The 129,377-nt window shown below is 40.6% G+C and overlaps 1 protein-coding gene and 1 pseudogene across 1 annotated transcript; one reads left to right on the forward strand and one right to left on the reverse strand.

The window, feature by feature from the left end:
- Positions 1-60,600: 60,600 nt before the first annotated feature.
- Positions 60,601-77,715, reverse strand: myh3.S (myosin, heavy chain 3, skeletal muscle, embryonic S homeolog). Its single transcript, XM_018232900.2, has 40 exons — positions 77,685-77,715; positions 76,120-76,329; positions 75,872-76,015; positions 75,069-75,225; positions 74,617-74,644; positions 74,421-74,535; positions 73,382-73,474; positions 73,238-73,301; positions 73,057-73,155; positions 72,796-72,899; positions 72,570-72,708; positions 72,374-72,492; positions 72,150-72,299; positions 71,894-72,064; positions 71,512-71,818; positions 71,367-71,437; positions 70,750-70,837; positions 70,535-70,652; positions 70,254-70,377; positions 69,904-70,040; positions 69,012-69,267; positions 68,674-68,916; positions 68,416-68,592; positions 68,177-68,322; positions 67,964-68,054; positions 67,494-67,883; positions 67,278-67,404; positions 65,460-65,578; positions 65,145-65,341; positions 64,858-65,041; positions 64,576-64,741; positions 64,359-64,483; positions 63,889-64,197; positions 62,019-62,222; positions 61,796-61,921; positions 61,552-61,722; positions 61,365-61,469; positions 61,151-61,246; positions 60,708-60,842; positions 60,601-60,622 (listed from the first exon to the last, which is right to left on the reverse strand). Exons 2-40 carry the CDS (start codon positions 76,318-76,320, stop codon positions 60,605-60,607), a joined length of 5,814 nt encoding a protein of 1,937 aa, XP_018088389.1. The 5' UTR covers positions 76,321-76,329; positions 77,685-77,715; the 3' UTR covers positions 60,601-60,604.
- Positions 77,716-97,734: 20,019 nt separating this feature from the next.
- LOC108700648 lies at positions 97,735-112,121 on the forward strand (annotated as a pseudogene).
- The last annotated feature ends 17,256 nt before the right edge of the window (positions 112,122-129,377 follow it).

Here is a 129,377-nt window from a genome sequence, read left to right on the forward strand (position 1 = left end):
GTAGTCGATATCCCTTGAAATGGTCTTTTTAGTTGATGGACAAGAACAAAATATGAAGAAAAAATGTTAAATTATTAAAGCTGGCTAGGTGGAGTCTGTGCGTGCCTGTGTGTATGCGTGCCTGTGTGTATGTGTGCCTGAGTCTGTACGTGCCTGTGTGCATGCGTGTATGTGTGCCTGAGTCTGTCCGTCCCTGAGTCTGTGCGTGCCTATGTGTATGCGTGCCTGTGTGTATTCCATTTTATTTTTTGTATGCAACAATTTATCTACCCCTCTTTCTGTACTTGCCTTTTTTAATATACCTCCTTCTCTCCACTCCTTCCTTAGTAGTCCCTTTCATACATTACATTTTTGATAATGTTCTCTTTATGCAGTCACAATCTGCAATACTGGCAACAACACTCAAACACACACAGGCACACTCAGACTTAGCCACACATACACTCAGGCACAAATTGACTCAGGTACACAGACACATGCACACATACACATAGGCACGCAGAGACTCAGGCACGCATACACACTGGCAAAAAAAGTAGTAGTCCTTTAAATCAAGGGAACAAGTAAAGAGGAAAAGTGGAAGATCGAACAAGGAGAGAATAGAATGGAGAAGAGTCCATTGGATAACAAGGTATGCTATGCATACTGTAAGCTTCAAGAAGGGGTTTGATGTCTTTTCAGAGGGAATACAGGGTTATGGAAGATAGCTCATAATACAAGTTGATCCCAGGACTGGTCCGATTGCCATTTTTAGTCAGGAAGGAATTTTTCCCTCTCTAGTGCTTGACTAGGCCTGAATAGTAAATTTTAGAATACATGAGTGTTACTCAGCCTGAAGCCTTGTGTCTTTAATTATTTATATATATCCTTATAAATAATATTATAATACATACTAAGAGTAAAAAAATGGAGATGTGGAAGCACTCTAAAGGCTAAGTAATAGTATATTTAAGTATAATGGAAGTGCTAGTTTTAATGCACATTCCCTAGTCCCCTGTCTCAAAGTTTACAAAACAGGGGTTTTTAGTTACAAATCATAAAGTTGAAAAGCCACCATACCACGTCAAGGTAAACCCCATATGGCGGTCCCTAACTTGCTTGCCTTTCGGTCATAGTATAAAAAGTCTTACTGCATAGTAGCATTCAGTGTAATCAGTGTCTGTTGAACCTTGGTTTCAGTGTGAAGGATCTATCCTTCCCCGCCAGTATGCGGCTTTTAAGGGAGAGGAATTGTCCAACCAACGCCCATTTTTAAAAAGTATATAACATACTAAGAGTACCCTATATAATTCAGCCTGCAGCCTTGTGCCTTTATATGGTCACAGAACCCATCAGTGACTTCTAATATAATTATCATTTACAGTAGGGGGTACATTATCCCTTATAATCCATGAGTGATACTCAGAGTACCCTGTATAACTCAGCCTGCAGCCTTGTGTCTTTATATGGTCACAGAACCACTCAGTGACTTCTAATATCCTTATCATTTACAGTAGAAGGTACATTATCCCTTATATCATTATAATACAGTGAAACCTCAATTTTACATGTCCTGTTCTGTCCTCGCTACGTATTACCCTGGGGCAGTGTGCAGGCCCGGACTGGCAATCTGTGGGTTCTGGCAAATGCCAGAGGGGCTGCTGTATGGTTCCATAGAAAGTTAACATATAGTGGGCTGGTAGAAGGCTGTTTTGGGCTGGTAGGGGGCTGTTTGGGCCTCTGTGTACTTGGAATGGCAGGGCCTATTTTGACTCCCAGTCCAGGCCTGGCAGTGTGTAGTTTGACATGCAGCAATCCAATAAAGAGACTAAGGTTGGAGTCTGTAGATTTTACTGGATACGCAAGTGGAATAGAGGTGAAACTGTAATACAATAACAGAAAGTATCATAAGTAAGTTTTGCAATGAACTATCAAACATGCAAATGAACATATATTCATATACATGCAACATAAAAATGTTAGCTGGCATGAAATGTCTATGCAGCAATGTCTCTGGGGGGTGCTGGCAGCTGTGGAGGTGTTTTGGTGCAACTATTTCCTTACCAGCGATTCTATCATAAGGGAGATGCAGAACTGTGTCTTTTCAGAAGCATGGCTGGTGTAAAATGGAGTCCTGGCTCCCACAAGGCATTGCATTAGGTCAAATGGTGGCAGTACGGTAGCCTAATCAGTCCAGAATACTGCCATAAGCATTATGGAGGTGTAAAATGGAAATAGGAAGTGACCTTGTGCACTTACAACAAGTGTCCAGAGGAGGGAGCTCCGAGCAAATGAATAGGGAAATCCCAAATATGGTAAAAGCGTATGCTGGAGACATGACACTCCCTGTCTGGCATCCATGGATGGCACCATTATTCCTCAGGAGACAACAATAAAGTTAGTTCTGTTACTGGTCTGAAGAACACTTTTGCTTCCCCTTGTTTAGAGATTTTGACCTCAACTTTGCGGACTCTCCCATCTTCACTTGCGAATGTTTTGGTGACCAGACCTAAGGGCCATTCGTTTCTCTGTGATTGACAGTCTTTCACGAGAACAACATCACCAAGTCTGAGATTGGATTTGATAGTTTGCCACTTGTTTCGTGGATGTAAAGAAGAGATATACTGCTTTCTCCATCTGTCCCAGAAGGTGTTTGCGAGACACTATACTTGTCTCCACTGGTGTTTGTACAAGTCTTTGGTAGTAAACTCTCCAGAATGATCACTAATTGTCTCAGTCTTTTGAGTAAGCAGAGTGGCCGGTGTAAGCAAGAAAGGATCTTCTGGGTCATTTGAGACAGAAGTAAGAGGTCTGGCATTTATAATAGCTGAAACTTCAGCCATGAATGTAATTAGAGACTCATGGGTGAGCCTTGCAGTTCCCACTTGTAAAAATATGGAATTGAGGATTCTTCGAGCTATGCCGATCATTCTTTCCCAAGCTCCTCCCATATGAGTAGAGTGAGGTGGGTTGAATGTCCAGATACATTCTTTAACATTGATGTTTGAGGGAATATTCAGCTTCTTGGTTGCTCTAACAAAGTTAGTACCTCTGTCAGAACGAATGTGCTTCACGGGACCTCGTATTGCAATAAAGCGTCTCAGAGCGTTTATGAAACTTGAAGTGTCCATTGACTCAATGACCTCTATATGGACAGCTCTGATGGTCATACAAGTGAATATGACTGCCCAACGTTTACTGTTGGCATGACTTCCTCTCGTGTGACGTGTGGAGATGGACCAAGGGCCGAACACATCTAATCCAACATTGGTGAAAGGTGGGTCAAAGCTGAGTCTGTCAGCTGGAAGATTGGCCATCTTTTTTGTTTGCAGCTTCCCACGGAGTTTACGAAAAAGAATGCAATTGAAAATGATACTGTTAACGCATCTTTTTGCTCCAATTATCCACAATCCAGCCGTTCACATGGCTCCCTCTGTAAATAGACGACCCTGATGTTTGACTTGATCGTGGTAGTGGCACACAAGCAAACTTGCAATGTGGTGGTGACCAGGGATGATTAGAGGATGTTTCTCTTCAAACTCTAATTTCATGCTTTTGAGACGGCCACCTCCCCTCAATAGGCCAGTCTGGTCAAGGAATGGGTCAAGCTTTCTTAAAGGGAATCTGTCGTCATTTTAAACTTTTTTTTTTTTTTGCATTTTTATAAAAAACACACATCCATAAACACTGTCTGGCAAATAAAATGTTAATTCACAAATCCATGCATAAGTTATTTTAGTTTGTATTTTGTCATGGGGGCTTCCATTTTTGCTCATTACACATTCATCCTGTGCTGCTCTAATAGCAGGCACAGCATTACCTGTGTGCTTGGAGGCAGCCACTCTGTAATGAACAGCCAGGTCGCACCACGACATGAGAATCTAGCTGAACACGCCCCCTCCCCTCTCTGCCCCTGTGTGATGTTTGGAGGAGAGAGGTCACATGTTTGCAGGGAAGCAATTACTTTCACTTTCCTACGTCCTGCTCTACAGCTGCACTAGCAGCCCCTCCTCCCACAGACACTATCAAAGCTCCTGTTGTTCTGTAAGTTTGTTCTCTGCTTTCCTTTGGAGGGGGGAACTTTCTCTCCTTGCTGCCTTCCTAGTTAGTTTTACTGGTTACTAGATGAGGTAAAGGAGCTGTGAGTTCCCTCTGCTATCCACCTCACACACACTGCGCTCCTTTCCTGCCTGCAATACTTCTTTTTTCATTAACTACTTACTGTCTCCTTTCTCCTGAGCTATTTTAACCCTTTCTAGACTTCCTCCTAAGTTTTCCTGGTTTTCAAGTATGTCCTTATTTTATCCTTTTTTCTATTCCCTGTCATCAGTCTTGGGAGTGTACCTCTGTGTTTCTCCTGTGTTTCATTTTTGTGTAAACAAATTTAAAAAAACTATCTATATAAAATATTTTTTCTAGTGCCCAAAATGAATTGTGTGTGCATATATATATATATATATATATATATATATATATATATATATTTTTTTTTTTTTTGAAACGTAAGTGGGGGCAGTGATCTTATTTCAGTCCTTCTGAAGTGGTGTCAGTGGGAGCTTATCTTGATTCCTGCCTATTGTTCAATTGACAGGCTCAGCAGACAAGGCTCTATTTACATTACAGCAGCTTGTAGGAGGGAGGGGTAATGACATCACTCCAACTTGCAGTGCAGCAGTAAAGTGTGACTAAAGTTTATCAGAGCACAAGTCACATGACCTGAGGGCAGCTGGGAAATGTCAAAATGTCTAGCCCCATAGCAAATTTTAAAATTAGATATAAAAAAATCCATTTCTTGTTTTGAAAAACGGATTTCAATGCAGGATTCTGCTGTAGTAGCACTATTAACTGATACATTTTGTAAAAAACATTTTTTTCCACGACAGTATCCCTTTAAAGTGCTATCTTTGGGAACAGGCTTGTTTCCTCTCATACAGTCAATCTCTTTGGAATAGGTCTCTTGTTGTACAGTGCGGATGATGACATATTTTGCTTTCTGAAGTTCTGCCACTATGTAGACTTTCTGGCAGTGATGCCATCTTTGCAGGTACCTTTGCAGGTACTTACATTTGTAGGTGAAGTATGTTTGAAAGAGTGAGCTATGTGGGTTAAGCAAGTGACAGCTCGGATGAGTGATTTCCAAGTTGAGAATCTGCTAAATCTGCTGGACTTAAGTTGGTTGTCAGTGGTCGTTGTATGACATGTAGACACTTGTGGACGAATTTCACCATCTGAGTTGGCATCTACTAGTTCAAATGTCTCGCTTTCAGGATTAGCTTGCTCTGTGTTGTACAAGAATGTTGGTCCTGTGAGCCAAGACGTGTCTTTAAGTTGACTTGCGGCAACAGCTCTGGTTGCATGATCTGCAGGGTTGCAGTCCGTGGGTACATAGTTCCACTGTCCTGGATGTGTGGATCATCTGATTCTGAGCACCCTGTTGCTGACAAAAACATAAAACCTTCTGGTTTCGTTATAGATGTAGCCTAGTACTACCTTGCTGTCTGTGTAGAATACAGTCTCTTTGAGTTCTATGCCTGTCTCTGTTGTGATGAGCTCTGCTAGCTCTACGGCTAGGACTGCAGCACAGAGTTCTACTCTGGGTATAGTGTGTTCTGGGATTGGCGCCAGTTTTGCCTTGCCCATAAGAAACCCAATGTGACATTGTCCATAGATATCCACAGTTTTAAGGTATGCTACAGCAGCTATGGCCTTAACCAAAGCATCAGAGAACACACAAAGTCTTTGGCTTTGTACCTCTGTCGAAGGTACCGGGGCATATGGACGTGTAACACAAAGGTTGTCGAGAGTCTTTAGGGAACTTCTCCATTCTCCCCACAAATTACCTTTGTCAGGAGCCAGTGGGGTGTCCCAATCAGTTGATTCCAGGGTTAAGTCTCTTAAAAGTGCTTTACCTTGTATGGTGACAGGGGCAGCGAATCCTGGATCATACAGGCTATTTATTGTGGACAGAACACCTCTGCAAGTGAAGGGTTTTTTGTTTACTTGGAAGGCAAAGGTATCAGACTTTAAGTCCCACAGAAGCCCAAGGCTCCGTTGCACGGGTAAGGAATCAGCTCCCAAGTCTAAGTCTGTCACGGTCGGCACCCAACACCAGAACAAACACCAGGCACCCTGGTCTCAGCTCGTGCTTCACCAGTAGTGTGACCGCCTTTGGGCCTCGGGAGGAGCCCTCGGCTTACTTGGATGCCACCTGGACTTAAAGAGAGGTGCAAGGTGAGGGTTCTGGATAGGCAGAGGAGCACGACTGTAGAGTAAAGTCTTTGGACGGAAGGTCGTAGTACAAGGCGTTCAGCAAGAGAGTAGTCAGATCAGGCCGGGTCGGGGCAGGCAGACAACAAACGTAGTCAGGCAGGGTCAAACCAGGTAGTCAATCAAAGGGTTAAACAAGATCAGAGTCGGATAATAGGCAAGCAGTCAGGATACAGAGCGTAGAATCGTCAAAAGCCAGGCAGGGGTCAAAACAGGTAATCAGGAACAATAATCCAGCAATATAGCAAAGCTAATAGCACCAGGAACAAATCCTATAACGGGCAAGGTCCAGTAATGAAAATGGGCTATTTAAACTTTTGAATATGGCGCCAATTGTGCGCTGACGTCACCACGCCAGCGCGCCTGCGACTTTAAGAGCCGTCGAGGCGTGCGCCCTAAGTGACCAGCGCCGGCGTGTGTAGAACAGGAGCGGTGCAGCGGGCATCCATGCCAAGGACGCGGCGTGGACCCCGCTGCCCACTAGACCACCAGGGTAGGTTTCTTACAAAGTCTCTTAGATCATTTGAATGGTCTCGGAAAGGAAAGGCTTCCATCACTGCTTTGCTATTAGGAGCTATTTTGTGGAGCCTGAGGTTGGAGCAGGCAAGTGCTTCTTGTGCTCTTTTGAATAGGCTGACTGCGGCTTCACTTGAGGGTGAGGACTTTAAGCAGTCATCTACATAGAAGTCTCTTTCTACCAATTGTGCAACATCTGACCCGTACCTTACCTCACATTCCTGAGCAGAGCGCCTGAGCCCATAAATTGCGACTGCGGGTGAAGGACTGTTGCCGAAGATGTGCACCCTCATGCAGTATTCTGTGATGTTTTTAAAAGGATCGTTATCTCTGAACCAAAGGAATCTCAGGAAATGTCTGTCTTTCTCTCTGACAAGAAAACAATGAAACATTTGTTGAATGTCAGCAATAAAGGCAATAGAGTCTTTGTGGAAATGAAGGAGAACTCCCAAAAGTTTGTTATTGAGGTCAGGGCTTATGAGGAGAACATCATTTAGGGAAACACCTTTGAATTTGGCACTGGAATCAAAGACTACTCTAATCTGTCCTGGTTTCTTTGGGTGATACACCCCAAATATTGGTAGGTACCAGCATTCCTCTGAGTCTTTGAGGGTGGGTGCTATCTCTGCATGGTTATTCTCAAATATTTTTTCCATGAAAGAAAAGAAGTGATCTCTCATCTCTGGTTTTCTTTGAAAGTTGCATTTGAGAGAAGAGAAATGTCTAAGGGCTTCCTCTCTGTTAATAGGTAGGCGTTGTCTCTGAGGCCTAAAGGGTAGGGGGGCGACCCAACTGTTTGAATTGTTTTTAACTAGTTCTTGTTCCATTATTTTTAGAAAGAGTCTATCTTCAATAGACATTGCTAATTGGTTGTCCTCTCTTGTTCTCTGGAACACTGTGCATCCTAAATGATCCTGATCACTGTCATGGGTGAAACTATCATCAGAAAGTTGGAGGGGTGTGTGTCCTAGGCTGGTGCTGTAAGGTTTTTCCTTTATTAAGAACAGATTGTGGCATGGTGGAAAAATGGAGGGGCGTCCATTCTCTAATGTATTTGTGAGCATGCTGTTTACGCAGGCTGGTTTGTGTACACTTCCAAGGCAATCATCTCCAATTATGACCCATCTGAGGTCTAGCTTCTAGGCATAAGGTGCATTGTGAGGGCCATTTATCTGGTCCCTTGCTTTGTGGACCCACAGGATATCCCTTCCAAGGAGAAGCATTATCTGAGCCTTAGGGTCGAGTTCAGGGATTAAGTGCATTATGCGTTTCAGGTGTACATGATGCTTAGCTATGTCCAGTGTAGGGATTTCAGATCTATTATCTGGGATCTGGATGCATTCAATTATAGTTGGTAAGGGTAGGCATACCTTTCCATCTATCGACTCTACTTGATATCCGGATGCCCTTCTTCCTGCTGTCTCGACAACTCCTGAGCATGTCTTTAGAGTGTAAGGAGTGTTTGGGCCCTTGATTTTAAATGCATCAAAGAAGGCTGTGCAGGCTAAAAATCTGTTGCTCTGGTCATCCAGGATTGCATAGAGCTTAATGATTTTATCTGTTTGGCCTGTCGGGTATACTCTGACCAGGCAAATTTTGGAGCAGGATCTGTCTCCTACGGCACCATTGCAGATTTCTGTGCATTGGGAAGTGATTTCTTGTGTGTTTGTGACAGTGCTATATTCCTCCCCGCCATGCTTGCTGGCGCTGTTGGTGTAAGGTACAGTCCATGGTATTGATGGGCGAATTAGCGCCTTTTCGCTTCGCCCGAAAATTCACGAATTTCGCGCGAAATTCGCAAAACGGCGCCGGCGTCTCGTTTTTGACGCCAGTCCCCTTTTTTTTGGTGAATTTTTTCGGACTAATTTTCACAGGCGTTTCGTGAATTTATTCGCTGGCGGCGAATCGCGCAAATTCGCGCCTGGCGAATAAATTCGCCCATCACTAGTCCATCGGGCTGGCCCAGGGTGTAAAGCTGTGTTGTGATGCGTGCTGTCACATTCTATGCATTTTACACTGACCTTACAGTCCTTGGCAAGATGAGATGTTGATGAACAGCACCTGTAGCAGATGTTGTTTTCCTTTAGGAAAGCTTTGCAGTCCTCTATGGACTTCTCTCTGAAGGCTCTGCATTTCAGAAGGGGGTGAGGCTTCTGGTGTAAAGGACACTGCTTACCAGGGTCTTTATTCCTTGTCTCCTCATGAGAAGGTTCTGCAGATCTGTGAAAGGAATCTAAAGAGGAAGCATTCGTTTTGTGTACTGTTACTGCTGCTTTGCGCGTATTAGGTACTGAAGGGGTGGTATGTGGCAAAGTGAAATCAAAGCTGGGGTCATTTCTCATCTTGGCTTGTTGGTATACAAAGTCCATGAATACAGTGAAAGGAGGAAATGGAACATTGTGCATTTCTTTGCATTTTGACCCGTGTGCCATCCACCGCACTTGTAAGTTATAGGGCAATTTTTATACTATGGGGTTAACACCTCTGGCTGTGTCTAGGAATGCAAGCCCCTGTAAGTCTCCTTCAGCTTTGGCTACTTGTAGTTCCATTAACAAGTCACTTAATTCCCTAAGTTTTTGGTAACTTTTATTGGTTATTGTAGGGAAGTCATCAATTCTCTTGAAGAGTGCATTTTCTACAACCTCTGCTGAGCCATAGCACTCATTAAGTCTGTGCCAGATCATTCTGAGACCAGTCTCTGGGTGATTTATGTTAATGACTCTGATCCTTTTGGCATGCTCTGCAGACTCAGTTCCAAGGTATTTGATAAGGAGGTCTATTTCCTCACTGTATGAAAGGTTTAAGTCTCTGAAAGGAGGATCGCCAGGCTCTGAAGCCTTCTGGGTGGTCGTTAAACTTTACAAGTCCTTTTGTGACTAGCTCACGTCTTGCAAACAACTTGGCAAAGTCCATTGTTACCTGGTTACTACCAGGATAAGAGGGTGGATGAGTGTAATAGTGAGAAGGTGTTATATAGTCATACCTGTCTGGAGGTTCTTTTTTAGGCTGGACTGTGACATACCGTTGTGACACGGCTGAGGAGGTAGGTGCAGGGTTAACCCTAGGCTTGGGTACTTGGCTGAAGTGGGTGTTGTAGGCAGGATCACTTTGCTCAATGTGGTCTCTTTGATGCAATTGCAGCTTGCTGATGGCCTTTGGAGGCGTATGGCATCCTTGGTTTGGTTCAGGAGCAGCATGTTGGCCTAGTTGTTGTGCTGAAAGAGAATCTGTGTCTTGTTTGGAGTGCTGGTAGACATACTCTCTAGTGCGTTGTAGTGGATCTTGGGGTTCAATCTCCAGATCAGGCACTTTGTATCTTTCGCTGTCAGGGTACACAATCATCTCCAGAGCTTCTGCCTCTGCTATCGCTGATGCAGCTTCTCTTTCTGTGGGCAGTTTTTCTAGGGATGCTTCTAAGTGTGCACTCTCTGCTTCTAAGTGTGCACTCTCTGCTTTCCTTTCTGCTTCTAAGCGTGCACACTCTGTGTTCCTTTCTGCTTCTAAGAGTGCACTCTGCGTTCCTTTCTGCTTCTAAGCGTGCACTCTCTGCATCCCTTTCTGCTTCTAAGCGTGCACTTTCTGCTTCTAAGCGTACACTCTCTGCTCCTAACAGTGCTTTCTTTACCTTTGCCTCCATTTCCTTCTCTGCAAAGGTGGCACGGGCCTTTGCTGCTTCTGCCTTTGCGCGGGCAATGGCGGCTGCATTGGTAACAGATGAGCAATGAGAGGAGCCTGAAACTTGGGACCTGGTCACTAGTGAAGATGACTTCTTCTGTGACATTATGCGACGCTGGATAAGCCTTTGCCTGTTTTAGCTGTAGTGGCTTCTTAGTGCTGCAATGATTTAATAGCCGTGGCCGTATCTGGATCGCTATAATGTGATGTTATCTGCGCTCGCAGCAAAGCCGGATTGATCACTTGTGTAGCAGCTGCGGTTTTACTGCGCATGCTGTGAGATACAGTTCAATCATGCCTTTGAGGTAGCGCTGTTTCACTGTTCTGTCCTCGCTACGTATTACCCTGGGGCAGTGTGTATTTTGACATGCAACTAAACCTTCCCACAATCCAATAAAGAGACTAAGGTTGGAGTCTGTAGATTTTACTGGATAAGCAAGTGGAATAGAGGTGAAACTGTAATACAATAACAGAAAGTATCATAAGTAAGTTTTGCAATGAACTATCAAACATGCAAATGAACATATATGCATATACATGCAACATAAAAATGTTAGCTGGCATGAAATGTCTATGCAGCAATGTCTCTGGGGGGTGCTGGCAGCTGTGGAGGTGTTTTGGTGCAACTATTTCCTTACCAGCGATTCTATCATAAGGGAGATGCAGAACTGTGTCTTTTCAGCAGCATGGATGGAGTCCTGGCTCCCACAAGGCATTGCATTAGGTCACTTGGTGGCAGTATGGTAGCCTAATCAGTCCAGAATACTGCCATAAGCATTATGGAGGTGTAAAATGGAAATAGGAAGTGATCTTGTGCACTTACAACAAGTGTCCAGAGGAGGGAGCTCCTACCAAATGAATAGGGAAATCCCAAACATGGTAAAAGCGTATGCTGGAGACATGACATGTCCTTTTTGCATGTAACTTTTAAGTTAACTTTTTTTAATAGCCAATTCTAAGCAACTTTTCAATTGGTTTTCATTATTTCTTGTTATTGTTTTTAATTATTTTCCTTCCTCGTCTACATCTTTCCAGCTTTCAAATGGGGGTCACTGACCCCATCTAAAGAACAAATGCTCTGTAAGGCTACAAATTTACTGTTATTGCTACTTTTTAATGACTAATTTATCTATTCAGGCCTCTTCTATTCATATTCCAGTCTCTTCTTCAAATCAGTGCATGGTTGCTATGGTAATTTGGACCCTAGCAACCAGACTGCTGAAATTCCAAACTGGAGAGCTGCTGAATACAAAGTTAAATAACTCAAAAACAACAAATAGTAGAAAATTTCTGTACCGGGGCCCTTAGGGGTCTAGTTACGCAACTGGAACCTGGTCATGATCTATTTCTCTGGGGCTCTCTATAAGAACATTCAGCAGGACCCCAGCAGAATCTCAGTGTGACACAGTCACCCTTGGGCGGTAAAACATCTGTTCCCCATCTAGGATTTGGTAAATAAATTCTTCTTTCACTCTGGGCACCATGGGCCCCACAGTAGCAACCTTTTGGGTGTTAAGTCCCAATGCAGTGCACCACTGGTGAACACTTTGTGGAGTTTCAAAGGCAGACATATTTTCATATTTTCATCAAACATATCCAGCTTCCCAGTCAACATCTCAGCAGTGCCAACTCCAAATGTAACCCTAATTTGGTTAATGTCTACCTAAATCACAATAACCCTTGCCAATCCAGGGGCCCTGGGTCCCTTTTGCATATTAAAAGTACTGGGAACTGGGATTTGCAGCGCAGTGCCTCCACCTAGGGAACACTGAGGAGCACACCTCAGGGAATTTCCACTAGGACAAATAAAACACACAGTTTGCCAATGAAACAGATACAAACTTTATATAAACAGTAGTGAAAGAAATTGGGCAATCTAATACACAATACACTCCTGCACTGGGGACACGTGGGACCTATCTAACTCACTATTAGGTACCTGACAGTTTCTCCTTTTTATTATCAAAGTCCCAATCCGCTGGAAGGGGCTAATAACCACACAGTTCAGTTCAATTGAAATGTCCCTTCCCCAGAGCTCTTATACTCCAGCTAGCGCTATCTTTTCCAAAAGTACCTCTCCCTTTGGAACTTAGCAGCTGCTCCCAAGTAGCAGGTAAATGCACAAGACCTGTCTTTAAATTAGGGCACCATGCTTGCATCCTTGCCAGTATCCTCCCTTGGGTGGCTCACTCACCAGGGTGCTGTCAGAGGCAATCAAACTGGAGATCACAGGCAGCACGGCAGCGGGATAAATATCACCATTGGCACCTTTCTTATCCTGTGTCTCTAGCAGGATCTTTCACCATACAACCCCCATTAAACTCTGTCACAGACCCTGTACAAAAGGCTCCAAAGTCAGGCACTCCCTCTCTCCCAAGGATGCACTGGGGCACCCAGCCAATCTCCAGCCTGTAACCCTCCAGCCTGTAACTGGGCTGGATGATGTCATAGACAGAAATAAAGGGGAAGGATTTCTCTGATCCCCTACATAAATAATAACAGTATTATTCAACTAGGCTATCAAATGACATACAACTTCAGTCCCAGGGACTGTGGAAGTTGTAGTTTAGTAACAGTTGGAAAGATACACTTGAATATCATTCTAAAACAGGGCTGCCATCAGGCAGGGGCTACAGGAACATAGACAGCTGGTCAAGAAACATAGAACCTGTACCTGACCCTAACCTGATCCCTCCTAACCCCAACCCTACTCAGCAGCAGCTCTTTTCAGCAGCTCTTTTTATAGACCAATGCCAGACTTACCCCTCTTTGACATTACAAAAGAGGGCAAGGCAAGCACACAACTATAAATAGAGGCTGCCATTGCTGGAGGCCAGCATAATAAGGTAACCGGCCAGCATCTGCAGAAGTTGGCCCAAACCCACCTGGCCTATGGGCTGGCCCACACATCTCTACAGCAAAGTGCTATATTAAGTATCAGATTTGTGATAAAGTTAATAAATTTATGTACCAGAGGATTTTAAAATACAGTACAGCAGAGTGACGCCGACACGGTTTTATAATAGAGAGCTATTCACAGTAAAGACTGTACTGATGGCACGTGACGCGCCGCTCTCTCGCATACCGTACTTTCTAAATGGCACGTCAGTCACCTTCAGTCCTTCAAATCACTTACTATTGGCATGTCATTCAGCTTCAGCCCTTCAGACGGGAGAGTGGTGCATCACTTACTACTGGCACGTCAGTCACTTCAGCCCGAGAGTGGCGCATCACTAAATATTGGCACGTTAGTCAGCTTCAGCCCTTCAGATGGGAGAGCAGCGCGTCACTTACTACTGTCACGTCAGTCACTTCAGCCCGAGAACGGCGCATCACTTACTATTGGCACGTCAGTCAGCTTCAGCCCTTCAGACAGGAGAGTGGCACATCACTGTCAGGCATATTCAGCACCACAGGGGAGTGCCGTACTAGGCCTGCATTATTGCTACAGTATGGAAATTGGGCTAATACTCGAGTATATACGGTACTTGGTTTGTGCTTTTCTTATTTGTTGTCTCCTTTCTTTGCTATTTTAGAAAATTAGGCACAAATATATGGCATGTGTAGTTTGGTATCCGTAACATTTTTTGTGCAATAGCCACAGATTAGACAACTTGCATTTTATCATTAAATAACAAGTAACCCTGAAACACAATCTATTGGACTTTAGTTTTAGCAACTTATGATTTATGGCCTTTACAGAGTTAATATTTAAATTCTGTTTAGAATAAGTTGTGATACGTACAGTAAGGGGCAGATTTATCAAGGGTCAAATTGAAAATTCGAATTAACCTCAGGAGGGCTGCAAACCATTCCAAATTTATCCCTGGACCTCTCCTATTGACTTAAACAGCAATTCAGCAGGTTTTAGGTGGTGAATAGTCAAATTCGACTTCTTAAAGGGATACTGTCATGGGAAAATTTTTTTTTTTTCAAAATTAATCAGTTAATAGTGCTGCTCCAGCAGAATTCTGCACTGAAATCCATTTCTCAAAAGAGCAAACAGATTTTTTTATATTCAATTTTGAAATCTGACATGGGGCTAGACATTTTGTCAATTTCCCAGCTGCCCCTGGTCACCATGGGCACTCCCATCTATGAAGGGACACCTCATAAGATGGGAGTGCCAAAGGGTTCTCCTGACAGCACCCCCTCCCCCAGGGGGGGGGCACTGGACCACCACATCTTGGTTTCTTCATAAACTGTTTGAAGAATGCCTGTACCAACCAGGGAGCATAGACATCAGTTTGCTTAACCCAGGAACACTCTTCTGGACCGAAACCTTTCCACTGGATAAAGAACAGAAGGGACCCTTTGGAGATTCTTGAGTCCAAGATCTTCTCTACCTTGTATTCCTGTTGGCCATCCACAGTGACAGATAAAGGAGGTGTTTGCTCAGAAGAAAAGCGATTAGCAATGGCCGGTTTTACCAAAGACACATGGAACCCATTAGGGATTTGCATCTCAGGAGAAATCTGAAGTCTGACAACCACAGGATTAACAATCTCCACAATGGAGTATGGACCAACAAATTTTGGACCCAATTTGTGGGAAGGAATCTTGAGATGAATGTTCCACACATTGTCCCCAACTTTATATAAGGGAGAAGACCTCCGTCCTTGATCGGCATACTTTTTGTGGGACTTGGAACTTTTCTTTAAGTTGATTTTGGTAGCCGACCAAATGGCCGACATGTGGGCTGCATGATCGTCGGCTGCTGGAACATCAGACATGAAGAAGTCATGAGGGAAAGCTTGAGGATGTTGTCCATACATGTTCAAGAAGGGTGATCGAGGACTTCTGGCTATGGCGTTGAGGAGGAAGGAGCACCTAGACTAGAGCTCCATTATACTGCCAGCTTTCCCCTGCAAAAATAATCTGGAAACCTACCTAGACTGATTTGCTGACTTTCCTTTGTCTCCGGTCAGCTTCGGTTTAGATGCTGTGCGGCTGTGTTGGATGCTGATTTAGTGAGGAAGCTGAGGAGGATTCCTGTGGACACAGCGCCATCTTGTGGTGGTTTGGAGCAGCTGTTTTCTGGTGGTGGAGTCGCTTCTTTCTGCGGTGCTGAAGTGGATATCTGACGAAGCCTGCAGTACGGTGTGGTTTGGTTTGTTTTGCCCTTTGTCTGGAACCCAACACTAACAAAGCTAACTAATGCAGTAATTTCTGCTAGTGACTGGTGAGGTGCAGCGGCCATTTTGCTCTTAGGCTTAGTGCTGGGCATTATCTCTATCTCTGCTGTGAGGAAAAAAATAATATTGCTTCAAGGGATTTGAGAGCTATCTAATTCAGCTTTGGGAGCCTTCACCTGATTTTTTTCTTCTTTGTTGGGGGACACCATTTCAACTCTCACTAAACTTCGTATATATGGTCTAGTATATATGGTCTAAAATAGCCCTGAATAGTTTTCACTTCACAAGCTCAAGCAATTTCTTGTCCTCTCTTTGAACTCTTGCTCACATTTACTGACATACAATGTTTTTAGGAATAAATAAATACAAAATAAAGGGGGGGAAAGGATAAAAAAAAGACAAAACAAACAAAAAAAGGTGAGAGTTGGGGATATCTATTACGAATATTTTTAAAGAATATTTTCAAAACATCTACTCTTGCCCTCCATATGATAGAGAAAAGAGATTGGCCTTCTTGTCTAAAATCCAACTACCTCAAATTAACCATGACAAATTGGTTGCCTTGAACTCCCCTATTACTACAGAAAAAGTGATTGAGACTATTAAAAGTCTAAAGCTAGTGGTCCGGATGGCCTTCCTGCATCTTTTTATGTCTATTTCTATTAAAATATCCCCTTTCTTAACCAACTTTTTTAATGAAATTTATTTGCAGGCAAAACTTTAGAATCAAGCAGAACCTCCAACATTAAACTTATCCCCAAGGAGGGGAAGGATCCCTTATTGACCTCTTCTTACCGTCCAATTTCTAGGATTATTATGGCTGGAGAACAATCTGACCCTTTTATCTTTTGTAGAGGGACTAGAGGGGGGTTGTCCTTTGTCTCCCTTACTTTTCAATTTAACGATTGACCCTTTAATTCGATTTTTGAATTGTTCTGAATTATTTCAAGGTTTGCAAGTTAAGGGGGGTTACCTTAAGACTTTGGCTTTTGCGGAACGATCTACTCCTGATAGTTAAGAATCCTCATAATTCAATTCAGAGAATTTTTACCTTTTTTCAATCTTATAGCTCTTTCTCTGGGTATGTGATTAATTCAAGTAAAACAGGGCTGCTTAATATTAACAGTAGGTTCCCAAAACAAACTCTTTTGGATTTAAAGTTAAAATCTCTGGAGTGTTTGATTAAGTATTTAGGATTAAATATTCCTTCTGACATTTTTAGGCTTTACTCTCTGAACTTGACTCCATTGACCAAACTTACTAAGTCTTTATGTAATAAGTGGCTAAACTCTCTTAATCTTATGGGTAGAGTTGTCTTCTTTAAGATGTTAATTTTTCTGAAGTTATCATATCCACTGCTTAATCTTCCTCTTCTTTTGAGACATTCTGGACCAGTCACTTTCTAGTTTTATCTGGCAGGGGGAAAAGCCTAAGATTACTTTGTTAAATTACGCCAATCAAAAAATTTGGGGGGCCTTAATATTCCTAGTTTTAGACTCTTTAATCTAGTGTCCTTGTGTAGATACATTGTTGAGTGGATCTCAGGAGGGGAGGTTTATATGAATCGATCTTTGGAATCGGAATGGAATGGAAAGGGGGCGACCATGTCTCAACATTTCTTCATAAGAAATGGAGTAGCCTTCCTACTGATATTAAGAAAAATATTATTTGGAGCGATACTTTTGGTACAGGTATGGGATCCGTTATCTGAAAACCCGTTATCCAGAAAGTTCCGAATTACAAAAAGGCCGTCTCCCATAGACTCCATTATAATTAAATAATCCAAATTTTAAAAAATGATTTCCTTTTTCTCTGTAATAATAAAAAAGTACCTTGTACTCGATCCCAAATAAGATATATTTATATAATATAAGATATATTAATCCTTATTGGAAGCAAAACCAGCCTATAGGGTGTATTTAATGTTTACATGATTTTCTAGTAGACTTAAGGTGGGAAGATCCAAATTACGGAAAGACCCGTTATCCGGAAAGCCCCAGGTCCTGAGCATTCTGGATAATAGGTCCCATACCTGTACTTGGAAGCATATTCATAAATTGCATGGTAGCAATTACCAAGTATCTCCCTTTTTGTCTCCTTTTGATCTAGGTTTATTTACTAAAGCAGATAGGAAATTCTTGATTCCTTATTGGAGGATAAAGGGTATTTTCCAATTAAAACACATAGTTGATTGTAGCTCTGGCTTACCTTTACTATGGAAAGATTTTAATGAATGTGATTCATTTGTAATTTCTTTGTGGTATTGACCTCATTACAGATAAGAAGAATATTGCTGTTGACCAACTTTTTCTTTGTAATGGGATTCAGAGAATTATAGAGGAACCTTCTTTCAACAAAATATCTTACATCACTGACTTTTGTCTACACTCCCTACTTAACGTTGGAAAAAAAATGGTCATCCTTTTTGAAAATCAATATTACTTCCCGCCATTTATTATCTTCAATTAGGAATTTTAATAAACTCATCCAATGTGAAAAAATATTTTAGACTTTGGTCCCCATACTTTAACTTTCTGAGGATAAAGCCATTATTGAAAAATGTATGTTCAGTTATGACCGAGATTCTCCTTTACATACTCACAGTAGTTGTAATAATTGAAGATGTGCTCTTTTCTGTATAACATGTAGTTAATTGTTTTGGTTTTGTTTGGATTGATGGAGAAGATGTTTCTTTTTACTATTATGTTTCTTTTTATTCTTTTTTATTTATTTAATTATTTTTCTATGTTATCTATGTTCTAAGGCATCATTCGATGTTTATTTTCTTTGGATTGATAGGTAATAATCCTGTTCTGTTGTATTAACTGATGGGCTTATGTCAGCCAATCATTTATGTTTACTCATGCTGTTTATTAAAAAATGCTAATAAACGCATAAATCCGCCCATCACTAGTTTTAAGAGAATTCAGCCCAGGGAAGTAGAGAGGCCCAATAATCCTGACAGAGGGATACATGACATCTCAGGAATTGTTCCAGTGCTTGGTTTACTCTCTCAGCTGCCCAGTTGGGTGAGAGTGGCTGGACATAGACGAGGCACAGATGGCACAGGCCGCCACAAAGCCTTTCACATCCTTCCGTAGGGAAGGCAACCAGAGGAGTCGGCTCAAAGGTCTTTTGAGTACCTGGATGTCTAGTTTGCTTAGAACAATGGCTTTGCTGAAGGATGGGTATGCGGAATTCAGGTGGCATGTAAACCATACCAATGGGGGTATCAGCCGGAGCAGATGACTGGACAGATAGGATCTGGCTGCAAAGTTGGGGGAATAGGGAAGCAATGATCTTCATGGGAGGAACAATTGGCTCATGATCTTCTCTGATGCACCCCTCAGGAAGAAAGCTTCGGGATAGGGCATCCACCTTACGGTTTCTGGAGCCTGGGCGATACATAAGGACAAAATTAAATCGAGAGAAGAAGAGTGCCCATCGAGCCTGACGAGGATTCAATCTTTTGAGAGTCTGGATGAATTTGTGATCGGTGTATATGGTCACATTGTGAGGGGCTCCCTCCAGAAAATGTCACCACTCCTCGAGTGCAAGTTTCCCTGCCAGAAGCTCACGATTCCCTGCATTGTAATTTTGCACTGAAGGAGAGAACTTTTTAGAGAAATAAGCACAAGGGTAAAGTTTCCCATCGTCTACTTGTCCCTGAGAGAGGATGGTACCAGCCCAGATGTCCGAAGCATCTACTTTAATGAAGAAGGGTTGCAAAAGGTCAGGATGTTGAAGGACAAACAAATCTGGAAGGCTTCCAGAGTATGCGGAGGGCAGGCATTAGGTTTTCCTCCCTTCCAGATGAGAGCCAAGACAGGAGCAATACGGGAGGAGAACCCCTTGATAAATTGTAGGTAGTAAGTAGTGAAACCGACAAATCTTTGGATGGCCTTGGTACTTGTGGGTCGTCCCAGATGATCTCTGAAAATGTCATTCACAAATTCTTGGAAGACGGCTGGGGCGTTGCAGAGGCCAAAAGGCTTTGCTAGGTACTCATGCCCGCCTCTAGTGTTGAATACCATCTTCCATTCATTCCCCTCCTGGATGCGGATTAGGTTGAAAGCTCCTTGGAGATCCAACTTAGTGAAGATCTTTGCCCCTCTGAGTTGGTTCTTCTCCAAAACAGGTGTTGCCCACTCTAGCAGTTTACCCTCCAGATGGGACATGAGATGAGTATTGTGAAGGTTGAAATTCAAACTGAATAAGACACTGAGTACTGAACCCTCTGCAGGCTTGCAGATTCCCATTATAGCAAGGTGGAGGAGGAATGCGCAGCTCACCAGCCGAAGCAACCACTGCCAAAGGAGCGGGAGGATTACCCACGACTGGGGAAGTGGGAGGCATATGAGAAAGAAGCGTGTCAAGTACTTGCTTAATGCAGACTTGCTGTGCCTCATATGTTTTCATGCGGGACGCATCTGGCGCAGCTCCTCAGTGGGATCCATGGCCCGATTGTAATGTCAGGGGGCCTATCAACTCCCAGCGGGAGTAGTCAGGACCAAGGAGGAAGCTCTAGGGGTCAAAGTCCAAGTTTGCGGTACAAATAGGATCAGGCAAAATCGTAATCAAAGTCCAGGCAAAATTCCGAAGGCAGGCAGAATAATATCAGAGTCAAGGTTCAGGCAGGGTCAAAAATCCAGGAATCAATATAACATGATTTATTAAACACTCAGGAATGTTCAAAACAAAACTACAATCGGGCATCAAACCGGCATCCTTGGTGTCCATGTGGATCATGGGCGCCACCATCTTTGAAGGGACTCTGCTGAAGATGGGAGCGGCATCAGGCACTCCTGACACTCTGTACTTCATCTAGCGGTCTGACAGGCACCAATAAAGGCTTTTTTATTCAGAAGTATATCCGGTGCTGTTCTACCTTCCCTGTGTAATGAGCTTACCCAGGGGACGGCAGGGACGCCTGCCGCCCCCTCGGCGGGGACGCCCGCCTCGCATCTCCTCCGCCGATGCGGCTAGGTCCCAGGCGCCGGCTCCTATGGAGCGTGCGGCGCGCATGCACCAGAATTAAATGGGCAGGCACGCTGGCATGATTGCGCTGGCGTGTTTGCGCAGGCGCTGGCGCTGATTCGCCAGCGTCCAATGGCGTCAAATTCAAGAGTTTAAATGGCCATCAGTTCTTTTGTGCCTTGCCCAACGTAGGTTCTGTATATTGTTCCTGGGTGCGATTATTCTGTGATTCTGGTTGTGACCTTTGGCTATCCCTGATTCCTGTTTGACTTCCGCCTGCTCTGACCCTTTGGTTTGTCCCTGACTACTCTTTGGATTCCTTCTGTACTTCGACCCTGTTAGTTGCTGACCTGGCCTGTGACCTTGATTACTCTGCTGCTTTCCGATTTTGTACTGCATTTCCGATTGGTTTCGACTCGGCCCGTTCCTGGACTTTGATAACCTTTACGTTAAGTTCCCTTGCTCGCCCAGAGTGCTTCCCTCAGTCTCCTCACTATTAAGTCCTGGCGGCATCCGAGTAGCGGAGGGCTCCACCCGACGTGAAAGGCGGCGGTTATAGGCCGAAGCGTGAGCCGAGCCCGGGACATTGGGGTTTACTCTGGGTTGTGGGATACTGAACGTTACACCCTGACAGTGAGGTCCATACAGAATGGGTTTGCTTAGATGAGTCAAAATGCCTTTACACAATTCTGCAACTTTATAGGTCCATAGTAAGGCCTCCCCTTGAGTATGCAGTAAGGTAAGGACTCCAGTTCTTAAGTAGAATATTGATGAGCTGAAGGGAGTGCAGACACTTGCAATTAAACTGGTTAGAGGGATGGAATACATAAATTATGAGAGTAGACTGTCAAGTTTGGTTTGTTTTCTGTGGAAAACATTTTGGGGGCCTGAAAAATAATTTGCTGTGGGGCCCAGTAGTATCTAGTTATGCCACTGATCAGGGGTCACTCACTCAGTCTCTCACCCACCTTGCACATAGGTTAGACTAACACAAAAACACCCCAAACACCCACAAAACTCATTCGCTGCCACCATCTATCATTCACAGGCGATAGAAACCTAATGTGACTATTCCCCTGTTCTCTCTAACAGGTAATAATTCACAATACACCAATGCATTAAACACTTTCTCACTCTGGTCAGTTAGTTCCTACTGATTCAACAAGTACTTCAGCATGCAGAGGGTTAAGGCTCACAGTTACACTCTTTCAGGCTAGGTTTGTTTTTTAGAGCATCAAAGACAATCTTATTAAATTCTCTTTAATATTATAAAAGGTATAACAGTGCAATCTACAAAAAGACGTTACAAAAAGAGACATACATTCAATTATACAATTAGAAACAGTTGTAAAATAAAAGGGAAAACATGGAAAACCTATACTTAACTCCAAAGATATAGAATTCCTGGTTCTGGAGGCAAGGGGAAACAAATGGGATAACTTCCAATCGCAATTGGTCCTCCAAAGTAAATCCAAAGTTTAGTCAGAAGAGCTGACTATTTATTAGTGATTTCAGGGCATCAGGTAACTGCACACTCCCCCTCCCACAGGAATGCAAGGGGCGTGGCCTAGCAGGACACAGATTGAGTTTTTAATCGATTGAGTAGGAACTGGACCAAGAATATAATGACCATAACCCCCTATTGGAACATAGGAGAGAGATGATATTATATTCATTGGTTATTAATTCTCTCTGGGATTCCATAGATACTAAACATCAATACTGTATGACCTGCCCCAGCCCAGATATTCATATCTGATTTACAGAGTACCAAACCCAGTCATGTTTGGACTCATCAGAAAGCTAAAATTGCCTTGAACCCATCACCAGTTTTTATATTGTTGGTACAAAAGGTATGGGTTATATGAGGATAAATATATATATGAGTATACATTATATGTGACCTTCACTTCACCTTTGAGGGTCTTACTGGGAACTTAAAGTTCTCACTCCTTGGGCTTCCCCCTCCCCATGGAATGGCTCTTATCAGCCAGGGCATAGAGGAGGGCATTACAGCTCTGACCCCTCTGACCATAGTGAAAAGAGGCCTGTTATGTGACTGATTTAGATGGCAGAAATATTTCTCATGATACCTTGGCCTGTTTTATTAACTATTACAGGCCTGTTTCATGACAAGTACAATAGAGGGCATTATAGACAGGGGGGGATCTTTTTTCCCATAGAAAACATCAACGCACCAGAGGCCACCCCTTCAGACTACAGGAAAAGAACTTTCATTTGAGTAGGTGGTTCTCCACAATGAGAGAAGTGAGGTTATGGAATGCCCTGCATTCCTGATTTTGTGATGGCTGATTCTATTTATGCCATTAAGAGGGGCTTGGATGAGTTCTTGAGCAAGCATAATACCCAAGCCTATTGATACAAAAACCTGCAATTAGTATAGATATTGATCGGTGATGGGCGAATAAATTCACCTGGCACGAATTTGAGGGGAAATTACGCATTTCGCCGCCGGTGAATAAATTCATGATTCTCCAGCGAAAATTCGCTGGTGGAAATTTGCCTGCATAAGTTTCTGATTTTCAAAATTTTTCATGAAAATGTCAGATTTTCACAATTTTTTCATGAAAATGTTCAAATTTCACGATTTCTGAAGGGAAATTCTCAAATTTTTCTGCGAAGCCAAATGGGTCAAATATAGTGAACAAGGATTGCGGCACTCACAGGGTTTTAGTGAAAAAACAAAAAAAGTTTCATTATTAAGCCTCAACGTTTCGATCCCCCACAGGGATCTTCGTCAGGAGCAAAAACAAACAAAGATCCCTGACGAAGATCCCTGTGCGGGATCGAAACGTTGAGGCTTAATAATAAAACATTTTATTTGTTTTTTCACTAAAACCCTGTGAGTGCCGCAATCCTTGTTCACTGCTTATTTCCTATGCTGGCACCCAGGTATTAATTTTGTCTACGGAGTGCACCATTCCTGATATATTATATCAGTTTATAGATAGGTCTGTAAAATAATTTGTGTATGTGTGTGCACTGAGTTTCATTTGGAGGGGCTGAACTTGATGGACAAACTTAAAGGGATTCTGTCATGATTTTTATGGTGTAGTATATTTTTTCTACTTATAATATTGGTGTGTGGGCAGCCATCTCAGGTCATTTTGCCTGGTCATGTGCTTTCAGAGAGCCACACTTCATGATGGAACTGCTTTCGGTCAGGCTATTGTTTCTCCTACTTAATGTAACTGGAAGAGTCGCAGTGGGGCTTGGATTTTTACTATTGAGTTCTATTCTTAGATCTACCAGGGAGCTGTTATCTTGTGTCAGAGAGCTATTATCTGGTTACCTTCCCATTGTTCTATTGTTAGGCTGCTGGGGGGGGGGTGATAATATCACTCCAACTTGCAGTGCAGCAGCAGAAGGACTGAAGTTTATCAGAGCACAAGTTAAGTCATGACTGGGGGCACCTGGGAAACTGGCAATATGTCTAGCCCATGTCAGATTTCAAAATTAAATATAAATACTGAACATCCAGGAAGCACATCAGTGCATTTGGGACTACGGAACAAGAGGCAACAGAATGGACTGAAATGGAAGCCGCACTGTGAATTTCTATCGATATGCAATTTAAGATCCGGCAATCTTGTGAGTAATAACCAAGCAGGGTGCCTGCGTATATCCATCAACAGTGTGCAATTGTGTTTTTCTGTTTTCTTTTTGAGGCCAACAGAGTGCTGTATGGCGTTGGTGAGAGAGAGACGTGTGCTGTGGGTCTGAACAGCTAAATCTCTTCTTATCAAAAAGAACACTAAGACTTTTTTCAGTCTGAGTAAGACTCTAAGGGGCAAATTCACTAAGATTCAAAGTTGCGCCAGGCGCAACTTCGCCGCACTTCGCTGCACTTTGCCGCACTTCGCCAGGCGTATTTTCGCCAGCGCTCCGCAACTTCACTAAAATCTGAAGTTGCGCACAGGGGTAGCGTAAGTTTGCGAAGTTGCGCTAGCGTTAATTCGTCAAGCGAAGCGAAGTTTTGCTAGCGATGGTTCATTTGCATACGGCGCCAAATTCAAATTTCAATGGAGGAATACGTATCAGCACTACAAATGGCTAGAAAACCTTCAAAACATCAAATAAAATTGTTATTTTGCCCTACACATGTGCCCACTGTCTAGGTAAGTTGCCATGAGTCAGGAAATGTAGGGGGGAAGGAGGGGAGCCCCAAAAAATTTTTAGATCTTTTTCAGGCTATCACCCATAATGTAGAAAACACGCCAGCGTTTTTTGGGACTTAGAAAAAATTTAGACTTTTTTTGAAGCAATCCCTATCTACTCTATTGCACTTCGCCTGGTCTGAGGTGGCGAAGGAAGTCTAGCGTAAAAGGTAGCGTTCAGTACACTGCGCGCGTTAGTGAATTTGCGTAGTTACGTCGCTAGCGAAAATTCGCCAGGCGTAAGGGTGCAAAGTAACACTAGCGAAACTACGCCAGCGTTCGTTAGTGAATTTGCGCAGTAACGAAAATGCCAAACGCTAGCGAATTAACGCTACCGTTCGGCGCTTCGGCGCTTAGTGAATTTGCCCCTAAGTGTTGTGGGGGGTTCTAATTGATGGGAAGCGCATACAATTCACTATTTATACAGTAGTACAGGAATGGAACCTGTTATCCAGAATGGTCGGGACGTGATGGTTTCTGGATAACAGATCTTTCCATAATTCTACATACCTTAAGTCTACTAGAAAATCATGTAAATATTAAATAAACCCAATAAATTAGTTCAGCAGTTCCTTATAACCTCAATTAGATCAGAGCATTAGTGTCTCAGTAATTTGATGCTGCATCCAGCCTTTTAAGTGACCAGTTAGGGTGAGATTGGGGAGAATATAAACAATTCCAGAGTGGGAACGGCCAATTAAGGTACCAGGAAACCTCCGGGTGGGCTCAGGCTCAGGTGTCGGTGGTCCGGTGGTATGAGACTCTACAGCACAGCCCTTGAATGAAAAAATAAACTCCTCTGTGCCCATCAGATTTATGTCTTCCATGGGACAGGACTGATGCTGAGGGTAATGTGTATAGAAAAGCAAGATAGGTGAAAGGGGAGGTTACATAGTTATCTAGTAAGTTAGATTGAAAAAAGGCCATATCCATGTACATCAAGTTCAACCTTTTTAGTCTATACACAGTATATAACCTGCCTGACTGCTAGATGATCCAGAGGAAGGCAAAAACACCATTTGAAGCCTCTCCAATTTGCCTTTTGGAAAATAATCTTTCCTTGCTCCAAGATGGCAATCGGACCAGTCCCTGGAACAACTTGTACTATGAGCTACCTACGTTCCATACCCTGTATTCCCTCACTTGCTAAAAAGCCATCCAACCCAGCTATCCAGCTATCTAATGTATCAGCCTGTTCAATTGATTCAGGGAGAGAATGAATGTCACATTTTCACAGCTCTCACTGTAAAAAAAAAAAAACCTTCCAAATAATTAGCTGGAACCTCTTGTACTTCTAATTGGAATGGTGCAAGAGGGGGGTTGTGGGTGCACTCCTAAGGCTATATAAAAATATATATAAATACAATAATCCCCTGTCTAAAAAAAGAAAAACAGGGTTTTTTGTTACAAAGTTGATCATAAAATTGGTAAGCCGCCATACCACGTCAAGGTAAACCCCATACGGCGGTCCCTAACCTGTTTACCTGTGATCAAAATTTAAAACCTTGGTTTCAATCTGGACTAGATCCTCCCCCACCACCTGCATATGCGGCTTTTGTAGGGGAGACTGCCCAGACCAACGCCCATTTAAAAAAAAAAAAATGTGATTGTGAAGAGACTATAATGAAGGAAAAGTAAAGTTGTATATATAAGTGCACACTTGTGTGTGTATGTGTGTGAGTATAAGTATAAGTACAGGTGTGCGTATAGATTTAGAGGGAGATGAAAAAGGAAAAGCTAAATGTGGAGTGTGATAGGTGTAATGTGTGTGGGTCTGTGCAAGTGTTGCCTAGTGATAAGTGCAGCAAATATAATGGGTGTCTCACAGGCGTTGGTAATAAAAAGGCCTGTTGGTCTGGGGAGTCTCCCCTACAAAAGCCGCATATGCAGGTGGTGGGGGAGGATCTAGTCCAGATTGAAACCAAGGTTTTAAGTTGGGGTTTACCTTGACGTGGTATGGCGGCTTACCAATTTTATGATCATAACTTTGTAACAAAAAAACCCTGTTTTTCTTTTTTTAGACAGGGGATTATTGTATTTATATATATTTTTATATGGCCTTAGGAGTGCACCCACAACCCCCTCTTGTACCTAATTGGAATGGTGCCCTTGCACCTAACTAAAGCATTAGAGAGATTATTAGAAGATCCCTTATATATTTATACATAGTTATCATATCACCCCTTAAGTGCCTCTTCTCCAGCGTGAACAACCCCAAATTGGTCAGTCTTTCCACATAGCTAAGATTTACCATACCTTTTACAAGCTTAGTTGCCATTCTCTGCACCCTCTCTAATTCAATAATGTCCTGTTTGAGCACTGGAGATCAAAACTGTACAGCATATTTTAAGAGCAGTAGCTACAGGATGCTGTGTATAGTAAGGCTACATGCTGACAGGAATGCTTTCTGTTGGGACAGTTTGTAAATGCATTTGGTCAGGGAGTTGTGAGTGCTGCCTCTTTGGAGGGAGAGGCAGAGTCATATCATGGACACCTACCAGAAGCCAGAAGACAAGGACCCTTAGGGACGTGGCTAATCTGCTGTGGATCCATTCCATCGGGCAACGTGTGCCTCCAATTCAGGGTGAGTGGCAAAGCCGGCCGGAGTATTGGGGAATAAAAGGTCCTGTTGCTGCTGCTGTTGGCCCCACAGTCATCCCGGTGTGGTCAGTTCCCACACCCAACCCGAATCTGATTCATTAAGAATTCTATTGCTCCGTTATACATTTTATAAAGGGACTAACTTTTACCCGCAACTAACTTGCTGCTTTCAAAGTAAAACTCCTGCTACACCGGGGATTACTTTGATGTAGTTGGCCAGCTTAAATATATTGCACTATATGGACAAACAATCCCTGTTTTGTTTAAAGGATAAGATATTTTAAGTAGCTTAAGGCACATAATGTTTCAATGTCTTTAATATATTGATAATTGGTTGAGGACCTCTTGTATTTGTCTATATGAATTTTGTGGTCACAGCCTCATTGCACCCCCACTTAATGTTTTTAAAAATTAGTGGTGAGCACAACTTTCCCATATTTGTTATAATTTATACAGGAGGAGTGGCCATACATGTTGTAGATCACACCCTTTCCAGCTAAAGTCAGGTGATCCCACCGGTGGCCAATAAAAGGGCAACCACATTTGGGAGTTTTACTTTGAAAGCAGCAAGTTAGTCCCTTTATAAAATGTATAATGAAGCAATACAATTCTTAATGAATCAGATGCAGGTTGGGTGTGGGAACGGGCCACACCGGAGATGACTTTGACGTAGTTGACCAACTTAAACATATTGCAATATATGGAGAAACAATCCGTTTTGTTTAAGGCATTTTCAGTAGCTTAAGGCACTTGGGTGAATTTGACCCATTTTGTTTTGCCAAAAATTTACCGCTGGCAATTTATATTTATATAACACGGTTGATTCGGCACAGGTGGCATAGAGACCGCAAACAGAAGTGAGGGGTACCCGGAGGGTTAAGAGCTAAGACCACACCGGCTTTCTCTACCCAGCATTTTCCTCGCTAATGTGCGGTCACTGGCGTATAAAATGGATGAGTTACGACTTTGGATCACCCACAATAAAATAATTACGGATTGTAATGTCATGGTATTCACAGAAACATTGCTACACAGTGGAGTGCCCGATGATACTATTGAGCTTACCGGATGCTACACTTTCCGGGCGGATAGAACAGCAGATGACTCTGGTAAGCCAAAAGGCGGAGGACTGTGCATTTATATTAACAAAGCTTGGTGTATGAATGCTGTCATTATTGGAAGATACTACTTAACTAACTTGGAGTTCATGGTGAAGTGTACACTGTTTTATTTGCCTAGGGAATTCTCTTCTATAATTATAACTGCTGTTTATATTCCCCCGGATGCTGATGCCAAATCTGCTATGAAAGAAGTGCATGTAGCTATTAGCACACAACAAATGGCTCACCCAGAGGCTGCATTTATTGTGGCTGGTGATTTTAACCATTCAAACCTCAAAACAGTGTTTCCCAAATTTCACCAACATTTTTCCTGCAGTACTAGAAGTGAAAAAAATGTTGGATCAAGTGTATACAAAACATCGCTGAAGCTTACGCAGCAATCCCCCACCCCCACCTGGGGCAGTCTGATTACACCTAAATACACTCCACTCATTAACGATGTGAAGCCATATGTGATGGATTCAGAACTCCAGAACAGGTTTAAAGATATGGACTGGAGTAGGTTTGCCTCTAATGCTACTTGTGGCTCTCTTAAATTATATTGAATTATTGATTCTTATACCCATTCAGTATAAGAAAACATCAACTAATACAACCTCTCCACCACCATCACACTCAATACGGGTGCGCCACAAGGCTGTGTGCTGAGCCCGTTTCTCTACTCCCTCTTCACTCATGATTGCAAGCCTATGTATGCATCCAATTCCATCGTTAAGTTTGCGGATGACAACTCGGTGATCGGACTCATCAGAAACAACAATGAATCAGAGTACAGGGCAGAGGTTCAGCACTTAACTGTTTGGTGCACTGATAATAACTGCTCCTCAATACTAGTAAAACCAAGGAGCTTATTGTGGACTTTAGGGAGTAGACAAACAAACCCATCCATATTAATGGTATGGCTGTTGAACGTGTCACCAGCTTCAAGTTCCTTGGAATCCATATATCTGAGAACTTTTCATGGACAATTAACACCTCCAGCCTTGTTAAGAAAGCCCATCAGTGACTCTTCTTCCTGAGGACATTGAAGAAGAATCATCTTTCGGCTGACATCTTGGGTAATTTTTACCATTGTGCGATTGATAGCATCCTAACCAACTGCATTACAGTTTGGTATGGGAATTGCTCTCTCACCAATCGGAAGGCATTGTAGAGGGTGGTGAAAACTGCCCAATACATGACAGGGATCCCACTACCTGCTATTGAGGATGTCCAGAAGAAACGATGCTTACGTCAAGCTAGCATTATTTTTAGTGACCCCTCGCATCCTGCTCATAGACTTTTCCAGCTCCTTCCCTCCAGAAGATGCTTCAGGAGCCTACAATTTTTTTCCCACAGCAGTGTCCCTTCTGAACTCTGTTCTGCGTTGAAGCTCCAAGTATTTTAAATTCTCATGATTCCTCTCTTTTTTTTCCCCAATAACCATGTTTGTATTTAATTCAATTCTTTCATTTTTTTTTCATCAGCGGGCACATCCAGAAGGTGTGCAGGTAAGTGCCTGGATTTGTCCCACATTTAAAGCATAAGTTATCGACTTTAAGGCCCATGGAGTGCAGCCTCGCTGGGGTAAGGTTGGTTCTATGTATCATACAATATTGTATTAAGATGTCTTTGCTACCTATTACTGAAGGCAAATATGAGTGTGTCATATTGTCCCTGGCATCCAGGTCTAGGTGTGGTATGTCCTGCACCCACTTATTATGGCATTGTGCATTGTTGCCCCTTTGTTTATTAAGAATGTTGTAGATGCGGGATACCAACTTCCCCTGGTTTGGTGATCTTAAGGTTTCCTCGACCAAGGAGAGGGACATCCTGGGGGGAGCTAGGAACTGTCTCAGTGCTGCATGTCTAATTTGAAAGCATGCTTGACAAAGGGGCGTGACCCCGAAACGTTGCAGTCCGCACATTAAACGAGCAGGTAACACTGCAAATTTGAATGCCTGTGTGCCGATCCTTCTTTGTTCGTCCACAGGTTTCTCCCCCTTTAAGTTGGTGTTTGGGTGCAAGCCCCGGGGACTGCTTGATATTGTAAAGGAGGCTTGGGAGAGTGAAGCTACTCCCCACAAAAGTGTTTTGGACTATGTCTCTCAAATGAGGGAACGAATTGCAGGAGTGATGCCACTGGTTAAGGAACTAGGGATGCACCGAATCCACTATTTGGTATTCGGTCGATTCCCCGAATCCTTGGTGACAGATTTGACCGAATACCGAACTGAATCTGAATCCTAATTTGCATCTGCAAATTAGGGTCAGGAAAGGAAAAAGTGGAAAAAATCTTCTTTTGTGACAAAAAGTCACCTGATTTCCCTACCCGCCCCTAATTTACATATGCAAATTAGGATTCGGATTTGGTTCGGCCAAGCACAAGGATTCAGCCGAATCCTGCTGAAAAAGACAAAATCCTGGCCAAATCCCAAACCGAATCCTGGATTCGGTGCATCCCTATAAGGAACACATGTAAAGTGCCCAAGAGTCTCAGCACCAGGTATACAACCGGTCCGCTAAGGTGAGGTAATTCCAGGTGGGAGATAGAGTGGCAGTGTTGATCCCCAATGTAGAGAGCAAATTCTTGTAGTAGACAAGCAGTCAGCACAACGATTTTCACTCTTTTTTTGTGGGTGGTGCACGTCCACCAGTGGCCACTTTCCACTGGCACCACAAACGACAAAAGACTTCAGGACAGCACCAACAAATTCTTTTATATTAAAACGCCTTTATTCGTGCTTCACAGGGGCATCACGGCAAAGTTTCAGGCCACATGGCCTTTTGTCAAGCTTACTGGCACATAATCAAAATTGGCCTTTTATACTCTATCTCACCACCCAGTGGTCTAAAAGTGTTAATACATTCACTTCAATAACAATCCAAAAATAAAGTGCATATTACCAAATATCAAGTGTCCATAATATCATCACATGTAAATCCATCGTAAAGTGCAAATTAGACAAAAAGTCTACAATATTAAGATCTGTAGAAAAGATAAAAGTAGATATAATCAAAAAGGGGGACATTTATCGCATTAACAGTATTATCCCACACATCAGCAACTGTTCAGGAAAAATATATTCATTTGTTTTAAAAGGAGGGAGCTGACATGTCTAAAATCATTATTTATGTACAACATTAAAACTATCTAAAAATAGGGCCCAGATCGTATTCTTTATTTAAACCGTATGGCTCCAAAGTCTCTAAATAATAGATAGGGATGTCGCGGACTGTTCGCCGGCGAACTTGTTCGCGCGAACATCGGCTGTTCGCGCTCGCCGAATGTTCGCGAACGTCGCGCGACGTTCGCCATTTTGGGTTCGCCTTACCTGGCGCTTTTTTTTGACCTCTCACCCCAGACCAGCAGATACATGGCAGCCAATCAGGAAGCTCTCCCTCCTGGACCACCCCCACACCCCCTGGACCACTCCCCTTCCATATATAAACTGAAGCCCTGCAGCGTTTTTTCATTCTGCCTGTGTGTGCTTGCAAGAGCTAGTGTAGGGAGAGAGCTGTTACTGATTTCACCTGATTTCTTTGAGGGACAGTTGATAGTAAGTTTGCTGGCTTAGTAATCTACTTGATACTGCTCTGTATTGGAGGGATAGAAGTCTGCAGGGATTTGAGGGACATTTTAGGGTAGCTTTGCTGGCTAGTAATCTACCTTCTACTGCAGTGCTCTGTATGTAGCTGCCTGCTGTGGGCACTGATCTCTTCTGATCTCATCTGCTGACTGCTGTAATACCCAATAGTCCTTGTAAGGACTGCTTTTATTTTCTTTTTTGTTTTTTTTTACTTTGCTAGTTGCTACTATAAGCCCAGTGCTATTAGTCTAGCAGTGTTGGGGAGTGGGACTGGTGTGCTACTTGTGCTGCTCCCTAGTAGTTCAGCAGCACCAACCCGAGAAAAATATTTTTTTTAATATACATATATTTTTTTTTTCTTTTACTTATCTTACTGTTCTTTAACGTGTACAGTGCTGTTGCTGTTCTTCATAGTAGTGCCACCAATAGTAGTGCACTTGCAGGCATTATTTGCTCAGTGTGTTCTTCATTTTCAAACAACAACCATCTAGCTGTGTGAGCTTGTTCACATTCTGTCTAAATATCAATAATAATACCGTCTCTAGAACACCACCCGAGTGACGTTTTTCAGGCAGCAATAATATATTCCGTATCCACTGCTGTAGTAGTGTATACGTTAACCTTGTAGGCATTATTTGCTCAGTGTGTTCTTCATTTTCAAACAACAAACCATCTAGCTGTGTGCAGCTTGTTCACATTCTGTCTAAATATCAATAATAATACCGTCTCTAGAACACCACCCGAGTGACGTTTTTCAGGCAGCAATCATATATTCCGTATCCACTGCTGTAGTAGTGTATACGTTGACCTTGTAGGCTTGTTTGCCCAGTGTGTTCTTCTTCTTCATTTTCAAACCCACTGCCACTTAGCTGTGTGAGCTTTTTCACATTCTGTCTAAATATCAATAATAATACCGTCTCTAGAAACACCACCCGAGTGACGTTTTTCAGGCAGCAATAATATATTCCGTATCCACTGCTGTAGTAGTGTATACGTTAACCTTGTAGGCATTATTTGCTCAGTGTGTTCTTCATTTCAAAACAACAACCATCTAGCTGTGTGAGCTTGTTCACATTCTGTCTAAATATCAATAATAATACCGTCTCTAGAAACCACCACCCGAGTGAACGTTTTTCAGGCAGCAATCATATATATCGTATCCACTGCTGTAGTAGTGTATACGTTAACCTTGTAGCCATTATTTGCTCAGTGTGTTCTTCATTTTCAACAACAACCATCTAGCTGTGTGAGCTTTGTTCACATTCTGTCTAAATATCAATAATAATACCGTCTCTAGAAACACCACCCGAGTGACGTTTTTCAGGCAGCAATAAATATATTCCGTATCCACTGCTGTAAGTAGTGTATACGTTGACCTTGTAGGCCTTGTTTGCCCAGTGTGTTCTTCTTCTTTCATTTTCAAACCACTGCCACTTAGCTGTGTGAGCTTTTTCACATTCTGTCTAAATATCAATAATCAATACCGTCTTCTAGAAACACCACCCGAGTGACGTTTTTCAGGCAGCAATAATATATTCCGTATCCACTGCTGTAGTAGTGTATACGTTAACCTTGTAGGCATTATTTGCTCAGTGTGTTTCTTCATTTTCAAACAACAACCATCTAGCTGTATGAGCTTGTTCACATTCTGTCCTAAATATCAATAATAATACCGTCTCTAAGAAACACCACCCGAGTGACGTTTTTCAGGCAGCAATCATATATATCGTATCCACTGCTGTAGTAGTGTATACGTTGACCTTGTAGGCCTTGTTTGCCCAGTGTGTTCTTCTTCTTCATTTTCAAACAACAACCATCTAGCTGTGTGAGCCTTGTTCACATTCTGTCTAAATATCAATAATAATACCGTCTCTAGCAACACCACCCGAGTGACGTTTTTCAGGCAGCAATAATATATTCGTATCCACTGCTGTAGTAGTGTATACGTTGACCTTGTAGGCCTTGTTTGCCCAGTGTGTTCTTCTTCTTCATTTTCAAACAACTCCATCTAGCTGTGTGAGCTTGTTCACATTCTGTCTAAATATCAATAATAATACCGTCTCTAAAAACCACCTGAGTTTTGTTGTGTTGTTGTTTTTTAAAAATAATGCCAGGCAAAGGCAGGCCGCCACGCAGAGGCCGTGCTAGGGGCCGTGCTGCTATGCTATCCTGTGGCCCTAGCAAATTGCCCAGTTTTAAAAAGGCAATGACCCTGAACTCCCAAAATGCTGAAGAGGTAGTTGACTGGCTTACACAGCACACCCCATCCTCTACCGTTTCTAACTTTACCACAACATCCCCCCATCCTCCACTGCTATGGCCACCCCACGTAACACTTCCTCCACCACCGGTGCCCCTTCTTCACTGGGTCAGAGGAGTTATTTTCACATGAGTTTCTTGAACTGAGTATGCGCAACCATTATTGCAGAAGAAGATGAAGGAGATGAGGACGTTACACCAGATTTAATTCTGGCAGAGAACACAAGAGAGATGGACATAATGAGTGATGAGGAGGAGGTCCCGCTGCTGCTTCCTTCTGTGATGTGTTAGAAGAAATTGATGCATCTGAGGAGAATGATGATGAGGAGATTGATGTTTTGTGGGTGCCAGTAGAAGAGAGCAAGAGGAGGGTAGTTCAGATGGAGAGACGGAGAGTCAGAGAGGCAGTAGGAGAATAAGACTTAGAAGAAGCAGGGAGGACAGCTCGCAGGGAAACAGTAGGGCAACAACATGTATCGGCACCTGTGGTTCAGCCGGCCAACGCACCCGCCATTGCCGCCAACGCCGCCAACTTCTACTGTTACCGCCAGATTGCACACTTCAAAAAGTCAGCAGTGTGGGATTTTTTTAATGTGTGTGCCTCTGACAAAAGCAGTTGTCATTTGCAATGAGTGCAGTCAGAAACTGAGCTTGGTAAGCCCAACAGCCACATAGGTACAACTTCTATGCGAAGGCACATGAGACGGCAAGCACAAAGCACTTTGGGAGCAACACCTCAAAGGCAACAGGCAAACTAAAAGCCACCTCCTTCTGGTCCAGCATCTTACTGCTCTACCTCTGCTCTCCTTGACCCGTCTGAACCACCCTCCACTCCGCCTTCCACCTTGACCACCTGTTCCCATTCCCAGTCATCTGCCACCAGCCAAGTTTCTGTGAGAGGCCATGTTTGAGCGTAAGAAGCCAATGTCTGCTAGTCACCCCCTTGCCCGGCGTCTGACAGCTGGCTTGTCGCACTCTTAGCCCGCCAGCTTTTACCATACCAGCTGGTGGACTCTGAGGCCTTCCGCAAATTTGTAGCAATTGGGACACCGCAGTGGAAGGTACCCAGCCGCAATTTTTTTTCTAAAAAAGGGAATACCACACCTGTACCAACATGTGCAGAGCCAAGTTCACCGCATCTCTGTCACTTAGTGTTGGGCCAAAGGTCCATATGACTACTGACGCATGGTCCTCCAAGCATGGTCAGGGCAGGTATGTCACCTACACTGCCCACTGGGTGAACTTGGTAATGGCTGGGAAGCAGGGAATGGTAGCTCAACAACGAAAAGTGGAGTTGGTGTCACCGCCACGGATTGCACGCGGTTCTGCCACCACCTCTACTCCTCCATTTGCTCTCTACCTCGTCTTCTTCTTCTTCTTCGTCTCTGCTGCTGGGTCTCCTCCTCCTCCACACCTGTGCACCCCCAGCTCCCCTAGGCTATTCGACGTGCCAGGTACGCCGTTGTCATGCTGTCTTGGGGATGACGTGCCTGGAAAGCAAAAACCATACCGGATCTGTACTCCTGTCATCTCTGCAGTCACAGGCCGATCGGTGGCTGACCCCACACCAACTGAAGATCGGAAAAGTGGTGTGTGACAATGGAAGCAATCTGTTGGCAGCCGTGAGACTAGGCAATTTAACACATGTGCCCTGCATGGCACATGTTTGAATTTAATAGTCAACGTTTTGTCTCAAAGTACCCAGGATTCCAGGACGTTCTCACCGCAGTCCAGGAAGGTGTCGGCCCATTTCAGACGTTTCCTACACAGCCATGGCACGCCTTGCTGACATTCAGCAGCGCTACAAATGCCAGTCAGGCGTTTGATTTCTGACAGCCAGACTCGCTGGAATTCAACGCTCCTTATGTTGGAACGTCTGCTGCAAAAACAAAAGGCCGTCAACGAAGTACCTGTTTGAACTGGGTGGTAGGACTGGATCTGCAGAGCTGGGGATTTTTTTCCCCGTTACTGGGTGCTTATGCGCGATGCCTGCAGGCTCATGCGACCTTTTGAAGAGGTTACAAATATGGTCAGTCGCACCGAAGGCACCATCAGCGACCTAATACCCTTCGCTTTCTTCCTGGAGCGTGCCGTGCGACGAGTGACAGATGAGGCTGTAGACCAGCGTGACGAGGAGCTGGAAGCGCACGATTTCTGGTCGGAATCACCAGAACGAACCAGGCACCTGCTGCAACGCAGGGAGAGGTGCAGAAGTGGAGTCAGAGGAGGAAGGTGGCTTTGTGGGGGAGGAGGAGGACCAACAGGAGCAGGCTTCCCAGGGGGCTAGTGGTGACCTTTTGGGGACCCCTGGTCTTGTACGTGGCTGGGGGGAGGAGACCGTGGATGATGCAGTCCTTGATAATGAGGAAGCGGAGATGGATAGCTCTGCATCCAACCTTGTGAGAATGGGGTCTTTCATGCTGTCATGCCTGTTGAAGGACCCCGTATCAAGAGGCTTAAGGAGAAGGACCTGTACTGGGTCGCACTCTACTAGACCCTCGGTACAAGCATAAAGTGTCAGAAATGTTACCAACATACCACAAGTCTGAAAAGATGCGCATTTAGAAACCAGCCTGCAAAACATGTTGTACAATGCTTTTAAGGGTGATGTCACTTCAGGAACTCATCAACATTCCAGGGGCAGAGGTGCCAGTAATCCTGCCACGAGCGACACCTGCAAGGACAAAGCCTTTGGCCAGTCTGTAACGTCAGACATGCAAATGTTTTTCTGTCCAAGGCAGCGGCAGAACCCTTCTGGATCCACCCTCAAAGAACGCCTCGACCGGCAGGTAGCGGACTACCTGGCATTAACTGCAGATATCGACACTCTGAGGAGCGATGAACCCCTGGACTACTGGGTGCGCAGGCTTGATCTGTGGCCAGAGCTGTCACAATTTGCCATGAACCTCTTGTCTTGCCCAGCCTCAAGTGTGCCTCTCAGAAAGGACCTTCAGTGCAGCAGGAGGGATTGTAACTGAGAAGAGAACTCGCCTAGGTCACAAAAGTGTGGATTACCTGACCTTTATTAAAATGAATGAGGGGTGGATCTCGGAGGGTTACTGCACGCCGGAAGACTTGTCTGAGCTTTTTGATGCAGCTGTCCTTCTCTTCAAGCCTCATGACTCCACAACAGCTGTCCTTTAGCGTCCTCCTCCCTCCACCGACCGTTACAAACTAGGGTGCAAACCCTACTGGTTTAATTTTATCTGGTCTCTGAGTTTTCGTGGCCTCACCCTGGGCTTCAGTGGCTTGACAAAAAAATTGAATATTTTCAGCATTTATATGGCATATTTTTTTGGCCTCTGTGCTTCAGTGGCTGCGACCAAAAAAAGAATATTTTCTGCATTTATATGGCATAATTTTTCTGGCCTCTGTGCTTCAGTGGCTGGACAAAAAAATGATATTTTCAGCATTTATATGGCATATTTTTTCTGGCCTCTGTGCTTCAGTGGCTGCGACCAAAAAAAAACAGAATATTTTCTGCATTTATATGGCATATTTTTTCTGGCCTCTGTGCTTCAGTGGCTGTGACAAAAAAAATGAATATTTTCAGCATTTATATGGCATATTTTTTCTGGCCTCTGTGCTTCAGTGGCTGTGACAAAAAAATGAATATTTTCAGCATTTATATGGCATATTTTTTCTGGCCTCTGTGCTTCAGTGGCTGCGACCAAAAAAAACAGAATATTTTCAGCATTTATATGGCATATTTTTTATGGCCTCTGTGCTTCCAGTGGCTGTGACAAAAAAATGAATATTTTCAGCATTTATATGGCATATTTTTTCTGGCCTCTGTGCTTCAGTGGCTGCGACCAAAAAAAACAGAATATTTTCTGCATTTATATGGCATATTTTTTATGGCCTCTGTGCTTCAGTGGCTGTGACAAAAAAATGAATATTTTCAGAATTTATATGGCATATTTTTTCTGGCCTCTGTGCTTCAGTGGCTGTGACAAAAAAATGAATATTTTCAGCATTTATATGGCATATTTTTTCTGGCCTCTGTGCTTCAGTGGCTGCGACAAAAAAAACAGAATATTTTCAGCATTTATATGGCATATTTTTTATGGCCTCTGTGCTTCAGTGGCTGCGACCAAAAAAATTTAATATTTTCAGCATTTATATGGCATATTTTTTCTGGCCTCTGTGCTTCAGTGTCTGCGACAAAAAAAATTTATATTGTTAGCATTTATATGGCATATTTTTCCTGGCCTCTGTGCTGCAGTGGCTGCGACCAAAAAAAATTAATATTGTTTGCATTTATATGGCATATTTTTTCTGGCCTCTGTGCTGCAGTGGCTGCAACAAAAAAAAATTAATATTGTTTGCATTTATATGGCATATTTTTTCTGGCCTCTGTGCTTCAGTGGCTGTGACAAAAAAATGAATATTTTCAGCATTTATATGGCATATTTTTTCTGGCCTCTGTGCTTCAGTGGCTGCGACCAAAAAAAACAGAATATTTTCAGCATTTATATGGCATATTTTTTATGGCCTCTGTGCTTCAGTGGCTGTGACAAAAAAATGAATATTTTCAGCATTTATATGGCATATTTTTTCTGGCCTCTGTGCTTCAGTGGCTGCGACCAAAAAAAACAGAATATTTTCTGCATTTATATGGCATATTTTTTATGGCCTCTGTGCTTCAGTGGCTGTGACAAAAAAATGAATATTTTCAGCATTTATATGGCATATTTTTTCTGGCCTCTGTGCTTCAGTGGCTGTGACAAAAAAATGAATATTTTCAGCATTTATATGGCATATTTTTTCTGGCCTCTGTGCTTCAGTGGCTGCGACAAAAAAAAACAGAATATTTTCAGCATTTATATGGCATATTTTTTATGGCCTCTGTGCTTCAGTGGCTGCGACCAAAAAAATTTAATATTTTCAGCATTTATATGGCATATTTTTTCTGGCCTCTGTGCTTCAGTGTCTGCGACAAAAAAAATTTATATTGTTAGCATTTATATGGCATATTTTTCCTGGCCTCTGTGCTGCAGTGGCTGCGACCAAAAAAAATTAATATTGTTTGCATTTATATGGCATATTTTTTCTGGCCTCTGTGCTGCAGTGGCTGCAACAAAAAAAAATTAATATTGTTTGCATTTATATGGCATATTTTTTCTGGCCTCTGTGCTGCAGTGGCTGCGACAAAAAAAATGAATATTTTCAGCATTTATATGGCATATTGTTTCTGGACTTCTGGTTCAGTGGCTGCGACAAAAAAAACATAATTTTTCAGGAAAGTACACATGCCTAATTTTTCAGGGTTCTGCAACAGTGGCAAAATCGCATCTTTTATGGTCACCGCAGGTGATCAATAAAGTAGACCAAAACTGGGCCCACACTGCAGAATCAGTGTTTTTTGGTTCACTTCACTGTACATTGAATTACCTCTGCCTGACAGTGCACGTGCGCACAAGCACGGTGACTGCTAAACACACCACTACAGAAATATTGCCACCAACAGGACGAACATCCTGGAGGTGACAAGCAACTAGTAATTAAAAACTATTATTTGCTCACTTGACGGTATCATTCATTAAAGCTCTTTGCGTCTTTTTGCGTTGCAGTAAGCACCGCGTTTCGTCTTTGCTTGTGAACAGGCTGTAACTTTTACACGACTTGATTGGCATGTAGACGCCGGACGTTTTAAAGCATTTTATTACACAGGTTTAGAAATGTAGTGTGATTTCTGCCCTTTACAGCACAAAACGCAGCGCTGTGTCAACAATGGATTTTTTAGAAACATTTTTGCCCTTGATCCCCCTCTGGCATGGCACTGTCCAGGTCGTTGCACCCTTTAAACAACTTTAAAATCATTTTTCTGGCCAGAAATGTCTTTTCTAGCTTTTAAAATTCGCCTTCCCATTGAAGTCTATGGGGTTCGCGACGTTCGCGAACCGTTCGCATTTTTGACGCAAGTTCGCGAATATGTTCGCGAACTTTTTTTCCGACGTTCGCTACATCCCTAATAATAGAGACTATTGAAACTAAACAAAGAGGGGGCAATAAACAGAAGGAACTTTTGTATAGGGAAGCATACTGGATCAGGAAATTAGAGACTTTGGAGCCTAAAGAGTTCATTCCCTAAAGACTGGTTGTTATATGTTTGGCAAGTAAGCTTTTCTTATTTTGGATTTATATACTGCTGAAGTGAAGCTGTTTTGTTTTCTGTACCACTGCTTGCTGCTGAAAGCTTGATTTGAGTTAAGAAAAATAAGCAGACTGTTTTCCTTCAATCTGGAGTGGCCTGCATGTTTGGTGAAATCCCTGCCGTGATCCTCCAAATGTCTTACCTGGAGGGAAGGATGAGATTGCATCTATAATTTCAGTCAGTGATAGCGGCTCTTCCAGTGAGAAACGTTCATGGGGTGTTGGGGTTTCCAGGGGAATGTTACTCAGAAAACCACTTGGGGTTTGATGTGGTTTAGTGGCTGTGGTTTTTTAGAGATTATGGTAGTATTGAACAAAGGCTATGCTAATGCCTCTAGGGGTATGTCACAGATCTCCCAGGGGAGACTGTATCTGTGTGACTGGGATGGGGGCAGTAGACTCCCTAAGTAGAAAGGCCAGCAGCTTGCCACCCTTGTTACCTTTCTCAAAGCTTTTTCTTTGTTTTGTCAAGTAAGTGAAGATAATACTGTTGATGAGCCTGTGCCATCTGTTGATGGTGACTTGGAGAGGGATCCCTAGCAAATTTCCCTTCAGCCAATCGTATAGCTCGTCCGAGTTTTGGTTAAGCTGTTTCCTGTGGCTGGATACAGCCCTAATACAGGAACCTCTCCAATATGCCTTAGAGGCTTCCCACACCATTAGTGCAGAGGCTGAGCCTACATTTAGAGGCCAATATTCTCCCATTTCTTTAATTGGTTGGTCTTTTACCTCTGGGACCTGTAACCACTTGGGGTGTAGTCTCCACTGCACAGAGCTGATCTCACCCTGGAGCCGTAAAGTAAGAGAGAGAGGGGCGTGGTCTGATATACCACTTGCAAGATTAATATCACCCATTAATATCAGTGGCACAGGATCCCAGCTGCTAATTTTAGCCAGTATTAAAGAGAGAACCTCTAAATTAGCTTGTGGAGGGAGGTAAACATTGGCAAAAATATAAGGTTTGGTTCCCCATAGGCACCTCATGAGAACGTATCTACCCTGTGGGTCAGTAAGTATGTGCTGAATCAGTATATTAGCAGATTTACAAATGAGGATGGCCACCCCACGGGAGTATGTGGAATAGGAGGCATGAAGTATCCTGGCCACCCATGCTTTTTTCAGTGCCAGGAACGTACTGCCGTCAAGATGTGTCTCTTGTAGTAATACCAGATCTGGTACTACTACCTAAAAGACAAGTCCCCTTATTTTTGAGTTTAAACCCCTGATATTCCAGGAAATATATATTAAGGTGGGCCATAAGCACTATTGAGTGATAATCGGTTCCAGCGGGTTAGTACATACCTCCTACAGACATGTATATCTTTGCCAACGTGGGCTCCTTTCACCAGACCCTCACCCCCAGGGAGTGTTTCAGCTGCACCGTAGTTTGTCCTCATTATGGTCCATTTGGCCCGCAGCAGTACTATAGAGGGGGAGTCAAAGAACCCCACGTGTTCGTGGAAGCAAAACACAAAATGGGGGAACAAGTCTGCAATGTATCATGGGGTTCCCATTGGTTAGCAACTGGCCCATCCTTCAAGTGGCTTAGCCCTCTTAGTCTTAGAGAGTGCTTTTGAGGTGAGCATAGAGGGCCACCCAGTGCAGTAATATATACCGATGATACTATGAGGTATAGGGTCAAGAATAATGTCATGTTACCTTTAGTGGTTAGGGCTTGCCTGAGGGGACTGGTGTGGACGACGGTCCAGCCATGCTCCTGCTTCCTCCGAGGAGGTGAAGAAGTGGACCTTCAGTTGTAACTCCCTCAGCCTTCACTTGGCTCGCAGAAAAGTGTTGCACTGCTTTTGCAGGCTGGTGGAATAGTCAGGGTATATGGCTATCCTGCTGCACTCATGATTGAGGTCTCGCTTGTCCCTCTCCATGGCCAGTATGGCGTGCCATTCTCTATAATTCAGGATGCGTAGCAAAAAAGGCCTGGGGGTGCCCTAGGGATTGGGGGTCTACCCGTGACCCGGTGAGCCCATTCCACCACAAAGATGGCAGATAATGCGTGAGTGCCAAGGTTCACCTTGATCCAGCTCTCGATGAAGGCCACAGGGTTGTAGCCCTCTGGCTTTTTCTGGCAGGCCAATTATTCTCAGATTCTTTGTTTCTTGTTTCTTTGTTGGTGATTTTTATAGTCATCCAAGCCTGGTTACGTAGCTGTTGAGTGAGCTGTTATATTTGATTTGGAAGTGGGTCACACCTGTCCTCGAGCCCAGAGACATGACCCTCCATACTGTTCACTCTCTCTCTGACTGTCTGAAGATCAGCTCTAAGCAAAGAGACGTCTACCTTAGTTCCTCGATCTGTGTGCATAGGGGGGGGGGACAAGCATGAGGCTTAGGAGGTGCCTTTTCACATTATGCAGTGTGTGCTTACTTTATAGAGGAAGGCAGTGATGAGGCAAATTGTTTGTAAGGACCCACGTGGCTGTGCCGTGGGATGCCTCTAGCTCTGACATAAACTCGACTTAAGCTGTCTAGTAATTCCCCAGCCCATTGGACTGTTAGTATTTGCCCAGCCTTTTATCCAGGTGGATCCTGGGTTGGCGCCTACTCAAGGCCAGGGCTTCCGTCACGGTGGTAGGCCTCACTCCGTTTCTGGCTCTCACGACACTCAGCAGCCCCGTTCTAGCAGGAGATCAGCAGGGGGCCTATGTGGGACCTCAGCCAATCTGCATGGGGATGTTTGTACCCTTGCAGCAGCTGGATGGTCACAAAGTTATTTTTTACCAGAGGAGCACCCGGGATTTGCTTCTTCTCTCCTGCGCGGTTGGCCACGCCCCTGCCCTACTTATTTATTTAAGCTTTAGTTACCCTTTAATTTATATAAGTTATAGCCTAAACGCTGTAACCCAGATAGCATATAGCCAAATGAAGACCAGATTTGAGAATACCTGGTGGTCCAGCAGTGCGACGGAGATGGCCGCAGTTTTTTTATTCAGTGTGTGCCGATGCACCGCTTTCGTGTCTGATGCACAGACGTGTGCACACATCATTTTAGTTTGGGCACACCACATGTGATGTCATCATTGGCATGAAATTCAAATATTTAAAGTGCCCGCAGGCAAAAACATACTGCCAATGTAGGTCTATCTTCAATAGTTCCTGGGTGCGATTTTCAAGTGTTTTTATCTGTTCCTGACCCTGCCTGTCCCTGACCTTTTCTAGTATGCTGCCTGTCCTGACCCTTGCCCATGTATTGACTGCTCTCTTGCTTTGTTCCAGAACTCTCTTCTTGGTCCTCTCGCATTAAGACCTGGTGGCTTCTGTTATAGGCTGAAGTGTGAGCCGTGCTTTGGGGCTTTGTTTTGGACTTGGGATTTCGTACATAACGCCAGTGTTGTTTGGTCCACCACAAAGCTAATTTGCAGCAACCATGGCAGAACTGGAATGCATAGCGAGCCAGCAAAATAATGCCCCCTCTCAGCTCTTTTCTTGAATGCAAACCCTAATATGCTGCTCCTGCATAGGTTTTGAGGGCAAATGGTGGAACAGCATATTAGGTTCACCAAATCAATTTTGCTATCAGTGTACAGAGAACACAGTACGCAGACAGATATTCACCCAATCATTAAATTTCACCATCTAATAACACAACTAGTAGTTTCAGATTTTAAAAGTCATAAGTTCAACTCTGATTAATTTAGTATTAATGGCACAGTCAAGCATTATATTTCCCAGAATGCAGATGTAAATGTTTTTGTGCAGTATTATACCTCCAAAATAAATTTGATTATTCACATTATATTCTCAGAATACAAATCACATTCAAAAGTCTAAATGCATTACACATTAAAAGTGCTGGCAACAGATTGGCTCAGCAGTAAAATTATGGCTGCATTTCAAAACTGCAAACCTCCCCCAATCCATGATGTCACACAAACACACACACATTGCTTATTACAAGTGGCAGATCCCTTGATGCCATGCTTAAGTTAGCTGGGCTTAACCTTGCTAAAACTCAACATTTGTTTTACAATCAGAGTACAATTTCATTCAGATAAGATTAGTAATAAAACAAAAAAAAAACCAAAAACCAAAGCCGACTTTACTATAGTACTATATATATATATATATATATATATATATATATATATATATATATATATATCAATCAAAAAAGTCCAGACAACTTGCTTTGTGATCAAGAAAAAACTTTTATCAAGCAAGTATTAAGTACAACGTTTCGAAGCTCCCGCTTCTTTAGCAAGCAATAAAGATTTCAATGACATCACATCCTTTTAAAGCCATGTGTACAAACCACACCCATAAAGTGGGATGTGGTTCATCATGAAATACATACAGACCAATAAGCATACATTTAACCTATATATTGCATCAGTATCTATTAGACAGTGATAACAGTAACATGCAAAGATTAAAGAAACATATCGGTCAAGGTATAAATACCCATCAAAAGGAAGTGACATCAATAGCAATTAGTGACTGCTGTGCATATTCGAAAAAACCTTTAAGATTAATATTTAAAATGACAAGTGCTAGTAGTATGTTAAACATGTGTATCAGACATGTTATAGATTATCATAAAATATTAAATATGTGCATGAACAATATGTTCGATAAGATTAAATACGTGTTTTAAAAGTAACAGTGTAGCAACAATACATTATGTGTGGTAGCTAAAAACCATATACATAAAAACAATTCCACATGCCCCAAAGAATATACCTGTATGAGCTCTCGTAGAGTCAAGTACTGTTTAGATAATCTTTAAAGAGATTGTGAGAAAATTCCCATTCTAGTCAATCATTTTTAAGATCTCATATTTAAATGTGGGGCAAGAAACAGCCAGACTAAGTACTGTATACATAGAACATCAGAACACACACCAAAGGCAGACAGATTGATTCCTTACGTTATTGCACTTATATATTAACTGTATAGGGAACCCCTTCACTCACAGGAAGCAATTCAATGATAATGAGCTATTAAGACCCCTGGGGTGCACGCAGTTCAGTTTATATGTCCAAAATGCTTCTCTCTGTAGTAAAGCTTGATCAATGTTGCCTCCCCTTGGTAAATCTGCAATACAATCAATTGGCATACATTTGAATGCAGAAGCTGGATGCTTGGCCAACAACCAGTGCTGAGCCACCGGCTGTTTTGAAATATCTTGTTTGGTGTCTTTCCTGGGTTTGGGATCAAGAGCGGCCCTGATGGTTGCACGGTGCATACTGATGCGCTCCCTAAGTTGTCTACAGGTTTTTCCACAATACAGTAAACCGCACGGGCATTTGATTATGTATATCACATTCTGTGAAGTGCAGGTTAATCTCTGCTTAATGTCATATGGACTACCCGTGTGTGGATGAAAAAACTTGTCTCCAGTAATCAAGGAGCTGCACATAACACAACTGCCACATCTGTAAACACCCACTTTGCCTGTATTTGTCAGTAATTTGTATTTGCTTACCGGGTCCGCCGGTGACAGAAGTTCTTTTATATTCCTGTGCCTCCTGTGTCCAAAGCAAATCTGTTTCCGATTGATGCCCATGAGTTCTGTATCAGATTGAACAATAGGCCATTGCTGCAATACAGATTTCTTAATTAAAGGGGTACACGCATCAAATGTGGTCATAAAGTAAATTATGTCCTCCGTGTTTTTCTTTCCAACAGTTCCCATTGAGCCCCTCAGTATAAGCTCCCGATCCTGGGATTCTGCCCATTGCTTTGTTTTATCAATTAAATCACTTGGGTATCCCCTCTCCCGAAACCTCTGAGCCATAGTTTCCAATGCCTTAGCCCTTTCATGATCGTTACTAGTTATACGAATGACCCGAAGCATCTGTGATCTAGGCAACGAGTTAAGCAAATGTCGGGGATGACCACTACTATAATGTAATAGCGAGTTCCTGTCCGTGGGTTTTTGAAATATCTTAGTATGTAATCGTCGTGATTCCTCGTCCTTATACACCGTCACGTCAAGGTAATCAATACTGTTAAAATTTTTATGTGCAGTGAACCTTATTGGGGATGCAATGTTATTGAGATCAGATATAAAAAACAATAGCTCATCCTCAGTGCCATACCACAGGAAGAATAAATCCTCTATGTAGTGCCTGAAGTACCCACCATGCTTTCAAAACATTGGATGGCCATATATGTAAGTTGTTTCATAATCATGCATGAAGGTATTTGCATAAGTGGGTGCTACATTGGATCCCATAGCGGTCCCTGACAACTGTATATAGAAACTGTTTTCAAATTTGAAATAGTTCTCATGCAATATGAATTCAAGTAAATCAATCACAACCTGAGCACTCTGTGGATTGATAAGGATAATGATTGGCTCAATAAGTTGCAGGAACAATTGATGAAATATAGGAGTGAGATACTTCAAACCTTCAAACGATCGAAATACCTCCGGGTGCAGCAGGACTACAGAGAGGAAGGCATGTATAGATGGCGTCATGGAGGGAGACCTGGAGCGCAAAGACGCAGAGTGATGAGAAAGCCGCTGGGGTATGTGTCGAGCAGTGCGGAATCGGAGGAAGAACCCACGGCGGACGCAAACTCAACACAGCAGCCTTTTTTAGGTGGAGAGCAGCCCCAAGAAGCAGGGGCCACAGCAATCATCGCCGAGGGGGCCGCAAACACAAACAGAACAAGAGGCCGAGGCAGACCTCCACGCCAGGGGAGCAGAGTGCTGCCGAACAGGCGGTTATAAATCAGGACACCAGCTAACGCCACTGGAGGTAAGCATACTTTCTAAAGGGTTGTCCTATGTTCCTTCCACTTTACCTCAGGATTTCAATATCATTGTGGACAATTGTGAACATTGAGACTAAGGGAGCACTTTAAAGGTGATAAGGGGAGCATGGCAGATGCCAATAGGAATATACCCCAATTCAGAGCCAGAAGTGACTTTGATCCGACTGCAAATAATGCGTCTTTACGAACATTTTCACGTATGATAGATGCAGCAGTACCAGATTTTTCACAACAACTACACCATAGGGGGAATTGTACCAAAGAGGAACGTATGGCCCTGAGAGGGTTACGTGAGAATTCCAGTATAATCATTAAGCCCGCCGACAAGGGTGGGGCAGTAGTGGTCCTTGATTATAAGTACTATAAAACTGAACTGTTGGGCCAATTATCTGATGCAAGTTGCTATTGTAAATTAAGTTATGACCCTACCTTCAAATTTCAGAAACAGCTCAAAATTTTATTGGAGGAAGCATGCACCCATGGATGGATATCGGAGACCTTGTACAATGGACTATATGTCGAACATTCGGTAAGACCTGTGGTTTATACTATACCGAAGGTCCATAAATCCCTAACCCAACCCCCGGGGAGGCCAATTATATCGGCTAGGGGCTCTTTAACTGAAAAGATATCGGGATATGTGGATATGCTACTACAGCCCCTAGTGAGACAGTTGGGTTCTTATTTAAGCGACACAACAGATTTTCTAAAAATGATTGGCAGCATTGATACAGCTAATATGGATTTTATTTTTGTAACCATGGATGTCCACAGCCTGTATACGTGTATACCACACGATAAGGGCATTGATGCAGTGAGAAAACTGCTGTGTGAAAACCCTACATATGTAGGTCCTCCATCTGAATTTGTGATTGATTTACTTGAATTCATATTGCATAAGAACTATTTCAAATTTGAAAACAGTTTCTATATACAGTTGTCAGGGACCGCTATGGGATCCAATGTAGCGCCCACTTATGCAAATACCTTCATGCATGATTATGAAACAACTTACATATATGGCCATCCAATGTTTCGAAAGCATGGTGGGTACTTCAGGCGCTACATAGACGATTTATTCTTCCTGTGGTATGGCACTGAGGATGAGCTATCGTTTTTTATATCTGATCTCAATAACATTGCATCCCCAATAAGGTTTACTGCACATAGAAATTTTAACAGTATTGATTACCTTGACGTGACGGTGTATAAGGACGAGGAATCACGACGATTACATACTAAGATATTTCAAAAACCCACGGACAGGAACTCGCTATTACATTATAGTAGTGGTCATCCCCGACATTTGCTTAACTCGTTGCCTAGATCACAGATGCTTCGGGTCATTCGTATAACTAGTAACGATCATGAAAGGGCTAAGGCATTGGAGGTTTCGGGAGAGGGGATACCCAAGTGATTTAATTGATAAAACAAAGCAATGGGCAGAATCCCAGGATCGGGAGCTTATACTGAGGGGCTCAATGGGAACTGTTGGAAAGAAAAACACGGAGGACATAATTTACTTTATGACCACATTTGATGCGTGTACCCCTTTAATTAAGAAATCTGTATTGCAGCAATGGCCTATTGTTCAATCTGATACAGAACTCACAGGCATCAATCGGACCCGGTAAGCAAATACAAATTACTGACAAATACAGGCAAAGTGGGTGTTTACAGATGTGGCAGTTGTGTTATGTGCAGCTCCTTGATTACTGGAGACAAGTTTTTTCATCCACACACGGGTAGTCCATATGACATTAAGCAGAGATTAACCTGCACTTCACAGAATGTGATATACATAATCAAATGCCCGTGCGGTTTACTGTATTGTGGAAAAACCTGTAGACAACTTAGGGAGCGCATCAGTATGCACCGTGCAACCATCAGGGCCGCTCTTGATCCCAAACCCAGGAAAGACACCAAACAAGATATTTCAAAACAGCCGGTGGCTCAGCACTGGTTGTTGGCCAAGCATCCAGCTTCTGCATTCAAATGTATGCCAATTGATTGTATTGTAGATTTACCAAGGGGAGGCAACATTGATCAAGCTTTACTACAGAGAGAAGCATTTTGGACATATAAACTGAACTGCTTGCACCCCAGGGGTCTTAATAGCTCATTATCATTGAATTGCTTCCTGTGAGTGAAGGGGTTCCCTATACAGTTAATGTATAAGTGCAATAACGTAAGGAATCAATCTGTCTGCCTTTGTTGTGTGTTCTGATGTTCTATGTATACAGTACTTAGTCTGGCTGTTTCTTGCACTACATTTAAATATGAGATCTTAAAAATGATTGACTAGAATGGGAATTTTCTCACAATCTCTTTAAAGATTATCTAAACAGTACTTGACTCTACGAGAGCTCATATATTCTTTGGGGCATGTACACTTTGCTTGGATACACAGAAATCCTGGTGTTGCTGGTCTTTTTTGAAGTATATATATATATATATATATATATATATATATATATATATATATATATACATACACACACACACACACACACACACACACATTAATATATATATATATATATATATATATATATATATATATATATATATATATATGCATATATATATATATATATATATATATATATGTATATATATATATATATATATATATATATCTGTATATATCTATATATATAGATTAATACTGTATATATATACATTGATGGGGGATTGTAGTCATGTGATAAACTAGCCCATACTTCAGTGATTGGATTACTTTGGGCCTCATTCACAGTCTAATGCAGGGCTGTCCAACTGGCCCGTGAGTGGCCCACAACCCCCCCTTTTGTGGCCCTCCACATTAAAGTCTGCCTGCTGTGTCCTTACCATGTGTAATCTTTAAAATATATCACTACAGAGATTACCTGTCCCTTCATTGTTTTAAACTCAAATTCACACCTGGGACGCCTCTATTGTACACACCCTTAAATCCTATACTGCTCACACCAGAGACCCAGATGGAAACTACCCACATTGTTAACCTGTTCACACTTAAAGGAACAGTTCAGTGTGAAAATAAAAACTGTGTAAATAGATAGGCTGTGCAAAATAAAAAATGTATCTAATATAGTTAGTTAGCTAAAAATGTAATATATAAAGGCTGGAGTGAACAGATGTCTAATAAAACAGCCAGAATCCAACTTCCTGCTTTTCAGCTCTATAATTCAGAGCTAGTCAGCGACTTGAAGGGGGGCCACATGGTACATACCTGTTCAGTGAGATTCAAAAGCAACAGATATGACCCATGTGGCCCCCCTCAAGTCTCTGATTGGTTACTGCCTGGTAACCAGGGTCAGTAGGGGGTGCGAGCGCACCCCCTCAGGGCCCCCCGGCAGCTCATGCGCCACTGACAAATGCGGCCAAATGCGGCTGTACAGAGGGGGGGCGGGGCCCGGCTGCGCGTCACACACCTAGGCCCGCCCCCCCCCTCTAGTGATGCTACTGACAGGGTAACCAGTCAGTGTAAACCAAGAGAGCTGAAAAGCAAGAAGTAGTGTTCTGGCTATTATGTTAGACATCCACATAACATAGGAAGATAAGTTAATTAAAAACTTGGACAGTATTTAAAAGTATAGAAACTTGCAGTAACCTCTGATGTCCAGGTTTTTAATTAACTTATCTTCCTATCACGGTGGAGGGGAGGAGTCAAATGTATTTAAAGTCATTTGTATGATGTGCACCTTTGAACACTTGATAAAGAGCCACAATGGTCGAAACATGTTGTGTTGAATAAACTTTGCAGCAAAGTGTCTGCAGTTTTTGAGCCTGTTTTGTCCACAACCTCTACAGTAAAAAAAATGAAGCAGAAAGGGGTGGGACCTTTAATATCAGAGGGGGGGTCAGCTGGTTGTTGAAAACAAAATAAAAACACAGATTCTGAACTCATATTTTTCATCTGTCTACACAAATGAGGAACCAGTTAATGAAGGTTTCCTTCTTAATAGTCCCAATTCTAGTAATACAACTACAGTAATGATGCATGGTTCACACAGAAGAAATTCAAAAGAGACTAGAACATGATAAGATAAACAAAGGTCTGGGGCCAGATGGTATTCATCCCAGGGTAATTAGCGAGCTTAGCTCTGTGATTGCCAAACCTCTTTACTTAATTTTTCAGGATTCATTGAGGTCTGGCATGGTGCCGGGAGCCTGGCGAATTGCTAATGTAGTGCCTCTATTCAAAAAAGGATCCCGTTCTCAGCCTCAAAACTATAGGCCAGTTAGTCTGACGTCAGTGGTAGGAAAGCTTTTCGAAGGGTTAATAAAGGATAAGATACTGGACTTTGTAGCAAATCATAATACTATGAGTGTGTGCCAGCATGGTTTGATGCGTAATAGTTCTTACCAGACTAACTTAATTACTTTTTATAAGAAGGTAAGCAGGGACCTCGATTCTGGGATGGCAGTGGATGTGATTTATTTAGACTTGGCTAAAGCATTTGATACAGTGCCACACGAAAGGTTACTCGTTAAATTAAGGAATGTTGGCCTGGAACATAGTATTTGTACCTGGATAGAGAACTGGCTAAAAAATAGACTACAACGAGTGGTGGTAAATGGAACATTTTCTAATTGGACTAGTGTTGTTAGTGGAGTACCACAGGGCTCTGTACTAGGTCCCTTTCTTTTCAACTTGTTTATTAATGACCTGGAGGTGGGCATTGAAAGTACTGTTTCTATTTTTTCAGATGATACTAAATTGTCCAGAACTATAGGTTCCATGCAGGATGCTGCCACTTTGCAGAGTGATTTGTCTAAGTTGGGAAACTGGGCAGCAAACTGGAAAATGAGGTTCAATGTTGATAAATGCAAGGTTATGCACTTGGGCAAAAATAATATAAAAGCAAGTTATACACTAAATGGCAGTGTGTTGGTAGTTTCCTTAAATGAGAAGGATCTAGGGTTTTTTGTAGATAACAAGTTATCTAATTCTGACCAGTGTCATTCTGTGGCTACTAAAGCAAATAAAGTTCTGTCTTGCATAAAAAGGGCATTAACTCAAGGGATGAAAACATAATTATGCCTCTTTATAGGTCCCTGGTGAGGCCTCATCTGGAGTATGCAGTACAGTTTTGGACTCCAGTCCTTAGGAGGGATATAAATGAGCTGGAGAGAGTGCAGATACGTGCATCTATACTAAACAGGTTAGAGGGATGGAAGACTTAAATTATGAGGGGAGACTGTCATGGTTGGGGTTCCTTTCTCTGGAAAAATGGAGCTTGCGAGGGGACATGATTATACTTTACAAGTACATTAGAGGACATTATAGACAAATAGCAGGGGACCTGTTTACCCATAAAGTGGATCATCATACCAGAGGCCACCCCTTTAGACTAGAAGAAAAGAAATTTCATTTGAAGCAACGTAGGTGGTTTTTCAGTCAGGACAGTGAGGTTGTGGAATGCACTGCCGGGTAATGTTGTGATGGCTGATTCAATTAATGCCTTTAAGAATGGCTTGAATGATTTTTTGGACAGACATAATATCATATACAAGGCTATTGTGATACTAAACTCTATAATTAGTATAGGTATGGGTATATATAATTTATATGAACGTATGGAGGAGTGTGTGCATGGATGCTGGGTTTTCATTTGGAGGGGATGAACTTGATGGACTTTGTCTTTTTTCAACCCGATTTAACTATGTAACTATATAATCAGTATATTGTGATTCAGTCCCTAAGCTCAGTAAGTGACAGCAGTCCAGAGCTAATGCAGTGAATCAGCAGTAAAGAAGATGAGGAGCTACATGGGGCATCTTCTGAAACACAGATCTTCCCTGCTAAATGGTTGTGGTTGCAAAACATAATGTTCATCATTTCTACCCTACTTCTTTAATTAAGCTTTAGTTCTTCTTTAATAAGCTCACTGCCCAGATCAGTGCCTAGTATCTATAAAATAGGTATCATTCACCTATGTGGCCTAATATAGAAGTAAAGAAGTTAATAGGAAAGAAGAGAAAGGCATTTAAAAACTACAAATCTGTTGGGGCAGAAGCTGCATTTAATGAATATAAATACTAGAATAAATGTTGTAAATCAGCAATCCGGAAGGCAAAGAAAGAAAATGAAGAGTGCATTGAGACAGAGGCTAAGACTAACCCCAAAAAGTTTTTTAAATATATTAATAGTAAAAAGACGTGGGTTGAGAGTGTTGCTCCATTAAATATTGGTACTGGTATGGTTGTAACGGATACAGAAAAGGCAAATGTGCTAAATCAGTTCTTTTCTTCAGTATATACAATAGAGGAGTCTGAGTTCCCAGGCTCACTTCATAGCTGCACTGATGGCTCAGCTCAATCTAGTCAGTGGCTGACTCAGGATATGATCCATAAAGCTTTAATAAATATTAATGTAAACAAGGCTCCAGGGCCTGATGGTATACACCCCCTGGTTGTAAGAGAGCTTAGTTCAGTTTTAGACCAGCCCCTATTTCTGATTTTCTCAGATTCACTTTCATCGGCACGGTCTCATCCAAGATGGCGGCGCCCATTCAAGACACGTGGGGAAGCCAGCATCTTGACATCAGCGCGATGACATCACACGCATGTAGCGAAATTCAAAGTTAAAAACCCTTCCGTCTTGTACATTCCTGGGTGTTTGATAATTATTGCTAAACTGTTTCCTGGACTTCTGAACCTGCCTGGACTTTGACTTAGATATTATTCTGCCTGCCTTTGAACTCTTGTCTGAACTTTGATCACGATTTTGCCTGAACCCTTTTGTACTTCGATTTTGGACCTTAATCCCTAAAGCTTCCTCCTTGGTCCTGACTACTCCCCCTGGGAGCCGATAGGCCCCCTGACAGTATACTTGGGCCATGGACCCATCTGAGGAAGCTCAGCCTGTTTTCAGCAGGGCCTTCCATGGTCTGCATTCTTACATGGAGGCTTACGAGGCTCGGCAATCCCATTTTGGACAAGCTTTGGAAGCGGTCCTGGAAAAGCTATTCATTCTTACCCCAGCGACACCAACGCCAGTTCCAGTTACTGCAGTCGCAGCTCCATATTACTCCACCGTTGAACCACATATTCTGGCACCTCCTCTCTACAGTGGAGATCCCCAAGCATGTCATGGTTTTGTGAACCAGTGCCAGATCCAGTTTGTTCTGCAACCCACTCAATTTTAGTCCGAGCCAGCCAAGGTGGGATTTGTAATTACTCGTCTGGCTGGGAAAGCGCTCGAATGGGCATCTCTGCACTGGGAGAAGGAGTCTCCTTTAATTGATGATGCTAAGGCTTTCCTCCAGGAGTTCCGGACTGTGTTTGTTGTGAATTTGACCCATTTTGCTTTGCCAAAAAATCACCGCCGGCGAAATGTAGGGCGTCAAAAAAATTTTTGTCGCGCAGCAAAAATATTTTGGCGCACGTCTTTTCTTTTGACGCACGGCGTTATACAAGTCTATGGGCTTCATTTTTTCGGCGAAACAAGGCGAAAATTTGCCCATCCCTAGTTGGGCCTTTACATAAAGAAAAGTTGTTGTTCCTGATTATTTCCTGCCCTTCTGTTCCTGCCGTCTTGGGTCTACCCTGTCTTCGCCTACATAACCCCTCCATTGATTGGACTTCCGGGCAGATCTCTTGTTGGAGTTCTTTCTGTCAAGAACATTATCTTCCCGCTACTCCCCTCCACCGGGTGACTATCTCTTCGACAGATCTGAAAGCCCTGCCATCCTTCTACAAGGAATTCTCCGATCTCTTCTGTAATAAGTCTGCACAATTTCTTACTCCTTATCGCCACTACAACTGCCCCATCGATCTCCTTCCTGGAACCATGCCCCCTAGAGGTCGCAACTATCCTGCGGAAACCTCCTGAATATATTTAGGAGAATCTCAAGCAGGGATTTATTCATCCTTCTACCTCTCTGGCAGGAGCTGGCTTCTTCTTTGTGGAGAAGAAGGACGGTGGTCTGCGTCCTTGTATAGACTATCATGGACTTAACAAAATTACAATTAAGAACCGATACCCTTTGCCCCTGATCACTGAACTATTTGATCAACTGAAAGGGGCTAAGATCTTCACTAAATTGGATCTACTAATCGGGGCTTACAACCTAATCTGCATTCATGAAGGGGATGAATGGAAGCTGGCGTTCAACACTCGGGATGGGCACTATGAATACCTCGTGATGCCCTTTGGCCTCTGCAATGCCCCTGCAGTCTTTCAGGAGTTCATGAACGACATCTTCTGGGATCTCTTAGGGACGTTCGTGGTTGTGTACCTTGATGACATCTTAATCTTCTCCAAGGACTTGGAAAGTCATCACTCCCAGGTGAAGGAGGTGCTTTCTCAGTTGAGGAAGTACTCCCTCTTTGCTAAGATTGAGAAATGTGTCTTCGAAGTGGCCAAGATCCCTTTCCTCGGTTATATTATTTCTCCAGAGGGCTTCTGTGATCCAAGAGTGGCCCCTTACATTGAGCACCAAGGCCATCCAAAGATTCATTGGATTTGCGAACTATTACCGACAGTTCATCAAGGGGTTTTCCTCCCGTGTTGCCCCCATTCTTGCTCTTATCCGAAAAGGGGGTAAACCTATTTTGTGGCCTCCTTCAGCCATAGAAGTATTCCAATCCCTGAAAGATGCTTTCACTTATGCCTCTGTCCTCCGACATACTGATCCTGTGTTACCCTTCTTCATTGAGGTGGACGCTTCCAATGTGGGGGCTGGTGCTATTCTTTCCCAAAGACAGATGATCATGCAGCCCATATCTCTGCTATCTGGGCTGCAACCAAAGCAAATTTGGAAAAGAGTGCCCTAATGCTTTTGCTGATCGTAGACAGAAATCCTCCCCACAGTGTAAAGTTGAAGACAAGTTGTGGCTGTCAACTAGGAATATTCATTTAAAGGTTCCATCTCCCAAGTTGGGTCCAAAGTTTATCGGTCTTTTCCCCATTTCTGAGGTTATTAATCCCGTGGTAGTTCGACTATCACTTCCCTCTGAGATGCGAATTCCTAATGCATTTAAAGTCTCCTTGGTTAAACCAGCAATCTCCAATCACTTCTCTTCTGATCAGTCTTCCCCTTCATCTATTCCCATGGATGGGCAACAGGAGTATGAGGTGGAAAACATCCTGAATTCCAGACTCTCCAGGGGTTCCCTCCAATTCCTCACTAAGTGGAAGGGCTTTGGTCCTGAAGAATGCTCATGGGAGAAACACTGATGTACATGTCCCTCGATTGGTAAGGGAATTCTACAGAAATTTCCCCAGAAACCAAGGCTTGGTGGTCCATTGGCCCCCGTGTGGGGGGGGGGTGGACCGCTCGGCACGGCCTTTCCGTTCGGGGCCTTCGGCGCATTCAAGATGGCGGCACCCATTGAAGAGATGTGGGGGCGTCAGCATCTTGACGCTGGCGCGATGACATCACGTGTATGGCGCGAAATTCAAAGTTAAAAACCCTTCCTGTCATGGGTTCAATGCCCGAGTATAGTGTTTGTCTTGTACATTCCTGGGTGTTTGTTTATTATTGCTAAACTGTTTCCTGGACTTCTGACCCTGCCTGGACTTTGACTAGAACAATTGGTCAGCACCGTATTTAGACAAAGAGGTGCACGTGCAGAGTTGTCCACTCCAACTGGCTGAATATATCAATAGCAAAATAACAGCACCATAATCTTGTTGAATAATAAAAGCATTTATTGAATTCCTGGCTCAAACCTCAAACAAACATGATGTGTCAGGCCTGCAAAGCATTTTTTCAAGTGGAAAAAGGCCATGCAGGCCTGAAACGTCGTGTTTGTTAGAGATTTGAGCCAGGAATCCAAAACAAGATTATGGTGCTGTGATTTTGCTATTGATATATCATGCCTGGACTTTGACCTAGATATTATTCTGCCTGCCTTTGAACTCTTGCTTGAACTTTGATCACGATTTTGCCTTAACCCTTTTGTACTGTGATTTTGGACTTTAAACCCTAAAGCTTCCGCCTTGGTCCTGAGCCAATAGGGCCCCTGACAGGTACCTATGGATTGGAGCCAATGTCATTCCAATATTTAAAAAGGGATTACGGTCTCAGCCTGGCAATTATAGAACTGTAAGTTTGACATCTGTGGTAGGCAAATTATTTGAATGCTTGTTAGGGGATCACATTCAAAATGTTGTCCTTGTGAATGACATTATGTGCAGCAATCGGTGGGGGGGGGGCAGTAGATGTGATCTATTTGGATTTTGCCAAAGCATTTGATACCGTGCCCCACAAACGACTCCTTTCTAAACTAAGGTCTGTTGGGCTTAATGAAGTCATTTGCACGTGGATAGGAAACTGGCTACAGGATTGGGTACAGAGGGTGGTTGTTAATGGTACATTCTCTACTTGGAGTAAGGTTCTTAGTGGGGTCCCTCCGGGCACAGTATTGGGTCCACTTTTATTTAACTTGTTCATTAATGACTTAGGGGAGGGTATTATAAGTAATGTATCAGTGTTTGCAGATGACACAAAACTATCCAGCCCAATTAATTCCATCCAGGATGTGTCATCCTTGAAACAGGATCTTGACAAACTGCCAATCTGGTCAGCTAAGTGGCAAATGACATTCAATGTTGATAAATGTAATGCCATGCACCTGGATGTAAACAAATCCAAGCCACTTATACCCTTAATGGGACTGCACTAGACAAATCCATTATGGAAAAGGACCTTGGAGTCCTTGTAGATGATAAACTTGGCTGTGGCAAGCAAAGCCAGTCAGCAGCATCAAGGGCAAATAAGGTATTATGCTGTATTAAAAGGGGCATTGATTCACGGCAGGAAGCGGTCATTCTTCCACTTTCTAAAGCACTGTTAAGGCCCCATCTAGAATATGCTGTACAGTTTTGGCCTCCATCTCTCAAACAGGACATTATTGTATTAGAGAAGGTCCAGAGAAGGGCAACTAAGCTGGTAAAAGGTATGGAAAATCTTAGCTATGAAGAAAGACTGGCCAAATTGGGGATGTTTACGCTGGAGAAAAGGCGTTTAAGGGGTGATATGATAACTATGCATAAATATATATGGGGATCATATAATAATCTCTCTAATGCTTTATTTACCAGTAGGTCTTTCCAGCTGACACGAGGTCACCCATTCCGATTAAAAGAAAAGAGTTTCCGCCTAAATATTCGGAAGGGGTTTTTTACAGTGAGAGCTGTGAAGATGTGGAATTCTCTCCCTGAATCAGTGGTACAGGCTGGTACATTAGATAGCTTTAAGAAGGGGTTGGGTGGCTTTTTAGTAAGTGGAGGAATCCAGGGTTATTGAAGATAGCTCATAGTACAAGTTGATCCAGGGACTAGTCCGATTGCCATTTTGGAGTCAGGAAGGATTTTTTTCCCCCTCTAAGGCAAATTGGACAGGCTTCAGATGTTTGTTTTTTTTTTTGCCTTCTTTGTGGATCAACTGGCAGTTAGGCAGGTTAAAAAAAAAGTCAAAATGTTGAACTTGATGGGAATGTGTCTTTTTTCAACCTAACTCACTATGTATTCTAGGTACAGCAGAACTACAATTCAAAAACAGCTTAGCTATGAGAGGAATGCTGCAGGTTATAGGTTAATGATGGCTGCATTCCTGTAGCCCTGATCTCAGTGGTGACTTTAGCATTTTAGGTTTTGATAAAACGGTACAGTTTGATGCTTGAAGATGATGGTGCTCCCACATGGAGGGCTCATCTACATATTCTGCTCCTCATTACTTATCCCACTATAGTTTATTTTATATTCCATTGCTGGCACTTGATGATAGTCCCTTGTGTAGCAACTTTCATTTTGGAATGGTGGAAGCTGAAAGTAGGTGCTCCCCCTGTTCTATTTGGACACCCATTTTTACTTACTATAACACATATCTTGCTATGGCATTTCCCTATTTCACACCAGTCTGTTAAAGGAGCATTTTTATAGGAAATAGATTCACATTTAGATTCACATTTCTTCCTGGAGTCTACACCTGACAAGCTCTACATCAAAGACAAGAAACCTTCAAAACTCACACAATATAAACTCTAGTCCAATTATATTTCTATTTTGCCATTCTCTAATAAACAGTTTCAGTTCTACCTAAATCTACTCACATACTAGTGACATATTTATTTTATTGCAGATAAAGGCAATAAGTCTACATTTCTCACCCATTATTTAAGGGAACAACTAAATTAGTATGAGGAATCATGGATGTACTTGGCAGTTTTCCTTAGAGAAGCATTGCTGGTGCATCTGTTGCAGTAAAGGGCTAAGCTAACAGCAGGTACCATTTAGGTTTGTTTATCCAACTTTAGAATCCAAATTTTGCAGTTTCCTCTTAAAGATGCCCACATATACTATATGAGTGGCTTTCAGACTAATTGTGTTCAATTCCCATGTTGTGGTTTGTATTAGATTATAACGATGTTACAGGTATATTAAATAATTGTTGTATCAGCCGTTGTTGCAAGAATTTCTAGGTCAGCGAGTGTTCACCCCATATGGAACTCACATTCAGGTTAACTTTAGACTATAGGCATGGCCTATTAGCTATATTTAGAGGCGCTAATAGGCCCTGCACTAGAGGAACCTCAAGGGTATACAACCTTAATTTCAAAGAAAAAGATTAAAGTGAAGTGTCTGGCAATGGAAATATATAACTGACAAAGACTGTATCAGATCAGAAATAGGACCAATGGCTAGAATCCAAATAGTTAACAGTACATATACAGGAGATATAGAACCATGCTACAGCAGCATCTAAGGTGGTGGGCTTATCTATCAAAATATATTTAAATTAAAAAAAGTCTGAAGAATCCATGATAAGACCTTATTTATTATTAAAAAAAGCACGATTTAATCGGATTGGGGACAAACACAAATTTTTTCCCCAAATCTCTAGATTTTTTTGGGCTTTTTCCCAAAAAGCCCAAAAGTTTTGGATTTTTGTCCAAAATAGTCAAATTTTTGGGCTAATTCCAGCGCAGACCGCAGAAACTTCCAAATAGGATAGAGGCCTCTCCCATTGACTTATATACAAACTCGGCAGGTCTGAGATGTCAGATTTTTGGATTCTGACTTTTTCCACCCTTTGAGTATAATAAATCTTGAAAATTTTAGGGGTTTTTCCACTAAAAATTCAGATTTTACAGTAAAAAAAACTTAAATTTTTTTTGAGTTTTTTGGCATTCAGACTTTAATAAATAATCCCATAAGTGTAGAACATCATGCCCCTGGTTCAAATATATAGAGGAAAGGTAATAAGTGCAGGAAAGGGTAAAATCTCCAAACTTAAAAAGAAAGTGGATTGCCTAGTGGCATGCTTGCTCTGAAATATAGCTCTAAGCAAAAAATACTACAACCACAGTTTTCAAAGCATCAAAACATTTATCCAAAGGAAAATAATGTAAGGGGATTCAGATAAGGGATATTAAATATGAAAAGTGTCCATTCCTCTTTCTTCTGTCCATGACAGGTCTTCACTCTTCAGATTCTTTCTGTTAAATGAAGAAGAAGCAGGTTATTAGTAACATAATGATGATATAATATTGCAGTAATACTGCTAATGTTGGGTTTACATACCTTGCCTCCGATATCGCGGCTTTTTGCCCTCAGCTTATTTACTTGAGATTCAGCGATATCAGCTCTCTCTTCTGCTTCCTCAAGCTCATGCTGCACTTTCCTAAAATGGCTCAGGTGGGCATTGGCTTGTTCATCCTGGTAGAACATTCAGTTAGCATAATTAATTAGGAACCTCTTTTGTTTGTAAAATCCAAAACTCATTATTGATGCATGATACTATTTAATTATGAAGTGTTGAGGAGGTTGATCACTTGAGTTTAAAGTTATGTTTTCACGTGGCTTGCATGGCTTGAATTTTCAATTTTAATAAAGTCTTCCATTTAAAAAAATGCAAAATGTATAAATGAGAAATAACTTTTACAGTCAGCTACAAGAATCAAAAGCAAACTAGGATCTGGCACTTTGCCATGATTTGTATTCAGATAAATTATATTTGTACTTACAGACTCCTCGGCCTGTCTTTTGTAGGCTTTAACCTTCAGCTGAAGTTTGTCCACCAGGTCCTGAAGTCTCAGAACATTCTTTCTGTCTTCTTCAGTCTACAAGAGAAAAAACAAATTATTAACATATACAGTTCAGTCCAGTGAATTAAACTTTGGTTTATCTGAAGAGATCGATCTTCACTTTGTTATAAAGCACAAGGACAGATAAGGTTACCTGGTAAGTGAGTTCCTTCACCCTTCTCTCATATTTGCGAACACCTTTTATGGCTTCAATACCGCGTTTCTGTTCACTGTCCAGCTCATTTTCCAATTCTCGGACCTGGAAGTTGCATAAATGAATATATTTTGTTTTGTAATGATAAATTTGTTTTATTTGCCTTCTTACAGATTGTGGTATTTACCCTGGTTTCTAGTTTCTGCAGCTGCTTCTTGCCACCTTTCATAGCCAGCTGTTCAGCTTCATCCAAATGATGCTGCAGGTCCTTCACTGTCTGTTCAAGATTCTTCTTCATCCTCTCCAAGTGGGCGCTGGTGTCCTGCTCCTTCTTCAGTTCTTCAGCCATAAGAGCAGCCTTTAAAGAAACAAAGTGTTGTATAGTAAACAGTTGAATTCATCAGTAACACTTAACACAGGGAAGCACTTACATCTATAATGGCCTTTTTGGCCTTCTCTTCAGCATTTCTGGCTTCTTGTACAGCTTCCTCAGCTTCATTCTGGAGCTGTGAAATGTCACATTCAAGCTTCTTCTTGCTGTTAATAAGACTTGTATTCTGAAATAGACCAATAAATTTAATGTTAAGTTTGTATCAGATGTAAACATGTTATCTTTGTTATTTTATCCTGACCCATGTGTCTGAGCATATTTACCTGTGAGTGCAGTAGCTGTATGCGTTCACTAGAATCAAGAAGTTCCTGTTCAGCAACCTTACGAGATCTCTCTGTCTGTTCCAGAGCAGACCTGCTCTCTTCAATTTCAGCTTGTTGCAAGTTATTTCTGCGTTCAATCACAGCAATTTGTTCTTTCAGGTCTTCCTGTCCCCTTAGTGCATCATCCAACTGAAGCTGGGTGTCCTATCAAAGATGCATTAACTCAGAATGACAATACCTGTAAATACATCATTATTCTATAACAGTGCTGTCCAACTTATATGGTACAGAGGGCCGGAATTTTTCTAATCTACATGGTGGATGGCCGATAATGGAAGCCAATGTTAGCCACTCCCTGTTTTAGACCACACCCACTTTAAACCACACCCATGTTACCGCAAGACCATGTCCACATTAATAGCACACCAAAAAACCAGATGGTTAGTGCTCACTGCAGGGATCAGGGCCAGAACTAGGGGTAGGCAGAGTAGGCAACTGTCTAGGACGCCCTTATTGAGGGTCACACTTTTAATGTTTTTTTTTTTTTTTCAAGCGTTTATTTAATCATTTGATTCAGTAATCATGGTCACTCAGTCGGGTGGAATCCCCCTCCTTCACCTTCTCCCTCTTACCAGAAAGTAATAGCTCCTTCTGTGCGGTGCGGCAGTGCAGCGCGACATGCGTATATGCGTCAATGACGTCACTGATGTGATTGGGTGACAGAGAGAGGCAGAGAGCTGACGGCCTGCTTGGTGTGGCTCGCGCTTGCTGCTCTCAGCCTTGCACAGTTGCACTGAACTGAAGACATTCTTTCTATTACTGTGAAAGTGTGAAGCTTCATGCTGGCACAGCCAGGCATAGATTGGGCTGGGGGCCATATGTTTGCTGCTGGGCTGGGCACTGGCACAGGTACATAAATACTTGGGGGCAATTTGATGTGATCAGATTTATTTTTGGCTGCTGCTGACACAGGTAACGATTGGGGGCAATATGATGGCTGCTGGAGGGCTGTATGATGGATGGATGCTGAGCTTGCTGGTACAGGTATGGGTACAGTATAATGGATGGCTACTGGCACAGGTATGGGGGGCAGTATAATGGATGGCTACTGCCACAGGCACAGGATGGGCTGTATTATGGATGGCTGCTGGGCTTGCTGGTACAGGGGGCAGTAATATAATTGAAAAAGTGTTGTACATTTTCTTTAAATCCATATGCCTCTTCCTCCCCTGTGTATAATACAGTACCCCAGCATATGATTAAATACCTTAGGGGCCCCTAACAATAATTTTCAAATGCTAACAAACCCCCAGAACAAATACCAGGCTTATGTTCCATAGGGATCATAGGTAAGGCAGAGTATGGCAAACACAGGGTGCAAAGAGCAGACAAAGTATGACACACACAGGGAACATAGGGAAACAGAACAGAGCAGGAGACAGGAAAATCAGGACCAGTCTAAGATGTACTACAAACAGTGACACAGTGCTGGTGCCCTATTAGCATTTTGAATAAATTGTGAACAATTTGGGCAGTTTCAGTCTTGGTCTCAGGTGTGAACCCAGAGCTTTAGGATATAAACTATAGAGGTGTCACAAGCGTGAACAATGCAGGGGGGGATTACACGTGTGAACAATACAGGGGATTAGTATGAATTTGATGTTTAAACAATGCAGGGGCCAGTCAATGTCTGTAGTGATACCTTTTAAAGTTTACAAATGGTAAGCAGACACAGCAGGTAGACTTTGATATGGAGGGCCACATAAAGGGGGGTCGCGGGCCGGGGCTGCCAGTTGGACAGCCCTGTTCTATTACATAAATACAATAAAATTAATTGAATTATAATATTTATTATGGTTTTTATGGCTACCTTGTACTGAGCCTGTACATTCCTAAGCTGTTTCTGTGCCTCAGCAGCTTGGTGGTTGGCATGGCTGAGCTGGATCTCTAAATCATTCAAGTCTCCTTCCATCTTCTTTTTCAGTCTTAGAGCATCATTTCTGCTTCTGATTTCAGAGTCTAATGTGGTCTGCATGGTATCAATAGCTCTTTGGCTGTTTCTTTTCAGCTGGTCAAGCTCCTCATCTTTCTCTGCAATCTTTCTGTCCACCTCAGATTTCACCTGGTTCAGCTCAAGTTGGATACGTAGGATCTTGGCCTCTTCATATTCAAGAGATCCCTTTTTAAAGAAAAAGTTTAAAAAATAATTAAAGACTAAAATATTAAATTGTCCCAGCCATGTTACTTTTGATTTTGTTACTATTTATATAAACACACAACCCTGAAATTCACTATGAATTTATGTAATTGATTGTTATTACTATAACTTTTTAGTCATACCTCGGCTTCCTCCAGGGCAGCCTGAAGATCATTCTTCTCTTGCTCCACCTGCTTCTTGGCTTTCTCCAGTTCGTTGATTGACTTTCTACCTTCTCCAATCTGTTCTGTCAGATCTGAGATTTCCTCTGAAAGAGAGATAGGTAATTGTTGCTATTAGTTTTACAGTCTTATTTTCAAATATAAATGTTTCAGTTGACTCAGACTGAAATGAACATACGCTGTAGGTTCTTGTTTTCACGTTTCAGGGTCTCAACTTGTTCCAGGGATTCTTCATAAGCATTCTTCATCTTGAAGATTTCTGTGCTCAAGCTGCGAGATTCTTTTAGAGCTGCCTCCAATTCAGCTTGTCCTTCCTCATACTTCTGCTTCCATTCTATCAGGACCTATTTATTACAAAATGGAAAATACATTGCAAGTCATATTCTATGTGGTTTTTATAAATACATTTTACATATACCAGAAAATGATGTAACTATGATTCAGAAAATATATGATGTACCTTATCAAAATTCCTCTGCTTCTTATCAAGAGCTGCTGCAGCGCCATTTGCTTTGTCTACATCAACCATCAAATCCTCCACTTCAGACTGCAGCCTCTGTTTAGTCTTTTCTAAGGAGGCACATTTTGAGTTCACAGCCTCAACTTGCTCCTCAGCTTCCTGTAAACGCTGGACAAGCCTCTTTCTGATTGAAAAAGATGTAAAGATGTAGAAAGATGTAGAAAGATGTAAAATAGTTCTCTCGCCAAATATTGTTCTGTTCTGTAGAGTAATATTTGTAAACTTACTTGGCTTCTTCCAGCTCCTCAGTACGCTGAATGGCATCAGTTTCATATTTGGTCCTCCATTGGGAAACCTCACCATTGGCTTTGGACAGTGAGCGCTGGAGCTCAGCCTTTGCTTCCTGTTCCTCCTCAAATTGCTCGCGGAGCAAGTCACAATCATGGCGGGCAGATTGCAGTGCATGAGCAAGAGCATTCTTAGCCTGAAAATATGATTAACAGTTTTTATAAGGAGTAAAACTGCAGCTTGGAAGGAAAGAAATCACATTTCTACAACACAATATTAAACATTACAGTGTTTTTATGAACTAACAAAGTTACCTTTGTCTCCTCCTCAAGTTGTCTCTTCAGTTCTTCAGTTTGCTGGGTAAACCCCTGCTTTCCTCTGGAGAGGTGAGAAATCAAAGATTCCTTCTCTTCAAGCTGACGGGATAGCTCATCTAAATATCATGAAAATGCAATGGTTTTTTTTTTAACAAACCTTTATATATATTGCACAGGCTTTAAAGTCTGATTGCATTTTACAGACATTGACTATTTTAGATACATGCTGAGAGACCATGATGTGAACTTTTTCAGTATCTGCGTTTATAATAATTAAGGGTGGTGACAGACGGGAGATTAGTCGACAAATCTTCTGTACTGCGGCCAACTAATCTCCCCAAAATGCCTTCCCGCCAGCAAATCGTAGCGATTCATATGCCATCCCACCAGCGATTCATATTATTGCCAATGGGAAGACATTAGGGGAGATTAGTCGCCTGCAGCAGAGCGTCTGCCACAGCCCAAAAAGGGTGGTTGTGAGAAGCAGCATGATTATGTAATAGAGTCAGATAGAAAGCAGCCTAATCATATATTTGCATATTTAAAAGTTGGTGTTAAACAGTACTGATATTTTTAGGCTGTGATACAAGTATGGGACCTGTTATCCAGATAACAGATCTATCAGTAATTTAGATCTTCGTAGCTTAAATCTACTAGAAAATAACGTAAACATTAAATAACCCCAATAGGCTGGTTTTGCTACAATAAGGATTAATTATATCTTAGTTTGGATCAATTACAAGCTACTATTTTATTATTACAGAGAAAAAGGAAATCGTAAATATTTGGATTATTTGATTATAATGGAGTCTATGGGGCAAATTCACTAAGATGCGAAGCGCCGAATGATAGCGTTAATTCGCTAGCGTTTGGCATTTTCGCTACTGTGCAAATTCACTAACGAACGCTGGCGCAGTTTCGTTAGTGTTACTTCGCAACCTTACGCCAGGCGAATTTTCGCTAACGACGAAACTTGCGCAGTGTACTGAACGCTACCTTTTACGCTAGACTTCCTTCGCCACCTCAGACCTGGCGAAGCGCAATAGAGTAGATAGGGATTGTTTAAAAAAAAGTAAATTTTTTTTCTAAGTCCCAAAAAAACGCTGGCGTGTTTTCTACATGATGGCTGATAGGCTGAAAAAGATCGAAAATTTTTTGGGGCTCCCCTTCCTCCCCCCTACATTTCCTGACTCATGGCAACTTACCTAGACAGTGGGCACATGTGTAGGGCAAAATAAATTTTTTATTTGGTGATTTGAAGGTTTTCTAAGCATTTGTAGTGCAGATACGTGTTTCTCCATTGAAATTTGAATTTCGCGCCGTATGCAAATTAGCCTTCGCTAGCGTAACTTCGCTTTATATAGCGAATCAACGCTAGCGCAACTTCGAACCTTACGCTACCCCTGTGCGCAACTTCGGATTTTAGTGAATTTGCGGAGCGCTGGCGAAACTACGCCTGGCGAAGTGCGGCGAAGTTGCGCCTGGCGCAACTTCGCATCTTAGTGAATTTGCCCCTATGAGAAACTGCCTTTCTGTAGTTCAGATCTTTCTGGGTTTCCAGATAACAGATCCCATATCTGTATAATGAAACCACTGTCTAGTTATTGCTGTTCCACACACAATTGTAAACATTACAGGCCAAGTATGCAAAATATGAAACAAAATAATGGTCAGAACAGATTTTTCTTTATGTGGGCTATTTAGCAATAAAGCTATCATTTCTAAGTTGCTCTCTTAAATATAAATGGTACTATTGTGTTACCTCCTCCCTGCAATAGAACTGAAAAAATGCATATATATAAATGTTATGCTCACCATTTTCAGTTTGCAAGCGAGCTTTCTGGGTTGTAAAGTCATTGAGGAGACGCTGGTGCTCATCATCCTTAGCCTTAACCTCACTTAGTTGATCCTCAAGCACACGGTTCACTTTTTCAAGGTTGGCCTTCAAAAATTAAGATTGGCATTGTGATATTAATTCTGAAAATTTTAGAATAATATATATAGTTAAAATGCCAAACATTATTTTTATACCTTTGATTTGGAGACATTCTCTAAGTTGCTGGCAAGATCATCTATCTCCATCTTCAGCTCACTCTTTTCCTTCTCCAGCTTCTGTTTTACACGCTGCAGGTTATCAATTTGTTCCCCAAGCTCAGCTACACTGTCAGCATGCTTCTTGCGCAGGGCTCCAGCAGTGGCTTCATGCTGTAGGCTTGCCTCTTCCAGGTCACGTCTCATTTTCTGGAACTCAGTTTCGCGTTTCTTGTTCATTTCAATTTGGGCAGCTGTTGCACCTCCAGCTTCTTCAAGTCTTTCACTGATCTCCTCAAGTTCTCTGGAAAGATCTGCCCTCTGCTTCTCAACCTTTCCGCGAACTGCACGTTCAGCCTCAATTTCTTCCTCAAGTTCTTCAATACGAGCCTAAAATATAATTATGGTATTGGGGGGCAATAATTTATTTTATTGCCCTGCGCAGAACATTTGTTTTTAAAATAGTGTACCTGCAGTTCTTTGATTTTCTTTTGCAGCTGAGAACCCAGTGTTTGTTCATCCTCAATTCTTTCTTGCAGCTGGCTTATTTCAAAATCTTTCCTGTATTTGTTAGATCATTTAGATCAATTTAGTAGTTTACTATGGGTATTTGTTAATGTACAGTTTGCATGTTCCTTTACTATCGTATTGTGATTTCATAGAATGCATAGAAAAATGCTCACTTTTTAAGTTTTTCCTCAGCTTGCTGTTTATCATTTTCAAGATCCATGACTGTTTCTTGAGACAATTTCAAATCGCCTTCTACTTTCCTCTTAGTTCTCTCTAGGTCAAGACGAAGTTTCTTCTCTTGTTCCAGAGATCCTTCCAGCTGTTTAGAGTTGTGAAAATTAGGGTTAAAGTTATGTTGGAAAAGGCCATGAAAGAAATATTGATATTGAAATCAGATATTAAATATACTTACATCATCAACTTGCTGTTCCAGTTTAATTTTGGCCTTTGTCAAAGAACTGACTTTATCCTCTTCTGCCTGTAGGTCATCAAGTGTCTGCTGGTGAGCCTCCTGGAGGGCCTTCTTCTCCTTGGAGAGCTTGGAGATGTTCTCATCAAGAGTTGCCATTTCTTCAGTAAGGTTCTTTACCTAAGAGTGGGGGTAAAAGTTTATTCAATACTTTTCTGAAGTCACAAACTCGATGCTCGGTATTTAAATAAAGTCTCTCACTTTGTTTTCTGTGGCATGCTTCTCTTTTTCTACTTTGGACAATGTAAGTTCCAGATCATCAATGTCTTTTTTCAGTTCAGAGCATTCGTCTTCCAACTTCCTCTTCTTAGCTGTCAGCTCTGCATTGCTCTCCTCTTCATCTTCAAGCCTTTCAGTTAACTCCTTGACTTTAGATTCCAGTTGGATTTTAACTTTGATGAGGCCTTCACATCTTTCCTCAGAATCAGCCAAGGTTTCACTTTCCTATTTGGATATGAGAGATATACCAGCATACTTCATGTGAAGAGAGTTATATTTAATTATTAAAAAAAAAATATTTTGTAGTTTGAATTTCTAACCGATTGAACTTGCAGTGCTAAATCATTCTTCTCCTGCAATAGGGCAACCATTTTCTGTTCTAGTTCTTTACTCTTTGCTTCTGCCTTGGACAAAGCTTCCTTGGTCTGCCCAAACTCCTCCTTCATGTTTGCCATCTCTTTCTCAGTTTCCGCACTCTTCAGAAGAGGTTTAATCTTAAAGTACAGTTTCATCCATGGCCAGTGTTTAACATTCATAAATGACCTGAGATTGTACTGGATGATATAAATGGACTCTCTGTTTAGAAAAGGAAATTTATCAGTGTATACCTGAGATTTTTATTATTTTCTTAATCTCTATGTTTTGAGTACAACCCCATTCCTAAAACATTTCTGACACTGTGAAAAATGTAAATAAAAAGATAATGGCATGATATGCAAATGCTTTAACTCCTATATTTAATTACAAATAGTACAAAAACAAAATATCAACTATTGATACTGAGAAATGTTATTGTATTTGAGTGCTGAACTGGCCTGCCTATACTCCTGACTTATCACCCATTGAAAACATTTGGCACATTAAGAAACAAAAAATATGACAAAGGAGACCTGAACTACTGAGCAACTGAAAACCTTTCTCAGGCAAAAATGAGACAACTACAACTACTACATCCATTGGCTTCTTCAGTTTCCAAATGTTTTGTGATACAAAACAGTGGAAAACACGTCTTTACCAACTTTTTTTTGAAACGTGTTATTGACATCAAATTCAAAACAAGTGTATATTTTCCAAAAAAACAATAGCATTTCTCAGTTTCAATATTTTATATGCTGTCTTTGTACTACTTGCAAATAATTCCATTATCTTTTTATATTTTAAACAGTGTCCCAACTTTTTGGAAACAGGGTTGTAGATCATGTAAACAAATACTTTCGTTCCGTCATTTTCTTGAATTCCATCCTCATCAAGAAACCTCTGCAAAGGGCCTGTGTGCGAGTGATAAGTTGGGCCAACTTTTCATCTCTCATTTCTTCCAGAGTACCCAAAAGTCCAGCTTTGAAGAACACCTTTAATAAAGTTAGATAAAAAAATGTATTATAAGCTATTTACTGGTAAAAAATACAGTCATTCTTCAACAACAAGTAGAACTACTTTGTATCATCAAATAAATATGTTCTCAAAATCATGCACAACTGAGTCTTACTGCAGTACCAGTCTGTAACACTAACATGTTCAGCAAAAAGTTTATACAATTCTGTTTACACAAAGCATTTCTCTACCTTGGTATGCCCAAGTTTGTACTGATTATGATCAATATCAATTGAACCCAGAAGCTTCTCACAAGCCTTCTTGCTGTCAATGAATTGTCCCTCTGGAATTGCACTAGCATTCAGGATTTTATAACTAAAAAAAAACAATACGAGTTAAGTAAGTTTCTGAAAAACTTTGCAATACAAAACTTAAGCTAGGAATACTACTTTTATATCTAAATTAAATTACATTTAATTGAATTCAAAATTATTTTTCTAAAAAAAACTAAATGTACATTTTAGATATTCACCGTTGTTTGAAATCACCATAAATGATTCTACTTGGGAATCCCTTTCTGCAGATTCGAATACCCTCCAATACACCGTTACATCTCAGCTGGTGCATGATCAGGTGGTTGTCCATAATACCTGGTTATAGTACGAATGTTTAGTGTAAGGTCCATAGCATAGGCAAGTAAATAATTTATGTGGTCTTCTAAAAAGTAAATCTAAATGGATACTTTACCAGGAGTCTTAGTCTCATTTGGAATCAAGCAGCGGACAAAGTGAGGGTGGGTACTTTTCAGGTTGGTCATCAGTTTATTCAAGTTTTCCTGTAGCAATTACATCAATTAAAGATAGGGATGCCCTGAATCCACTATTTTGGATTCGGCTGAACCCCTGTATCCTTCACGAAAGATTCGGCTGAATACCAAACCGAATCCTAATTTGCATATGCAAATTAGGGTGGGAAGGGGAAAACATTTTTTTACTTCCTTTTTTGTGACAAAAAGTAACACAATTTCCCTACCACACCTAATTTGCTTATGCAAATTAGGATTCGGTTCGGCCAGGCAGAAGGAATCCGAATCCTGGTGAAAAAGGCCGAATACTGGCCTAATCCCGAACCGTATCCTGGATTCGGTGCATCCCTATTTAAAGATAATATAAACTTCAAATTTAAATGATGCAAATATCCATTTATGTACAATTAATCAATTTAGTTTATTAGTTGCTAGTCCTAAAACACACTATATAAAATACTATTATTACAATATAATAACCATTGTATTTACTAAAAGATTTTTTTAAAAAATATAATTTTACATAAACCTCTATTACTGGGTGTATATCATTACTAACCCTGAAGAGAGCAGACACAGTCTGGAAGGATGATCCCTTCTTCTTCTTTCCACCCTTGCCACCAGCTTCAGCTATGTAAATACAATAGGATGATCAGTATCATAACCACCACATCATTTAAAAACTGCAAAATGTTGTTCTATACCCTCAGCTGCAGCATAGGTGGAGTAGAGCAATGATAGAAGTTTAAGTGAAGACTTCTGGTAAAGTTGGACTACAGATTCATTCAGTGGGTCCTTGTTCTTTTCAAGCCAGCCAGAAATGTTGTAATCCACAGTACCAGCATAATGCACCAGAGAGAAGTGAGCTTCAGCCTTTCCTTTGCCAGGCTTTGGCTTTTCAAAATTCTTGCACTTGCCCAAATGTTGCTCATAGAGCTTGTTCTTGAAGGAGGTGTCAGTGGCCTTGGGGAACATGCACTCCTCTTCAAGGATGGAGAAGATACCCATGGGCTGAAAAAGCAAGCAATTAGTGAATGTATTTTGATATAGGGAGGTAATTAAAATGAAAAGACATTGCTTACTCACCTTCTCAATAAGCTCGATACAGGCAGCCAAATCCATACCAAAGTCAATAAACTCCCAGTCAATGCCTTCCTTCTTGTATTCTTCCTGTTCCAGGACGAACATGTGGTGATTGAAGAACTGCTGCAGTTTTTCATTAGTGAAGTTGATGCAGAGCTGCTCCAAGCTGTTGAACTGAAATAACATAATAGTGTTGAAATTACCACATTTACATCCTGAAGGGAAACAGTTGATAAGATATAACATAATTTGAATTTACATCAAAAATTTCAAATCCAGCAATATCCAGGACACCAATGAAGAATTGTCTTGGTTGTTTGGTATCCAGCTGTTGGTTGATACGTGTGACCATCCACAAGAACAGTTTTTCAAATACAGACTTGCAGAGGGCACCAACAGAGTTATAGACCTGCAGGAAAGCAAAAATATTATCAGATTCTAAACAATAAGATTTAACTTAATGTTAATATTTCAGATCATTACCTGTGGGACAGTTTGACCCTTTGTCACAAATTCATTACCGACTTTCACCCTTGGGTAACACAAAGCTTTGAGCAAATCAGCAGAGTTCATGCCCATCAAATAGGAAATTTTATCTGCCACTAAAGAAATGATGACAGATTTATATTAATTTAATAAAATGGATGCACACTCATGCCTTCAATATCAAATTACTAACCCTCTGTGCCCTCTGGCTCAGCCTGTTCCTCTCTTTGCTTTTGCTTGAATTTCATGTTGCCATGGTGCATGACAGCGCCAGTAAGTTTGTAGATGCCGTTCTTTTCCTCTGGGGTGAAACCCAGTATGTCAATGGCATTCTGAGTAAGCAAAAATATGTAAATTTCAGTTCATTATGTTGAACAATATACATTTCTTATAACACAGAATTGATTGACATTACTTACATCAGTGGCCAGGAGTTCCTCTTCATCATTGATACTCTTCACAACAATCTCACCCTGGCTGACAGATGGAAAGTCGTATGGGTTGGAAGTCACGAGAAGCATTTCTTAAAAACAAAGAGAGCCCAGTTATTGAACATAATATGTTTGTTAACCTAATGCAATAGTATGTGTGTTGGTTATGAAAGTATATATTAAATAAGGCTTTATGTGGTATTATTACTATTTTAAGTTGAGCAGAATTTTTGTATATGCAGACATTACCAACAATCTCTGGTTTTTTGTTTGTCATAATCTGATAGAAAATGTGATAGCTTCTTTCAGCTGACAGCTGGAATGTAACTCTAGACTTTTCCAGAAGATCTGTAGATATAGACATAAATTGATAAGTCAAAAGTAACAAAAAAGTAATACAAGGCAAACCAATGGGTAGAATTAATCTTACATGTTTCAATATCAGCAGATGACAGTTTCCCTGTAGTGCCAAAGTGGATTCTGATGAATTTACCCTAAAGGTTATATTAACAGTTTAGAAAACAGGTATCCAGATAACTGGTATACAGGAGACAGATTCTGTCAATAAACTTACAAAACGTGAGGAGTTGTCATTTCTCAAAGTCTTGGCATTACCGAAGGCTTCCAGTAGGGGATTGGCCTGGATGATTTGATCTTCCAGAGTCCCCTAAAATTAGTAAAAGGTGTCTTTAACTACAAACTAAAACAGGTCTTCAAAATATGTGGAAATGTTAACACTGCCATATATTATTTAAAGGTAAATAAGCAAGGAAATTCAAGATCCCTACACAATCCATTTAAGCAGATAACTATGTACATATGTGTGTGTGTGTGCATTAAGTATAAACCTTGGTTTTAAGATGTTGTACCGTGTTAGCCATTGAAAAATTGGCCCTAGAATGTGGCCTGAACAGAGACAGGAGTTTTATGTCCAGATATTACTTTAACTAAGGGATATAACACCAAAAACAGCTAAGGACAATCTTCATCTTGAAAAGACGCTTTCCTTAAGTTGACTTCACCTCACAAAAAGGTGCTGACTGTACTAATGTTTGCTTCCTTAATTAAAGCTAAAGTGCTCACCATTGGGGTCTTGTCAATATCTGGGCTGAAGTATTGTCTTACCCTTACCAATTCCTATTTGTAATTTATTTGTTACAATTTGGACGTGTGAAGTGGATAAATTCTGGTTCCATATGTAATCCCACTCAGTGGAACCCTTAACTGCATCTTTACTTTTTTCTTGTACAATTCCTAATTTGCACTGTTGTGTTAACCTTACCCTATTTTGTCTAGGTCTAGTTTAAACTATGTGACCTGACTGAATCCAGACCCCTGGACTATTTACAACCCACCCTAATTACTTTTATTATCTCTACAAGTTATCTCTATTTATCTGTAAATTTCTAATTTATTGCCCATAAACCTTTTTTCAATGATCTAGCAATATATATATAATGTGCCTTTCCAGCCTTTCATTTGTATTTTGCCTGATGAAGGGGCATGTGTGCTCCAAAAGCTTGCAATTGTTACTTATTCAGTTAACCAATAAAAGGTATCGCCAAACTTTACATTTTCGGTATAAACGCTGGGGAATCTCAATGCATTAGTACCTGCAAGCTGTTGATGGGTTCCTTCTTTTTTCCAGAGTCACCAAGTGCAGCAATTGTTGCAAAGTACTGGATGACACGTTTGGTATTGACAGTCTTTCCTGCACCAGATTCTCCACTGGGAATAAGAATAAAAAGTTTAGTTCTATTTTTTAATCACTTAAATTATTTAAAAATAAATAATGAAAATGTTACTTACGTAATAAGGACAGACTGATTTTCACGATCTGCAAATATAAATTAAGGCAATTAGTGATTGTCACAAGTTTTAATTTTAAGCTATAAACAGGGAAAGATCTAGATAATCTAGATCAGTGATCCCCCAAACAATGGCTCGCAAGCAACATGTTGCCCACCAACCACTTCAGTGGCTTTAAAGCAGGTGCTTATTTTTGAATTCCAGACATGGAGGCAAGTTTTGGTTGCATGAAAAACAGATGTACTGCCAAACAGAGCCTCCTATAGGCTGCCTCTCCACATAAGGGCTACCAAATAGCCAATCACAGCTCATATTTGGTACCTCCAGGGACTTTTTTTGCTCCGCAACAAGTTTTACATTTGAATGTTGCTGACAGATAAAAAAAAAAAAAGTTTGGGAACCATGATCTGGATAAATATTAAAAAAACTATAAAGAATGAAGAAGTTTTTACCTGTCAACATGAACTGGTAGGCATTATCAGAAAGGGAAAAGATGTGAGGTGGGGCTTCCACACGCTTCTTCCCTCTGTAGCCAGCAACAACCTCTGGGTTGTACACTGGTAGCCACTTGTAAGGATTTACAGTGGCACAGAAAAGGCCAGAGTAAGTCTAAAAAATAAAATTGATATAGGAAGACTTATAATAATAAAAAAAAGACTTCTAACAATGTCAATGCTCCTCAAAAATAAAAACAAGCATGATACAGCACATAGCAACATCAGGCTTTGGTTAATTTATTGTCTTTGTACATTAAAAAATTCTAATCATTATATTTTATTGATGTCCTATAAAGGCATCAACAGTTTATAATAATTTGTATAAAAGTCTGAGCTAAATCCTAATTTTCTTTTGCGACTCTTTCTGATTGAAAAGATAAATAGTTATGTTTTTAAAGAACCAATTTTACACAGTATATCAGTATAGGTATGGAGCTGTTATCCAGATTGCTTGAGACCTAGGGTTTTTCAGATAACAGATCTTTCCATAATTTGGATCTTCATACCTTAAATCTACTTGAAAATTATGTAAACATTAAATAAACCTAAAAAGCTGGTTTTGCTTCTAATACGGATTAATTATATCTTAGTTTGGATCAAGTACAAGGTACTGATTTATTATTTCAGAGAAAAGGGAAATAATTTTTAAAAAATTGGATTATTTAATTATAATGGGGTCTATGAGAGATGGCCATTTCATAATTCAAAGCTTTCTGGGTTTCCGAATAACGCATTTCAAACCTGTATCAATAACTTACATAGATCATCCATGCTGCATAACGCTCTTTGAGATTGTACAGCACAGAGGCCTCATTCAGATGAGTCATCATAGCCATGTCTTCAATTTTATCGAATTTAGGAGGATTTTGGGGGTAAACTTGATCTTCCTTGACAGTTACAGCCTGGAATAGAAAGAGATAAAATGGGTGGAAATTAAGCAAACTGCAATTTAAGTTTTATCTAATGAGAAATACATTCGCAGTTCATTTGTCAAACATATACTTACCCTGCCATCGTCAGTCTTTACTGTGACTTTGTCACCTTCTCGTGCTGTAACCATACCTTTAACATACAATTCCTTTGCATCATCTACGAATACAGTGTTCTTTGCATCGAAGGGTTTGCTCTGGGCCTCAATTCTTTCTTTCTCACTCTTGCGGAGAAATTGGGCGGCCTCCCCAAATGTGGCCATTTCCGCGTCTCCCATAGTTGATGGCTTCTACAATGTTATATTATGATCATGTTATTAATACTTCACCCATGCTTTTTGTAAACAAATACAAGATACATAAACATATGTAATGGGGTCAAGTAATGTGTATTAACAAATATATATATACACACACACACACACACAAGTTGGATGATATGAAAAAATATATATACTCCTAGTCCTTGTGTGGTTCAGCCTCTATTTTCTGCTTAAGTTGTGCCCATGGTGCTTTCATTGCTTAATGTCAACTTCCACCCTCCTAATGCAAATGATTTATTAAAAGAGAAGTGTGAATTATTTGGTGCAACACTGTCCAGCCTGTTAGGGTTAGTAAAGTAAAGTTTGTTATAAAGCGAAAAACAACCTGTGAAAAAGAATGACATTTAATAATTCTGACCATTAGAAGTGGAATTTTACGGTGATGGCATTGGGGCAGAGAATGCACTATTTCATAAAAAAGAACAGTTTTGTAATTTACAGGAACAATGTATTTGCTGAGAGATTTTTGGTGAGATTAAACATGCCTGTATACACAGAGAGTATATTATTCATTATCTATACAACGTATACATACACATAGCAAAGTAGTATAATGGCAAAAAAACACAACTTTCCTTCCATACATAAATAAAGCTCAAAGTTAAAAGATACACCTCATTATTTTTTACTATAGTTCAGTGCAATTGTTAAACTCTGAACTAATTCAGAGACAAACATATGAATTTGACTGCTTAAAATTGGTACAAAAATTGTTTTGATAAATGTACCAACTCGTGTAAAACATTCCTGAAAAATTTCCTGACACAAAAATTCTAAATTTTAATTCTCTAATAAAAATGTCAACTGTTGGAAATCCCCTCAGCATGGGAACAGTGAACTATTTAGTGCTACTCTTTCAATTCCAGTGCAAGTAAGGAAAGCAAGGCTTGTGCTGCCTAGGTCCTCAGCCATTAAAGAAGGTAGAATTCATTATTCACAAGGGGTATATTTTATTGGGAGAATGGGACTATTAAAATCCCTTTCTACAACTGGTGTAATGGAAAAAGTTCTAAATGTTGAAAATAAAAACAAACGAATAAAACAACATTTTATGCTGTAGTACAGACTGAGTTTGAGAAAAAGGCAATCATTTTCTAATGAGCAGGTCCCATTTTGACTCCTACTTTTGGTCACTATTTGCATGCCATTTGTATCATAAAAGGGGGTCTTGTAAATTTTTGTTAAAATGATCATTAATAAATAATAAATAATATAATAACAATATTAAATAAATCTATTATTAAATAATAAATACAAACTCTGTTTTATATAAAAGTATTTTAAACATTTCTAATACTAGTTTCAAGTAAGATGTTCACTTACTTTTCAGTACAGATGAGGATGAAAAAATGACTGATGCCCCTTTAAAAAGAGGAAAACAAATAAAAAATCTGTTTCTGTCAGGAACTGTAATTTTTGTATGTATAATACTAATATACAATATGCTGCAGTAATGTATGTATAGATAACATGTGTAAAGAGTTAATTAAGCATATAAAATATGTGTATTCTTACAATTACAAGGGATTTTTAGTAGTAAAATAATTTTATATTTAAGACATTTAAATTGTCAATTTTGATTGTAAATTTTACAAAATGCAGTATACATATGTTTAAAAGTTCTGACTTGTTATACATTGAAAGGAAAGACTAGAGCTATAGTGTTCTGTTGAATGTAATAGTTCATGCATTGGCAAACCCTCAAACCCAGCCATTAGTGTACTGACCTGAAACTGAGAGGTAAAAGTCCAAAGGAACACGGGAGGCTTTTATAAAGCTGCTCACAATGTGTGCTCAGCATTATGCCCTGAAGAAAAAAAGGTGTCCTAATTTCCATAATGGTGAACCTAGTCCCAAAATTGCCTGTTGAAGGATGTTGAGAACAACTGCTGCTATCAACCAATCACTTGGTGAGGGGGATTGGTTTTCACTGAGCTCAGGAATCTTAGAATCAAGCAAAATGTGTTGTCAAAATAGACCTACTATTCTACTGTATTGTAAAATACACTGTGCTGTATTGTAATATATTATAGTAATGTAATACAGTATTGTATTACTGTAGCACTGCTCCTGTAAGCTCAGACAGTCAGCACTTTCTTGAAAGTGTGTGTGGGAATACTTCACTGATTCCTGTAACTTTACATTTATGTTAAGCATACAATATAATCCTTAAATTAATACTCAACCCTCAATTAAGAAAAGCCTACCTACTAACCGAGATAGCCCCCCTCCCTGTTCCCCCCACATACTTCAATAGTCCTGAAAATGTCCCTAAAATATTTCTCACCTATAAGTGGCCCCACACAAAACCAATTGAAACCAACACCAACTGTGAGTTTCTTGCTAGAAACATCTATTTTTATTATTGAGACTTCTGTTTCTACTTTTGTGCATGTGTAGCTAACAGCAAACCTGAGATGAGTGAACTGATGCAACACAAATCATTCTTTACCTATTTACCTTTTGGATATACAGCAAATCCTGTAAATTCAACCCAAGGCTAGCTTAACTGTTTAGTTGCCCAAGTGCATGCTAGTAGACAGAGTCTGACTGGGCCAGTGGGACACCGCGAAAAAACCTGGTGGGCTGAAGCCCTTGTGGGCCCCACTGATCCAGACCCGATCCCTACATGCCCTCTGCTGGGAGTAGGGGCTGGCGGTAGATGAGTGGGCAAGCTGTGGGGGCCACAGAGTGGATGTGGGGGCCCCAGGAGTAGTAGTCCCAGTGGGCCTTGCACACCCCAGTCCAACCATGAGTAGATGTGGCAATATATGAGAAACTGTTGGTTTTTATCAATATTTGTAATGGAGTAAAAAGTATTTTTACTTTTTTTTTATTTTTTTTAGATGAAGAGAATTCTTTATTTGCCCCATAAGTGAAACTATGTGTATAACTATTCAGTGAATCTATATGTGTTTCCTGGAATCTGAGGTAGGGCATCACAAGTCTCCTAATTAGAGAAGTAATGCTCAGAGGGATACAGTTAAGTTCTTATGCATCTTACATAAGTTACTGTTACTGATGATGATGATGAGACATTTGCACATTTGGATGTACCATTTTCTGTTCCCTGAGCCATTCTACAGAATATGTACAATATGCCAAATGCCCCCCATCTGTGCAATGGAAGTATAACTTCTATCACACTTACAACAGAGCAGAAGGTGGTTTCCCAAAACAGTAGCGAGAATAATAAATGCAGCTGTATGCAAAGCAAGAACAAAGCTGCAAAAAGTGGTAACTGGTTTTCTGCTATTTAATTTGGCCACAGTTTGTGAAAGCTGAACTAGGCAGAATTTTATAAGTAAGTTGTTTATGGATTTATAGATTTAAGCTGGCAACACATGAGCAGTATACCTGCCAACAATGGATTATTATGGCTACCCCTTATGTTCCTACTTGACCACACCCAGTTATAGCCAAATACATCCCTGATCTGTCCAAAAGCCAAGCCTATTTTCCTGTAAGCCCTGCTACTTTTGGAGACTGTAGATGTGAATTATTGGGAAGTATGTGTAGACCACTTAATTTAGTGAGGAGGCCACATTAATGGAGGATCAAATCATAATGACCTTACTATTTAGTCCCCAGACCAATGATTCAAGGGATATAACATGGGGGTAACAGAGAGGGTTATGTTGATCATTGGATGCTGTCCTCAATTGACATATATCCAATGTCTCTGGACCCATGCATGAGTTAATAAGCTGCTGAGTGGACAACAAGCAACAGTTTGTGTTAACAGGGACAGCACTGCAGCATGCGGTCCTATAGGAGATATAAACAGGCTAGTATAGGCCAGGGCAGCAATGTCCTTAATCAAACCTGGTGTGGTTTTCTAGCACGAAAAGGCACAAATACATAATATAATGACTATGAATGCATAATGTCAGTAATTTCTTGACTGTATCATTTTATAAACTTCTAAAAATAGAAATTCAAAAAATGCTTTGCTTCTTCGGAAAAAATGTGTGCTTGCACAAAAGCAATTTGCACCTGAAGTGAAGTGATTTAAGATAAAGTGTATGCACGGTTGCATCTGTTTGTGTTGAATGCAACACATTTGCACCAATAAAATTGCCCTGTTGCACCCGCAATTTCACTAGAATTTTGGGGAAACAAACTCCTCATTGCTGAAAAAAACATGGCAATTCCTCTCCAAATTACATTTTGTACATTGTGTCAAAGTAAGCGAATGTGCCTAATTGTTTGCAAAGAAACTAACTTGCCCTTTCCATGGAATATATAGTGCAGCTGTGGCTCAGACACCACCGCCATATTTGAGCTCTCAATGTAGATTTACAGCCCAGCACATAACTTTTTAGTAAAATTACTGGACAACATTACTACAGAACATAGCTTTCTTCTCTTGCAGAGATTGGGACCGTAGCCTAAATGAAAACTAGTGTTAAAGTAAAACAGAGACTATGGGGGTTATTTAATATTCCTATTAGTCTGAATACTAAAAACTCAAAATTACAGGTACAATCTACTCTACTTTTTAGTCAAATACTCAGGTTAAGAGGATTGTAAGAAATCCTAATATTTTACCTGGGAAAATTGCTGATGTCAAACAAATATTACTTGAGGGGCTAGTAAACAAAGATAATTCTGGAAGTGGAACAGAAAATACACGTAGAAACCCATGTTCCTATGCAAAGCTTGTGCACAGTATAACAGCTTTATCAAGGGTGAACATTTGATGCATCCCAGTACAGGTATGGGACCTATTATCCAGATTGCTCAGGACCTGGGGCTTTCCGTAATTAGGATCTTCATACCTATAAGTATACTAGAAAACCATGTAAACATTATATATATAGGCTGAGTCTGCTTCCTATAAGGATTAATTATATCTTAGTTTGGATCATGTACAAGATACATTTTTATTATTACAGAGAAGTAGGAAATAATTTAAAAATATTTGGACTATTTGAATAAAAGTGTATGGGAGCCTTTCCGTAATTCAGAGCTTTCTGGATGATAAGTTTCCAGATAATGGATCCCATACCTGTACAGGTAAAGCCATTGCAATTTCTGGCTATTATACCTAACTGATTAACTTTTTTTAGTAGATTACTTAAAATGCCTCTGCGAACTTGGCACACCCTAATAAATTTAGCAACTATGGTATATGCAAAAAAATGCTTTAACATGCGTTAATGTTTACATATATATAGCTATATACCTATATTACATAGCATGTTCACAGTGCAAATGAGCAAACACGTTAAAGCTGACATGTGCAAAAGGTGAGAAACCTTGTTTCAGAAAAACCCCTTTCTCAAGGGATTTCTCTTGGCTATGTAAGACCATTCAATGTGACAAGGACAGCATAAGCATAGGAAAGCACAAATCAGATATTGCCACAAATAAAAATACTTCTGTAGCAAGACTTTTTATAGAGAAAGGCCACAATACATGACAATTTTGGTTTCAGATACTTAAACATGGTCCCAGGCCTAGTAGGAGAAGTAATAGAAAGAGGAGGGTTTTACAACATGGAAATATAAATAGGAGGACATTGGCATATGAATACCACTGGTTTCTGTGAAAGATGGTCTGTAAATTGTATTACTACTTTTTTAGCTAAACTCCTATTAGTTGTTATTTTTGGGCTACTATCTATATCCTTTATTGGGGCTCTCCAATATGGTGAATTTTACTCCTACACTCTATGAATAAGTCCTTAAATCATTTCAGTAGTGGTTATAACAATTTTTTACTTGACCTGTGATCCTTAATTGCAGTTCTCATTGGATATCTTTACATCAACTAATTTTAGTTTTAAACCATTTCTCTATTTCAATTAGGATATGATGTTACAAACACGTCTATGCACTGGGATTTTATGCTGTGTGAATGAACTACATGTACCGTCATTGCAGCCATATCATTCTGATAAAGAAGGAATAACTGATAATTTCTAGTGTTCCAATACCTTTGGGCAGATTTACTAAAGAGCTACTTGGAAGGTTCCGCCACACTTTGCCCAACTTCATCAGACGTTAATTCGCAGCGCATAAGCTTATTTACATCTCGGCAGATGAAAATTCATCAGCACAAGCATATCTAATCAAACTTTCGCTATCGTTACTAGCGAAATTTCGTTAAAGGAGAAGGAAAGCCCCAGGGCGCAAAACCCCTCCCCCCCTCCCCTGTGATGCCCCCCCTCCCTCCTCCCCCCTGGCCTACCTGTCCCCCTGGGCAAATGCCCCTAACTTGTTACTTACCCCTCTGCGCAGGTCCTGTCCACGGAGTTCGCAGTCGCCATCTTCTCCCACGCGCGTCTTCTTCCTGCTCTGACCGGCGTCTTCTGGCGCATGCGCAGTAGGAACAGGTACCGGTACAGCTCTATTGCGCATGCGCCGAATGTCACGAAGTGAAATCGGAAAACTTTGTGACATTCGGCGCATGCGCAATAGAGCTGTACCGGTACCTGTTCCTACTGCGCATGCGCCAGAAGACGCCGGTCAGAGCAGGAAGAAGACGCGCGTGGGAGAAGATGGCGACTGCGAACTCCGTGGACAGGACCTGCGCAGAGGGGTGAGTAACAAGTTAGGGGCATTTGCCCAGGGGGACAGGTAGGCCAGGGGGGAGGAGGGAGGGGGGGCAACACAGGGGAGGGGGGGAGGGGTTTTGCGCCCTGGGGCTTTCCTTCTCCTTTAACACACGTATGCTTAGGTCAATTTAAATAGGGAGGGTAAAACTTTGCCCTTGCTGTCAGCTTAGAAACAAAAGGTAGCGAATTGTCCGCTATGCCTTTTAGTAAATTGGCGATATTCCTGCAAAGCTCGGTTTTGGCAAATTTTCCCTAGCTATGGGCACTTTGCCCTTTAGTAAATCTGCCCCCTAGTCACATGGGTTTATACAACTGTACTGTAAATAGTAAATTCTAATCTGTGTGCACCTCAGACAGTAATGCACAAATTATTTATTGCTTTAGGTTGTGAATGTGACTGCAGGGATGCCCCCCCCATAGTGTAACATTAAAGGGATACTGTCATGGGGAAAAAAAATTTTTCAAAATGTATCAGTTAATAGTGCTTCTCCAGCAGAATTCTGCACTGAAATCCATTTCTCAAAAGAGCAAACAGATTTTTTTTATATTCAATTTTGAAGTCTGACATGGGGCTAGACATATTGTCAATTTCCCAGCTACCCCAAGTCATGTGACTTGTGCTCTGATAAACTTCAATCACTCTTTACTGCTGTACTGTAAGTTGGAGTGATATTACCCCTCCCTTTCCCCCCCCCCAGCAGCCAAACAAAAGAACAATGGGAAGGTAACCAGATAGCAGCTCCCTAACACAAGATAACAGCTGCCTGGTAGATCTAAGAACAACACTCAATAGTTAAAACACATGTCTCACTGAGACACATTCAGTTATATTGAGAAGGAAAAACAGCAGCCTGCCAGAAAGCATTTCTCTCCTAAAGTGCAGGCACAAGTCACATGACCAGGGGCAGCTGGGAAATTTACAAAATGTCTAGCCCCATGTAAGATTTCAAAATTGAATATAAAAAAATCTGTTTGTTCTTTTGAGAAATGGATTTCAGTGCAGAATTCTGCTGGAGCAGCACTATTAACTGATTCATTTTGAAAAAAATGTTTTTTCCCATGACAGTATCCCTTTAATGCTGCAACCCTTGTTATTAATGCAGTAAATATTGTATTTACTTTTTACATTGTTCTTTCCTGGTCCACTAAAAAACATAAAATGGATGTTATTGTATAATAAGGGGGTCATACAATTACTCTTTTTATTTACTAGATCTTTCCCATAGACACAAGGGAATCCATTCAGATTAGAAGAAAGGAGGTTCCAGCATGAGTTCCTGCTTGAGCACTGTGGCTAGTCCCTAGCTCTAGCTTCTGTACTTTTGCCTCTCCTGTTCCAGCTCCAGTCCTGTTCCTGTACATCAGTTCTTCTGAGCCTGTTTTTGTTTCTAAGCCAACTCTGTCCTGCTCCTACCTGTCCTGTTTCTGACTGGTCACAATAGCTAGTCCTTGCCTTAGGGACCCGTTGCCCATGCAATCCCTTACAAACCCTGTCTAAGGAAGAAGGGTGACCTTTTGTTTGAGAAGGCTACCAATAGAAGGTTTTCCATTGGAGAAGTTGAGTCTTAAGTGTAAATAAAATTGGAATTTGTAAGGTCAAAGGCTAAATGTCCTATATGGGTCTCAAAAGATCCAGTTATTTTTCAGTTACCAACGTTTTGATATTTTGCCCACTTTGGCTTATTTATGTCTAGCCAACCTTGCTATAGATCATGAAACAGATCAGAATTTCAGAATGAATGGCCAGATCTGCCCCTTGTGTCCAACATAAAGTTCAACATAAAGAATGCTTAAGGATGATAATAAGCAATGTGTACTACAATCACTTTAAAGAATGTTTCACTAGACCGATTAGATCATCAGCAAACCATCTATGGAAATTAGTTGAAAAGTTGGCAACTATACACTTAGCTTATATTGGTATCTGTATGAGCACTTGGCAAGTTTAACCGTATCTATTTGGAAGTGCTGCTTACCCTGCTGTTTAGCTACTAAAGCATTAACCATGTCACAATAGTCATTTAAAGCACAAAAAAGTGAATATTGCAACTCTGAATTCCCATAGTAGAAAGATAACACTTTCATTAAGGCTGATTGACTACCCAAATTGGCCATTGTCCTTCACTTCAATTGGAAATGCTCTGAGCTACTCTAGATAGAGGACACTGTATTTTAACCTTTACCAGCCCTCAACATAGCTAGGCAAGGGGCAAATCCCAACAGAGCATACATTATTTTTGCACTCAAACGGGCCCTCGTTAGAATAGTGGCGTAAGTGTATTGAAGTACAACTATAACTCTCAGGTGATATAAACTCAATTGGGTGCCAGTGGTTCTTAAACACAAACAAAAAACTTTGGTGAATATTATGATTTAGGATAACTTTGCAATTTATCCCATATTGTTTTATGTATCTGATATATAATATTTCAATAGCAGAAGAGGCAACAATGCAAAATAATAAACTCACTCCAATAGAATGCAAATTAGGTAAAACACATCAAAGGGTAGAATCTTATTCATAGGTTAAAGAAGAATGTAAAAAAAAAATTAATGTAAACAAGGCACGAGCGTCAGATGGCATACACCATTTAGACCAGCCACTATTTGGATACAGAGGGTGGCTGTTAATGGTACATTCTCTACTTGGAGTAAGGTTCTTAGTGGGGTCCCTCAGGGCTCAGTATTGGGTCCACTTTTATTTAACTTGGTCATTAATGACCAGATCAGACACACTTCCATTGTACTTGTGTATTTTGCTTAGCCTTGGAGTGCTCCCACAACCGTCCCCCCCTTTTTGTGTATATTTGTACTATGGTACTGTTTATCAAAAAACTGATCCTTGCTCATGAAGTCTTGGTACCATAGCTCAGGCCAGAAGATGATTTCTAGTTCGGCCTTCTGGACCCTGAGCACTCCCACCTTGCTTTTAAGTGGAGCCCTTAGAGCCCAGCACATTTTGATACACAACCCTTTTATCAACTAGAGAAACTCCTACAGGGAACGTTTCACATATATGTCATATCCTGTCATAATAAAAATACAATCTTTTTCACATCCCTACATTAAACTGCAATAACCCTGGGTTTGCATCCTTTTTGACCATTACATGAATTAATGTCATGCAACAAAACAATGTTCATATTAGACATGCATGAAAAAATGCAGCAGATTTTCTAATTTTAAAATACTTTGTTTATAGAGTGTTTTGGTATAAGGGGGGCGGGAAATCAAAGAAAAGTAATTGTGCCTTTACAGCATAAACTACTAATCACAAAAGAAGAAAAAGAAGAAGTGAAATCAAAACACTGTTAGTCCGTAAACACTCACTTCAAAGCAAACTAGTTCAGTGTGGCGCCTATATAGTATAATTGGCAAAACTGCCTTATATAAAACGTATTAAACCTGTCTATGTAGGGACAAAGTGGGAGCTAAGCTGCCACCGTCCACCTATGCCGCCCAACGCGTTTCGCTGACTACTTCAGCTTCCTCAGGGGCATAAGTGGTGGGCGCTCATCTTTTCAAAGTATAAATAGGCATTCGTGCGAGATTACGCTGGAGGCGATTTCCGGGTATTGCGCATGACATCATCAAATAAAGTCGTAGAGACGTTGGTGCGTCTTTTCGCTGTCATATTGCGCCTGCGCGCCTGACAAATATGCTGGCGTATTTTCGCACAGTCATATTGCGCCTGCGTGCCTGACAAATATGCAGGCGTTTTTTAAATAAGAGGAACAGCTATGTATTTAACCCCCTATGAATCCAACAAAGGGTACCTAGGTTCAAAACTAGTTAAAGGTAAAGTAACATACAAAAATCAGAAAAATTAGAAACATTACAAAATTAGAAAACGGTCACACAATTGCGGGAAAGAGGGGGAAACTACCAAGCGAACTTTGCTTGAAATACTTAAAGAAAGGGTTTAAAAGTGAAACCCTCATCGAGACCAGCAGGGGGACCGACTGTTAAGCCAGTAGATCCACTTGGCTTTGCATTGTAATAATTTGGTGTCAATATCACCCACTCTCATAGTGGGTTGAAAATGTTCAACAGCAAAAAACTTCATAGTGTTGACATTTCCACCATGAAGTTCATTGACGTGAATGGCTAAAGACGTATTACGTTTGTTTCTAACGTCCCCCACATGTTCTAAAATACGTCTCCTAAATTGTCGTTGAGTTTTACCCACATAAAGTTTGTTGCAAATACAGCTCATAATATATACTACTCCAGGGGTCTTACAATTCATGAAGTGCCTTAATTTGAATTCCTCTATGTCGGAGCGGCCTCTTTCAATAAATGTACAAGCTACACAGTTGCCACATTTGTAGCAACCCTTGGTCAACTCAGAGAGCCATGTGGATTTGGTGGTAGTACTAAAATGACTATGCGTGAGGCGGTCCCTAAGATTTTTACTTCTCCTGAATGTAATTACAGGATGTGCACCTATTACTTCCTTAAGGACTTTGTCCTGTTCCAGAATGTGCCAATGTTTGTTAAGAATATTAGAGAACTGATTGTGCTCGGTACTATAGTCGCCAATGATCCTAATTATGTTGTTAGATTTTTGTTTGTGCCGTTTCTGATTTTTGGGCAGCAAGAGAGTTGTCCTGCTGGATGTTAGTGCTTTATGGCAGGCCCTTTTTAAACAATTATGACTATAGCCTCTGGCTCTAAACCTATCTTACAGCTTCTTTGCTTCAATTTTGAAGTCATCCATGGTGCTGCATATTCTCCTTATCCGGAGATATTGTCCTGTAGGGATCTCCTTCTGTGAGGAGGAGTTTTCAGATGGTTAGAACTTATATGTGACTTTGAGATTGATGTCATTGATGTTAAGTTTCTTAACAAATGCAAAAAAGTCATTCTTGGTGCCGGAGCAGATTAGTATGACATCATTGATGTACCGCAACCAAAGTGTAATTGCTTGTGTATATTCCAGCAGTATGTCGCTAAAAACGAAATTACGTTCCCACCACCCTAAGTACAGATTTGCGTATGATGGGGCACATGTACTTCCCATCGCGGTCCCTCTTAGCTGGTGATAATATTTATTGTGAAAGGTGAAATAATTGTGTGTCAAAATAAATTCCAGAAGTTCAATAACAGGTTATCGGAACTGAACTGTTGGCCTCTCTGACTCAAAGTCTCTCTCACCGCTTGAAGACCCACCTCATGCAGGATGCTGGTGTAGAGAGACTCAATATCTAAACATGCCAACCATTGGTCTTCCCCCAGGACAATGCCGTCTAGGTGTCGAAGGGCATCACTAGTGTCCTGGATGAAAGAGGGGAGACCAGAGACAAAAGATTGTAGAATGTCATCGACATATATGCTTGATGGTTCTGTGAGACTTCCTATCCCAGACACGATTGGAAGACCTGGCGGAGATTGTGTATTTTTATGAATTTTATGAATAATATAGAAAGTGGGTATAATTGGTGTCTTAACCGCCAGAAAATCAAATTCTTTCTTACTGAGAAGGTCATTTGCCTTATATTTCTTTAAAATGGTTAGGCGTTCAGTTTGGAAAACAGACGTGGGGTCACATGTAAGCCGTGCATAACAATTTGTGTCATTTAATAGACGTTTGCATTCCTGCATATATGCTGTACTGTCCAGAATGACTATATTGCCCCCTTTGTCACTAGGTTTAATGACTATGTGTCACGGTCGGCACCCAACATCAGAACAAACACCAGGCACCCTGGTCTCGGCTCGTGCTTCATCAGTAGTGTGACCGACTTTGGGCCTCGGGAGGAGCTCTCGGCTTACTTGGATGCCACCTGGACTTAAACGAGAGGTGCAAGATGAGGGTTCTGGATAGGCAGAGGGGCACGACTGCAAAGCAAAGTCTTTGGACAGAAGATCGTAGTAAAAGGCGTTAAGCAAAAGAGTAGTCAGAGCAGGCAAGGGTCAAACCAGGAAGTCAATCAGAGGGTTAATCAGAAGAGGTAGTCGGTAATCAGGCAAGGGTCAGAATCCAGAAGTCAGAATAGTCAAAAACAGCCAGGCAGGGGTCAAAAACAGGAATCAAACAGGTTCAGAATATAGCAATGAATAGCACAAGGCTCAGAAGCACCAGGAAACAATATCCTATCACGGGCAATGCATAAAGTAAAACTGTACCTTTAAATACATTTGAAATTCGCACCTTTAAGACGCAACCGGACGCAGCGTGCGCGCACCCTAGGCGCTGAAGAACCCTGCAGGCGTCCCCGCTTGGAGTGCGGCAGGCGTCGCCGCCGACCCCCAACACCCCTACCGGGGTAAGTTATTACATTACCCCCTCTCTAGGGGGGGCCACTGGGAGGAGTGTCATTTTTATTGCCGTCAGCCTGCCTATCCAGGAGATGTGATACCTGCTCCAATTCTCCAGCATCTTTTGTAATTTTTTGTATATGTAAGGATAGTTAGCTTGATACAGCTGATTGTACAGTGTAGTGACACAAATATTTTTTTAATTAATGTTTTAATCTTTCATTAAAACATCCATAGCTGTTATAAACGCATGTAAAACTCTTAGCTGTCAATCACTTTATAGAGCACTGGTAAGGTCCCATCTAGAATATGCTTGAAGGCTTGAAATTGGTTTTTATGCCTTCCTCGGGATCAACTAGCAGTTAGACAGGTTAAAATAGAGTTAAAAGGTTGAACTTGATGGGCGTGTGTCTTTTTTCAACCTAACTTATTAGTGGTGCTTGCGAAGCAAAGCATCACTACTGTTATCTTGCAAACTTATTTTTTAGTGGTGCTTGCGAAGCAAAGCATCACTACTGTTATCTTGCAAACTTATTTTTATTTTTTAGTGGTGCTTGCGAAGCAAAGCATCACTACTGTTATCTTGCAAACTTATTTTTATTCTTCTTCCGTATGAAAGTTTGGCGCGTAACTAGTCCCGCACCGTTTGTCCTAGACCCATGAATGAGGTGTCAAATCGTGCGGCTTAATCGGGAATGGGGTGGTATGACTTTTCTAAGGGGTGGGTGGTTAATTGCCCCTTGCGGGGGCAATTAACCACCCCGAAAAGTCCCATAGATTAACATTGAGGCCAACTTTTGACGGATTCTAGCGCAGAGAGGGAATCTTGTAGAAACGTTAAATTTACCACATTTGAAGAGGTTTGCGACCTCTGTCAGATGATACCCCACACGAGGGTATAAGTTTTACCCCCGGGGCAGGAGAGGTCCCCAAATTTGCCCCATTGACTTATAATGGGGAATTTATCGAATAATTAGTTTGTCGCAGACCCATGAATGAGGTGTCAAACCGTTCAGCTTATTCGGGAATGGGGTGTTGTGACTTTTCTGTCCTATTTTGGGGACCCAAAAAAGTGAGCGGAGCCGCAAACAACCAATCAGATTTTCCCTATTGACTTCAATGAGAAAATGTAAACAGCTGTAATTCTCACAGTAATAAAGCCAGAGCTCCCAAACTTGGCACCGTGGGTCACTGGGTGACTGCAGCCAAAATTTACAAAAAGTGGGCGAAGTCTACAACAGCCAATCAAATTTCAGCCATTCAATTAAATAGGAAAATTTTAAACTGCTGCCGCTCTTAGACGGTTAATGGCAGGGTCCTCAAACTTGGCACAGTTGGTCACTGGGGGACTGGGATTAAAATTAAGAAAAGTGGGTGGAGCCAAAACCAACCAATCAGATTTCTTTGATTGGTTTTAATGGGAAAAATTAAGAAGGCTGCCATTCTCTCAGTATTGATGTCAGGGACCTTGAATATCACAAATGTGGTCGCTGGGGGTTTCCACTTCAAGTTTAGAAAAAGTGGGCGGAGCCACCAACAACCAATCAAATTTCATTCATTGATTTTCAATAGAAAAAAATAGAAATGCTGCCATTTTTACACATTAAATGACAGCATTCCCAAACTTTGGTATGTTAGTCACTGAGTGACTGTGGTTCACAATTAGGAAAAAAAGGGGCGGGGCAACAACAGCCAATCAGATTTGGGCCTGAGTTTTGCCACGGCAAGCACCACTCACATTTTCTTCAGGAAATGTACCTCTCTAGTTATGTTATATATTGCCTGGGATCTATAAAGTTTGGACCTAGCAACTGGAGAGCTGATAAAAATTCACACTGCAGAGCTGCTGAATAAAAAGGTAAATAATTGAGGAAAAAAGGATTATGAAGAACAATGGCAAACTGTCTCAGATAATCACTGTCTACATCATACCTAAAGGTCACATCTAGAATATGCTTGAAGGCTTGAAATGGGTTTTTATGCCTTCCTCGGGATCAACTAGCAGTTAGACAGGTTAAAATAGAGTTAAAAGGTTGAACTTGATGGGCGTGTGTCTTTTTTCAAACTAACTTATTATGTTATATATTGCCTGGGATCTATAAAGTTTGGACCTAGCAACCGATGAGCTGATAAAAATTAATAAATGGAAATCTGTTTGTTTGTGGCCAGCATGCAGACATGCATACTAACTGCTAGTCACAGAAGCCCAGGGAAAGTGTGCCCTAAGCACATAAATATACAGGGCGTCTGCGTGGGTGCGAGTGCTTGCAGGCAAGATAGCGCTGGGTAACTCTGAGTTCCCAATGCAGTTTTAGGATGCTGTGAGGTGGCATGCCGCCCCTAAAATGTTGCCGCCCTAGGCCCGGGCTTTTGTGGCCTTGCCACAAATCCGGGCTTGTAAATATGCCAGTTTAAAAGTCATTGCAGCCATTAAGTTGATGGGGCCATAAAAGGCCAGTGCCAGCTGACTGCAAATGACATTGCTGTGTCAATGCTGGTGTCTTTTTACTTTTTTTTTTAGCCCTAGTACTTTTGCTTGTCATACATTCTACCTAACAGGCAACATCCAGAACTGCTTCTGTTACTTTATTTTGCTGACCAAACAGCCCAGTCATATTTTACAAAACTGGCTTGTCATTTGGTCATATTGTGGGGGTGAACCTGACCCACGTTGATATTAGACTCTGATAAAGGAGTGGTTCGCCTTCAAGTTATCTTTTAGGTTATAAGTTGGCCTATTCTTAAAGTGATATTGACACGTTCCTATAAAAATAGGAACATGTCGGTATCAGTGAAAAGAAGCTGCACACAAACTACAAGCAGCTAAAAGTTCCCCAAAGCTGGCCCCAGCCAAGCAAACCTTAGTAACAGTCACACTGGCATGACTGAAACATCTCACAAACAAAAACTGTGGTACCGTGTGTCACGACCGGCAGCCAATACCAGAACAGGTGCCAAGTACCCTGGTCTCGGCTTCACCAGTAGTGTGACCACCGTTGGGCTTCGGGAGGAGCCCTCAGTTTACTTGGGTGCCACCTGGACTTAACGAGGGGAACAAGGCGAGATGTTCTGGCTCGCAAAGGGGCACGGCTGTTAGCAGAGTCTTTTGGGCCGAAGGTCACGGTACAAATGGAGCAGGCAAGGGAATCGTCAAACAGGCTGGGTCGAGGCAGGCAGATATCAAGAATTGTCAGGCAGGCAAGGGTCAAAACCGGGTAATCAAACAGATGGGGTCAGGCAGAAAGAGTAGTTGAGATGCAGGCAAAGGTCAGGATTCGGATATCAGAATTGTCAGGAACAGGCAGGGATCAAAACCAGAATAACAGATATAATTTCACAGGAACAGACAGCACAAGGCTTCAGGAACCACCAGAATCAAGATTCTATCACGGGCAACCTCTGGAAGCCCTTTCAGCCTCTTTATAGTTTAAATTTGGCGCCATTGCGCGCTGGTGTCATCACACCAGCGCACCTGCGCCTTTCAGGAACATGGAGGCGCGCGCGCGCGCCCTTAGTGAGGCAAGATGGCGCCGGCGCTGGAGCATTCGGCGGGAGTCCCCGCCGCACAGGTATTTTTATTACACCATGTTAGCCAGTAGCAGAAATAACAAATAAAAAAACAAAAAAATACAAAAAGTATTGTAGAAATAATACCTATATTGGCTAACAATAAAAATACAAGGCCCCTTAACGTATTTTGCCTGACGAAGGGGCCTTGGTGCTCTGAAAGCTTGCAATGTATTTTTATTGCTAGCTTTAACATCGTGCTTTTAAACATGATGGCCTGTTATCCTATGCCTGCTTGGGTATGCATGTCAGGTCAGAGCTTCTGCCAACTATTTGTTCATATACAGTCATATGAAAAAGTTTGGGAACCCCTCTCAACCTGCATAATAATTTACTCCACTTCAACAAAAAAGATAACAGTGGTATGTCTTTCATTTCCCAGGAACATCTGAGTACTGGGGTGTTTTCTGAACAAAGATTTTTAGTGAAGCAGTATTCAGTTGTATGTAATTAAATCAAATGTGAAAAAAATGGCTGTGCAAATTTGGATACCCTTGCTAATTTGAATGCACTGGCAACACCAAATTGGTTGGATTAGCTCATTAAGCCTTGAATTTCATAGGCAGGTGTGTGCAATCATGAGAAAAGGTATTTAAGGTGACCAATTGAAAGTTGTGCTTCTGTTTGATTCTCCTCTAAAAGAGTGACAGCATGGGATCCTCAAAGTAACTCTCAAAAGATCTGAAAACAAAGAATTTTTTCAGTATCATGGTTTAGGGGAAGGCCACAAAAAAATCTATCTCAGAGGTTTTAACTGTTAGTTTCAACTGTAAGGAATGTAATCAGGAAATGTAAGGCCACAGGCACAGTTGCAAAAAAATCCAGGTTTGGCAGGCCAAGAAAAATACAGGAGTGAATATGCAGAGGATTGTGAGAATGGTTACAGACAACCCAAAGATCACCTCCAAAGACCTGCAAGAACATCTTGCTGCAGATCTGTACATCGTTCTACAATTTAGCGCAATTTGCACAAAGAACATCTGTATGGCAGGGTGATGCGAAAGAAGCGCCACAAACAGAGTCGCTTGTTGTATGCAAAAGCTGATTTAGACAAGACACAGTCATTTTGGAACAAAGTGCTTTGGACTGATAAGACCAAATTAAGTTATTTGGTCATAACAAAAAGTGCTTTGGATGGAAAAAGAAGAACACTACATTCCAAGAAAAACACCTGCTACCTACTGTCAAATTTGGTGGAGGTCCCATCATGCTGTGGGGCTGTGTGGATAGTTTAGGGACTGGGGCCCTTGTTAAAATTGAGGGTCGGATGAATTCAACCCAATATCCAAATTCTTCAGGATAATGTTCAAGCATCAGTCACAAAGTTGAAGTTACGCAGTTGTTGGATATTCCAACAAGACAATGACCCTAAGCACACTTCAAAATCTACAAAGGCATTTATGCAGAGGGAGAAGTTCTGGATTAGCTGTCACAGTCCCCCGACTTGAATATCATCAAAAATCTATGGGATGATTTGAAGCAGGCTGTCCAGGCTCGGCAGCCATATATTTAACTGAACTAGAGAGATTTTCGAATGGTCAAAAATATCTCCATCACGAATCCAGACACTCATCAGAGGCTATAGGAGGCATCTAAAGGTGAAAAATTAGCAAAAGGAGGCTCAACTAAGTATTGATGTAATGTTGGGGTGCCCAAATATATGGACCTGTCTAATTTTGTTATGATGCATATTGCATATTTTGTGTTAAACCAATAAACTTTATGTCACTGCGGAAATATTACTGTTTCCATAAGACATATTATACAGTATATTTAAAGGAAGTTGCAACTTTGAAATCTCAGCCAATGATAAACATGGCACCAAAGAATTAGGAGGGGTTCCCAAATGTTTTCATACGACTGTAAAATGTAATTTGACAATCGCACCAGCAGACTGACAGCGTGCCAACATTTTTGTAACCAAGGCAGTTATAATAGCAGGCAGTGTCTTATACAGAAATACCACTGTAGTACTTTTCAACTGACAAAGCAGTAGTGAAAAAGTAACCCTTCAACAAAAAAACGTTCTGCTTCTCTTTGATATTGCTTTGGAACAAGCAAAACTTGCTCACTCCCCACCTTAGCCTTATGTGTGTATTTAAAACAAATATGTTGTAAAAGCAGTTTTTCTATTTGTTATACTACTAGGTTGTATGATTCACTAGCCCAAGACTGCTTTAAGAAACCACAAAACTAATGGTTAAAACAATTACAGATGGGAAGTTTTCAATATATTTACATAAGGCTGTGAAGGAAGCAGTTCATGTTCAAATTGGTAACATCATTGATGGCTCCTATTGCAGACATGCATATTTTTAAATAGGAAAAATGAATTTCAATTTAAGCTCCCCCTCTTCTCGTAGTTCCTTTAGGCTTATGCCTCACGGTGTATTTGATCTGCTGGGAAAAAACACTAGCAGAGAAAATCTATTTCATTGTCCAATCTGTTCCACTGTCAACATCCATCTGAAATCTGCCTATCACTACACACTTGGGGCACATTTTGGGCAAAAAATGGAAATTCTTGAGAGGTGTGGGGTAAATATGAAATATGTTACTGTTAGGCCCTAGGACGATGTGTTAACCCAAGACTACAGTATAAGGACCTGTATCATATTAATGCTCCACCACTCACAGCTAAACCCAGGGCCAGCTCTTCATTTTCCATGCCCAACTGAGCCTTTTTACCAAAGATTCTTTCAATTTGTAATACAGATTGTTTTATTAATAACAAGAAATTAACTGCACTTCATAATAACTAAGCCATGTCAAGGTGAGTATCTTGGTATATAATTGGTTTTAATTTGGCCAGATTATTGTTCGGTTTTCACAAGGCTGAAAACGGAACAGAAAGTCAAGACCTGGACAGGCCTTAGAAAATCTGTTCAGGTCAAAACCAAACAAGTGGCAACCCTACCTTTTGGCATCCAGAACTTACTGCTGCAGAACTAACATTAAACCTGCACACAGTAGAGTTGGGACGACTGGAAACCCATTGTCTTCTCTGACTGAAATAGCCCTTGTTATGTCCTGTATTCATGGTAATACTGAGACCAGTATAATAAAAAGATTAACTTAATTCCACCTTACCCTAGTTCACAAAAACTGGTCAAATTGGTAGATTATGCTTTGATGACTGCAGGTACTGTTAACAACCAAGTAAAACATGTTTTTTTTTGAGGGGGTGTGTGTTTTTTTTAGTTCCCTTGCACAAGTCAGAGCTCTCACCAGAAATGACAAATGACTTCTGAGGAAATATGAGCTGAGGTAGTTGAGGGAATAGCGAGCAAAGAACAGTGAAAAAAAGTTTTGTTTTAATGAGGTTTTTAGAAAGTGCAGAGGTTAAATAGAGCGGACCAAACACCACATTCTATCCGATTATGTCACGGTAAATTCCACCGTCTCTGATCATCACTCCTACAAGCCGGCTACGTGAGGAGACTTATGGCGGGCTTTTCCGTAAGACGCGAGGAGAAAGCATGTTGTTAACAGGTTTCCGAGAGGTGTAAGTAGCGATTCGAGAGCGCGGACAGAGTTAGGGAAGTGGACATGTTGGGTAGTATGCACTAACTTGGATTAGAGGATGCAGTTCGAACTTTTTCCTGCCAGCCCCTCCATCTTGATGGCGGGCATTGGCAGCTCTTCACTGGCAGCACTGCACTGGCAGCCCTTCACTGGCAGCAATTGTTTGATAACCTTTTTTTTAATCTAACTAACAGACTGTTATTGAGATAGAATTCACTGTTCCATTTACTGAATGGCAGCAGTTTAGGCTGACTGACACAGACGCAAGTTTGCTTGCACTGGATACATGCTTTGTGTGCTTTGGTCCTCTTGTCACATGATTCACAAAGTCAGTGCCTCTGCTGTTTTATTTATTAAAGTTGTCCCTGGATGAGCAGTGCAGGCAGTAAATCAAAACTGTGTCATTCTGCTATGATTTCTGGGGGTATTTATACATGTACTTGCCGCTGTGCCATCTTTTTGTGAGCTCTGGGGGTAATTATACATGGACGTGCTGCTGTGCCATCTTTTTTGAGCTCTGGGGGTATTGTAGTTCATTTCTGTGTATTTCCTTCATTTTTATAAATCAAAGTGTTATGTATTTCATGTGCAGCCCCAGAAAATTTTTCTTCTTCGAATGTGGCCCAGGGAAGCCAAAAGGTTGGACACCCCTGGCTTAAACCTTCTTTGCCCCGGTGTGAGCATGCTCAGTTTGCTCCTCCTCCCCTCTCCCATTCTCTGCTGTAATCTGAGCCCAGAGCTATAAGTGAGCAGGGAGAGCCTCAGGCAGGATGTGATGTCACACCAAGCTAATACCGCAGTTGCTATCCTAAACAAACAGAGAGCTTCTAGAGCTTTTTACTTGGGTATGGTAAAACATTCTACTGAATAAATATAGCATTCTAGCTTGCACTATTGCAGCTAATCTATTGGCAATAAAATGCCTTCATACCTTTCCTTCGCCTTTAAGCTAACGCTTCCATGTACAGGTATAGGACCTGTTCTCCAGAATGCTCAGGACCTGGGGTATTCCGGAAAAACGGATCTTTCTGTAATTTGGATCTTCATACCTTACGTCTACTAGAAAACCATTAAAATATTTAATACACCCAATAGGCTGGTTTTGCTTCCAATAAGGATTAATTATATCTTAGTTTGGATCAAGTACAATGTAATATTTTATTATTACAGAGCAAAAGGAAATCATTTTTTAAATTTTGGATTATTTTGGAGTCTATGGGAGAGGGTCTGTCTGTAATTCGGAGCTCTCTGGATAACAGATTTCCGGATATTGAATGCCTTACCTGTACTATAAATCTCCATTGTTTCAAATGGCTTTTTATACATATACTTTTAATCACCATTTACAGGAGCAAGCTGTAAACCTTGTTTAATGTGCAGAATTCCAATCATTTTTAAACCGCCTTCTGTTTCTGATCAAACCAAAGGGCATTTCTGTATTTTTCAAAACCACCATGGCCCAAGAGGAAATAGCCATTCTGCGGGCAGAGCTGGATCGTTTGTCTGCTGAACTACAAGAGACAACAGAAGACAAGTTACAAGCTGCTCAGTATGGTCTGGCTGTTTTAGAGGAGAATTCGGAACTGAATCAAAAGAATTCTGATTTTGAGTCAGAATGTGAGCTGCTGAAGTTGGAACTCAAGCAGATGACAGAGGTAAGCGGAGCTCCGATGTTTCAGTTGCAGGGTGGGTTTCCATTTGTGTAATAAAAATTGACTGTTGAGACAGTGGCATATTACTTGCAGTAGCATAATAAGGCTCTTGGTTGACTGATAATTCTTAAATGGATGAAAAAATACACATATTACTAGCATATTAGACTAGCATTAATTCATAATAAGGCTCAGCAATATTTTGAGCTTCAGCAGATAAAATGAGAAAGCAAAAGTTGAGACAAACCCATTTTCTCAAATGCATTAGTTGTAATATGTGATTATGGATTTTTTTCAAAAAGCTGAAAAATGGATTGAAATCAGGGAAATGTATTATGCATTATATATTGGTGGGACCATGGGAAAACTTTAAATCAGGACATGTAATACTGAGGTTTAGCTACAGTATTAATTATTGCTTTACATAAGAGATATATATATTATATTTTTAGTATTTGCCATGTCACAGTACATTTTTAAAATTTTGTTTTTAAAAGGCTCTATCATCCCTAGCACTTTATTTTCCAAAATTGCCTTACGAGGAAACTTCGGGCGACTTCGGAAGATGAAGTGCTCTGATTGCCATCCCTCCGCCAATTTTCATTGTAGCCGGGCGACTAATCTCAATTAATCCAGTTGTCGCCTTATAAAGCAACCGGATCACGCAAGCTGTAAAGAGGAAGGGGAATATTTAAACTGCGTAAAAATGCTAAAATATGACCAAGTGATCTACCCCTTTAAACTTTTTTTTTTTTTTTTTCCAATACTGAAGGTCATCATGTACTTTTTTTAAATTTCTGTATCTCCTTGGATTTCTAAAACTTTTATCACTTCAGCTGCATGTTCCATCTGTTCCTTCATTTGGTTACAATTTAAATATCTTTCGAACTGCACGTCCCTTACTCTGGTGACATGCTGAGAGCACTTTTCATTTCTCCAACTGGTGGTTGTTTCTCCCCACTTAAAGTCAAAGTGTCAGGTGATGTAACTCTTTAATCTACAGTAAACTTGGCCAGCAAACTACTGGATATTCCATAAAGGATTCCTATACTTAGGGTAAGCTTTAAAAACAAAATAAGTTAAAGATGTCTTCCCAATTTTTTTTTTTTGCTTAAAGAAACCATTAAATTCTAAGCAAATATACATGAATTCCTTGTCTTTTCCAAAAAATAATTGGAAAAACATTTGCTTATGGTAGATGCAAGCCAGAGAGACCTGTAGTGTTCACATTGAGACGTGTATCCTAGGTCAAAAAAAGTTATATTGTGAGGTATACCTTTTTATACTTTGTGTCTTTCAGTAGCCTTTGATATGTACTTGACCACGAGGTCTAATGGAAAACATTGCTTTCTTCAATAGTTTTGGTGTGCATTTTGGCCATGGAATAAGTGGCCAGTACTCATTTGGACTATTTTAAAGGGGTGGTTCACCTTTAAGTTAACTTTTAGTATGTTATAGAATTATAAGAAACTTTTCAATTGGTCTTCATTATTTATTTTTTATAGGTTTTTAATTATCTTCTGACTCTTTCCAGCTTTCAAATGGGGGTCACTGACCCCATCTAAAAACAAATGCTTTGTAAGGCTACGAATTAATTGTTATCGCTACTTGTTATTACTCATCTTTCTATTCAGGCCTTCTCCTATTCATATTCCAGTCTCTTATTCAAATCAGTGTATGGTTGCCTGCCAGGGTAATTTGGACCCTAGCAACCAGATTCTATTCAGGCCTACTCTTATTCATATTCCAGTCTCTTATTCAAATCAATGCATGGTTGCCAGGGTAATTTGGACCCTGGCAAAATTGCAAACTGGAGAGCTGCTGAATAAAAAGCTTAATAACCAAAAAAAAAAAAACACAAAAAAAAAAATTAGGGATGCACCAAATCCAGGATTCAGCCTTTTTCAGCAGAATTTGGATTCGGCCAAATCCTTCTGCCCAGCCGAACCGAATCCTAATTTGCATATGCAAATTATGGGTGGGGAGGGAAATCAAGTGACTTTTTGTTACAAAACAAGGAAGTAAAAATTGTTTTCCCCTTCCCGCCCCTTATTTGCAAATTCGGATTTGGTTTGGTATGCGGCCGAATCTTTCGCGTAGCAAATTCATATTCAGATTTACTACTTAGTTATATGGCAGATTATTTTCAGTTGCTGTATTCTATAGGTCAGTAATACAAAATAGTGGATTCGGTGCATCCCTAAAAAAAATTAAAGCCAATTGCAAATTGTCTCAGAATATCCCTCTTTACATCATACAAAAAGTTAAGAAGTTTGTAGTCAGTTGGCTATGAAGCAGTGATTTTCTAAGCTGGTCATACAGTATAGATCTGTTTGTGCAGACATGTCTAAAGTGGGCCACGTCAACACACTAATGTTGTCCTGATCCAATGGGCAATTTTTCACCAGAATTTTATCTGTAGGGTAGACCAAAGCAGTCTTAAGATGGTCATAGGCGCAAAGATCCAATTGTACGAATCAACGTACGATCGGACTTTCCCATATCCCGACCCGCCACTAACCATTCAGATCAAAGTCTTACCATTCCGACCAAATAAAGTAGTAAAAGAACAGATCAGCCAATGTAATACCTCTGACAGCAATCGTACGATAGTTATGTCTGACAAAGCTAGTGACAGTCTCCCACTGAAAATTGTGCGATCGGCAATACATGCAGAGATATTATCGACAGGCGACAGAAATTTTCTAACCTGTCCGATCGACCAAACGACCGATCTCCGCCTGGACGAAAAATGACGGGACTCTCCACACACGGTCCGAAAATCGTACGAATCCACGATTCGTACGATCAGATCGTTGCGTCTATGGCCAGCTTTAGACAAAGCTGAAACTGCAGGCTTAGTGAGAATTGTTTGCAAATTCATATTCAGATTTACTACTTAGTTATATGGCAGATTATTTTCAGTTGCTGTATTCTATAGGTCAGTAATACAAAAAAGTATAGTCCTTACAAACTTGCTTTGTCTGCCATTTTTATTTTTGTTAGGCACTGGCTGAATCTCAACCCAATCACAAACAAACTGCTGAAGATGGAGAGAGCAGGGAAGAACAAAATTAACAGATAAGATTGATGAGCTTCACCTTGAACTCAAGCAGCTGAAATCATTCTGTACTAATACTAAAACTTCAGAAAATGAACACCTGCACCTAGTAATGCAAAACCTAAAAAAGGTAATCATGGAATACACACTTTCTCTTGTGTCCTAAAAGCTCAAGTATATTAAAAAATGCGTACTGTCAAAAAGGACTTCTGTGCTTGTTGTACTGTGAATATACACACAGTCTGATAAAAAAAAAGTCTTGCATGTGCAGGGTATAAGTGTAAGAATATTCAATGTGCTTTGCAGAACTTTGCAGATATGGCATGATGGTAATTCCCAGAGACTTCCATCTAGCCATAACTAAACACAGATGGAGTTTTCCATATTCTTGACCTCCATGAACGGAGCAGCAATTGCGAGGGACAGCCACAGCACATGATTTTATGTGCGTGGAGTGAATTTATTTCCCAATGTCACAAATCACCTAATTATTTTAGGAGAAAAATGCAATAGCCCAGGGGGAAAATGCTCAGTTTCCCAGGTGATCCTAGCTCAGACTTAAAGGATAACTAAACCTTAACTAAAAAAGTAGGCTAGAAATGTTGTACATTATGTTTTGGGCTTCTGTACCAGCCCAAGTCAACCACAGCCCTGTAGCAGGGAAGATCTGTGCCCCCAAATATGCCCCTGTAGCTCCCCATCTTCTTATCTGCTGATTCGCTGCATGATATGCTCTGCGCTGCGCTGCTGTCACTTACTGAGCTTAGGGACCTACTTACAATATACAGTACACATACAATATAAATGTCACAATATAAGGCTGATTAGTAATTAATACAGATCATTACTAAATGACAGCACAGAAACCAGTGCAATTAGCATAAGAATTTAATAATCTATATTCTATTACAGGCCAACCTAATTTTCTGCTTGATAACTTGCAACAACCCCTAACTTAAGCTTCTCAACAGCTGTTCAGAGCCCACTGAGCATGTGAGTGTCGCAGACACTTTCCAAGATGGTGAAGTCCTGGAAAAAAAATTACATGTGTATTTATATCCTGCAAAACTGCTAGTTGATCCAGAGGAATGCAGAAAACCGTTCAATTTGCCTCAGAGGGGAAAAATTCCTTCCTCACACCAAGATGGCAATCAGACCACTCCATGGATCAGCTTGTACTATGAACTATCTTCCATAACCATGTATTCCCTCACTTTCTAAAAAGACACAAACCCATTTTAAAAGCTATCTAATGTTTTAGCCAGATTCATGGAGAGAACTCCACCACTTCACAACTCTCTATAAAACTCTTTTTTCAAAAACCCTTAAAATATTTTGACTGAACCTCCTTCTTTCAAAATGGGTGCCATTGTGTCAGCTGGAAGAACCTACTGGTAAATAAAACATTTGAGAGATTATTATATAATCCCCTTATATATTTATATGTAGTTATTTATCATAAGCTCCTCTTCACCAGAGTAAACAGCTCCTCATAGCTGAGATTGTCCATACTTTTTACCAGCCTTTCTCTGGACCCTCTCTAATTCAATAATATAACATTTGAGCTCTGGAGACCAAAACTGTATGGCATATTCTAGATGTGGCCTTACCAGTGCTCTGTAAAGTGGAAGAATAACCCCCTCGTCACGTGAATCTATGCCTCTTTTAATACCTTTCAAAAGCTTGTTTGCATTTGCTGCTGACTGTCATTGCTTGCTACAACCAAGTTTATTATCTACAAGGTGATGGTACTTTTAGTAGTACCATTTTGACCTTGTGTAAGACAAAACTCAGTAAAGGAAAACCTTTAGAAATAGTCAGGCAATTTATTCATACATAATACAACATAACAGTTTTGTCTGGGTAAGCTGTTGGAGTAACACACAGAATGTCAGCCAAGGACTTACCAAAGACACACCTCTTGGTCCAGGCGTTATATAGCTTTCAGAAGGCATTTACAGTTATTGTAACAAAGGGTTCACGGAAATACCATACATGGTCTGACTCCTCCTTGTATAATTAATGTCTAAATGATTTACTTAGTCTTACATGTTATCAAAGGAATGTTGTAACATACTGTGCCTAGCTCCAACGGTCCACAACCTTGCAATCAGCTATTGGCTAACAAAGGCCATTGTGGTATTTCCAGTAATTTGAGCAGCACTTCAGCAAGAAGGGGCCCCCATCAGACAGACTGGCGTTATGCTGACACTCTGGAATTTAAGTAACAGAGTGATGATCTTTTGTTTGTATGGCCTAGTATAAGCTATATGAGTGACCATTGTCCACGGTAGACCATTAGCCCTTATAGTCCATCCTGCCTTGGGCCCTATAGCGTTATGGCGTCATAGAGGGCGGGGGTGACAAATATCAACCCTCTGACACTAGCCATTCGTCCGTCTTAGGATTTAGACCGTTCCAGATATATATTATATAAACATTCCTCTCTTGAAACATTTAAAAATATGTTTCACATTAGTAATTACTGGCACAGTAAGAGTGCTGAGAGGACCCCCAGGAACAAGGGAGGTCTATTATAAATGGGACAGTGGTGTACACTGTTGTGAGTTACAGTTCAACTGTCGTGGCAGCACCAATACAGAAGTGCAGCTGAAATCTGAAATGAATGAAAACAAAGAAAACAGGAAGCTAGGGGGCTAGAAGTATTTCCTGTTTTTGAGGAACTAACTTGACTAGGGACCGCTGGAACCGCACAATGAAGCAAGAGCTGTCTGAATATAACATGTAGCCTAAGATTGAAGCAAATATGATTATAGTGAACTTAGGTTTCAAAATAAAGCCAAATAAAGAATTACAGAGAGATAATAAAAGGGAATCATTGCATAGAGATAATGAGACATAGTAATAATCATCCTGAGTAAGATAATACTGATATTGTAAAATAATACTGATTTCAGTACTATTGAAAAGTAAAAAATTATTCTTTCTTTCTTTCAAACCTCCCCACATACGGCTGAGAAAAGCTTTATCTTATAGATTGACCACACATTATATACCCTCTGGTGGGGAACTTCATGGGAATGGTATGTGAAAGGAGTACGGAAGGGAGTGAGGAGGAGTACAAGTCAGTGTGATTAGCTAGTTATGTGAAAATAAAGGGAGTACCACTATGTGCGAGCTTCAAAGATATTGCACCTTGTTACTGAGAACAAAAACATAACAGTAATACGAACCTTCTCACAGATGTTACACATAACCTTGAACAGTTTCTAGAAGGGCCTCATGGGCACCTAGAAACTGTTCACTCCATTAAGGGGGGCCAAGCAAGGCCTGCAAGACTTTTCCCCTACAATGTAAATCAAATGAGAGCAGAAGTTGGGGGGAGGTACTTATATCACAAATTCTAACAGGGAAATATAGACCAAGTATTAATGCTAGGATGACATGGATAGACTTAATGAAACTTCCAATGGAGTTGTTTAACCAGCTATAAAATTTTACCTAATCATTTGGAATAACTGAACTGTTCTATAAAAACATTACACTTATTGTTGCAGCTCTAAAACTTTGACTATATGACATTCAACAAACATTTCAGAAACAATATGAGTGCAACCTTCTTTTTCCTATCAAAACACATGCTAATCTTAAATCACACTATTTTGGTCAGCTACTCTATTTATTTGAACAACCTCTATGTTTATAGTTACATAGTTAAATTGGGTTGAAAAAAGACAAAGTCCATCAAGTTCAACCCCTCCCTACTTTCACACAAATTCTATATACCCATATCTATACTAACTATAGAGCTTAGTTTATGACGGTGATAAGATTTATATTGTTTTATAGATTTAACATTATGGGCGGGACTAGTCTTGGAATCTAGACTCTACTCAATACTAATATTAGCACATGACAGAGTTCTATTATTATGGGGTCTATCATTTTTTTTTCTTTTTCTACATCAGTGCTGTTTACACACAACCGGCTACATATAGAGCTGAGGACCTGGGGCAATAATACAATAATAAGTAATTACAGGAAACTTCCCTTCTAAAACCTTTTTTAAACAGATACAATGTTACCTTTGTTGTTTTCATAACTAATTTAAAACTAAACATATAGAGAAAATGTTACATTATCACATTCGCATTGTTCTTATAAATTGTACACAATTTAACTATATCACATTCAATACTGTATGAGTTGAAAACTTAAAATTAACCCGTTTCAATATCAGTCCATCAGTTCATTATAGAGGAAAGTCCAATCAGAGAGACATCATGGCTGTGGATAAGCATATGAAGAAATATTCAACAGTCATTTGTATTCAGTCAATGCAGCAGTCTCTGTACAGTTCTTTTTAGAGTTCATAATCAGTCCATTGATCCGATATTAGTATAGGCAAAAATGTAAAGGCATCACAGATATGAATGGCAAACTTGGAAATGGCTCTTTGTATGCATGCAGAGTTTCTTTCAATGAGTGGTGGGATCAAGGATAGTTGTTCTATTTGGAATGGATTGGAATAATCTCAACAGCTACTGATGGAATTTTGCTCAGATCACCAACCTGGAAACAAAGAGACAATGTGACAATATCTGGTGTTCTGGTAATACTGACTTATCTAATGTACTAGCTTAATAACTCTAATGAAACTGTATGAACTGTCAGTAATGAGAAGTGGTTGTACATTTATGATATGAGTGAAGGACGTTTGTTTTCTTGTGTTTAATTCAAATGGAGAGAGTCCACAACAGCTGATAGGATTGTTGCAGAGAATTGACAGGACAGCTGGGAATAAATCCAACCAAATGCTGCCAGTAATTGTGTTGTTGGAAGTGGGATGGTACAAAGACACAACTCCACTTAATATCAGTGTCATTTGCAAATTTGTAACAGAATCGAAAATTTAATTATGTAAACTATCAAATACAACCTGTACTGTTTCCTTCTTATAACAAAATAATATTGATTAATCATAACCAGGAAAAACATTTAACAAGTTCTCTCTTGTACCTTTATATATATATTTTTATATTTTTAGCCTAAATGAGAATGACATAGATCCATTTTAGTAGCATCATTTATTTCTACAAATTTGGTAGTGAAATTACTGGTTATCAGACAAAATCAACAATAAATCGAAGTCACTTCTGCATTTTCTTACACTTGCAGACTTGTGATGCAAGATACACAAGTGCAAAGATTACGGGAGAAATTTTTTCTGTAGCAGCGGCACAAGTACATAAGCTGCATTTTTTATTAACTGAAACTTATTTAATTAGAAAAAATAGTAACAACAACAGAACCCACAGTAACAACAACATAACCCACAATATAATACTCCCCTCTTGTTGTACTGCAAATGCAGTACAATAATATGAAATAATAGATCCACATCTGTCTAGAGAATAATGAAAATAATTTAACCTGTACCAATGAGTGAATCGGGTATGGATCCAAACTGCATCAAGTTTACCTTCATGTTGGTGAAAAAGATCCAGATGCAGGAGATACAGAAAAAAAATACAGATGAGTATGAAATGGTAAAGTTAAAAATATTTGCTGTGGTTAAAAGTTCCTGAGCCAACGGGCTGACAAAAGAGGAAGTTACAAAACAGTGAGAGAAGTTAAGCATCTGAAATATTGTGCAACGGAGGATTCTGGGAAATGTAGTTTTTATGACAGTACCAGCAAATAGAATCCTTCTTGTTATTAATTGGACTATGAACTAGATTTCCTCTTAAAGGGTGCTGTAAGTCTAATGCACCGTTAAGTACTTCAGTGTGAAACAACTGACCATGATTTATTTGGTCGGCAGGAAGTTTGTTCTCAGAATATTCAGGGGTAGTACTACTATTAATAAGCTTAAAACATTCTGAACCATTAGATCAATAAGAATCTTCATTACTGGGGTTGCACCATTTGTGGAAGCAAAAGTTCTAAGATTGTGTAACCCAGTGTCACTCTAAGGTTGCCAATAGGCACATTTAAATGGCATTTAATTGCTCCTTAGTATCCATATAAAGGACTGGATCTAAGTTTGCTGAGCAAGGAGCAGAGAATAGGTGTAATGTCTCAGCTGAAGTATATGTGAGAAATATATTTTTCCATTGGTTGGCAAAAGCCTGCTAGATCTAATAGCATGCAATTTTTATAGTAAAATATTTACTATTACACGTATCCTTTATCTGTCACAGTAGAATGTCAAGTTGTGAGGGAAGAATACTATCGCCTTCTGGCCAGGAAAACGCAGTCTTGTCCCCTCCACTGTGACACTTAACAAAGGCTTTGAAACTTAAAATGTTTTGGGCACTCAACTAGCATATCTAGGAGGATTGTTAGATATTCTAAGCTGATGGAACATGTTTTTTTCTTTTCTTCAGATCACAAATCAAACATAATACCCTTAGAAAACAGTTATCAATCTGACACATAAAGATAAAAAAGAGAAGTAAGGTTAGTTTGAGACAAAAAACTATAACAGAAAACATTTTAAAGAGACAACACTAATATTTCTGTTAACACAAGAAAGACAAGTGGAGTGAATTAACCTTATTCACGAGTAACCCATTCACAAACAGAAATACACAAGAGAACTAATGTTACTATGAGAATAATAACAAAGAAGACAATGTTAGGATAAGATATGAATAGTGACATGATAGTCTAAGACAAAATGACAATATTTTAGTGACAGACACATAGAACAAATATTATATTACAAGAGGTACCTATGAAAACATATAAACATTAACGAGAACCAAAAACAGTAAGGTAAACATATTCATTACAGACACATCAAAGTCATATAACCGTCAAGTCAAGTCAAGTCCTTTTCTTTCTAACATACACACAAGTATTACATTCAAAATATGCTCTAACAGACCTGTAGGATGCAAAAAAGCTTAGCAGCGAGCTATTAACATTGGTTTATAAAACAAACAGGGCAAACAAACATACATATAAACTGGAGTCACCTGCAGGAAAAAATGATGTTATACTTTTTTCTGTAATTTAGAAAAGGCTTACAATTGAGTGGAAAGGGAGAAAATAGGTTTGAAGTTGCAGATGGACAACACCTAAATGTTTGTAGTTCTCTCGTTTTTCATCTGACAATTCAAACGGACAGGAAAGTGATTCACACTTCACACTCTACAGAATTTCCTTCAGAAAACCTAGTTTTCCGTATTTCTGGCCTGCTAGGTCGCCCCATAAACAGGAACCGCAGAAAAACTCCTAAACAGCAAGCAGACTCTGAGATAGAGCCACAAATTCTCTCGTACACCATCACACAGATGACAGTTGACAGATGACTGGAGTCACCTGCAGGAAAAAATGATGTTATACTTTTCTCTGTAATTTAGAACAGGCTTACAATTGAGTGGAAAGGGAGAAAATAGGTTTGAAGTTGCAGATGGACAACACCTAAATGTTTGTAGTTCTCTCGTTTTTCATCTGACAATTCAAACGGACAGGAAAGTGATTCACACTTCACACTCTACAGAATTTCCTTCAGAAAACCTAGTTTTCCGTATTTCTGGCCTGCTAGGTCGCCCCATAAACAGGAACCGCAGAAAAACTCCTAAACAGCAAGCAGACTCTGAGATAGAGCCACAAATTCTCTCGTACACCATCACACAGATGACAGTTACACTAAAGTTATTCACGCACTCAGCTAGGCAAACATTCAACATTCATGGATCCTTTTGCATTCATCAAACAACATACAGTACACGTGTAATTTCTATTTCAAGATGTTTTAGACTACACTTCATGATAAGGAATAAGAGACGTACAAAATACAAAAACAGGAAGGAAATTACGAATTCCTATCATGAATGGCAGATAATTTCAGCCGATTAACACAACAATTAACAAAACAATAGGCAAAAAGAAGAAGTTAGAAAAAACATATATACCCCACCCAGGGGTACTTACGCGCGTGAATCAACCATCGGGGAGTAAAGCTCCTCGGAAAACCTTCCTGGAAAAGAAATATCCATGGGGACACTACAAACATCCGAGAACATCCTCGGGTACACTCCATTAGCAGAGTCTGGAGCCCTCCATTGCCTGAAAAAATGACTGGAAAAAAACTGGATCACAGTCGGCGGGTCACCATATGATGGTACTTTTAGTAGTACCATTTTGACCTCGTGTAAGACAAAACTCAGTAAAGGAAAACCTTTAGAAATAGTCAGGCAATTTATTCATACATAATACAACATAACAGTTTTGTCTGGGTAAGCTGTTGGAGTAACACACAGAATGTCAGCCAAGGACTTACCAAAGACACACCTCTTGGTCCAGGCGTTATATAGCTTTCAGAAGGCATTTACAGTTATTGTAACAAAGGGTTCACGGAAATACCATACATGGTCTGACTCCTCCTTGTATAATTAATGTCTAAATGATTTACTTAGTCTTACATGTTATCAAAGGAATGTTGTAACATACTGTGCCTAGCTCCAACGGTCCACAACCTTGCAATCAGCTATTGGCTAACAAAGGCCATTGTGGTATTTCCAGTAATTTGAGCAGCACTTCAGCAAGAAGGGGCCCCCATCAGACAGACTGGCGTTATGCTGACACTCTGGAATTTAAGTAACAGAGTGATGATCTTTTGTTTGTATGGCCTAGTATAAGCTATATGAGTGACCATTGTCCACGGTAGACCATTAGCCCTTATAGTCCATCCTGCCTTGGGCCCTATAGCGTTATGGCGTCATAGAGGGCGGGGGTGACAAATATCAACCCTCTGACACTAGCCATTCGTCCGTCTTAGGATTTAGACCGTTCCAGATATATATTATATAAACAAAGGACTCCAAGGTAATTTTCCATTATGGATTTGCTTTACCATTAAGGATATAAGTGGCTTACATATTTTTACATTCCTGGTGCATAACTTTACATTTATTGGCAGTGGAACTCAACTGCCACTTTGCAAGTTGCCAAAATTGCCAGTTTCTCAAGATCCTGCTGCAAGGATGCCACATCCTGGATGTAACTAATTGGGCTGCATTGCTTTGTGTTTCTGAAAACACTTGTACATTAACAATACCCTCCCTTAAGTCATTAATGAACAAGTTAAATAAAAGTGGATACAATACAGAGTCCTGAGGGACCACACTAAGAACTTTACTCCAAGAAGAGAATGTACCATTAACAACCACCCTCTGTAAGCGATCCTGTAGCCAGTTTTCTATCAATGTGCAAATGACTTAATTAAGTCCAACAGACCTTAATTTAGAAAGCAGTAGTTTGTGGGGCACTGTAGGAATCACTTTGGCAAAATCCAAATAGATTAAATCTACTGCTCCCCAGCTGTCCAGCATACTTACCTCATCATCATAATAAACAATCAAATTTGTCTGACATGACCTATTCTTCATATAGCCTTGCAGACAGACTACTGCTCATAATTCCATTCACTAGGACAACATTTTGAATATGATCCTTTACTTTTTTCTTATTTTCAGCTTTTTTTTTTTTTAAATTTACACTGTTGCCACAACTTGATCAAAATGCCTTTGCTAGGTACAAAAAAGCACACGAATATACTTTTCTGCCTCTGGCATAGACATATCATTTATGCCATGACAACTCTTACAATGTATTTGCGGAGACTGCTGCAAATGCAGTGGACAAATGCCATTGGTGTTGACCTGATGAGTAAAGACCTGATTTTAAGTGTATATTTTCTCTTCTGGTTATACTATAGTAGCATATTTTAGTTTCTATTGTAACTTTGCAGGAATATGAAGAAACAGAAAAAGAGAAGGCAAAGCTGCGTGAAGAAATAAAGCAGCGTAAGATTAGTGATTTTTCAGAACTTGAAGAAGAAAATATATCTCTTAAAACAAGTGTCTGTATTAAAGGAAAACCAGGTAATTTACTGTTGCATATTGTTTCAGTTTTTATAAGGCTTAAACAAACTAAGGCTGTATTAATGCTTATAGCATGATGGTGCTTTGCCATTTCCAACAACCTATAATTCAACAATTTATGGTAGGCCTTCCTTGCTATATGAGTCACCCCTAGTGTAGCTTTAAAACTGCCATACACATACCCAAAAAATAGTATAATCTTAGGCAAGTGTATGCTGGCTGGACAATTGGATTTGTATGTGCTATGGCTTGATTAGAGCTGCAGCATCTCTTCCTGCTGTTCTGATAATTCTTGCTGCTGGCCCAAACAAATAGAACAATTAAAGGTGCATGGTCCCCTGTACATCATCTGTCCATTCAACCCTCAGTGTATGGCCACCCTAATCATTTGGAGTTGTAGTTAAAACTGTATGCTGCTTTGGAGCACTAACCACTTCTTGCCTGATCTGCACCTGCTAGCAGCCCTATGCCATAGTCACTGTTAAAACCTTAGTTACTTTCAAGTTTTCAACTGCTTTTTAAAACTACAATTATATAGATATCTATCACTTTACCCTCTGAGCTACTTTAATATATTTTTTGCAGGTGGAATTTGAAGGAATAAAACATGAGCTGAAAAAAAGAACTGAATAAATAGAGGTTTTGAATGGCCAAGTAGAAGAGCTGGTGATGCTAAGAGATATCTCAGAAAGGAACTTGGAAGAAGCCCTGGAATCACTGAAAAGTGAGTGGGAGCAAATATAAGAACTGAGACTTGATTTATCTGCCTTTCTTAATTATGATTCTAGTGGGAATTTGCATGCAAACTTGGATGATCACAATGAAGAACAGTTTGACAGTGGATTCAGCAAAACTAATGGAGAAATCTTAATGTTTACACCACGCAACAGTGACAAGTACCATCCTGGTCCAAAATTTGCATCAAATCTCTTTACAGAGCTTAATCTTCCAGAAATTCAAAAACTCCAACAGCAGCTCTTGCAGGTATTATTTTTCTTATTTTAGCTTAATAAATGTTTAAAGTTAAAGCACCTACTGCGGGTTTGTTTCTCCCCTCTGTATGCTAGCATTGCATCCTTATTCTTTCCATATATTATGTATGGGAAAAGGGTTCTTGGCTTGAGCTCACACAAAGAAATTCACTGTTTAGAGAATGCAACTTGCACAGACTTTTAATTTATGCTAGAATGTTAAAATGAGATGTTAATTTTAAGACCCAGCAGAAATGACTTAATAGGGAACCTTTAACTTTTGCTGAAAATAAAGTTGAATATTCAGAGATGCTGTGGTTGCAAGAGAAGGCAGGTCTGCATTCACAAATCTGTTCATCTATGACTAATACCCGATCAGATGTTTGTGAGGGGCCATCATATTGACCAATATTATCCAGGTTATAACCAGCTTAATCTTAACATTTTTTTGTTTTACTAGTTCTCCTGCTTGCTATTTATTCTCTTGGCACCCACCTTGGCAACCAAACATTGATTTTCTAGACAGACTAACTAAAGGGGTATAAAGAGAAATACAACTATAATTGTTAGTAAACAATATACAGTATTACTTTGCTTTTTCTGTGTTGACCCTGGCTACCAAATAGCTTTTTATATTCCATGCTGGAAAAATGTATACAAGAAAGGCAACATGTACAAGCTATCTTCTACTCTTGCCTTAAAATACCCATTCAAGGCTGTGGCTGTTCTGCCATGTTTGTGGGCAAGTCGTATAATATGCCACAGATTGTTCTTGAATCAAGTAACATACACCCGACTTACATAAAACTCACACTTACAAACAGGGTTTATTACAGTAACATACTATTGTTTGCTTGGCTTTTATTAGCATTTAGCTTTAATAAACCACCTGCCCCAATCTCCTCTGACATGTGTTGTCTACTGCGGAGCACAGAAAGGTAAAAATACATATGCACAGAAAGGTAAAAATAAATACTATGTTAAAACAAACATTTGTCTAAGTTACAAGTATAAGTAAATGTATATGTTTCACTTTCTGTGGTGACCCTGGCTACCAAATAGCTAACCTTTTCACTTACATACAAATTCAACTTAAGAACATACGTACATAACCTAGGGACTGCCTGTATCTCAAAAGTCAGCAGCTTAAAATAGAATTGTTGGAGGCTCACAGGTTGGATGTTTTAATTTGGTTGCATTGGAGAGGACTGGTAACTTTAATGACTTTGGGGGAAAAAAAATAGACGTTATTCCAGGCATTATATTATAAGAAGTTCTCCCATATCCTTATTCCCTATCTGACCACAATGTTTAACCAATTACTTAAGGAAGACAAATTTCCAACCCCAACCCTCATGGCTACAATTATCCCCATCCCTAAACCGGACTGTAAGAACTATCACCCGATTTCAATCTTAAATCTGGATATAAAAAATTTGGCCAAAGTGTTAGGTACTCTCTTCAGCAGAACCCTTCCATACTTGATTCATAGAGAATAAATGGGTTTTGTTAGGGGATGACTATCAATGGATGCCATAAGGAGACTGATCCAGGGACTAGTCTTATTGCTATTTTGGAATCAGGAAGGATTTCCCCTTCTCAGGCAAATTGGAGAGGCTTTCAATTGGGGTTTTTACCTTCCTCTGTCTTTTTTTACTATGTTACTTACTGACTCTGAATGTTCTCTCCATGACTTAGTTGGTTTCCTTTGGGAACACCACACTGGCAGCTGATAAAACTGATCCTAGTATGTATTTGCCTTGGACCTCTGACTCAATTAAATGTAAAGAATTTCTGTAAGGCTTTCTTTTTAAATGTGATTCTTTGCTTAATTATAACAAGCTGTAACTAGTAACATGGTATAATTAGTAGCATGTGCTAAAAAAAACCTCTACCCCCTCTATGCTCTTAATATTAGATGTCAAAAAGCATTTGATTCTTTAGCATAGCCTTACCTTTATTACACCTTACAAAAATGGGGGGTTTGGAACAACTTCTTGAAATGGGTTCATGCACTCTTCGATAACCCAACGGCAAAAATTCATATTCCTCTACTTCATTCAATATTGAAAGGGGGACATGAAATGGGTGCCCCCTCTCACCTTTCTTTTTGATTTAGCACTAGAACCCTTAGCAGTCGCTATTAGGAATAACCTAGATGTTTTAGGTTTTAATGATAACACTCACCACCATAAACTCAGCATGTTCGCTGATGATGTAACTCTTTTCCTAACCCGAGCACTACTATTTCTCCCTAACTTATACAACACTTTAAATATATTTAGTGATCTCTCGGGCCTCACAATTAATCATGCGAAAAAGGAAGGTCTTAGTATAAATCTCCCACACAATGTAATTAAGCTCCTGATGCCCAATTTCGAGTTTCAATGGAATACTTAATACAAAACAGTTTTGGGTTTTAAGTTGACTAGGTCGTTTGACCAGCTATATCAAGCTGATAACCCCTGTGATATCGAACACTTCGTAAACTTCTGGAGAACTGGGGAAAATATCACATATCATGGAAAGGGCGAGTATTGCCTATAACTTGTATACGTATAGACTTACGGAAACTGGAATCTGCTATTTCAAGGTTTATTTGGAATAAAAGAGCCCCCCAGGTGAGTTTTAACATACTACAAAGATCCACTCTGCAGGGGGGCCTAGGACTCCCAAATCTCTGGAGATATTATCTAGCGGCTCAACTTACCTATCTTTCCACTATCCATGCTCAAGCAAATGCCCCTTTATGGACATCCTTAGAAAATTGGTTTGTGACTCCACTTTCAGCAGATTCCTTACTCTGGACACAAGCCAAATATAGACCTTTTATCGATAGCCCTACTTTATGACCCACTTTGAGAATCTGGAATACTAACGCACAACTTTATACATTATATTCTCCTCACACCCCGGTAACTCTGCTTTTTCATAACCCTCAATTTATCCGAGGGCTCCAGAGTCGTCCTTTTCAGTGGCGGAATGACCACAACCTCACACGTGTAAGAAACTTAGTGTAGGAGGTCCAGCCACCCTAGACTACTTGCGAGAGGTTCAATGTTGATAAATGCAAGGTTATGCACTTTGGCAAAAATAATATAAATGCAAGTTATACACTAAATGGCAGTATGTTGGGAGTCTCCTTAAATGAGAAGGATCTAGGGGTCTTTGTAGATAACACATTGTCTAATTCTGGGCAGTGTCATTCTGTGGCTGCTAAAGCAAATAAAGTTCTGTCTTGCATAAAAAAGGGCATTAACGCAAGGGATGAAAACATAATTATGCCTCTTTATAGGTCCCTGGTAAGGCCTCATCTGGAGTATGCAGTGCAGTTTTGGACTCCAGTCCTTAAGAGGGATATAAATGAGATGGAGAGAGTGCAGAGACGTGCAACTAAATTAATGAGGGGAGACTGTCAGGGTTGGGGTTGTTTTCTCTGGAAAAAAGGCGCTTGCGAGGGGACATGATTACACTTTACAAGTACATTAGAGGACATTATAGACAAATAGCAGGGGACCTTTTTACCCATAAAGTGGATCACCGTACCAGAGGCCACCCCTTTAGACTAGAAGAAAAGAACTTTCATTTGAAGCAACGTAGGGGGTTCTTCACAGTCAGGACAGTGAGGTTGTGGAATGCACTGCCGGGTGATGTTGGGATGGCTGATTCAGTTTATGCCTTTAAGAATGGCTTGGATGATTTTTTGGAGAAACATAATATCAAAGGCTATTGTGATACTAAACTCTATAGTTAATATAGGTATGGTATATAGAATTTGTATGAAAGTAGGGAGGGTGTGTGTATGGATGCTGGGTTTTCATTTGGAGGGGTTGGACTTGATGGACTTTGTCTTTTTTCAACCCGATTTAACTATGTAACTATGTAACTATGTAACTATAACCTTTCAGAAACAGAACACTTTCGAGCATATCAATTATTACACTTTGTTACACAATGTTGCTACCAACGTAATCCAGATGCTACAGATCTGACCTTTTTCGAAAAATGTGTGGATGGGGTTACACCCCTGAGAGCTATCACATTTTTATATAGATACTTTAACTCACCTAAATCACTACTAGACCTACGTTATATCCAGATGTGGAAAAAAGAACTGGAGAAAACATTAACAGAGACAGAATGGGGCAAACTATGGGACAACCTCAGGAAAAGTTCCAAAAATATTACTCGAATCAAGCTATAAAGTTCTTTTTCATTGGTATCTTACACCTAGTTGATTAGCACTCCTGTACCCATACCTCCACAATGGTTGCTTTAGTGGATGTGCCAAACCAAGAACTATAAACCATATATGGTGGAATTTCCACCAAGCATCTAGATATTGGATACGTGTATATCACCTGAATTTTGCAGTATTGAATGTGAACTTTCCAAAAAAATCCTTACGAAGCATTAATGGGAGCCCACCACAAAATGCAACAAGGGCACAAAAAAAAATTAATCAACCATATATTTTTAGCTGCTTGACAAGTTATAGCAAGATCTTGGAAGTCCCCATCCATAAACTATAACCTATTTAAGCCTAAAATCGACTGGATATTTGTAAATGAAAAATTGACCAATATTGCCTTGGATAAATATAGCAATCCTTGATAGACTATAGGTACAGAGGGACCCTCCCCTCCTATTATTATCACTGTAACCACTGGGAAATAGAATAGGGACCTTTACAAACTGATGGAGGCTTAAAAAATGTGAATTAACCCACTTTCTAGCTCTACTTTTCTTTTTCATTTTTAATATTTGTTTTTATTTTAAGGGGAAAGGGATACAGAATGCAAAAAAAGGGGGGGGATAGGGATGGGGATAGAAAAACATTATATCCGATTACACAGTCAACCGCAATCTTGATCATCATGATCATGGTAAGGAAGCAAAATACATATGTATTTATCTAGAAATTTTAATTTTAGTCATTTTGTAACAGCTGATATCTTGGAAGCCAATGGAGTCAAGGTTTATGAAGGTAAGAAATTATAAATAGTGTTAATGCTGATGTTAATGTTGTTAGGGGTCTGAATTAGCTTAATCCTCATTGGTTTGAGTAAAACTTATCCATGGCCTCCAGATGGACCCAGGCCCGGACTGACAATCTGTCAGTTCGGGCAAATACCCGAGGGGCCGCTGTATATTTTGTATTAGTGGGCCGCTCGTACTTTCAATGAATCTGGAGGGCTCTAGGACCGCTCCTCGATGCAATCTCCCACTGTGGCTCCGCCCCTCCCTCCTGTCTGTTCTTGAGCTGCCGCTGCCGTGTGTGGCACAGCAGCATGCTCAGCATATATGCAGTGGTTTAACTAATGGAGGGGGGGGGGGGAAAGACAGAGCACTCGCTGCTGGGAACGGTAATACTGCAGATCAGGCCCCTCCTCGACGGCCCGTGTAATTACCTCCTACAACTCGCAGCTTCCTGCTCCTGGATCCTCGGGCACCTGTTTCCATGGCAACGCTGGACACTATCTGTGAGCCGGAGCAGTGCAAACAGTCCTCCCCGCGGCTGCGCCTCATGGTTCCGCCTTCCCATAAATTCCCGGCTCCTGTCAGAGGAGAGGATGCGGGAGAGCACTGCAGCCTTTGTGTGTGTGTTTGTGAGACAGTGAGCGTGCTGCGAGCTCTAGTTCAACTCTCTTATCACTCTCAGTGCAGATCCTGGGAGACAAGGTGCAGGGAGTTGTAGTTTAACATGACTTGTCTGCAGCAAGAGGAGCTCAGGACAGGGACAGATCTCTCATCGCTCAACTGCAGGCAAATGGAACATTAAAGGGAAATGCACCTTTGCAATTGGTCATTAATTGGGACATTGGCAGCACAGGGGCCTCAGAAGCAGAGCCTCATGATGAGCTAATGTAGTTGTAACCATAGCAACCAACAGGTGGGCACTGATATTCATGTCATCATTTGCTGCTGCCTGAATCTGCAGGGAAAGAAGTGTAAGCTCAGAGGGTTACTGGACAGTTGGAATATTTGCCCTTGGGGAAAGATGATGGGGCAATTTATGTGCAGCCTTTGCACAGGCACAGACAAAAGTGGATCATGGACAGAATTTTGGGTGGAGGAGGCTGGGTGCCCACTTAGATGGTGACGGGGGGTCAGCTTGGATTCCCAGCAACAGTGGAGGTGATTGGGTGCCCCTGTGAGAGTTTTCACAAGACAGTGGGTGGGCTGAATGCAGAGGGGAGGGTGCAGGGAGTTGCTTTACTGTAATATAGGGATATCAGAAGTCACTGAGGAGTTCTGTGAACATATAAAGGCACAAGGCTGCAAAATCTTTAACATATTTTACATGAATTACACTCAAGAGAGAAAGGCAGCTCTTTATGTACATAACTTTTTGCAGTTTTACCCCAATATATGAGTGGATGTGTACAAGACCATTGCGTGTTTACATTTGGGCTGCTTTGATTTTTTTTTGCCCGGGCTGCTTTTTACCCCCAGTCCGGCCCTGGATGGACCAGTACTGTCCACTTTCATTTCTTACTAGCTCTACTTTTCTTTTAGTTACTTTCCTTTTGTATTTTATGTTTCTATTTTATTTTTTCAATTCTATGTTATTACTTCATATGTTTTACAATTGGCTTTCCAGAATCACTATCAAAGTGAACAGCAGCGAGCTCTAATATTTACACAAAATAATGCTATGTGTTCATACATATGTAATCTGAAAAATTGTCAGAATCACTGTATACGTATACCATATGACGCTGTAAACTGCTATTGGTAAAACAATAAAAACCATATTGAGAAAAAAAATAGTAGTTAAGATAGGGTTAAATGCATTTGTTGTCAACAAAATATGATAAAAATATAGTAGGCGAGTTGTCTGCAAACACAACAACAAAGTGGCTTTCCAGCATTCTTTTGTCATATACTTCATGTAGGCAATTGCCATCAGGGTTTTTATTTGCTGAATTAGTGATGTGTTGGGAATGCAGGCAAGTACCTTGGACTAAGGAAGGCAGCGTTTCCTTGTCTGCCTTTGGGCAATGTCTGTTGTGCATTACACCATCAATTTTGATTAAAACATGTTTGCTGGCCAGATTATATCGGCAAAATTGCCAACTACTTGGGGAAAAGTGGTTAACATGGAAGAACATGGTTATATATCCAAATCCAAATTTTCTGAGATATGCGCCAACCAAATCCTCTTGGGTTATTTCCCCTTATTTAAGAATACATTTTCCAGAGAAAATCATGAATATCGTATGAAAATTCAAATCCTACGAATTTTTCTGATTTTGCTGAAAACCAATAAATCTTCGGATTATTGCACGAAACCTAGTGTAAATCAGGATTTCTCCCATTGACTTAAATACAACCTCGGCAGGTCTGAGATGCTGGATTTTTTGGATTGGGACTTTTTCCTTCCTCTGGGTATAATAATTTTTGAAAAGTTTTTTCACTAAAGATTTGTATTTTACAGTTTTTTTTTTTTTAAGTTTTTGCCATTTGGACTTGAATAAATAACCCCTTTAGTGTCAGGAAGCTTTTAAAGGGATAATTGTGGCTTCCTGTAATGCAGATGAGGGATTTAAGCAATAAGGGGTAGTGTACTTTGTGTCTGTATACATTAACCCTTTAAATGCCACAGAGCGTAGAATCTATGTTCTGTGACTAAGGGTGCTGAAATGCCACAGCATGTAGATTTTACGTTCTGCACCTTTTCTCCCTGGGAAGCGAAGGAACGGTTTACAAAGCCGCTCCATGCTCATTCCCCTGCCCCTAGGCAACGAACAGGAGGGGAAATGAGTGGCCCTTCGACGTGATCGCCCAGGGGCCCCCTAGGCAGCAGCAGGCGCACATGGAGTCGTCTTCCTGGACCCCTCCCCCACAGGCCCTACTCACCGGATCAGCACGGGATGGACTCCTGATCATCGTGGGACCCTCCTGCTTCTTCTTCCACAGACTTCAGCCAGGCTTCCAAAGGTTAGTGTAACACACACAAACACACACATTTTACACTATCACACACTTGCATACATTATTGGGGGATCAGGGGAGTTTCATACATTCACAACACTAACACATACTTGTGCACACAACACACAATTTGCCTAGTGTACATACACATATACACACTTAAACAATCTTATAGCTTTTTTAATTTTTCATATCGCATCATGTGTTTTGCCTGAAAATTTTTTTATTGCTATTGTGAATAGTGTATTTGCTAATCGCGCTGTGCAATACCTGTTGTACGTTATTTTGGTAATTATATTGCAATTTTGTTCGGTGTTGTTCGCTTATTTCTGTCCATAAAACCTATTTGGCCATTGTTATGTTTTGGGTAGCCGAGGATGAGTAGAGTATAACAGTGCTTTATTAGCAGAGACTCATGCAGGCATTACACAACAGTAACTTTCACTTTTAAAGGAATAGTTCAGCGTGAAAATAAAAAGTGGGTAAATAGATAGGCTGTGCAAAATAAAAAATGTTTCTAATGTAGTTAGTTAGGCAAAAATTTAATATATAAAGGCTGGAGTGAACAGATGTCTAATAAAACAGCCAGAATCCAACTTCCTGCTTTTCAGCTCTATAACTCTGAGCTAGTCAGCGACTTGAAGGGGGGCCACATGGTACATTTCTGTTCAGTGAGTTTGCAATTGATTCTCAGCATTCAGCTCAGATTCAAAAGCAAAAGATATGACCCATGTGCCCCCCCTCAAGTCTCTGATTGGTTACTGCCTGGCAGGGCCGGCCTTAGGCCTATTGGACCAATTGGGCCCAATAGGGCCCCGCACCTCTGGGGGCCCTGCACCACAGGGGAGCACAGATAATATTTCCCTCAGCACATGATGCTGCCTGGCCTGCCCCCAACTTTGAGAGTCCAGCCCATCCCCAAATCCATAGGTCCAGCCCACCCCCAAATCTGATAAGCCAGCCTATCCCCCAACTCCATAGGCCCTGCCTGCCCCCAATCCAACCAAGCCTGCTCCCAAACTGAATCGGCCCAGCCTGCCCCAAACTAATTGGCCCAGTCCACTCTCTCTCTATTTTCTCCCTCTCTCTCTTACCCTGTGTGCCCCTATTATGTGCCCCTATTTCATCCCTCTCACTCTCTTACCTTGTCTGCCCCTTTCCTTTCTATTTTGTGCCTGTATGCCCTTATTTTCCTAAATACTTGGTGTGTCAGTAGCCAGCAACATTTTGTCTAGGGGCCCCGCCAATATGGTTCCAATTGGGCCCCACATTTGATAGGATCAGCCCTGCTGCCTGGTAACCAGGGTAACCTGTCAGTGTAAACCAAGAGAGCTGAAAAGCAGGAAGTAGTGATCTGACTGACATGTTATACATCAAATCACTCCAGCCTTTATACATTACATTTTTGGCTAACTAACTATATCAGAAATATTTTATATTTTGCACAGCCTATCTATTTACCCAGTTTTTATTTTTACACTGAACAATTCCTTTAAGCTATCCAGGAAGCATGCACAGTATAAGTCTGAGCACAGTGACATCTACAGGCCATCTAAAATATTGCTAAAATATTCAGGGGTGATCCTGGTCCCTCCGCCACCTGAGGCAGCAGCAGTTGCTGCAGCAGTTGCTGCTGCCCCCCTCCCCTGGAAATTCACTCTTAAAGTACCAGGAGCAGCATTTTTGCTGCCCCTGGTACCTAGCGGGGCGCTGCCGCCTGAGGCGACAGCCTTAACTTGCCTCATTGGCGAAGCACCCCTGAAAATATTCAAACTTTGACTACCAATTACACTAGGCAGGAAAAAAAAGCATAATTGATTTTGTAGTTTTGTTGGATTTTAGTCAATTTTATAGCATTTCGCTCTGTTCTTTACTTCGTTTAACCCATGGACATTTTTTCTGCTATATATCCATATTGGGGTCTATAAATTACAGATACTTTAGTAAACCTATGCACAATGCAACCATATTTATGGTGCTTTTTCTTGGTACCTAATACAGTGTGCGATATGCGGATCAGCAAAATAGAACCTTTGAAGTGATTTTTCAGGATTTTTTTCTTGGTACCTAATACAGTGTGCGATATGCGGATCAGCAAAATAGAACCTTTGAAGTGATTTTTCAGGATTTTAATACATTTTTATTAGGGATGCAACAAATCCACTATTTGGGATTGGGACGAATCCCCAAATCCTTGATGAAAGATTTTGCAGAGAACTGAATCAGAATCCTAATTTGCATATGCAAATTAGGGACAGGAAAGGAAAAAGTAGAAAAAAAATATTATTTTCTGACGAAAAGTCACATGATTTCCCTACCCGCCCCTAATTTACATATGCAAATTCGGATTTGGTTCTGCCAGACACAAGGATTTGGCCAAATCTTGCTGAAAAAAGCCGAACCCTGGCAGAATCCGGAACTGAATCCTGGATTCGTTGCATCCCTAATTTTTATAAAAACCTCTACATTCAGACAAGATTTGATGTTGGTATGGTTTTCTGGGGTAAACCTACTGTTTCAGGATTTTTTGGCCTTGGAATCTAATATATGCCTTTTTCTGCCTTAGTGCTTTTAGTATGAAAAAAAACCCACTGACTTCAGTCTAAGACAGCACATGCTCATAATTACAATTCATGAGCATGCTTTGAGCTCCTCTTGAGCTCTCATACACTGACGCAGCAAAATCCTCCATTCAGCACTCTAGTTAAATGAGAAGTTGTAATGTTCGCACATGCGCATATCTCTCAGCGTGGCCATATTGATAATGTAACTAAAAAGAAAATGGCAGCTGCGAAGGAGCATTTATAGTGATAAATAACAGGGGGCAGTACAGGATAAAACAGACCAGAATGAAAAAAAACATTTCAGCGATCAGGTACAGCCTTGGGCCTTCTATTCGATTTTGGGGTCTTTAGAAAATGACTTTCCTTTTCCTTTAAAGGGTTAAATCAATAAATGTGTGTAAAGCAGTATCACTTTAATATTACTGCAATTTTAGACATGATAGAAAGAACTTGAATATTTTTGTGCATCATTTATGTCATTTAAAATAAATGGATTTTATAACAAGACCGAGTCCTTTTATCGGATAGAGGAGGTAATTTCCATATTGTTTTCTTTTAAAGGGTCAGTATACACTTATATATATATCCCTGTTCAACTAGCACAGTAACTAGTATTTGCTGAAAATGAAGTGTGCTTATTGTAATAGACATATAGTATAATGTCTGGAAAATATATATACTAGTTTTTTGCTATTTTAAAGAACCGAGAATTTTTTTTTCTTCATAGCGCTGTATGAACAAAACGGTATTTGTCTTTGCTGCAGCCTCTGTTGGGCTTTGAGATAAAGAAAAGCTCATTATACAGAGCACCCTGATGGTGGTTTTTATGACCTTCAGCCTTACTGAAGACTATTTTTTTGATGTCTGAGTTATTATTATTATTTTTTTGATGTCCGGTATTATCCATTATCCACATCATTTCTAAACAGTAGACAGCCCTCCAACAAAATATATAGCACCTGACCCTTGCTTCTTTTTGCAGAAAACTGCACCAGCTCATAAAAAAAGGTGATGCACATGTAGTTTACTTTCCTTATTCCAGTAGTGACTAGTCCGATTCCCATAAGCTCATGCACAGTAGAGCTAAATCAGAATGTTACTGCACATGCACGGATGCTCAGGATGAATAACAGGTGATCATATTCTGGCACAGCACAGTTTTTCTTGTCCTTTAAGCAGTTCGATTATAAGACATGAGGCTTGTAATGCTTTAGTCTTAAAATTACATAGCAATTCATTTTTGTTGAGTTTAATTTTTGTAGAGTAAGACAGGAGTCTGCTGTTTATTGCCTGCATAAAAAGTCGCACTTTCAGTGGATCTCTATAAGAAACATATTGGGTTCATCTACTAACAGGCAAGTTGGACCAGTGTAGCAGCCCCTGGCAACCAGTTAGATAGTTGACTTCATTATCTGTATTAAGCAGGGCATACACAATAAAATCCACATGTTTGCTTTCCCTGGTATGCCCACCAACGGCAGGGCATTATCTGGGTAATCCGAATGTTTGGCCCTAGGGCCGAACGATCGAACTACAAATAAGATAGAGGGTGCTGATGGGTCGTAGGATTGCATCAATTAGTCAATGCAGTCCTCGATCCCCAGAAAAATCAAACCTCCCCGATCGATATCTTTGCCAAATATCAATCGGAAAGAACCATTAGAAGCCCCCCATATACTGGTAGATAAGCTGCCGAATTGGTCTAAAGGCTGAATACACAGACCAATAAAAGCTGCCGACAGCTTATCGGCCTGTGTGTAGAACCCCCTCGACGTGCTTTCCCGAACGATATCTGGCCGAAAGTCGGATGCCAACCGGGCAGGTTAGAAAATCCTGTATGATTTTTCTAATTTTGGTTCTGTACAATACCCCAATGAATTTTAAATAAAACGACTCAGATGCAGTTGAACTGCAGACTTTCAGCTTTATTTCAGTGGGTTGAGCCCCTGAAATGGAGAGATTATGTTAAAAAAAAGGCTTTAGTGCCTCGCCTTTTTATGCAATCTTTTTGTTCAACCCACTGAATTAAAGCTGAAAGTCTGCAGTTTAACTGCATCTGAGTTGTTTCAGCTTTAATTCAGTGGATTGAACAAAAAGATTGCATAAAAATAATATGAGGAACTAAAGCCTTTTTTTTTTTAACATAATCACTCCATTTCAGGGGCTCAACCCACTGAAATAAAGCTGAAAGTCTGCAGTTCAACTGCATCTGAGTCGTTTTATTTAAAATTCATTGGGGTAATGTACAGAACCAAAATTAGAAAAAAGTTGTCTCTGTCCAAACATTTATGGACCTAACTGTAATTGCTCTGGTGCAATTTAGCACACATTTGTATTGCCCTGTCTGTTAAAGGGGTTGTTCACCTTTAAATTAACTTTTACTTTTATGTAGAGAGTGATATTCTGAGACAATTTGCAATTTGTTTTCATATTTTAGCATTTGGGGTTTTTCGGTAGTTTTTTTATTCAGCAGCTCTCTAGGTTGTAATTTCAGCGATCTGGTTGCTAGGGTCCAAATTACCCTAGCAACCATGCATTGATTTGAATAAGAGACTGGAATATGAATAGGAGAGGGTCTGAATAGAAAGATCAGTATAAAAAGTAGCAATAACAGTGCATTTGTAGCCTTATAGAGCATTTGTTTTTAGATGGGGGCCAATGACCCCCATTTGAAAGCTGGAAAGAGTCAGAAGAAAAGGCAAATAATTTAAAAACTATAAAAAAAATAAAATAATGAAGACCAATTGAAAATTGCTTAGAACTGACCATTCCACAACATACAAAAAGTTAACTTAAAGGTGAAGTAACTCTTTAACTTAAAATCACCCGTAGCAACTAACATCCACTTTCTATCATACTATGTGGAAATAAAGCTGCTTATGGTAAATGGCTAATAAAGGAGTAAATAGTACATACACCTGTAATTGCTTGTGGTTCCCAAGGGAAATGGGTCTTTCACTTCCAGTATTATGGGAAGCAGCTGCCAGACCCTACACCTTTAAGCAGAGTATTGTGACATGCATAAGTAAACAACATGTAGTTGTATTTGTTTATTGTCTTCAATGTGTTTCTCTATAGATGTGATCAGTATGTGACACAATTGGAAGAGATGCAGCGCCAGCTTGTTGCAGCAGAAGATGAGAAGAAAACTCTGAATACCTTGCTTAGAATGGCCATTCAGCAGAAGCTGGCCCCGACACAACGATTAGAGGGTCTGGAAGGGGCACACACAACCTCTAAAAGCCATGCAAAGTCCTCTACAAAAGTCAAAACACATTCTGCAAAATCAAATATTTGGTATGTAATGCTTTTTCATTTCCAGTATTCATCACTTTACTCTAATGCATAATGTCTACATTTTTTTGTTTGAATTGACTGTTATTAGCAAATGATTGTGCCAGTATTTTTTTCTGTTCTGCCAACCTTTTTTAGATTTTTAAATCAGGTAGGGCATAATAATTCTGCTATTTATATAGTGCAGGCACACTTACACAACTATTTACAGAGATTGTTCATCATTCAGAAACCTAAAATCTAAAATCCCTATTAAATTCACCCTGCCTGCCTGTATTTTTTGGTGTTTGGGGAAATCAAATGCCCTTTATTATATGGTTACCACCCCTATCTGACAGCGAAACACCTTTAGGCCTTAGGCATTACAGTGTATTACTGAAACTCACTTGGCCTCAGAGCAGCTGTTCTGGTGTTCCCTTATAAATTAATTTTTAAACACTATCCTACTGTAAGCCTTTAATCACTAAATGATAAGTGGAGTTTTATTTCAGGCCTAGAGATCATTATAGGACTATATCCTTAGTTTGGATCAAGTAAAAGGTAATGTTTTATTATTACAGAGAAAAATGTGGATTATTTGGATAAAATGGAGTCTAAAGGAGAGGCCTTTCTGTAATTCTGAGCTTTCTGGATAATGTGTTTCTGGATAACGGATCCCATACCTGTACATCAGTAAATGCCAACTTCTCGTGGGTGACTGTGTATTTCACTGTGTTAATTTGCATTGTTTATCATGTGATTGTCTTATACTTTGGATTCTAAACTTTTCATAATTACTTTTGCTTTTTGTTTTTCAGAACACTCCATTTAAGCACATTCTGTACCATCTAGCAAACCCTACACTTCTGCCTGTGTGTGTCTACATTACCAGTCTTAAGATAAAGGAACAAGGAATGGAACACGCCACTTAACAGACCTCCTTGCCTAACGTCTTACTTCTTCCTAGGGAATGATATCCAGTTTTTGCTGAAAATTGTAGTCGATATTGTATTAATTAGATTTTGTTGTAATACAGGTACAGTCATATGAAAAAGTTTTGGAACCCCTTTTAATTCTTTGGAGTCTTTTCATTGGCTGAGCTTTCAAAGTACCAACTTCCTTTTAATATATAATGTTATATATATGCATGTGCCTTATGTAAACAATAGTATTTCAGCAGTGACAACGTTTATTGGATTAACAGAAAATATGCATCATAACAAAATTAGACAGTTGCATTCATTTTGGCACCCCAACAGAGATATTACATCAATACTTAGTTGAGCCTCCTTTTGCAAATGTAACAGCCTCTAGATGCCTCTTATAGCCTTTGATGAATGTCTGGATCCCATAGATTTTCCATGATATTCAAGTTGAGGGACTGTGACAGCCATTCCAGAATATTGTACTTCTACCTCTGCATAAATTCCTTTGTAGATTTTCAAGTGTGTTTAGGGTCATTGTTTTGTTGGAATATCCAACCCCTGTGTAACTTCAACTTTGTGACTGATGCTCGAACATTATCCTGAAGAATTTGTTGATATTTGGTTGAATTCATCCGACCCTCGACTTTAACAAGGGCCCCAGTCCCTGAACTAGTCATACAGCCCCACAGCATGATATAACCTCCACTAAATGTGACAGTAGGTACCAGGTGTTTTTATTGGAATGCGCTGTTCTTCTTCTACCATGCAAAGTGCTTTTTGTTATGACCAAATAACTAAATTTTTGTCTCATGAGTCCAAAACAATTTGTTCCAAGATGACTGTGGCTTGTCTATATGAGCTTTTGTATACAACAAGTGACTCTGTTTGTGGTGTGAGTGCTTCTTTCTCATCACCCTGCCATACAGATTAGAGATGTCGCGAACTGTTCGCCGGCGAACTTGTTCGCGCGAACATCGGGTGTTCGCGCTCGCCGGAAGTTCGCGAACGTCGCGCGACGTTCGCCATTTTGGGTTCGCCATTGTTGGCGCTTTTTTTTGCCCTCTCACCCCAGACCAGCAGGTACATGGCAGCCAATCAGGAAGCTCTCCCCTGGACCACTCCCCTTCCCTATAAAAACCGAAGCCCTGCAGCGTTTTTTCACTCTGCCTGTGTGTGCTGAAGAGATAGTGTAGGGAGAGAGCTGCTGCCTGTTAGTGATTTCAGGGACAGTTGAAAGTTTGCTGGCTAGTAATCGTTTTGATACTGCTCTGTTATTGGAGGGACAGAAGTCTGCAGGGGTTTGAGGGACATTTAAGCTTAGGTAGCTTTGCTGGCTAGTAATCTACCTTCTACTGCAGTGCTCTGTATGTAGCTGCAGTGGGCAGCTGTCCTGCTTCTGATCTCATCTGCTGACTGCTGCAATAACAGTAGTCCTTGTAAGGACTGCTTTTATTTATTTTTTTGTTGTTTTACTACTACTACTACTACTACTATAAGAGCCCAGTGCTATTAGTCTAGCAGTGTTGGGAGTGGGACTGGTGTGCTAATCTGCTGCTCCTAGTAGTTCAGCAGCACCAACTTTAATTTTTTTTTTTAATATTCATTTTTTTTTATTTTACTTTTTTTTATTTTACTACCGCTGTAGTAGTGTATAAGTTGACCTTTTAGGCATTATTTGCCCTGTAGGCATTATTTGCACACTGTTTTCTTCAACCCGCCATCTAGCTGTGTGACCTTGTTCACATTCTGTCTAAATATCCATAATATTACCGTCTCCAGAAAAAACACCGGAGTGACTTTTTTCAAGCAGCATTCATATATTTTACGTAATCCGTATCCACCGCTGTAGTAGTGTATACGTTGACCTTGTAGGCATTGTTTGCCCAGTTTTTTTGGCCGCAGCCACTGAAGCACAGAGGCCAGAAAAAATATGCCATATAAATGCTGAAAATAGTCATTTTTTGCCATACGTTGACTCAACGTATATGGCAAAAAATGACTATTTTCAGCATTTATATGGCATATTTTTTCTGGCAACTGTGCTTCAGTGGCTGCAACCAAAAAAACTGGGCAAACAATGTCTACAAGGTCAACGTATGGCAAAAAATGACTATTTTCAGCATTTATATGGCATATTTTTTCTGGCAACTGTGCTTCAGTGGCTGCGTCCAAAAAAACTGGGCAAACAATGCCTACAAGGTCAACGTATGGCAGTTGTTTAAAGAGAACAGTAGATTACTAGCCAGCAAAGCTACCTAAGCTAAAATGTCCCTCAAATCCCTGCAGACTTCTGTCCCTCCAATACAGAGCAGTATCAAGCAGATTACTAGCCAGCAAACTTACTATCATCTGTCCCTGAAATCACTAACAGCTCTCCCCCTACACTATCTCTTCCAAGCACACACAGGCAGATTTTTCAGATACATTTTTGCCCTTGATCCCCCTCTGGCATGCCACTGTCCAGGTCGTTGCACCCTTTAAACAACTTTAAAATCATTTTTCTGGCCAGAAATTTTTTTTTTAGATGTTAAAGTTCGCCTTCCCATTGAAGTCTATGGGGTTCGCGAACCGTTCGCGAACCGCTCGCGTTTTTGCGCAAGTTCGCGAATATGTTCGCGAACTTTTTTTCCGACGTTCGCTACATCCCTAATACAGATGTTCTTTGTGCAAATTGCGCTGAATTGTAGAACGATGTACAGATACAGCATCTGCAGCAAGATGTTCTTGCAGGTCTTTGGAGGTAATCTTTGGGTTGCCTGTAACCATTCTCACAATCCTCCGCATATTCCGCTCCTGTATTTTTCTTGGCCTGCCAGACCTGGGTTTTACAGCAACGGTGCCTGTGGCCTTCCATT

The sequence above is a fragment of the Xenopus laevis genome, chromosome 8S, assembly GCF_017654675.1.
Source record: "Xenopus laevis strain J_2021 chromosome 8S, Xenopus_laevis_v10.1, whole genome shotgun sequence".
Lineage (NCBI taxonomy): Eukaryota > Metazoa > Chordata > Amphibia > Anura > Pipidae > Xenopus > Xenopus laevis.

What these genes read in the sequence shown, in the direction of transcription:
- myh3.S (XM_018232900.2), bottom strand. Translation starts at nt 76,320, where the DNA reads ATGGGAGACGCGGAAATGGCCACATTTGGGGAGGCCGCCCAATTTCTC. An exon ending in AATCAGTCTGTCCTTATTAC is followed by an intron (nt 74,536 to 74,616) that starts GTAAGTAACATT and finishes TCTTATTCCCAG; the next exon opens with TGGAGAATCTGGTGCAGGAA. An exon ending in AAATGAGACTAAGACTCCTG is followed by an intron (nt 70,653 to 70,749) that starts GTAAAGTATCCA and finishes TACTATAACCAG; the next exon opens with GTATTATGGACAACCACCTG.